This window comes from Oncorhynchus mykiss, chromosome 25 (genome assembly GCF_013265735.2).
Source record: "Oncorhynchus mykiss isolate Arlee chromosome 25, USDA_OmykA_1.1, whole genome shotgun sequence".
NCBI lineage: Eukaryota > Metazoa > Chordata > Actinopteri > Salmoniformes > Salmonidae > Oncorhynchus > Oncorhynchus mykiss.
The window spans coordinates 24,229,491-24,373,669 of NC_048589.1; the positions used below are offsets into that span (position 1 = coordinate 24,229,491).

Here is a 144,179-nt window from a genome sequence, read left to right on the forward strand (position 1 = left end):
CCAGACCTAAACCCAATTGAGCATCTGTGGGGCATCTTCAAACGGAAGGTGGAGGAGTGCAAGGTCTCTAACATCCACCAGCTCTGTGATGTCGTCATGGAGGAGTGGAAGAGGACTCCAGTGGCAACCTGTGAAGCTCTGGTGAACTCCATGCCCAAGAGGGTTAAGGCAGTGCTGGAAAATGATGGTGGCCACACAAAATATTGACACTTTGGGCCCAATTTGGACATTTTCACCTAGGGGTGTACTCACTTTTGTTGCCAGCGGTTTCGACATTAATGGCTGTGTGTTGAGTTATTTTGAGGGGACAGCAAATTTACACTGTTATACAAGCTGTACACTTACATTGTAGCGAAGTGTCATTTCTTCAGTGTTGTCACATGAAAAGAGATACTCAAATATTTACAAAAATGTGAGGGGTGTACTCACTTTTGTGATATACTGTATCAGAGTAGATTCTGATTCAGATTTACAGAATAATTAAAAGGAAGGGGAAATATTCAGTGGTTTTTCCAACGATAACTCATTGAGAAACTCACACAGTCTGCAATGGCCCAAAGGGGTTTAGTCATTGGAAACAGCAGTTATATATTTATCACTATGACAGAGAAAATCCCTGCATGTATTGGTCATTCAGTATATGTCTCTGCATATCACCATTAACTTATGTCTGTTTTGAAGTTTGGGAGTTATCTGACAAACATAGAAACAAGACAATTAATTTGTATGGTGTCTCTCTGCAGATTAGTTATTGAAAGGATAGAAGGCACTGACAGAAGCCATTATGAATTAGCCCTGTCAAAAATGTGCACATTGGCCTTCTCTGCAGCTGTTGTGATGACACTTACCACAGAGATGAAACCTAGCTGAGCAAATAATGCACATCATCAGCGCATCTCAGAGAAAATATAGCATCAATTACAGAGAGATAGCAAACAGTGCACTGCTTTATCCAATGATTCACTGAAGACCATCAATCTTGTACACATCCATTCTAGAAAAGGGGGTTAGTCTGGAGACACATGGTGTTTCCCATAAGAGCTGCAATGGAAAACCACAATGAAAAAACATTTGTCTTTTCAATCAGTTTTCATCATAATTTGACATGGTGAAAGGACACAAAGAGTCACAACCCAAGGACATAAAGATGTAACTTCGACTTGTAAGACCCTCTTAGCTCCATCTTTCTTTATTCCTGATATGAACAGCAAGTCTCATTATACACTTTTATTGGTCCATTTTCAGTGTGACATGAACAGTTACTGACATTCTTCTCGATTGTTATCTAGTCTTTGCTCAGAAATCAAGGGCAGGAGAGGGCAGATGCCCTGCTACTGTACTCTACAGTAGGTAGTGTACAGTAGTAGCAGAAGAAGAGGAGGAAAGTTAAACATGTCAGCATAATTGCATAATTAGGGTTGTATATACAGAATTGTTGTTTCTCCTGATTGCTGTTCTGTACTCTGTTTATTGACTACAATTCTAAGACATTAAGGTGACTCACAGATCCATGACTCAAACTGAAATCAAATCAACTGAGTCAGAGATTAGAAGAACAGAAAAAAAGGATCATAATACAACCATATTTTTTTTTATAAATGTTGTTTCTTGTTGAATATCACATTATCGTAGAGGTACATTGCAAGGCAACTGTTACACAAGTAACCCTGCATGGTGTAACGTTTACTTTTATCACAATCAGACATAATGAAGCAAATGGAACATGACTATTAGAAAATGTCTAGGAGCCCTTAGTTGACCTACAGTACTAACCAAATCTCAAGCTTAGAAAAGAACATGAATTGAAAGTGTATCAAATGATTTAATTAAAATGAGCTGTAGAGTCAGGAGCACTGAGTGTTAATGAAGGTGTGTGGCCCGTGCTAGGGCTCTGTGTTTTGATCGCGTCATATGACCTGGACTTTAACCTTCATTTTAAGCATTTTCCACAAATGAGAATTACACCAAAAATGAAAGCAATTGTCTGAGGATGGCGCTGGAGGATGGTGCTGCAGGATGGCGCTGCAGGATGGCGCTGGAGGATGGCGCTGCAGGATGGTGCTGAAGGATGGTGCTGGAGGATGGCGCTGCAGGATGGCGCTGCAGGATGGCGCTGGAGGATGGCGCTGCAGGATGGTGCTGCAGGATGGTGCTGGAGGATGGCGCTGCAGGATGGCGCTGCAGGATGGCGCTGGAGGATGGCGCTGCAGGATGGTGCTGCAGGATGGTGCTGGAGGATGGCGCTGCAGGATGGCGCTGCAGGATGGCGCTGGAGGATGGTGCTGCAGGATGGCGCTGCAGGATGGCGCTGGAGGATGGCGCTGGAGGATGGCGCTGGAGGATGGCGCTGCAGGATGGCGCTGCAGGATGGCGCTGGAGGATGGCGCTGCAGGATGGCGCTGCAGGATGGCGCTGCAGGATGGCGCTGGAGGATGGCGCTGGAGGATGGCGCTGCAGGATGGCGCTGCAGGATGGCGCTGCAGGATGGCGCTGCAGGATGGCGCGGGACCTTCTGAAATAAAAAGAAAGGGGAAAAGTTCAATGGAAAAGCTTTAAATAAAGGTTCAATCCATGTCATGTGACATGACCAACCAAAACACAGGGCCTTTCAGCCTCACAAAGGGCCATACATTTGAGTCATTTAGCAAACACTCTTATCCAGAGCAACTTACAGGAGCAATTAGGGTTAAGCGTCTTGCTCAAGGGCACATCATAGGTGGAATGGCCAAGAGGCTGCAGAACGGAGTGCTCGGGTTGGGGTGTAGGGTTTGAGCATAGCCTGAAGATAAGGAGGGGCAGTTCCTCTAGCTGCTCCGTAGGCTGGCAGCATGGGATGCGAACTTCGACTGGAAGCCAGTTGACTGTGCGGAGGAGCAGGGTGAAATGGGAGAACATGGGAACGTTGAACACCGGGCGGCTGCTACGTTCTGGATAAGTTGCAGGGGTTTGATGGCATAAGCAGGGAGCCAGCCAACAGAGAGATGCAGTAGTCTAGACGAGAGATGACAAGAGCCTGGATTAGAACCTGCGCCACATCATGTGTGAGGAAGGGTCATACACTACGGATGTTGTACACATACAGTACCAGTCAAAAGTTTGGACAAACCTACTCATTCCAGGGTTTTTCTTTATTTTTAGTAAGACATAAAAACTATGAAATAACACATATGGAATCATGTAGTAACCAAAACAGTTTTAAACTAATCCAAATATATTTTATATTTGAGATTCTTCAAAGTAGCCACTCTTTGCCTTGATGACAGCTTTGCAAACTCTTGGCATTCTCTCAAGCAGTTTCATAAGGTTACCTGGAATGCATTTCAATTAACAGGTGTGGCTTGTTAAAAATTCATTTGTGGAATTTCTTTCCTTCCTAATGCGTTTGAGCCAATCAGTTGTGTTGTGACAAGGCAGGGTGGTATACAGAAGATAGCCCTATTTGGTAAATGACCAAGTTCATCTTATGGCAAGAACAGCTCAAATAAGCAAAGAAAAACGACAGTCCATCATTTCTTTAAGACATGAAGGTCAGTCATTCCGTAAAATTTCAAGAACTTTGAAAGTATCTTCAGTCACAAAAACCATCAAGCGCTACGATGAAACTGCATCTCATGAGGACCACCACAGGAAAGGCAGACCCAGAGTTACCTCTGCTGCAGAGGATACATTCATTAAAGTTACCAGCCTCAGAAATTGCAGCCCAAACAAATGCGTCACAGAGTTCATGTAATATACACATCTCAACATCAACTGTTCAGAGGAGACTGCGTGAATCAGGCCTTCATGGTCGAATTGCTGAAAAGAAACCACTACTGAAGGACACCAATAAGAAGAACAGACTTGCTTGGGGCAAGAAACACGAGCAATGGACATTAGACCGGTGGAAATCTGTCCTTTTGTCTGATGAGTCCAAATTCGAGATTTTTGGTTCCAACCACCGTGTCTTTGTGAGACGCAGAGTAGGTGAACGGATGATCTCTGCATGTGTGGTTTTCACCGTGAAGCATGGATGAGAAGGTGTGGGGATGCTTTGCTGGTGACACTGTCAGTGATTTTTTTAGAATTCAAGACACACTTAACCAGCATGGCTACTACCACAGCATTCTGCAGCAATATGCAATTCATCTGGTTTGCACTTAGTGGGACTATCATTTGTTTTTCAACAGGACAATGACCCAAAACACACCTCCAGGCGGTTTAAGGGCTATTTGACCAAGAAGGAGGGTGATGGTGCTGCATCAGATGACCTGACCACAATAACCGACCTCAACCCAATTGAGATGGTTTGGGATGAGTTGGACCGCAGAGTGAAGGAAAAGCAGCCAATAAGTGCTCAGCATATATGGGAACTCCTTCAAGACTGTTGGAAAAGCATTCCACATGAAGCTGGTTGAGTGAATGCCAAGAGTGTGCAAAGCTGTCATCAAGGCAAATGGTGGCTACTTTGAAGAATATAAAATATATTTCGATTTGTTTTACACATTTTTTGGTTCCTACATGATTCCATATTTGTTATTTCTTAGTTTTGATGTCTTCACTATTTTTCTACAATGTAGAAAATAGTAAAAATAAATAAAAAACCCTTGAATGAGTAGGTGTGTCCGAACTTTTGACTGGTACTGTACAGTTTACAATAAACACACCAGGTCTGGCCAAGGTGCAGTCTACATCATGAAGAAAAACAAATAAGCTAACTGTGGACTACAGGAAACGGAGGGCCGAGCACACCCCCGTCCACACCACAGGGCTATAGTGGAGTGGGTCGAGAGCGTCAAGTTCCTCTGTGTCCACATCACTAAGGAATTATTGTGATCCACACACACCAACACAGTCATGAAGAAGGCACGACAACGCCTCTTCCCCCTCAGGAGGCTGAAAAGATTTGGCATGGGCCCTCAGATCCTCAAAAAATTCTACACAGCTGCACCATTGAGAGCATCTTGACTGGCTGCATCACCGCTTAGTATGGCAACTGCTTGGTATCCAACCACAAGGAACTAGAAAGGGTCATGCATACAGCCTAGTACATCACTGGGGCCTAGCTCCATGCTACCCACCAGGACCTCTATGCCAGGCAGTGTCAGTGGAAGATCATAAAGGTTGTCAAACACTCCAGCCACCCAAGTCATAGACTGTTCTCTCTGCTACCGCACAGCAAGCAGTACCGATGCACCAAGTCTGGAACCAACAGAACCCTGAACAGCTTCTACCCTCAAGCCATAAGACTAGTAAATAGTTTGTCTGGGTAACTATTGGTTAACTATTTAACTATCTGCATTGAACCTTTTTTCACTAACTATTTTGGCCCATTACACGCTGTTGCTACTGTTTATTATCTATCCTGTTTCCTAGTCACTTTATCCCTACCTATATGTACATATCTACCTCAATTACCTCAGTTCACACACCCACATACACACAGGGATACCCCCTTCACTAATCCAATATTTTGCCATGATAAATACGAGTTGTCATTTGATGGTGGCCAATTATCCACAAATCACCCATTTTCAATACACCACTAATTATGATTGAAATAATCATGTGGTCTAGCACATGGTGACCAGAAACAGCAATCGATTTGACAAATTAGTCAGAAGTCTGTCAATATCATCACTAGACATAGCAGAACGTGTATTATTATTAATTATGTGGTATATAGCACGTCATGCTGCTGCAAGGGACATTGCATAACCTATAGCGTATCTTATCTCCTTTCATTAATTATAGGTGCGGTTGCGATTTCTATGCGTTTTCTGGGTTTTTAACTAATTATTAACTTGTGCTGTAGCCCGTGACGCGTGGGGAATGCAATCTGCTGCGAGGGAGCTCAAGCGTCCAGGTACACCTCAGAAAATGCGCAGCTCCTCAGACGTGCTTGTGTTGCACGATGCCCCACATAGCGCTGACTAAAGGTGAACTGAGAGCCGTGTTCAATGCTTATTCTTTTAAGATCTTCAGTCGATCAACACGGGGAGACCTGCTTGATGCAAATCTGCTCCGGACACTGCTGTGTCTGCTGAAATGCTCGAATTAACCGGAGTGGATGGGATCTGCCTAGCATATTGATACCGTGCAGCTACTGCATGCATCCCGGCGCGGGCTTCTTGCGCCATCATCGACACCTCGGGTGAAACGCGAATAGCCTACCCATTTTATTTAAAAGCCACCGACATTTCTACGAAATAGCGTGGTTTTTGTGCAAATACAGTTTTGATGTTGGTAAAAAGACGCGCATGCGTTGGTCTTGGAATAATTGGACAGCCTGTGACTTAAGTAGGTAGCATTCCTTAAATCTTCGCTCAAAGTCATCTCTCTGATCAAAGTTAGTGATGTGCACGGCTTTGGACCGCGGACGTTGGGGGATTTTTTGTCTTTTCCTCATGGTCGCCATGGTCTGCGGCGCTCAAAGGTGAGATCCAACGGGTGTGATGTCTTGTTTCTGCCTGTCCCTTTGCAGTTTTTTATTAAGATTCTGAATCAATACCATATCTGTTTCCTTTAGCGCCAACGAGCAAAGCAACATGTCATTTGTGAAAGCGACCGTCGACAAACTGCTGAAGGGGTATGACATTCGTCTGAGGCCTGATTTTGGAGGTAAATACCTTTTTGGTGATGAAGTCTACCCAATGTTGGCTAATAACAAGTCGCATACAGATTCATTTATCGCGCCAGCGAGCTGTCTGATTAAAAAGCCACTGATACCTGTTTTACATGCGATTTAAAGGTGCCCCTGTGGACGTTGGCATGAGCATAGATATCGCCAGTATCGACATGGTTTCGGAAGTCAACATGGTAAGTAGCCTAGCCTACAAAATGTTTTTTTTAAAGGGAGATGTGCCTCGTGCAACACATGTTAGTGTGAGAACACAGAACACGTGATTACGGCTGTGGTAATTGTGTTCGTATTTGCGTGTTTCATACCACTGTCCTCTAGATGTAGTGATAAATCCTCGTATTATTGTCTTTGCCCTTGTTTGGCTACTAGTATAACGTTTTTCCTTTGACCAAAATGGTTCGCTGCATTTCAGCACCAAAGGAGAGCTACCGCAATGTGTGAAATCCAATCCATATGCAGAAACTTCCCTGTGGTGTCAGAACCACTAAAGTCAGAAAATTAATCGGGGGGGGGGGGGGGCGTTGGTGATGCACATGGATTTACAAGCGCGTACCTTACAGAATTGTGAGGTGTTAAAAATACACATTACGAGCTATGAAACGGTGAATTGACGAGGAGGAGACTAAAAAAATGGTGCTTGTTTGCTGCTTTGGCCTCAATGCAGTAATTACATAATGTTGTCAGTGACTCAACAAGGAGGCCCAGAAAAGCCAAATTGTGACGCTGAATGTGGGCACTTAGTGTGTGCATATGAGTATTGGCATGGTGCCAGTGATTGAGACAAATTCATTTATGCTTGGATCAACTTGCCTTAAAAAATAATAACAGCAGGCATGACTGTAAAGTGTGTGGCGAGGGAGAACATTTTTTTTCTACTCAGCTTCCAAGCAAACACTTGGTGTTTATGGAATGTCGGGTAGTTCAATCTTTTCATGATGCTACAGAAAACTGCAGTCTTTACAGTCATATTGCTCAGGGAGCTTTGGCATTCCCATTTTGATTGTAGAACCTTGGTCTGCAGAGATACAGTACCAGTCAAAAGTTTGGATACACCTTTTTCTTTATTTTTACTGTTTTCTACATTGTAGAATAATATCGAAGACATCAAAACTAAGAAATAACACATATGGAATCATGTAGTAACCAAAATAGTGTTAAACAAATCAAAATATATTTTAGATTTGAGATTTTTCAAAGTAGCCACCATTTGCCTTGATGACAGCTTTGCACACGCTTGGTGTTCTCTCAACCAGCTTCATGAGGAATGCTTTTCCAAACCATCTCAATTAGGTAGACATACTGGTTATGTACTGGCCATGTCCATTAAGTTTTTTTAAAATCACAAGTTAACACATACTGTAAATCTTGTCACGAGATAGCTTTATTGTTACTCTGAATAGGACGTACAGTGCATTTGGAAAGTATTCAGACTCCCTGATTTTTTCCCCCCACATTTAGTTACATTACATCCTTATATATATTAGAATATATTTTTTTATTTTATTACCTCATCAATCTATCCACGATACCCCATAAAGATAAAGCAAAACCGTTTTTTAATTTTTTTTAGCAAATGTATTAAAAAAAAGCTATAATAATACCTTATTACATAACTCTTTAGACCTGTTGCTATGATACTCAAAATTGAGCTCAGGTGCATCCTGTTTCCTTGATCATCCTTGAGATGTTTCTACAACTTGATTGGAGTCCACTTGTTGTAAATTCAATTGATCGGACATGATTTGAAAAGGCACACACCTGTCTATATAATGTCCCACAGTTGACAGTGCATGTGAGAGCAAAAACCAAGCCACGAGATCGAAGGAAATGTCGATTGTGTCGAGGCACAGATCTGGGAAGGGGTACCAAACAAATTATTCAGCATTGAAGATCCCCAAGAACACAGTAGTCTCCATCATTCTTAAATGGAAGAAATTTGGAACCACCAAGACTCTTCCTAGCGCTGGCCGCCCGGTCAAACTGAGCAATTAGGGGAAAAGGGCCTTGGTCAGAGAGGTGACCAAGAACCCGATGGTCACTCTGACAGAGCTCCAGAGTTCCTCTGTGGAGATGGGAGAACCTTCCAGAAGGACAACCATCTCTGCAGCACTCCATCAATCAGGCCTTTATGGTAGCGTGGCCAGACAGAAGCCACTCCTCAGTAAAAGGCACTTGACAGCCTGCTTGGAGTTTGCCAAAAGGCACCTAAAGGACACTCAGACCATGAGAACAAGATTCTCTTATCTGATGAAACCAAGATTGAACTCTTTGGCCTGAATGCCAAGCGCCACGTCTGGAGGAACCCAGGCATAGCTCATCACCTGGGCAATACCAGTGAAGCTTGGTGGCAGCATCATGCTGTGGGGATGGTTTTTCAGCGGCAGGGACTGGAAGACTAGTCAGGATTGAGGGAAAGATTAACAGAGCAAAGTACAGGGAGATCCTTGATGAAAACCTGCTTCAGAGCGCTCAGGACATCAGACATCAGACTGGTTCACCTTCCAACAGGACAAGAACAGCACACAGCCAAGGCAACACAGGAGTGGCTTCGGCACAAGTCTCTGAATGTCCTTGAGAGGCCCAGCCAGAGCCCGAACTTTAACCTGATCGAACATCTCTGGAGAGACCTGAAAATAGCTGTGCAGCAACGCTAACCGCCCACCTGACAGAGCTTCAGAGAAGAATGGGAGATACTCCACAAATACAGCTGTGCCAAGCTTGTAGTGTCATACTCATGAAGACTTGAGACTGTAATCACTGCCAAAGGTGCTTCAACAATGTACTGAGTAAAGTGTCTGAATACTTATCGAAATGTGATCTTTTCTTTTTTTTTTTTGCAAAGAAATCTAAAAAACAGTTTTTTCTTTGCCGCTATGGGTTTTTGTGTGTAGACTGAGGGAAAAAACGATGTAATACATTTTAGAGTAAGGCTGTAATGTAACAAAATGTGGGGAAAAATGAAGGGGTCTGAATACTTTTCGAATGCACTGTAAATTAGTGACGCTATACACACTGGAACTCATGTTTTGGTAACAGTATAATAACTCCTATAATAAAGTATTTATAATAGATTAGTAAATAGTTTATTCATCATTTGTTAATCATTACTCCCAAATGTGTGCATGTTAGTAACCTAGTTATTCACACATTATAAACAAACTTTAAAGTATTTAATATTGATTCATGAGATTTTTAATATAGGTCCTTATAAACCTTATAAACCATTAGTTGCATATTTTTGTATGGACTCATCTAAAGTGTGGGCTATTCATACTTTATAAATGTTTGAGTGACCGGTGTAATTTCTCGCAAAAAGATGGACATGCCATTGGTTGACATTCCAGCATTACCTGATGCTCCGTAAGGTCTCAAAATGGCCCCTAGAACATATCAATGGTAACAGTATAAGGACACAACACAGGACATTAAATGAATTATATAGAACATTTTATCCCAAAACAGTCACACTGTTGTAATAGTGTGATGTGTAACTTCAGACACACTATGCTGAGTAAAATAACATTTTTAACCCAGAAATGCTAACATAAGTGTTTCTTGGCAGTGACTTTTCTACCAAGAAATTGCAGTCACTCGTTAGAGCATTCTAATATCGGTTAACCCAGATCTAAAATATTGCATAATTTGGTCAGCTGCATGATTCAATTCTGGGTCCATATGTGATAGAAATTGGGAGTTCCGGTTTGCGATTGTCGAAATAATCAGTGATGTACGTCGAAATAATAGTGACGAAAAGCAAAACACCGGAACTACTGCTGCTCGTTATCCTGCGCATTCCATCCTGTCGCAACTGATGAATCGGTTTACACAACAGATTAATTAAGAGCAGTCCATAGACTGCTTACAAGGTAAGGAAAAAAAATATCTGAATACATTATTTCACTCGACGATCATATTAAGTTTATAGAGTTACTACCTTTTAAAGGTCCAGTGAAGGTGCGTGTGAAAATACATGTAACATTTCTACCTCATCAAGGGAGACATAACCACCAGTGCACACAAATAGTCTGCAAATCATAACTGCAGGAAAATCGGGTTAGCCAAAAACACTACAATAACTCATGTAAAAAGGCTAAACATTTGTCCAATGTTCATCATTGGTCGGGTCCCGAAGATTCTCATCTCTATAGTTCTTTCAAACACACACACATGGTATTCAAAACTGTCTCTCAAACACCCATAATGAATCAAGGTTTTTGATTGGTGAACATTTTTAGTTCAATAATGATAATTCCAAAGTAATAAATGTAATATATCTGTAATGGATTATTGTATCTGGTTTCAACACCATTGATCACATATGAACAACAGACTATTTGCACGTTGACATACAAAATAATTTTGACTTACTGTAGTATCTGTGTTTCCAGTCATTCAACTGGCTATTGAGTATCAATGACATTGCCTTCAAACATTCCACATTTCTATATTTTTGGTTGTCTGAAACCCATTCATCCAAAGAAATGGTTCCGTTACTGAGCAGTCTACTACTGAGTTATTTGTGACATCTGATAGTAGAGTGCCGGCAGTAGTTTTTCACATGTGAGCTGCCCTTCCGAAATTGCCTTTTATTCTTGGGTAGTAAAAGGCTTCATTAAATTGGAAGTCACAGGCTTGCACCTGAACAAATCCTTTTACGTTCATAGCGTTCATACATAAGTCATTTCCACATGATATACTGAATTTGTCAAGTAAATATAGACAGAGTTTGTGGAGTCAATGATGTGCTGTCATCGTGAGCCAAGGTTATGAATTGTTTATTAGGTTGAATTCCTACAGACAAAATCCCCTCTTGGAAAATGGAAGGTGCTTCTTTCTTTGAGCCGGGCCCAGAGGACTTCTGATTGGAAAGCCTAACAGCCTGGACGGGTCATTGATTGTGCCTCTGTGGCCTCTTCCCGGTTTAGCATTTTAATGTGTATGCGACTGGGAAGCTGGAAGGGTTTTTATGCTCTGTCTGATAGAGACATTTGGCACCGGCTCTCCTTGAGAAAGGCCACACCGAAACATTGGTCATACTGGTCACAATATAAATATCCATCAATAAATTGATTATATACTATACCTATTTCATTTTACCAGGTAAGGTGACTGAGAACATGTTCTCATTTGCAGCAACGACCTGGGGAATAGTTACAGGGGAGAGGAGGGGGATGAATGAGCCAATTGTAAACTGGGGATTATTAGGTGACCGTGATGGTTTTTGAGGGCCAGATTCGGAATTTAGCCAGGACACCGGGGTTAACACCCCTACTCTTCCGATAAGTGCCATGGGATCGTTAATGACCTCAGAGAGTCAGGACACCCGTTTAACGTCCCATCCGAAAGACGACACCCTACACAGGGCAGTGTCCCCAATCACCGCCGTGGGGCATTGGGATATTTTTTTAGACCAGAGGAAAGAGTGCCTCCTACTGGCCCTCCAACACCACTTCCCATCCAGGAACTGACCAGTACCAACCCTGCTTAGCTTCAGAAGCAAGCCAGCAGTGGTATGCAGGGTGGTATGCTGCTGGCATTACATGTACTTCGCACCCTGATTCAGCAACATCACTGTCACCCAATAGACTTTTTGGGGGCAAGCACTGCAGTTTTCATGACAAACTACGTGATACGGAGATTGACTGTATTGGATGTTGGCATCTAGAAAGGGTTCTGAATGTACAACCTTGTGTTTTTTGTGCATCACACATCGCAAAACCACACCATAGTTTTGGGTTTTGAGGGTGGTTACTACGGAATAACTGAGTGGCAATTACATTTGTATAAGAACCAGTTGCAAAGTGTACAAACAAATGCAGGGGCAGCACCCTGATTGTGGCTTAATTAAAAGGCCAAATTATAGCTCTTCTGGGTTAAGCTAAGAGCTGTGTGATCATCTGTGCTTTTTTTGGACCTGTTCTCATCTGATGGCAAGATTTCCCCCCTCTCTCAATTTCTCTCCAACTCGCTTTGGCTTGTATTGTTATCAACAGGAAGTTTATTTTGAGATCAGATTATGTGCTGTTGATAATGCATATGGCGTTTGTTGTATGGTCAGTCACGTCTGTAAAATTGATCAAATACATCTGTGATCTTTCCTGGTTAAATAAAGATTGTGAATAAATACCTGACTTCCACTCGACTACCATACTGTAGCATATTTGCACACACACTTACTCCACCAAACATGCCACCAGGTTTTTTTTTTACAGTCCCCAAATCCAGAGCAAATTGAAGAAAGTGTACAGTAGTATAGAGAGCCATTATTACACAACTCTATTATTTTTCAAATGAACAACAAACCTGGTTTTAAAAAACAGATAATGCCTCTCCCCTATTTGACCAGGTCCCAGTTTATTTATAATGCACTGTTTAGGTGTAAACTTTTAAGCGTTTGATGCTCTAAAGGATAGAAGATGTGTTTTTTTTTTTGTAGTTATGAAAATGGACGTTGCTCAGTCATAAAGGATGTCCCTCTTAATGAAACTCCTTTTCTTCCACTTTTGTCAAATTCTCTGCAGACTTCACACCCCATTAGCTTTTTGTTAAAGCTCCTCAGCTAAAGCCGCTTGCCTATCCCTGACGGATGCCAATGTGCTTCTTTGGTCTAACCTAAAGTGAAATACACTTGTGATAGATTAGCAAAATAAAAATTTAGAGGAGCAAGACACAGCTGACTAAGATTATGATTTTATTCAAATAGCTCTTTGGAAAGACTCCATTTTGAACAAAAAAGGACATGCCTTTTGTGATCCGCAAAGGCAAGTGAGCCAATTAACAGCCAAATAATGTTACAGGTAAAAGTATATATTATGTGAGCTAATCATGGTTTGGAAGAGCAGTTTACACATGCAATAAAATATGTTGTATACGGGTTATGGGGACATCATTAAGAGACAGTAAATGTGTTGATTTTATTATTAGAAGGTTGATCGGCTGCTTACTATCTAACCCTAGAAAGTTGAATGCTCAGCATGTATATAAGAAAATGGGCCAAAATGCATCACAAGTGCCGAATACGAACTAAAATAGATATTTACACATCCATCTTAAAAGCACCCAGCCTAGCCTACATAGACTAGCTAAGTGCACATGACTTGTATGTTAGCGTTGAGTTCAGATACTCTGATGCCAACAGTGGTACTGTAGTATTTTCTTATAATGCTAGTACTGTTAGTTTGCTACACTGAGATTCTTCCAAGAGATTTAATGCTAGCCTCAGCATGACAATTCCAGGCAAAAACGGGTTTTAATTGTATTCTTACCAAATATCACAGAGGGGTTTCTGATACCCTTACTTCTTCAACAAATCATACAACCTTGCGGTAACAATGAAATTAGTCCAAAAGGCGGGCTGTATGCTGAGTTAGCGCCCGAACGTGGCAATACCAGAATGATTATACAAGTATATTTCAGGTCAGTGTGTTACTGCTCTCACTCTTACTGACCTTAGTAATCATACATGCTATGCTGTGCTGTCAAAGGCAACCAGCTAGTGAACCAGACAACACTGATGTGACATGAGCTGTAGGAGGTTTGCTGTGAGATACCAAGGGTCAGACTCGTATTCTTCCCCTCCTTGAGTTGAGTGGTTGTCTGTGGCAACATTTCTGCCTGAGCGAGCTCGGACATTCATTGGAAAGGGGCTGCTGCATGTGTTCAGGTCTTCGATAGCCTACATTGTTGAATGCCGTCAGGATGTCACACATGATAGTGGTGCTTCCCCATGGGGCAGTATGCTACAGTAGTAGTAATAGTCAAGGCTGCATGATTTCTGTTCAGTCAAGAATGAATTTCAAGAGATTAAAGGAGTATTTGATTAAGTTAGTTTGTGTTGGAGACTTCAAATAACGGCCCGTGACGGATGTGATCAAGGGAGAGGTGAGCGGTCTTTTTTTCAGATGATTTGATAGTCTGATTCCTGCAGGATTGTAGCGGCAGAGAGATTTGAGAACTCTTTGCTCTACTTAAGACTTTAAGACTTAGTATTGGGCTGAAATAGCAGGTAGTTCTCACCTTGTGGCTGGTGTGAGATACTGTAATGAATTAGTCCTGGTCTGATTTATCTTTCTCTCTCCCTCCCTCTTCCCTGCACTCTCTCTCTCTACTCTCTCTCCTTGTCTCTCACTCCAACTCCCTTTCTTTTTTCTCTTGGGACTTTCTTCCTTTAACTGTGAGAGTTTTTTCATATTGCGGACAGTACCTATTGCGGACAGTACCTAGATTTTTTTGTGGTTTGTTTGCTGGACATGTGAAGGTCTCTCTTTTACAAGCTTGAGTGACGACAAGTAAAAGTGGTGTTTGTTAGCAACGTGTGAAAGCTATTTTGTTATCATGACAACAGTGGAATTGCTTTGACTTTTTCTCACAGTCCATATATTTGTGGAGATTTGAAAGCGGCAACTCAATTTCTCAAGGTGAGAGCGGTAGGAGTGCACGGTTAGTACAGCCATGACTCTCATAAAGTGACTGTCACGCCCTGACCATAGAGAACCTTTTATTTTCTATTTTGGCTAGGTCGGGGTGTGACTAGGGTAGGTAATCTAGGGTGTTTATTTCTATGTTGGCCTGGTATGGTTCTCAATCAGAGGCAGCTGTTTATTGTTGTCTCTGATTGTGGATCATATTTAGGCAGCCATTTCCCCACTGTGTTTTGTGGGATCTTGTTTATGTGTAGTTGCCTGTGAGCACTTCATTTTCTTCACGTTTTGTGCGTTCTTTATTGTTTTTGTGCATTTCATTCATTAAACATGTGGAACCCATATCACGCTGCGCTTTGGTCTGAATGTTCTTACAACAATCGTGACAGTGACGGCCACACTCAACATACTGTAGAACTCTCTCCCAGGCCCTATGAAAGCCCACTTGTGCCAAAATCAATCAACAGCACAGATAGGAAGGCAGTAATCACTTTATTGAGGTGTTAATGAAAATGCAGGTGTCGTATGTTGCATTGGTTAGCCAACAATGTGATTATACTGTGTGAGAACTCCTCATAGTAGGCCTAGTTGTTAGTATGAGGAAGCTTACGAACCCTCACTATTCCTCCTGTCATGGCACCTTATGGATCTCCACAGCAGCTCCTGTATTGAGCGCCTTATGAAGCCCTCATAGTGGCTTGTGGTCAGGAGTTATTGATCTGTTTGGGAGATTGATGTGTCCGCACCCTCCTTAGGATGAGGATTTATGTGATGCTCTGCCGATAGCACTTCATCTCGCCAGTGAGAAAGATCAAGGTGTCACGAGTGGGTTCTCAGTTCAAACAACTTAATTTGAACTCAAAATCTGTTGCCCATGCTGTGCCATGATCAGGGGTCCAAGCACTGAGGACGCAGGAGCCCACCTGGATTTGATTGACAGTTTTATTTCCCCCCGGAATAGAGAAACCAAGGCACTGCACAGTGTGGGTGCAGAGTCCAACTGCCCCCCAAATTTACTTGAATAGATCCTATGGTGATTTTCCTATAGTCTCTGGTAGAGGTCGACCGATTAATTAGGGCCGATTTTAAAGTTTTCATAACAATCGGAAATCTGTATTTTTGGGGGCGCCGATTTGCCGATTTTTAAATTATTTTTTAAATATTTTTTTTACATTTTGATTTTTTTATACCTTTTTATTTAACCTGTTAGAGCTCTAGGGGCGCTATTTCATTTTTGGATAAAAAACGTTCCCGTTTTAAGCGCGATATTTTGTCACGAAAAGATGCTCGACTATGCATATTCTTGACAGTTTTGGAAAGAAAACACTCTGAAGTTTCAGAATCTGCAAAGATTTTGTCTGTAAGTGCCCCAGAACTCATTCTACAGGCGAAACCAAGATGATGCATCACCCAGGAATTAGCAGAATTTCTGAAGCTCTGTTTTCCATTCTCTCCTTATATGGCTGTGATTGCGCAACGAATGAGCCTACACTTTCTGTCGTTCGCCCAAGGTCTTAGCAGCATTGTGACGTATTTGTAGGCATATCATTGGAAGATTGACCATAAGAGACTACATTTTCCAAGTGTCCGCCTGGTGTCCTGCGTCGAATTCGGTGCGCAATTGCCAGCTGCTTCCACTTTACCATTTGATTCAGGGGAGAAAGCATGTGTCCAAGAACGATGTATCAATGAAGAGATATGTGAAAAACACCTTGATGATTGATTCTAAACAACGTTTGCCATGTTTTCAGTCGATATTATGGAGTTAATTTGGAAAAAAGTTTGCGTTTTGAGGACTGAATTTATGGATTTTTTTTGGTAGCCAAATGTGATGTATAAAACGGAGCTATTTCTAATACACAAGGAATCTTTTTGGAAAAACTGAGCATCTGCTATCTAACTGAGAGTATCCTCATTGAAAACATCAGAAGTTCTTCAAAGGTAAATTATTTTATTTGAAGGCTTTTATGTTTTTGTTAATGTTGCGTGCTGGATGCTAACGCTAATGCTAACGCTAAATGCTAACGCGAAATGCTAACTCTAGCTAGCTACTTTTACACAAATGATTGTTTTCCTATGGTTGAGAAGCATATTTTGAAAATCTGAGATGACAGTGTTGTTTACAAAAGGCTAAGCTTGAGAGATGGCATATTTATTTCATTTCATTTGCGATTTTCAAAAATAGTTAACGTTGTGTTATGCTAATGAGCTTGCTGATAGATTTACACAATCCTGGATACAGGGGTTTTTTCATAGCTAAACGTGACGCAGAAAACGGAGCGATTTGTCCTAAACAAATAATCTTTCAGGAAAAACTGAACATTTGCTATCTGAGAGTCTCCTCATTGAAAACATCTGAAGTTCTTCAAAGGTAAATTATTTTTTTGAATGCTTTTCTGTTTTTTTGTGTAAATGTTGCCAGCTGAATGCTAATGCTAAATGCTACGTTAGCCATCAATACTGTTACACAAATGCTTGTTTTGCAATGGTTGAGAAGCATATTTTGAAAATCTGAGATGACAGTGTTGTTAACAAAAGGCTAAGCTTGAGAGCTAGCATATTTATTTCATTTCATTTGCGATTTTCATGAATAGTTAACGTTGCGTTATGGTAATGAGCTTGAGTCTGTATTCACGATCCCGGATCCGGGATGGGGAGATCAGAAAGGTTAACTAGGCAAGTCAGTTAAGAACACATTCTTATTCTCAATGACGGCCTAGGAACAGTGGGTTAACTGCCTTGTTCAGGGCAGAACGACAGATTTTCACTGTCAGCTCGGGGGATCCAATCTTGTAAGCTTACAGTTAACTAATCCAACGCAATAACCACCTGCCTCTCTCTCGTTGCACTCCACAAGGAGACTGCCTGTTACGCGAATGCAGTAAGCCAAGGTAAGTTGCTAGTTAGCATTAACCTCTTGAAGCTAGGGGGCACTATTTTTATGTTTGGAAAAATAACGTTCCCAAAGTAAACGGCCTATTTCTCAGGACCAGATGCTAGAATATGCATATAATTGACAGATTAGGATAGAAAACACTCTAAAGTTTCCAAAACGGTCAACATTTTGTCTTGAGTTAAACAGAACTGATATTGCAGGCTGAAACCTGAGGAAAATCCAATGAGGAAGTGCCCCTCTTTTTGAAACCTATATCAACCAGATTTCTTTTTCTATGGCTTCCCTAAGGTGTTAACAGCCTTTTAGACATAGTTTCAGGCTTTTATTTTGAAGAATGGAGCATAAGTGGAGAGGTGGGGGCTCTCAGAGTGAGTTGTGCGCAAATGAGAAAGGCGGCCATTGTTACTCCCGGTCCTAGTGAAAAGCCAACTGTCCCGGTTGATATATTATCGAATAGATACAGTGGGGCAAAAAAGTATTTAGTCAGCCACCAATTGTGCAAGTTCTCCCACTTAAAAAGATGAGAGGCCTGTAATTTTCATCATATGTACACTTAAACTATGACAGACAAAATGAGAAGAAAAAAAATCCAGAAAATCACATTGTTGGATTTTTAATGAGTTTATTTGCAAATTATGGTAGAAAATAAGTGTTTGGTCAATAACAAAAGTTTATCTCAATACTTTGTTATATACCCTTTGTTGGCAATGACAGAGGTCAAACGTTTTCTGTAAGTCTTCACAAGGTTTTCACACACTGTTTCTGGTATTTTGGCCCATTCCTCCATGCAGATCTCCTCTAGAGCAGTGATGTTTTGGGGAACACGGACTTTCAACTCCCAAAGATTTTCTATGGGGTTGAGATCTGGAGACTGGCTAGGCCACTCCAGGACCTTGAAATGCTTCTTACGAAGCCACTCCTTCGTTGCCCGGGTGGTGTGTTCGGGATCATTGTCATGCTGAAAGACCCAGCCACGTTTCATCTTCAATGCCCTTGCTGATGGAAGGAGGTTTTCACTCAAAATCTCACGAAACATGGCCCCATTCATTCTTTTCTTTACACGGATCAGTCGTCCTAGTCCCTTTGCAGAAAAACAGCCCCAAAGCATGATGTTTCCACCCCCATGCTTCACAGTAGGTATGGTGTTCTTTGGATGCAACTCAGCATTCTTTGTCCTCCAAACACGACAGGTTGAGTTTTTACCAAAAAGTTATATTTTGGTTTCATCTGACCATATGACTTTCTCCCAATCTTCTTCTGGATCATCCAAATGCTCTCTAGCAAACTTCAGACGGGCCTGGACATGTACTGGCTGAAGCAGGGGGACACGTCTGTCACTGCAGGATTTGAGGCCCTGGCGGCGTAGTGTGTTACTGATGGTAGGCTTTGTTACTTTGTTCCCAGCTCTCTGCAGGTCATTCACTAGGTCCCCCATGTGTGGTTCTGGGATTTTTGCTCACCGTTCTTGTGATCATTTTGACCCCACGGGGTGAGATCTTGCGTGGAGCCCCAGATCGAGGGAGATTATCAGTGGTCTTATATGTCTTCCATTTCCTAATAATTGCTCCCACAGTTGATTTCTTCAAACCAAGCTGCTTACCTATTGCAGATTCAGTCTTCCCAGCCTGGTGCAGGTCTACAATTTTGTTTCTGGTGTCCTTTGACAGCTCTTTGGTCTTGGCCATAGTGGAGTTTGGAGTGTGACTGTTTGAGGTTGTGGACAGGTGTCTTTTTATACTGATAACAAGTTCAAACAGGTGCCATTAATACAGGTAACGAGTGGAGGACAGAGGAGCCTCTTAAATCAAATCAAATTTTATTTGTCACATACACATGGTTAGCAGATGTTAATGCGAGTGTAGCGAAATGCTTGTGCTTCTAGTTCCGACAATGCAGTAATAACCAACAAGTAATCTAACTAACAATTCCAAAACTACTGTCTTGTACACAGTGTAAGGGGATAAAGAATATGTACATAAGGATATATGAATGAGTGATGGTACAGAGCAGCATAGGCAAGATACAGTAGATGGTATTGAGTACAGTATATACATATGAGATGAGTATGTAAACAAACTGGCATAGTTAAAGTGGCTAGTGATACATGTATTACATAAGGATACAGTCGATGGTATAGAGTACAGTATATACGTATGCATATGAGATGAATAATGTAGGGTAAGTAACATTATATAAGGTAGCATTGTTTAAAGTGGCTAGTGATATATTTACATAATTTCCCATCAATTCCCATTATTAAAGTGGCTGGAGTTGTGTCAGTGTGTTGGCAGCAGCCACTCAATGTTAGTGGTGGCTGTTTAACAGTCTGATGGCCTTGAGATAGAAGCTGTTTTTCAATCTCTCGGTCCCAGCTTTGATGCACCTGTACTGACCTCGCCTTCTGGATGATAGCGGGGTGAACAGGCAGTGGCTCGGGTGGTTGATGTCCTTGATGATCTTTATGGCCTTCCTGTGATATCGGGTGGTGTAGGTGTCCTGGAGGGCAGGTAGTTTGCCCCCGGTGATGCGTTGTGCAGACCTCACTACCCTCTGGAGAGCCTTACGGTTGAGGGCGGAGCAGTTGCCGTACCAGGCGGTGATACAGCCCGCCAGGAAGCTCTCGATTGTGCATCTGTAGAAGTTTGTGAGTGCTTTTGGTGACAAGCCAAATTTCTTCAGCCTCCTGAGGTTGAAGAGGCGCTGCTGCGCCTTCTTCACAATGCTGTCTGTGTGAGTGGACCAATTCAGTTTGTCTGTGATGTGTATGCCGAGGAACTTAACTTGCTACCCTCTCCACTACTGTTCCATCGATGTGGATAGGGGGGTGTTCCCTCTGCTGTTTCCTGAAGTCCACAATCATCTCCTTAGTTTTGTTGACTTTGAGTGTGAGGTTATTTTCCTGACACTACACTCCGAGGGCCCTCACCTCCTCCCTGTAGGCCGTCTAGTCGTTGTTGGTAATCAAGCCTACCACTGTTGTGTCGTCCGCAAACTTGATGATTGAGTTGGAGGCGTGCGTGGCCACGCAGTCGTGGGTGAACAGGGAGTACAGGAGAGGGCTCAGAACGCACCCTTGTGGGGCCCCAGTGTTGAGGATCAGCGGGGAGGAGATGTTGTTGCCTACCCTCACCACCTGGGGGCGGCCCGTCAGGAAGTCCAGTACCCAGTTGCACAGGGCGGGGTCGAGACCCGGGGTCTCGAGCTTGATGACGAGCTTGGAGGGTACTATGGTGTTGAATGCCGAGCTGTAGTCAATGAACAGCATTCTCACATAGGTATTCCTCCTGTCCAGATGGGTTAGGGCAGTGTGCAGTGTGGTTGAGATTGCATCGTCTGTGGACCTATTTGGGCGGTAAGCAAATTGGAGTGGGTCTAGGGTGTCAGGTAGGGTGCAGGTGATATGGTCCTTGACTAGTCTCTCAAAGCACTTCATGATGACGGAAGTGAGTGCTACGGGGCGGTAGTCGTTTAGCTCAGTTACCTTAGCTTTCTTGGGAACAGGAACAATGGTGGCCCTCTTGAAGCATGTGGGAACAGCAGACTGGTATAGGGATTGATTGAATATGTCCGTAAACACACCGGCCAGCTGGTCAGGGCATGCTCTGAGGGCGCGGCTGGGGATGCCGTCTGGGCCTGCAGCCTTGCGAGGGTTAACACGTTTAAATGTCTTACTCACCTCGGCTGCAGTGGAGGAGAGACCGCATGTTTTCGTTGCAGGCCGTGTCAGTGGCACTGTATTGTCCTCAAAGCGGGCAAAAAAGTTATTTAGTCTGCCTGGGAGCAGGACATCCTGGTCTGTGACTGGGCTGGATTTCTTCCTGTAGTCCGTGATTGACTGTAGACCCTGCCACATGCCTCTTTTGTCTGAGCCGTTGAATTGAGATTCTACTTTGTCTCTGTACTGACGCTTAGCTTGTTTGATAGCCTTGCGGAGGGAATAGCTGCACTGTTTGTATTCGGTCATGTTACCAGACACCTTGCCCTGATTAAAAGCAGTGGTTCGCGCTTTCAGTTTCACGCGAATGCTGCCATCAATCCACAGTTTCTGGTTAGGGAATGTTTTAATCGTTGCTATGGGAACGACATCTTCAACGCACGTTCTAATGAACTCGCACACCGAATCAGCGTATTCGTCAATGTTGTTGTCTGACGCAATACGAAACATGTCCCAGTCCACGTGATGGAAGCAGTCTTGGAGTGTGGAGTCAGCTTGGTCGGACCAGCGTTGGACAGACCTCAGCGTGGGAGCTTCTTGTTTTAGTTTCTGTCTGTAGGCAGGGATCAACAAAATGGAGTCGTGGTCAGCTTTTCCGAAAGGGGGGCGGGGCAGGGCCTTATATGCGTCGCGGAAGTTAGAGTAACAATGATCCAAGGTCTTTCCACCCCTGGTTGCGCAATCGATATGCTGATAAAATTTAGGGAGTCTTGTTTTCAGATTAGCCTTGTTAAAATCCCCAGCTACAATGAATACAGCCTCCGGAGAAATGGTTTCCAGTTTGCAAACAGTCAAATAAAGTTAATTCAGAGCCATCGATGTGTCTGCTTGGGGGGGATATATACGGCTGTGATTATAATTGAAGAGAATTCTCTTGGTAGATAACGCGGTCTACATTTGATTGTGAGGAATTCTAAATCAGGTGAACAGAAGGATTTGAGTTCCTGTATGTTTCTTTCATCACACCATGTCACGTTAGCCATAAGGCATACGCCCCCCGCCCCTCTTCTTACCAGAAAGATGTTTGTTTCTGTCTGCGCGATGCGTGGAGAAACCCGTTGGCTGCACCGCCTCGGATAGCGTCTCTCCAGTGAGCCACGTTTCCGTGACGCAAAGAACGTTACAGTCTCTGATGTCCCTCTGGAATGCTACCCTTGCTCGGATTTCATCAACCTTGTTGTCAAGAGACTGGACATTGGCAAGAAGAATGCTAGGGAGTGGTGCACGGTGTGCTCGTCTCCGGAGTCTGACCAGAAGACCGCCTCGTTTCCCTCTTTTTCGGAGTCGTTTTTTTGGGTCGCTGCATGGGATCCGCTCCGTTGTCCTGTTTGTAAGGCAGAACACAGGATCCGCGTCGCGAAAAACATATTCTTGGTCGTACTGATGGTGAGTTGACGCTGATCTTATATTCAGTAGTTCTTCTCGACTGTATGTAATGAAACCTAAGATGACCTGGGGTACTAATGTAAGAAATAACACGTAAAAAAACAAACTGCATAGTTTCCTAGGAACGCGAAGCGAGGCGGCCATCTCTGTCGGAGTTACAGGTCTGTGAGAGCCAGAAATCTTGCTTGTTTGTAGGTGACCAAAAACTTATTTTCCACCATAATTTGCAAATAAATTCATAAAAATCCTACAATGTGATTTTTTTCTAATTTCGTCTGTCATAGTTGAAGTGTACCTATGATGAAAATTACAGGCCTCATCTTTTTAAGTGGGAGAACTTGCACAATTGGTGGCTGACTAAGTACTTTTTTGCCCCACTGTATTTGAAAAACACCCTGAGGGTTGATTATAAAAAAACGTTTTACATTTTTCTGTTTGCATTATGGATATAATTTGGAAATTTTGTCTGCGTTGTTGTGACCGCTCTTTCCGGTGGATTCCTGGGCATAATGCACAAAAACTAACGGAGGTATTTGGATATGGAACAAAAGGAACATTTGTTGTCTAACTCGGAGTCTCCTGAGTGAAAACATCCGAAGATCATCAAAGGTAAACGATTAATTTGATTGCTTTTTTGATTTTCGTGACCAAGTTACATGATGCTAAGTGTACTTATTGTTTTGTGGAGCGATCGATAAACTTACACAAACGCTTGTATTGCTTTCGCTGTAAAGCATAATTTCAAAATCTGAGACGACAGATGGATTAACAAAAGGCTAAACTGTGTTTTGCAATATTGCACTTGTGATTTCAGGAATATGAATATTTTCTAGTAATATTATTTGACTGTGGCGCTATGCTATTCAGCGTTGCTGATGACAATTATACCGGATCCGGGATGGGTGGTTCAGAGGTTAAACTTATCTTATAAAAAACAATTAATTATAATCACTAGTTAACTACACATGGTTGATGATATTACTAGATATTATCTAGCATGTCCTGCGTTACATATAATCTGACTGAGCACACAAGTATCTAAGTATCTGACTGAGCGGTGGTAGGCAGAAGCAGGCACGTAAACATTCATTCAAACACTTTCAAGCCTATCAACTCCCGAGATAAGGCTGGTGTAACCGAAGTGAAATGGCTAGCTAGTTAGCGCGCACTAATAGCGTTTCAAACGTCACTCGCTCTGAGCCTTCTAGTAGTTGTTCCCCTTGCTTTGCATGGGTAACACTGCTTCGATGGTGGCTGTTGTCGTTGTGTTGCTGGTTCGAGCCCAGGGAGGAGCGAGGAGAGGGACGGAAGCTATACTGTTACACTGGCAATACTAAAGTGCCTATAAGAACATCCAATAGTCAAATGTTAATGAAATACAAATGGTATAGAGGGAAATAGTCCTATTATTCCTATAATAACTACAACCTAAAACCTCTTACCTGGGAATATTGAAGACTCATGTTAAAAGGAACCACCAGCTTTCATATTTCTCATGTTCTGAGCAAGGAACTGAAACGTAAGCTTTCATACTGTCACGAATCCCGTTTCCTGAGTCTGTTTTTTGCCTATGTTCTGTCCTGGAGAGTTTTTTTTCCGGCGTCCTGGAACTGCTTGCCGGGCAATGTAGCCAGTTGGGGTTCCTGATTACCCGCACCTGTATCCCATCAGCTATCTGCACACCTGGTCCTGATCATCATCTCTCCTCTTCATAAGCCCGGACCTGACATCCATTCCCTGCCGGATCGTTAGCCATGAACAGTATGTTGTGCCAGAGTATCAGCCTCAAGTTGGATAGAATTTGTTTTGTTGTTTGTTACGTATTGCTTGCCTTGAACTTACCTCCGTTTGTTCTGTCTTCAGTTACTCACCCGGATCATTTACCCCATTCCCGCCTGGTCGTCGGAGGATTCCGCTTCCCCATTGGATCCACCTATTTACTCCCATCAACTCACCACCGCTACGCCACCTGGATATATCTACCCATTCACATTCACTTGTAAATAAATACTCACCTTCTTCCTACTCTCCTTGTCCTGGTCTGCTTCTGGGTTCGATTTTGAAGAAACGTGACACATACATAGCACATTTTGCACTTTTACTTTTTTCTCCAACACTTTGTTATTGCCTTATTTAAACCAAATTGAACATGTTTCATTATTTATTTGAGGCTAAATTGATTTTTATTTATGTATTATATTAAGTTAAAATAAGTGTTCATTCAGTATGGTTGTAATTGTCATTATTACAAATAAAAAAATAAAAATTGGCCGATTTTAATCAGTATCGGCTTTTTTGGTCCTCCAATTATCGGTATCGGCGTTGAAAAATCATACTCGGTCGACCTCTAGTCTCTGGTACCCCATTTATGTATATTACTGCAGTAACCACAGTATGAGAGTGTCATGGGGTGTCTGATTAGGTTATTGTACTCCATAGATTTGATCTCTATGAAAACAGTGAGGGTGTAGGGCGTCACCAGCACTATAGACTGAGATGACGACAACACAAAGATGTTGTCAGAGAGTCTGTTTCTCCATCTTTTTGTCATTTGAAACATTAAAGTTGGGGGGCTCATTGATACGTATTCACAGTAATAGGTGACATTTCCCAGTGCGAGGCAGACTGCTGCAGTGGAACTGCACTCTTTCTTTGTGCTTTCTCACCATTCAGTCCTGGAAATAATGCAGGTGAAGAGATGAGTTGAGACATTCTTGCGCTAAGAGCTCTGTGAGATTAATATAAAGCAAGTAACTTAATTTTATTTAACCCCTTGGTGAGCCTGAAGCAGAGCAGATGGGTGAATGCTGCGTTTTATCTAATCTGTCCCTTCGGTTCTGTCTGTACTGTGAGGTCCTGTCTTGTACTGCACTGTACTGATACAGTACCATACAGTGCTGATGCTGTCTATCTGTAGTACAGAACACTGGGCCTTTTTGTAAAGCAGTACGAGTGCATTCTGTTCACCATCTTGTTCTGCAGAAGTGGCTTAAGAATTCACAGAATATTAGTGTGAAGGAACTTTGAGGGCGTCTTGCTGCTTATTTGTAAGCCTTTTTAGTCAACTAATGCATGTTAGAAAACACTTGTGTTTGGTAGCTAGTGAGAAAATGATAGATTTAGCATTCTATGGATCCATTTTCTGAATAAGCGTGAGAGCTAGGATTTCATCACACATAGAGTACACACTGAGCCTTTTAACAGCTAGACCTGACCACCGTTCTAGTGTAATTCCATACCAGAGTAAGACCCATTAGACTGGAAGTTAATGGTTCCCCATCTGATTAGATGTCAAGAGGCATTTCCTATAAGGAACATCATAGGCACTGCTCAGTCAGTAGGAGCGTGGGATAAAATAGGAGGCGGCGCGACAGAGGGCACTCAGGGTTAATGCTAAATGGAATCGTTCTTCCCTGACCCAAGCCTCTCAGGATATCTAGAAGATAGAAAGTCACGAGAGGAAGACAGTCTGAGAAACGCCTTTCTGCTCTATTCACCACCAAGAGAATCTCCATGATAGTTTTATTGAATTGTCACTTTCTTACATGTGTATGACTTCATGCAGAGGTGTTGGCATGGAAACAAGGGGGGAGACTGGACTAGAGGAGGGGATGGTTATTGGTCTAGGGGACAGGAAGAGGTGGGGTGAAGGGGGGGGGGGGGGGGGGGGGGTAATTAATTTGAGTTCCAGTAGACTTTATTTTGTCAATTAATTGAAATGTCAATTAATTTGACACCGTCTCTGGTATGCATACATATCAATTCCTTGCCATGCCTGTCTGTTTGTACATTCTAGTACAGACACAGTCTTATCCAAGGACTTATAACACAGGCTTCAGTCCACTCAAACAGCAATGTAGTCAGTCGCCTGCAGTAACACATGGTGACAAAATCTGACAAGTTCTTAGTTATGCTGTGTACCCAAGTTGCACTCATGTCTCAAAAGGACATAGACATTACTACTAAAATCTTGACCAATAACTCATTGACAGTAAATGTATGAAAATAAGGCCTAGATTCAATCAGATCAAGCACTAACCTGGCAATAGCCGACACCCGAATAGCTGATGTTTTGGCGGTGTAGGCTATATAGAAGTAATGATGCTCAAATTGAAAATCATTGAACAAAAAATGAGGATTTCTGTCAGCCTAATCAAGGTGTAGATTACATCTCACATTCCAGTGTTCGAACTTGTAAACAAGGCTGCTTGGAGTTTATCTTAATGTGACGCCGTGCAGCCAATGGCAAAGTGCACTTTAGGTAAACGGCAGAAGCTTGTAGATTTGAAAGCTCAAATGCAGTTCCACCTCTGACACCGCCAAAACAACAGCTATGCTGATGTCGGCTAAAGCGGATCAGATTGAATAGAGCCCTTGGTCTTGGACGTCCTTGAAACATAATAACACAGAACATTATACAGGTTTTTAACTGCAACCAGTGTTGACATTTTTCTGTTACACTAAGCAGATTGGAGATTCCTCTGACTTGTGAGAACCGCTTGGTGGGATCTTCGAATTTGATTGAAAGATGAGTCTTGAGTTGTGTCCTTGACTTTTCTTCATTGCACGTCCGACAGCAGAAGAAGCTGCAGAGACCTTTGTCAAAAACTTTCCTCAGTGGGACTGAATTGCATATCATGTTTGTTTTTGTCAGGGATCCAACCCCGTTTGGATAGTGTCAGCCAAGATGGAGGAATTCCTACCTCAGAATCCTCGTATGTCAGCTAAATACATCATATGCAAGAGCTCAACAATGGGACAGTTAGACAGCAAATCGTTACCAAACTACAACAGGAATAGTTCTATGCAACATTTCCACACAAGACACCGGGAACGATCAGAAGACAATACTATTGATAGAGAAGAATAGATGCAGATGTTTGTAGTCTTTTGAGGGCGCTGCACACCATAGTGGAATTTGGTACTTTTGTGTTTGTGTTGGTTCGCTTAGTTGTGTGTGCGTCCATGCATGCACGGATGAGTGAACACTGCAATGACGCCCAGCTAAATCTGAAGCAAGTCTGCTCTCATGCAATGAACACCATTCATCCAATGAATATCTGCAGATCCAGTTGCCAGCAACTTTTTTTCATCATGATTGCCAAAAGCCGCAGAAGTTTTGACAGTAACTAGGCTGGGAGGGAGGACTGCGCCACCATCTCTACCCCTCTCCTCCCACCCTCTCTTCCTATCCCTCTATCCTGTGATGTCTGCACCCGTAGATGGGCATGGATTGGGAGGAATTAGGTCACGAAGAAGCACACTGCAGAGGGGATAGCGTGGTGCAGACGTGCGTAGGAGAGAGCCCATGTTGTTGTCCGCGGTGCGGTGAAATATGGAGAGGAGTAGAGGAGCACTCACTTAAGGTCTGCCTATCATACATCAACAAAGGAAATGGGGGTGAGAGGAAACATGCCAAGGGCATCGCCTGCCCCTGTTTCCCTTCCTGTGTGAGAGTGTGTGTGTTTACAGTGCAGTAGCGGGCGCTCTGCTTTAGCGCTCTCAAATGCATAACGGTATTCCACTCACGTTTAAGACTTTCTGCTCTGGAAACGCTGAGGTGCCAGAGTGATGATGGGAAAGCGGGCGTCGAGGGAAACAGCTGTTTCTAATAATAGGCTCCAAGGAAAGTGTTCATCCCCAATGAGGGACAGAGCTGCAACGCCCCCTTCCTCTCCTCCTCTCTTCCTCTCCTCCTCTCTCCTCTGTTTCTCTGTTCCCAGCCTTGTGAGGCAGCAGTTCTCACTTAAAGTTATGTCATCCCAGGTTTATGTTGCTCACTAACAGTTCCTGTGGATTTCTAATTCTCCTATCTGTTATTTATTGGTTTGCATGTAAGGTACAGTAAGAGGCTTGTAGCTGTACTTTCCAGGTTTATGTAATCATACCTGTGTTATGATGGTGATACCTGTGTAAGTGTCCTATTGTACAACAGCTGATGAAACTGACACTATAAACATGTTAAAAATGTGATCAGTGTTATTTCCTCATAGAAAATACAATCTGCACAGGACCTTCTCATCAGCCGTCTTTGCAAGGATGGAGTTTCGGCTTGTCTAGTGACATTACCAAGGCGTTAAGTTAGTGAATAGACCAATAACAAAGCAAGTTCCAAAATGATTTCCAATAACAGCTAGTTTTCCCCTACCCACTCAAACCACTCCCAGACAGTCATAGCAAAATTCTTGCTTGCTAAGTAGTTTTTTGCTAAAAATCTATTTTTGTTACTTTTTGACAATGTTAATTGAAACCTGTTACAGTAAAGTACTTAATTGATACCCAGAAATGATTTGATACTGATATAAAAATGGCAGCATTGGGCCTTTTAATCATGCACATTTGAGTGAGAGAGCCTGTTTTTAATGTATTATATGGTTATATGAATCCAATGTGAGATTGCTGTGTATGATCAGGACCCCCACAATTGAAGGAGGGTTCCATATTCTGGGTAATAGTGAAAATAATTACTGTAACATCTGCATTCTAGAAGCAGTTATATCTGACACCTGGTGGAGGGTTGACAGGTACAGATCTCTTGGCCCTGATCATACACATCAATCTCATATTGCATTCATCATGTTGTCTCTTTCAACTGTCTGAAGAAACTACTTTTAATTACTAGTGCAGTCTAAGCCCAAGCAGCAGGCATGTTTTAAAGCAGACACATTATTTAGTGTGTTCGTATTGTAAAACATTTAGTTTGTCCATGAATAACCAACAAATTGTTCCTTCATAATTGAATAAGAGAATAAAATATGAAAATGTAACTCCAATAAGCTTTTTTCCCAGAAAGTTTATTTCCCTGAAGCATGTTCTGAAATGCCTGTATAAGCATCTTCGCAAACTGCAACGAATACTGGAAAGCTTGAACGCTGTGAGTGGAATCTTAACTGCAGCTTTGCAACCCAGATTAGATTGATAGAAACCCGAGTGATGCAACTCTGCCCTGCCAGCCCTCAAAGAATGTTACCAGCAGTTAAGTGAAGCATTTTGAAGTGCGTTTCATCAAAATGCCTGCAAGGCTTTTTGGATGGCTGATATAAATGATCTCCATTCATTGTTAATCCTTTGTTTTTGGTTGGCCCTGTTCCCGCTGTCCCGTCAACAGCAAATCTTCAGATTGGGAAAAGATGCCGCAGTGCTGTCACTAAGATCAAACCGCAGCAGCGGCTCATAAAGAGCCATATTTAATACGGGCCCAGAAAAGAGCCCTGGGGAACACCTCACTTGACCTTTGATAAAAAATGTAAAGAGAGCTAATTGAACATTAGATAACGTATTCAATCCTGCCAGATTAAACATTTACTATTATTATCTTCAAAGGCAATGGCATTTATTGTATACTGTATATAACAAACAACTTTGAAATGAGACATGGGTATTAAAATGTACTGTCTCATGTTAGTTCTCATTTCTTTCCCACAGTAGGTTTTACTTTTTGTCCTCTTTATTTGTTACTCCCTCTGGAATTTCACACTGGTGCAAACGCTGGGTAAACCTGGCACACCATTTTCAATATCGACGCAGTACCAAATTACAACAAACGCAGTTAAGGTCTTTCTCATTTAGCTGGTTTGCTGGCATGTCTCTTTCTCAACAACCTTGAGTGATCTTGAGGACCTTGTGCACCTTGGCAACCGTCTCTGTCGTCTAATGATCAGCTCTGTTATTGTTATTCCCCACCCTCCTCTCACTCTCTTGCACTGTGATACACACCACTCGATATGCAAGGGAAGATACCCTCTGATATCGGACAGTGTGTTTATGGCAGAGCCAAAATGTTAGCCCTTCATGTTGCACGTCCAGGTTTATTGACACATCATCCTTCTTCTCTCTCATCAGTAACTTCCCAATGACTTATCTAAACTAGCTTGAACGTTCAAACTTAGCCATTGATAGTCACAACAATAGCTCATAACGGCATTAATCTCATTATGCGCGTGCATGTAGCTGTTATAAGTATAAATGTAAACCCAAGAGAACAGAGTAAACAGGTAAAAGAGGCAAATGTTCAGATTGACGTTTGGGGTGCTGATGCAAGGGTAGAGAGAAAGGGGAGAGTTTGAGGGCAGGACTGGACGGAGGGCTTGACAGGAGTGACAGTGGGGCAGGTGATGGAAGTAGAGTACTGTAGCTGCTCAGCCTCTCCAAGGAGCAGAGGAGCCAAGTGGAGCGAGCGAGAGTCGACTGTTTGCTGCGCTTAATAAGAACTGACGTTACACAACAGAATCCACCTCAGCAGTATGTGGCCTTATTGCAGTCTGTGGTTACCATTTTTAAAAAGAAGGTGCGCACTGTGTGGGAGACTGCAGTGCAACCCCGGCTGACAGCAGAGACTCAGTCTGGAGCATTGGTAACACACTCACACATATACATTTAGTCATACACTCATCCAGGGAGTCATAGACAGAGACAACCCAACCAGACAACACACAAAGGACATACAGTACATTCAGAAAGTGTTCAGACCCCTTGACTTTTTCCACATTTTGTTATGTTACAGCCTTATTTTAAAATGGATTCAATAGTTAGTTTTTTTCTCATCAATCTACACACAATACCCATAATAACAAAGCAAAAACATGTTTTTAGAAATTGTTGCAAATGTACAAAAAATAAAGCATAAGTACATAACTACATAAGTAGTCAGACCTTTTGCTATGAGACTAGAAATTAAGCTCAGGTGCATCCTGTTTCCATTGCTCATCCTTGAGATGTTTTTACAACTTTATTGGAGTCCATCTGTGCTAAATTCAATTGATTGGACATGATTTGGAAAGGCACACATCTGTCTATATAAGGTCCCACAGATGACAGTGAATGTCAGAGCAAAAACCAAGCCATGAGGTCGAAGGAATTGTCCGTAGAGCTCCGAGACAGGATTGTGTCGAGCACAGATCTGGGGAAGGGTACCAAAAAATGTCTGCAACATTGAACACAGTGGCCTCATTTCTAAATGGAATAAGTTTGGAACCACTGCCCGCCAAATTGAGCAATCCGGGGAGAAAGGCATTGGTCAGGGAGGTGACCAAGAACCCGATAGTGACTCTGACAGAGCTCCAGAGTTCCTCTGTGAAGATGGTATAACTTTCCAGTTCTACTATTGCTGCAGCACTGTACCAAAAAGGCCTTTATGGTAGAGTGGCCATACGGAAGCCACTCCTCAGTAAAAGGCACATGACAGCCCGCTTGGAGTTTGCTAAATGGCACCTAGACTCTCAGACCATGAAAAACAAGATTCTCTGGTCTGATGAAACCAAGATTTGACCTCTTTGACCTGAATGCCAAGCGTCGTCTGGAGGAAACCTGGCACCATCCCTACGGTGAAGCATGGTGGTGGCAGCATCATGCTGTGGGGATGTTTTCAGAGGCAGGGACTGGGAGACTAGTCAGGATCATGGGAAAGATGAACGGAGCAAAGTACAGAGAGATCCTTGAGAGGATCTGAAGTGAAGAATGGGAGAAGCTCTCCAAATACAGGTGTGCCAAGCTTGTAGCGTCATACCCAAGAAGTCTCGATTTAATCGCTGCCAAAGTTGCTTCAACAAAGTACTGAGTAAAGGGTCTGAATACTTATGTAAATGTAATAATTCCGTTTTTTATTTTCAATACATTTGCTAAAATAAAAAAATAAAAAGTTTTTGCTTTGTCATTAAGGGGTGTTGTGTGTAGATTGAGGAAAAAAACAAACTAAAAACAAACAAACTAACTATTGAATCCATTTTAAAATAAGGCTGTAACGTAACAAAATGTGGAAAAAATGAAGGGGTCTGAATACTTCACAAATGAACTATACACACCCACACACAGTGCCACAGCCAACAGGCACACTGTGAACACTCCAACTACAGAGCGCTAATCCCTCCCATAAACACTATACACCATGTACTTTCCTATTGTGTGCCTAATCATCCCACCCTTTCCTCTTCTTCATCTTCCACCCCCCCTAGGATTACACCATCACTATGTACTTCCAGCAGTCCTGGAGGGACAAGCGCTTGTCCTACACAGGGATTCCCCTCAACCTGACACTGGACAACAGGGTGGCAGACTCACTCTGGGTCCCTGACACCTACTTCATCAACGATAAGAAGTCCTTTGTGCACGGGGTCACAGTGAAGAACAGAATGATCCGACTTCATCCTGACGGAACTGTGCTCTATGGCCTCAGGTGAGTGTGTGTGCATCAACGTTATGTGTTCTTGGTCTCCTATGTCAGTGTTATGTCAGTGTTTTTGTTTGAGGTTTGTGTGTGTGTCTTTGTCTTCGTGTCTGTGTGTGACTGGTGGCTGGTTGAAAAACATGCAACCATAGCTCCTACACAACATCTCTTAGTGTGTGGGTGCTGCAACTCTACTGCAGAAACATGGGCAAGGAAACCCTCCATTCCTCAAAGCCCTCTCAAACAGCCGTTGCACTTTCTCCTCTGCCTCTGGAGCGTGAGAGGAAGACCCAGGTGGTGAATTATTTATGGAGCCATGCTCCCCTGCAGTCCAGAGCACAGCAGCAGTGTAGCCTCGTACTCTACATGCTCCCCTCCTCGCCTCTGCAGGGCTGAGCCGTGCTGAAGCCAGCCGCGCCGAGCTAACGAAGGGAATTGAAGGGCAGCCACTGTCAATAATGCTGTGGAGATCAGAGGGATTCAGCGCTTTGGTGGGGGGGAATGGTGACTTGACAGTTTTTCTAGTTAGATATACTTTTTTGGAGCTACGAGGCAGAACTGTAGGGTTGGTAGGGAAGATCCAATACATGTTTATTACTTCAGTCTGGGGGCATTTCTTGTAATCATGCCTGCGCTGAATGTGGATTCCGTCAAACGTGCTCTTTTGAGGGGGTTTGTTCAAGCCAAAAGGTGTAGTTTGTTTGGGAAGTGTTGTTTTCGTTATCCAGCAGTACCCTGGACCATCAGGGTTGGATTAAAGTAGTCCTGCTCTACCCAATCACTGACATTAATTGATCAATTAAGTGTGAGGGAGAAAGGAAAACCAGTGGACACAGGCCTTTGAGGACAGAAGTTAGTCACCCTCTGCTATAGCAAGTTAACTGACTTAGTTAAAGGCTAACTGGTAGTTCTGGGAGATAACATCTGTCTCAAAAATTCAGGCAAGATTACATCACCACAATAATCTGACTCAGATTGACCTCATCTGCTGAAAAGACACTAGGGGGTGTGATCTGAGTCACGGAACCAATGTGACCGTCAACTGGAATCAAACCCGTGTTGACAGCGAGATGGGCACATCACAAAAAGGACAGTTTTAAGTCTGATCTAGCCATTAGCTCTGAAAGCTAACATCTGGCGCCAACATCTGTCTTCGGGTCTCTGGGGTAGGTTACATCACGGCAGAAGCTAATGACAACAAGGCAATCAAGCCCATGAGCTATGTTAGCATGAGTTTCTGTGACTGCACTCGACATCTAGATGAGGGCAGTTTGTGTGGTTCACATCTTTGTGAGGGAGCTGCAGTGTTTTCTTCAACTCCATGTGACTTGTTAGGTTAATTAGGGCTGAGGGGGAGTCGTGCGTGGAGTTAACCTAGTATGGTGGTGGAAAAAAAGGTCTTTGATGTGTCATTTGATTAAGCATTGGTTTAGGCGACATACATATTGGCTGTGCCCATAATACATCTGAGGGGTTATTTTTGGTGTATAGGTCTGTAGTATCATTTGGTGGCAAGGCAAATTTAAGATAATTTGTTCTTGTTTCAGTTGTCGCTAAAGGATTTGGTAATATGTATTAGATGGCTGAACAGCATGCTCCTGATTGTTTACTGGCATGAACATGTATGACAATAAAAACATGATTATCGAGGTAACATTTAGGACCGGATTCAAACCTGCCAAAGCAATGTTTATGCAACTGCTTTGTTTACACGTCGAATTCCAATTCACTCCATGAATGGACTGAATTCAAATTCAATACACACCATCCCCGTCTTTAGGCAAACACTCAACTCACCTTAAGCCTTCCTTAGTCCTTTGAAGGGCACATTTTAAAGGTAGACTGATCAACATGACATCATCCTACACAGCAGGACAGATTGCCACTATTGGCTCTTCCCAGTTTGGGCATGCCCACATACTGATAGTCTTGGCAGATTTGTATTCTGTTGTTATTGACGTCTGTAAGCAGGAAGTAGCCCCTCTGTGCATGATGACGTCTTATTGCCTTGTGTACTTTTAACAAATCCTATTGATTGACATTTCAAGCTAGCCTACTGTAGAAAACCACGTTAGCTTGGTTTGAGTTGAGTGGTCTGCCTGTTGCTTGAGCAGCAGTGGCCTGGGTACTGGCTGGCACAGGCCTGTGGAGACATTCATTAGCGATAGCCATGCCTCTCAGGATGATCAGGTGATTCACCCTGCTGGCGCCGGCAGCTCCAGTCTGCCTCAACCATACGCTGCTCTCCCCAGGAGCACTACCAGGAAAACCTGCTCCGCTCACCTCTCATCTCCAGTCCCCATCTCTTTTGTCTCTCTAAGAGGTAAATGTTGCCCAGTGCATGCAGTTATCCAGTGGTACTGTACTGAAGTCTAGATCCCGTGTTGGTACCAGTTTAGAGTTACAGTAACTAATAATGCTTCAGCATCAGTTCTCCCCATATCCCTGACCACTGCCATAATACTTTGTTTGTTAACAATAAACAATATATCTTTGTTATGGCGCTGTCATTTCCTAGGACACTTTATACGTACAGTGTATTTGGAAACTATTCAGACCCCTTGACTTTTCCCACACTCTCTTACATTACAGCCTTATTCTAAAATTGATTAAATCAATTAATTTCCAAATCAATCTACAGACAATACTGACAAATACTGTTTTTTTATACATTTTTGCACATTAAAAAACAACACGAGGTCGAAGGAATTGAGGTCGAAGGAATTGTCCGTAGAGCTCAGAGACAGGATTGTGTCAAGGCACAGATCTGGGGAAGAGTACCACAACATTTCTACAGCATTGAAGATCCCCAAGAACACAGTAGCCTCCATCATCCTTAAATGGAAGAAGTTTGGAAGCATCAATACTCTTCCTATAAATTAAAAGACAAATTGTTCAGTGTAGGCAGGGCCATAAGTAAATAGGTAAACTGGATTTTGACAAAATAACTAATCAGGGTGATTTTTCTACAAATAAGACAGGAATTTACCTTTCCATGGTAGTGAGACCTTAGCTGATTTTGCTAACTTTCGGTTCAAATTTGTTCCTTTATTTCTTCAGGGATATGAATACAGAGTATGTCCACTTCACCTCCAGACCATTTTATTGGTAAACTCAGTGGAGGAAAAGTACTCAATTGTCATACTTAGTAAAGATACCTTAATAAAAAAATGACTCAAGTAAAAGGTAATGTCACCCAGTAAAATACTACTTGAGTAAAAGTAAAAGATTTTAAATAGCATTTTTTTAAAGTATTTGATTTTAAATATACTTCAGTATCAAAATAAAATGGAATTGCTGTGTACTTAAGTATCAAAAGTAAAATTTATAAACCATTTCTAATTCCTTAAATTAAGCAAAGTACGGCACCGTTTTATTTTTTATTGACATATATAGCCAGGGGCACACTCCCACACTCTATGTTTAGTGAGTCCGCCAGATCAGAGGTAGTAGAGATAGTAGGTAGAGGTAGGTAGGTAGTAGGTAGAGATAGAGGTAGTAGAGATGACCAGGGAAGTTCTCTTGATAAGTGTGTGAATTGGACCATTTTCCTGTCAAAATGTAACCGAGTACTTTTGGGTGTCAGGGAAAATGTATGAAGTAAAGTACATTATTTTCTTTTGGAATGTAGTGAAGTAAATGTTCTCAAAAATATAAATAGTAAATTAAAGTACAGATACCCCAAAAAACGACTTAAGTGGTACTTTAAAGTATTTTTACTTAAGTACTTTACACCACTGGGTAAACTACACGGTAATGTAAAAGTTGTATTTTTTTTGCGATCCAAAACGTAATAAGGTACAATTATCATAGTTGGGTTGTAATCCAGAGAGGTTAGAAAAATGATCTAGATCCTTTGAGGCTGTGCAGGGATCCAGATTGTAGATTTAAGAGGAAATGTTAGTCATCAGCATACCTTTGTTTTTAAGACCTGGATGTCCAGCTCTTCTATATTATTATTATTATTATTATTATTATTATTATTATTATTATTGGATCTGATTTTAATAGCTAACATTTTGATGACCATAATAAATAGATATGCTGACAGTGAACAACCTTGTTTTACTCCTCTTGACAGTTTAATACTTTCTGAGAAGCCATGACTTATTATTTTAACCCTGAGGTTACTCTACATAACTCTAACCCATTTTATAAGAGATTCTCCAAAATTAAAATAGTCCAGGCATTTATATATAAATTCTAGCCGTACTTTATCAAAAGCTTTTTCAAAATCTGCTCTGAATACCAGACCTGGTTTCCTAGATTTTTCATAATATTCGATTGAAAAAACCCTGTCTGGTCAGGATGAATAATATCCGACAACACCTTTTTAATTCTATGCGATTAATTCTATGCATTTTGCAAGCATTTGTGCATCACAACACTGAAGTGTAGGGGGCCTAAAGTTTTTTTTAGAGAGACTGGATATTTATACTTACCACCTGGGTCCTGGTTTAGTAATAGTGAAATCAAACCTCGCTGAGCACCTGATAGTTTACCATTTTTATAGGAATGGTTCAAATGTGCTAATACTGGATCTTTGAATAGATCAAAAAAGGTTTCATATATCTTAACTGCTATGCCATCTAGCCCTGGAGTTTTCCCTGGCCTAAAGGCTTTAATTGCATCAATACGTTGCAATACAAGTCTATCTGTACAGGTGTTCATTTTACTCTATTATTAGGAACAAATTCCTTACAGTTAACTTTAGCTTGTGGAAATGGAGGAGACTGAAAAATAGAACATATGCTTAAAGTACTTTTGCTTTCTCTTTCATATAATTTGGTGAATCATGGATGACTCCGTCATCTGTAACAAGTTTCTGTAAATACTTTTTGGTAGCATTTCTATGTTGAAAATTCTAAAATAATTTGGTTAATTTTTCACCATTTTCCATCCAACTTGGTTTATTTTTGTAATACATTATACTTGATTGTTCCCGAATAAGTTCCTCAATTTTTTTTTTCTCCCTCTAACTTAATCTGTGCCTTTATGGTACAGTTTTTATTGCTATCCATCTGTATTGTTATTTCTTCTATTTCCTTTGTTAATATGAACTCTTTTGGCCCAAATATATATTTTTTAAAGATGAATATTGAATTGCATAATATCCTCTTAAGGCACATTTTAATAGTGTCCCATACAATAAGGGGATCTGTTGTCTATGTTATGCAGGCAAAAGTCAGTTATAAATGCGGATGCCAAATACAGTATTTGATGGCTCGACTGCCTTCTGTCCCCTATCAAAACTTTTCTTACTTTTGGTGCCAGTGCGAAGGATACAAGAAAGTAATCAAGACGACTAGCTTGATTAAGCCTCCTCCATGTATATCTCCCTGAGTCTGGATTTTTAAGCTTCCATATATCCACTAGTTCTAATGTGTCCATAATATTTGTAATTTCCTTAATTGCACGAGGGTGATAGTTTGTAGCGTGATTTCCTTTACTATCCATTGAGGTACTTAAACTGTATTATAATCTCCTGTCATAATAATAGAGTAATTGGTTGCTTTTGAGCTTGATAGATTAGTACAGTATATATCATTTTGAAGAAGTATAGATCATTATTATTTGGACCAATTAGCCAAATGTGTTTATTGTCCTATAGCATATTTAAAATGATCCACCTTCCTTTCGGATCTGTTTGGACAGTTTGCACATTCGGATAAAAATTGTTATTTATTAATATCATCACCCCTTTTGAGTTTCTTTGACCATGACATAAATATATTTCCCACTCCCAGTCCTTTTTCCACACAACCTCATCTGTAATTGTAGAGTGAGTTTCCTGTAAACAATATATATTATATTCCTTCTCTTTTAGCCAGTTAGACTGATTGTCCTTTTCTTATTACCTCCTAAGTCATTACAATTATAACTAGCTATACTTATTTCACCACTTACCATAATGGCATAATGTTTCAATACTTACCATACGATATGCCTGTAAACATACTACCACAAATGACCATGATGATCAAGCTGCCAGACACCTAGAATTTATCCATACTTACCAACACTACCAGAATCAATGCCTGACATCTACCCATGTACCTCTACCATAATATATGCACTGCTAAACATACTGCAGCTGCAACTGATTCTAAGTAAACCTCCAATTGTCTTCCAATATCCCTCCCGTGAAAGCCTTCCCCCATCCCAGAAGGGGGTGTTGTCACTGATACTATCATACCACCCCTGTACCTGTAACTCTCCTTTAGCATCCTAAAACACTTCTTCAACCTCCTATCCGTGTGGTCCAGGTAAAAACCTGGGACTCTCCCATAAACCTGTTTCAATACTGCCACCCCTCAAGTGCCCAGCCAAAACCCCTATAAGTCTATGGCATGACCACGAGAGGAGCATCCTCTTTAGGAATTAGCCACATAACAATTGGAAAATGTTAAAAAGAACAGTGAAAGTAAAAAAATAAATTGGGTAGTACTGAGGACAATAAGACCTACAAAATACCCAGAAAAAAACATTACTAAGTTATTAATGTCCTGAACCACGGCAATGTCTTAAGCACTGTCATACTAGATTGCACTAACAGACAGTTACTCTGCACCATGAGCATGTAATTCATGTGGCTATCTGTCAGTGTCAGTGTTTCCCCTGCTCTCATGTCTTTCTCTGTATAATGTGAATACCACTCTGCCTCTCGTTGTCTTCCTCCCTTCTTCTATCCCCGCCTCCCTCACAAGCGCACCCAGAAATAACTTGCATGTCATTATGACAACTTTTCTCCTTTGCTTCTCACACACAATTTTCACAGTTTCACATTGAGCAGTGAGACCTCTTCACATTCGAATTCTGCAGAATTATTATTCCCCGCAGACTAACAAACTTATTCAGCCAGTGTGCTGCTGCCTGCTGTCTACAGTGAGCCAGCTATATTTAGGCTGACTGGAATGACCTCACCAGTTTCTGTAGTGTACACATGTCTGCTGTTACCTTCACGTGTTTATAGTATCCACCCATATGCATATGGTCTGAATGGTCACTGCACACGCTATCAAACAGTAGGCCTATTAGTTATGCTCAATGAAGATTGATTGAATATTGCAACGTATTTTTAGTTCAACCTTTAATCAATCTAGCATCACGTTCATATCTGGTAATTACTCATTTTTAGGCAGCACTGACACTTCTTCTCCCGGTGCTTCAGCATGTGAAGGGAAAGAGAGTGTGTGTGATTTAACATTTCATGAAGTATAGCGGTCATGTAACAAAAAGCTTTATGCTCAGTCAAATTTGACAGGTTATTTAACAGATCAGCGCTCTAGCTAGCACACTTTTTCAGTAAAAAAAACAAACACAGTAAGACAATAGAGTTGAGCATGTCTTACCTTCATCTTCCCCTGGAAAACAGTAACAATTGTTACTGAGTGGACTATCCTGGTTAAATCGCTATACTAGTATAACTGCAGACATTTCAATAGCATCACTTCTCCAATATCAGTAATAATTCCTCTCACATTAACAATGCATTACTCTCGCCAGCTGCATTTGCCATCTCAGAAAACACAATCCAATACTAATGCTGCAGTCAGTCACGCTCGTAACATCTATCACGTATCAATCATGACACTCATTACCATCACGGATGCAAAGCCCACCTCTGTTCCTGATGTGTGTTTGATCTGTATTGATCTGACGTGGAGGGGATGTTAAACACCAGGGTAATTGGGAGTGGGTTTAGCTCTTATAGCGAGCTCTCTGCTGGACGGTAGGGTACACCCTTACTGACGCCCCTACGGTGCTCTATTTTTACCCCATCTCTGCAGCTGCTTTATAATTCATCCAGACTTCCCTAATGCATTTGGTGTGTCCGAGACATGGTCCACAGTCACAGAATTTTCAGCTGCAGTGTAAGATAAATTATGCCTAGAGCTTTTTAGTTCACAACATCGTTGCGGCTGAAATTGACAGATATTGGTCCCACTGGACACTCGCTATCACTTGGTGAGGAAAGTGGCTATGGGCCAGTGAGATTAGCTTTTACAGGGCAGGGCTCTTGGATTGGACGAAGACCAGAACTAATGCACTGCAGACAGCCACTGGACTTTGGGATGCCCTTTACCTGTGCATGGTTCTAATGCTACATTCCAAATCGATTCCTAGCCTCTAGCCCCTTGGCACTACATCTGGATCTGAAAAGATTGGATTGGTATACTGAACTGCATGGTTATAGCTCAGCCTTGCCCTCTAATAGGCAATAACTATCCAATACTTTCAGATCAGCGTAGGTAGTAGGGGCTAGGGGAGGATTCAAAATGTAGCATGTACTTTCCAGGTTTTGGCAATCGGTTCTTCACCCAAAATGAGCAAGTGGCAGCTTGAGTGAGTTTTAGGCGCTCAGCGATGTTTGACATTTTGCGGCAGGAGAAGCTAGAGAGTAATGGGGAAACAGCAGAAGATCAATGGAAATGTCAACAAATGGTTTCCATGTGTTTGATGCTATTCCGTTTGCTCCGTTCCGGCCATTATTATGAGCCAGAACAGTAAAGTGCATATGTTGTATAAACAAATGGACTTCTCTGAACGTCTATTGTTATCTGTGAACAGTGACACCAGCACACTGTCTAAAGTAATCCTTTACTCAACATAAGCAGTTTACATAAAAATCTATGAAATTGACCTATTCTCATCGTATTGGGTTTGTGAACATTGAGAACTCCACAAGGGATGTGACTCTGACCCTTTCCCCCCCCAAGGGCCGGCAAGCAGCTTGTAATAAAATGTGGTCACAACCTTGACCCTTTTCTGTCAGAGACCAAATAAACGTCATGAATACATAAGCACAGCCACTTACTTCACTGTTTGCAAACATTTTGGGTTTAATCAATACTACAAGAATAAAAGCACTCACAAATGCAATCCGCAATCGTGAAATTGAAGTGTGCTCTTTCAAATGACACCTAAAAGTGAAGAAGTCACAGATTTTAAAGTCCGCTGGTGTTCATTCTTAATTAATCGTAGTGGTAATTAAGATGTGACAGAGCATTTTAAATAGGGAGGGCGCAGTATGAAGGCAATTATGGGAGTGAAAAAGAGTTACATTTCCAGTGAAACCATGGAGAGATTTGTACGACAGACCGCTGAGTACAGTATGTACTTTGTGTGCTTCCTGAGTCAATGTGTGCGAAATGGATGCGTTTTTCATTTCTCTCTGTTATTAGGTCAACCTTTTTCACTGCACCTGGAAGGGTTTACATGACATTTCATGAAATGTAATACACCTCCGCCCCCCAAAAAACATTTTACATAGGTCTCATATTTAACTATTGTTTCTCAAGTGTTCCTGACCATAACATACTACTCCTGATTTATGATCTTCACACATATTGTATACTATATGCCCTGTGCTTATAAAGACACACAGATGTAGCATCTTCATTTGAACCAGTTTGCTACAGCAGGAAAATAATCCTGCAACAACAGGAATTGTGAGTTATGTGGATTATAATTAATGAACTTTTTTGTAGGGATTAATACATTTTTCGCAATGAAAATAAAGTGGAAATTGCAAAAGTTTTCAAGTTTCCTGCATCGCAAGTCTAATGGCAAACAGGGTGATCAAATTAAGATCCTACATCTGTACATTATGGTAAGGGTTAGTGAGATAGGACTACTATCGGATGTGGGGGTATATTTCACATTTCTGTGCTAGATACAGTATATGCAAATGATAGAGAGAGAGGGGTGGTGGAAGGTAGAGATTCTCTCTCTCGACATACCCACCCCCCCTCACTCTTTATCTATATCTCTCTCTCTCTCTCTCAGGATCACCACTACTGCAGCTTGCATGATGGACTTGCGTAGATACCCACTGGATGAGCAGAACTGCACCCTGGAGATCGAGAGCTGTGAGTGACATCACTGTAAAATCACTGTAGTGTAGAGACTTATCTCAGCTTCATGTGGGCTATTTATCACTACTGGCAGAGCCACCCCTAGCCTTTTGGGGGCCTTAAGCTTGATTTGTTTGGTGGGCCCCTCCCACCTTGCAGGCAAAACATTTTAGTGTCACCCCCCTTGGCAACGAATAATTTCCTGCAATTCTATATAAAAAAAAAAAATCATGTTCTCTCCATACCATCACAAAATGAGTATCTGAGAGAGATATCAATGGGAGCCCCCTGGAGGTCAGGGTCCCTGGGCGCATGCCCTGTGAGCACTGGTCAGTAATTTGGTGATGATTACTACAATGTTTCGATAGCTGGCTAGACTACCGTACCAAGCGATCTACAAAAAATTGCTGACATGGGCTAATTGAGTGGCTGTCAGTGATTGACATAACAAGTGAAAACTGCTGATGCACAACCAAATTTCGAATGTATTGGGAAGTTGCACCGTATGTATTCTACTTCTCAGTAAGTTGAGACTCAAAACATTTAAAAAATATATATTTTGTATATTTTTTGGGGTCGAGTCCCCCTAGCGGCCGCGGGGCTCTACACACAATGCGTAGTCTGCGTATAGACAGAGGCGGCACTGATTACTGGGCATTTTTTTGAAAGCTTGTGCCTATACATAAATAAAAGGTCTACATGACTATGGGTGCTTTTGAATAAATCCTAAGGACCAGTTTCCCTGACCAAGATTGAGCCTATTCATGGACTAAAAGGCACTTTGAATGGAGATTTTCTATTGAGCATGCTTTTTAATTCAGGAATAAACATAATCTGGGTCACTGAAACCGGCACTAGCTACATCCTTCAATTATAACATTCTTCTCGTTCTGTTTTAATTAATCTACACATCTCGTGACAACTTTCTCTCAAGTCGGTATATTTTCACACATTATTCTGTTAAACAGGTCTATGTACCTCATTTAAGGGATAACTTTTTTCCAAATCATGGCAAAATATCTTCCCAATTGAGGACATGACGTACATTAAGCAGGAAAACAAACAGCACTTTACGTCAACTACGCAAACTGGCAATTTTTGTTAAATCAAACTTGGCCGGAGTGTTTCAGTTGAATAATACATGCTACCTGCATGGATTGTTAAATCAGTGCAACAGACATGGATGCTTAGCTTTGGTCATTATGACAAGGTTATATGCAGTTAACAAAAATGATGGAAACGTCTGCTCTATCCAAAATTACAACCAACTGATTGCAGCATTAACACAAAAATGGAGGAAGCATGTGGAAAGGGAGAAGGTAAGGCACTTGTCTGTCGGCCATGCATTAAAGACCAAAATTGGCTAAAGAAAATTGTGATGAAAAAAAATAATAACTATACCAGTTTCATTTAAGGACCAACAAAAATTACAGTACATTTGCCAGCAGGATACCACCCTGCATATCACTGCTGGCTTGCTTCTGAAGCTAAGCAGGGTTGGTCCTGGTCAGTCCCTGGATGGGAGACCAGATGCTGCTTGAAGTGGTGTTGGAGGGCCAGTAGGAGGCACTCTGGTCTAAAGAATTTCCCAATGCCCCAGGTGCAGTGAGATTGGGGACACTGCCCTGTGTAGTGTGCTGTCTTTTGGATGGGATGTTAAATGGGTGTCCTGACTCTCTGAGGTCATTAAAGATCCCATGGCACTTATCGTAGGGGCGTTAACCCCGGTGTCCTGGCTAAATTCCCAATCTAGCCCTCAAACCATCACGGTCACTAAATAATCCACAATTTACGATTGGCTCATTCATCCCCCTCCTCTCCCCTGTAACTATTCCCCAGGTCGTTGCTGTAAATGAGAATGTGTTCTCAGTCAACTTAGCTGGTAAAATAACAGATAAATGAAAAATACAGGTTGGGAGAAGATTTTCAATGTACCGATTCCATGGAACATGGTTTATGAACTGATAGTCAAAATGAGGCCAGATTCAAATCTTAAGAGTATTTCAATTTAAATGATGATACAAAAGTCTTGCAACCAATAGAATGTTATATACAGTGCATTCGTAAAGTATTCAGACCCTATAACTTTTTGCAAATGTTGTTAAATTACAGCCTTATTCTAAAATTGTATTTCTTTTTTATACACCATACCCCATACCCATACTGACGAAGCAAAAACAGGTTTTTAGAAATTGTTGCTACTTTATTAAACATAACACTAAAATATTACATTTACATAAGTCTTCAGAAGCTTTACTCAGTACTTTGTTGAAGCACCTTTGGCAACAATTACAGCCTTGTGTCTTCTTGGGTATGATGCTACAAACTTGGCACACCTGTATTTGGGAAGTTTCTTCCATTCTTCTCTGCAGATCCTCTCAAGCTCTGTCAGGTTGGATGGGGAGCATCGCTGCACAGCTATTTTCATGTCTCTCTAGAGGTGTTCGATCGGGTTCAAGTCCAGGCTCTGTCTGGGCCACTCAAGGACATTCAGAGACTTGTCCCGAAGCCACTCCTGTGTTGTCTTGGCTGTGTGCTTCGGGTCTTTGTCCTGTTGGAAGGTGAAACTTCGCCCCAATCTGAGGTCCTGAGCACTCTGGAGCAGGTTTCCATCAAGGATCTCTCTATGCTTCATTCATCTTTCCCTCAATCCTGGCTAGTCTCCCAGTCCCTGCCGCTGAAAAACATCCCCACAGCATGATGCTGCCACCACCATGCCTCACAGTAGGTATGGTGCAAGGTTTCTTCCAGACATGACACTTGGTATATAGGCCAAACAGTTCAATCTTGGTTTCATCAGAAAGAAGAAACTTGTTTCTTTACCTGCCTTTTGGCAAACTCCAAGCGGGCTGTCATGTGCCTTTTACTGAGGAGTGGCTTCCGTCTGACCACTCTACCATAAAGGCCTGATTGGTGGAGTGCTGCAGAGACGGAACTCTGGAGCTCTGTCAGAGTGACCATCCGGTTCTTGGTCACCTCCCTGACCATGGCCCTTCTCCCCATATTGCTCAGTTTGGCCGGGCGTCCAGCTCTAGGAAGAGTCTTGGTGGTTCCAAACTTCTTCCATTTAAGAATGACGGAGGCCACTGTGTTGGGGACCTTCAATGCTGCAGAACTGTTTTAATATCCTTCCCCAGATCTATGCCTCAACAAAATCTTGTCTCTGAGGTTTACAGACAATTCCTTTGACATCATTGCTTGGTTTTTGCTCTGACATGCACTGTCAACTGTGGGACATTATATAGACAGGTGTGTGCCTTTCCAAATCATGTCCAATCAATTGAATTTACCACAGGTGGACTCCAATCAAGTTGTAGAAACATCTCAAGAATGATCAATGGAAACGAGATGCACCTGAGCTCAATTTCAAGTCTCATAGCAAAGGGTCTGAATACTTATGTAAATAAGGTATTTCTGTTTTGTATGTTGTATACATTTGCAAACATCTCAAAAAACCTGATTTCGCTTTGTCATTATGTGTAGATTTATGAGGGGAAGAAATAAATGGAATACTTTTTAGATTAAGGCTGTAACATAACAAAATGTGGATAAAGGGAAGTGGTCTGAATACTTTCTGAATGCCCTGTATATAGGGGATATAACCATCTCTGCAGATTATTTTGCAAAGCGACAGAATCATTAGATCACTTGTTTTGGTACTGCCCATATTTAGCTTGTTTTGGTCGCAGATTCAGGAATGTCTGAAAAATTGCAACATTTACTTGGTGCTAACTCTGCAAATAGCACTGCTGGGTGAATTGAAAAGTCATAGTCAATTGATCAATAGTATAATAATACTCTTAGCAAAAATGTGACTTTTTTAGATGCAATCTGTAGAAGCTATGAGAATAGGAAGATTCAGATATTTTGTGAAACATGACAGTGGAAAAATATATGGCAGCTAGAAATCAAACTCCAAGGTCTTCAGAGATATATTGGAGGGGTTGAGTGTAGCTAAAGGCTGGGACTAAAAACAAACAAAAGATAATTAATATATGTACTGTGTCGGGGCCTCCCGGGTGGCGCCGTGGTTAAGGGCGCTGTATGGGAAAATAATAAAGAATTAATATATATATATATATATATATATATATATATACACACACACACACACACACCAGTCAAAATTTTGGACACCTACTCATTTAAGGGCTTTTCTTAATTTTGACTATTTTCTACATTGTAGAATAATAGTGAAGACATAAACTATGAAGTAGCGCACATGGAATCATGTAGGAACCAAAAAAGTGTAACACACTTTGCACATTCTTGGCGGCAGGTAGCCTAGTGGTTAGAGCGTTGGACTAGTAACCGAAAGGTTTCAAGATCAAATCCCCGAGCTGACAAAGTAAAAATCTGTCATTCTGAACAAGGCAGTTAACCCACTGTTCCTAGGCCATCATTGTCAATAAGAATTTGTTTTTGACTTGCCTAGTTAAATAAAGGGGACATTTTTTTTCTTCTCGCAATCAACTTCAAATGGAATGCTTTTCCTACAGTCTTGAAGGAGTTCCCACATATGCTGAGTACTTGTTGGCTGCTTTTCCTTCAGTCTGCAGTCCAACTCATCCCAAACCATCTCAATTGGGTTGAGGTCTGGTGATTGTGGAGGCCAGGTCAACTGATGCAGCACTCCATCAAATAGCCCTTGCACAGCCTGAAGGGGTGTTGGGTCTAATGTCCATTGCTCGTGTTTCTTGGCCCAAGCAAGTCTCTTTTTATTATTGGTGTCCTTTAGTAGTGGTTTCTTTGCAGCAATTCGACCATGAAAGCCTGATTCACGCAGTCTCCTCTGAACAGTTGATTTTGAGATGTCGGTTAATTGAACTCTGTGAAGCATTTATTTGGGCTGCAATTTCTGAGGCTGGTAACTCTAATGAACTTATCCTTTGCGGCAGAGGTAACTCTGGGTCTTCCATTCCTGTGGCGGTCCTCATGAGAGCCAGTTTCATTTCAGCACTTGATGGTTTTTGCTACTGCACTTGAAGAAACTTTCAAAGTTCTTCAAATGTTCTGGATTGACTGACCTTCATATCTTAAATTAATGATGGACTGTCGTTTATTAAAGCTGTTCTTCTCAAAATATGGACTTGGTCTTTTACCAAATAGGGCTGTCTTCGGTATACCACCCCTACCTTGTCACAACACAACTGATTGGCTCAAACGCATTAAGGAAAATAATTCCACAAAGGAACTTTTAACAAGGCACACCTGTTAATTGAAATGCATTCCAGGTTACCTCATGAAGCTGGTTGAGAGAATGCCGAGTGTGCAAAGCTGTCATCAGGCAAAAGGGTGGCTACTTTGAAGAATTTCAAATATAAAATATATTTTGATTTGTTTAACACTGTTTTAGTTACTATATGATTCCATATGTGTTATTTCATAGTTTTGATGTCTTCACTATTGTTCTACAATGTAGAAAATAGTCAAAATAAAGAAACTCTGGAATGAGTAGGTGTCAACTTTTTACTTGTACTGTATGTGTGTGTATGTGTATATGTGTGTGTGTGTATGTGTATATATATATATATATGGAAATGATGCAGACAATTACATAGATAGAAGCCACAATATACTGTACAGTATCTACAATATTAATGCTGATCTACCCTCTAAAAAATACAAATAAAAGAACAATCAACACTAAGGTTACTGCTAGCGTGGATGTCATTATATATTTTTCATGTTATACCCTCACGGAAATAGCAGGTGCAAAGTTTCTAGCTGTGGGCATTCTGGTCCAGTTTCTGGCTGTGTACAGTCTGGTCCAGTTTCTGGCTGTGTACAGTCTGGTCCAGTTTCTGGCTGTGTACAGTCTGGTCCAGTTTCTGGCTGTGTACAGTCTGGTCCAGTTTCTGGCTGTGTACAGTCTGGTCCAGTTTCTAGCAATGGGCAGTCTGGTCCAGTTTCTAGCTGTGGGCAATCTGGTCCAGTTTCTGGCACTGGGCAATCTGATCCAGTTTGTAGCTGTGGGCAATCTGGTCCAGTTTCTGGCATTGGGCAATCTGGTCCAGTTTCTGGCTGTGGACACAGATACATGGGAACACATCTCCAGTGCTGCTGTGCTATTCTTTGTAGTCTCATTGAAATCAACTATCTCCATATTGGTCTACACATTTCTTTACATGTCATTCTCCCATACTCTTATGGCATCAGGGGTGATGTGATAACCCAAGACCCTCTCACACATAAATTAAATGAATGGGAAAGAAAGACAAAACCACTGATTGAGTACAGGCAGTAATGAGAAGCAACTAATTCCCTGAAATCCTACGGTTCCCTTTAGATAAGCGGAGGAGTCTGACGGGAGAAAAAGCCAACCCAGTCCAATTAAGTTTGCCTAATTACTGAAAGGCCAATAACTGACTGTTTCATTCATTTTCCAACTAAGACCAGGCAAAGAGAAGTGTTAGAAAAAGACTTGAGCCACCGCTTCAGACAAGTAAACTCTCAATGACACAGGTTTCTGCCTGTTCATGTTGAATGACGTTCCATTCTGTTAGATTCTCAGCTGGGTACACTGGCCGTCTGTCCATTTTAGATGATGTAACAGTCTCTCCCTCTCGCAGATGGGTACACCACTGATGACATCGAGTTCTACTGGAAAGGTGATAATTCAGTGACTGGGGTGGAGAACATCGAACTGCCCCAATTCTCTATAATAGACTACCACATCCAATCCACAAAAGCAGTGTTTGCTACAGGTAACAATCTGATTACTAACCCTTACAAGAGTGTATTATTAATTAAAGTTTCTGATGTTCCACTTAAGAGTGTCTAACGTTAGAGAGTGTGGCAGATTGTAACTGCCACATAAGCACCGGGTAGAAGTTCTCTCAGGCACAGAAAATAGGATAATCTTACCCCTAAATGCTAAACTGACCTTAGTTCAGCGTCTAGTGGGAAACTTCATCCTACTCCGACGTGAAAACTGTGTTTGGTCTCCCAGGCTCCTACCCGAGGCTCTCTCTGAGTTTTAAGCTGAAGAGGAACATTGGCTACTTCATCCTACAGACCTACATGCCCTCAACCCTGATCACCATCCTATCCTGGGTCTCCTTCTGGATCAACTATGACGCGTCTGCGGCCAGAGTCGCTTTAGGTCGGTGTCTTTGGGTTATTCTATGGGTTGTCCTTGTGGAGGGGTTCAATAAAGAGTCACGTCTGAATGTCTTTAGTAGCTTTGGGTTACCAGATGTAGGCATGTGTTGTACTGCCTTCCAGGCAGGCAGAATGTGCCCCTTCACACAGCCGAGCAAATACTTCTAGTTATAGTGAGTCCCTCGACGGACAGTCCCCACGGCAGTGTGTACTTGCACACAGCCTCTTAGGTAGAGTGTATATTTACACACTTCCCTTCTTGGCAGAGTGTACCCTTACACAAAGCCCCCTAGGTAGAGTATACTTACACACACACAGTTCCCCTTAGGCAGAGTGTACACCAAGGTTATTTTAGTAAACTGAAACTAAAAATAACTAAATCATTTTGGCTACCTAGCTAATACGTATTCACAATGATTCCTAAATCATTGCTAAGAATAGTGAAAATGACTGCAGTTTCTACTGGTCATTGTTTTCAGGATGGTTGTATTGGTGCTATCTAGGTACCAAGATAAAGCTAGCTAGCTACTCCAGAAGTTGCGGTCGAACAAATAATGCTTTATTACCAACGCGGTTTTGTAAACACAATGTTCGTGGCCAGTGTTTGCTTGTTTGCAGACTTTTTTGTACAGCTTTTACAGTGCTACTGATAGTAGTGGTGGTGCTTGGCTTGCACGCGCAAATTCAGAACACGTAACATTCTATAATAGAACTGTGTTATTTGACATGTCAAATTAAAAGCTTATTTAACACGTGAAGTAGTGTTATCGTCAAATAGTGTTATTTGACGTATCTTTTTTGACATGCAAAGACCCAAACGGCATTCCATAGTATGTTGTGAAGCTAATAGCAGTGATGCTATTACTGTAACTCCGGTAGGGCAACATCTGAACAATAGCGCACTTGGTAACGTTAGTTTGTACCGGTGCTCGACTAGTAAAGAAATCACCCACGACAGAGAACGGTTGATTGTTAAGGGCAATGAATTCCATTATCTTGACGTTAACCCCTTTGAGTTGTCTAGCTGAAATTTTCTTACTCTTTCAAATGACTGCTCGACTTGTTGACTACTCGATCCACACAGCAGACATTGTGGGCTAGGTTCGGAATGCTGTGTTGCACGTGTAGTGCAACATTTTAAGTGGCGTCATTATGTCATGTACCTACCTACGTTATATAAGTATTCACGTCAGTTTTGACATCAGTTTTTGACATTGCCGTTAAACTAGACATCGGGCCGATACCGATGTTGGCATTTTTAGCTAATATTGTCCGATTCCGATATGTTCAGCGATTTATATTGTGCGTCCTTAATTAATACCATTTTAAATGTAGATGTTTTTTGCATTGGATATGTTTACCATATCATATGGAGACAAACATTTTACCTTATCATAAGTAGACATAATTGCAAATGATTAAATCCTTCCAATGGAAATAAAACATTTTAAAAATGGTTACGAATTGAACTTTAATTAAATGAGTTGACTCTTCACATGGGATGATTTCACTGAACAACAAAAGAAAGTGAATATTGAATGATCCACAATGATCCATCGCATCTCCCAAAAACATTTTCAACATACATCTGTAAAATGATAGTCTAGACACTAAAGCTTTGGTCGTTCCTCTCTCAGGCTTCCATGTCTTCTTCCTGGACCTCCTCAATGTCCACTCTGAGGCCTCATCTTCACTGTCACTTTCCAACCTTGTTGAGGATGGCTCGTTGTCGGGCTCAAAAGACCTCGAATTTGCCCGGATGGCCACCAATTTTTCAACCCTTGTATTGGTCAGCCTGTTGCGTGCTTTGGTGTGTGTGTGTGTGTTCCCAAACAAGGACCAGTTGCGCTCTGAGGCAGCTGATGTTGGTGGGATTTGGAGGATGATGTAGGCAACAGGGGAAAGAGCCTCAGATCCATAAAGTCCCTTCCACCAGGTGGCTGATGAGATATGTTGGCACGGCTGCCATATTGCATCTACATCCCAAAGCCCTTGCTTGGAAGTGTACATCGCCAGACTGCCAAGAACCTTGCCCACATTCAGGCCAAGGTGGCGAGACACGGTAGTGATGACACCATAGGCCTTGTTGATCTCTGCACCAGACAGGATGCTCTTGCCAGCACACTTGGGGTCCAACATGTACGCTGCGGCGTGTATGGGCTTCAGGCAGAAGTCTTCACGCTTTTTGATGCATTTCAGGACTACAGTTTCCTCTGCTTGGAGCAACAATGAAGTGGGCAGGGAAGTAAGAGAAAAAATCCGTACATCTGCAAGCAGAGACTGAACATCAGACAGGATGGCATTGTCTCCCTCAATCAGTGCAATAGCTACTGCTACAGGTTTCAGGCGTTTCAGGCTGCTTACTACTCTCTCTCAAAATGCATCATCCAGGAGGATCCTCTTGATGGGTTTGTCCATATCGGCAGACTGTGATATGGCCATTTCTTGGCGATACTCCTTCCCCTCCAGGAGACTGTCAAACAAGATGACAATACCACCCCAACGGGTGTTGCTGGGCAGCTTCAATGTGGTGCTCTTATTCTTCTCACTTTGCTTGGTGAGGTAGATTGCTGCTATAACTTGATGACCCTTCACATACCTAACCATTTCCTTGGCTCTCTTGTAGAGTGTATCCATTGTTTTCAGTGCCATGATGTCCTTGGAGAGCAGATTCAATACATGAGCAGCACAGCCAATGGGTGTGATGTGAGGGTAGGACTCCTCCACTTTAGACCAAGCAGCCTTCATGTTCGCAGCATTGTCTGTGACCAGTGTAAATGCCTTCTGTGGTCCAAGGTCATTGATGACTGCCTTCAGCTCATCTGCAATGTAGAGACCGGTGTGTCTGTTGGCCCTTGTGTATGTGCTCTTGTAGAATACTGGTTGAGGGGTGGAGATGATGTAGTTAATTATTCCTTGCCAACCAACATTCGACCACTCATCAGAGATGATTGCAATACAGTCTGCTTTCTCTATGATATGCTTGACCTTCACTTGAACTCTGTTGAATTCTGCATCCAGCAAATGAGTAGATAAAGCATGTCTGGTTGGAGGGGTGTATGCTGGGTGAAGAACATTCAGAAATCTCTTCCAATACACATTGCCTGTGAGCATCAGCGATGAACCAGTTGCATACACAGCTCGAGCAAGACATTCATCAGCATTTCTCTGACTACGTTCCTCCATTAAGTCAAAAAACCGTCTGATTCCAGGAGGACCATGAGCTGTTGTTATCGATAAGGTGTCTGATTCATCAAGTTGAGGGACTTTTGTCAGAGGTTGCTTGTTGTGAGCGCTGAGGGAACTTTATGCACTTGGCCAGATGATTCTGTATCTCTGTGGGATTCTTCACATATGATTTGGCACAGTATTTGCAAATGTACACAGCTTTTCCTTCTACATTAGCTGCAGTGAAATGTCTCCACACAACAGATAGTGCTTGTGGCATTTTCCTGTAAAGATTTGAAAAATTTTTGAAAAAATAAAATATACAATTCAATGTACAGATAGTTAGTTAGATTAAACAACTCCTTTGTAAGATACATGTTTTAAAATGGAACATGTATGGAATTAACACCTCAATTAGCAGGCTCAATGTTTTAAAATGGAACATGTATGGAATTAACACCTCAATTAGCAGGCAAGCTAAAAACCCAGATGGTAGCAAAAACTAACTAGCGGAAATTGTAGCGGCAGGGTAGCCTAGTGGTTAGAGCGTTGGACAAGTAACCTGAAGGTTGCGAGTTCAAACCCCCGAGCTGACAAGGTACAAATCTGTCGTTCTGCCCCTGAACAGGCAGTTAACCCACTGTCATTGAAAATAAGAATTAGTTCTTAACTGACTTGCCTAGTTAAATAAAGATTAAATAAATAAATAAAATGTGATTTAAACACACTTTGCTGTAGGCTACTATTTACTAGTTAATAAAAAAAACGAATCTAAAAACACAAAACTATAATAACCTTGGTGTACACTTACACACAGCACCCTAGGCGGTATGCATCCATGCACACGGACACACACAGCCCCAAAGGCACAGTTAAGGGCTACCTCCAAAGCACAGTGATTCTTTAGGTGCTTACTACCTCATCCAATATGGGGTTCCTTGCAGCCACGACATGGAGGTCAGAGATGAATCCTGAAATGCTCATTGTCATCAAGGTCGAGTGTACACACAAACACACAGCCCTCAGCAGAGTGTGTCCTTGTGTCCTCACATGCATGGTTGCCCTACCCCTGAGGCAGTTTGTACCCTTACAAAACACACAGTGGACTAGCTACTGACTCATTGGTGAGCATCAGTGATATAACCTGAGTTTAAGGTGAGAGCTGAAATGTACCAAAGCAAAGAAGCAGAGAACGTTATCTGTGGAACAACTAAATAATCAGTAAATAAAATTGAGGCATTACAAGGAGGCGTTAACATAGCTAGCGAAGAAACGGTTGCTAACTAACTGTAAACGTGTAAATATTTCACGCCACAGTTATTTAAGCTAGCTAGAGCTACTGTTGCTGCTATATTTTTGAGCAAAATACCATAACGCTGCTTCCGATCTTTGTTCCTGCCTACAAAAAGGGTGGCTCCAGTTTTGTTAACATTTTGCTGTTTAAAGTATCAACTTTCACAAGTTATTGGGTTTAAATAAAACACATACAGCATACACAGACACTGCATTAGCTTTGAATGGTAAGTGGTTGCATTCTCCAAGTATTTCACACTCTTCTGTCAGCTTGTCTACTGTTTATAGTGTGCATACTGGCAGGCTTACAGTTATCAATATGATGACACGCTTGGGGGTGTGCTTTACCCAATGATGCATAGTAAACCCCAGATGCATATATACAATGCATGGATATACTTTTGTGTGTGTGATATATATATATATATGTGTACAGTTGAAGTCGGAAGTTTACATACACATAGGTTGGAGTCATTAAAACTAGTTTTTCAACCACTCCACAAACTATAGTTTGGCAAGTCGGTTAGGACATCTACTTTGTGCATGACACAAGTAATGTTTCCAACAATTGTTTACAGACAGATTATTTCACTTATAATTCACTATCACAATTCCAGTGAGTCAGATGTTTACACTAAGTTGACTATGCCTTTAAACAGCTTGGAAAATTCCAGAAAATTATTTCATGGCTTTAGAAGCTTTTGATAGGCTAATTTGCACAATTTGAGTCAATTGGAGGTGTACATGTGGATGTATTTCAATGCCTACCTTCAAACTAAGTGCCTCTTTGCTTGCCATCATGGGAAGACCTCAGAAAAAAATTGTGGACCTCCACAAGTCTGGTTCATCCTTGGGAGCAATTTCCAAACACCTGAAGGTACCACGTTCACCTGTACAAACAATAGTACGCAAATATAAACACCATGGGACCACCCAGCCGTCATACCGCTCAGGAGGGAGACACGTTCTGTCCCCTAGAGATGAATGTACTCTGGTACCAAAAGTGCAAATCAATCCCAGAACAACAGCAAAGGACTTTGTGAAGATGCTGGAGGAAACGGGTACAAAGTATCTATATCCACAGTAAAACAAGTCCTATATCGACACAACCTGAAAGGCCGCTCAGCAAGGAAGAAGCCACTGCTCCAAAACTGCCAATAAAAAGCCAGACTATGGTGTGCATCTGCACATGGGGACAAAGATTGTACTTTTTTGAGAAATGTCCTCTGGTCTGATGAAACAAAAATAGAACTGTTTGGCCATAATGACAATCGTTATGATTGGAGGAAAAAGAGGGAGGCTTGCAAGCTGAAGAACACCATCTCAACTGTGAAGCAAGGGGGTGGCAGCATCATGTTGTGGGGGTGCTTTGCTGCAGGAGAGACTGGTGCACTTCACAAAATAGATGGCATCATGAGGTAGAAAAATGATGTGGATATATTGAAGCAACATCTCAAAACATCAGTCAGGAAGCTTGGTCGCAAATGGGTCTTCCAAATGGACAATGACACCAAGCATACTTCCAAAGTTGTGGCAAAATGGCTTAAGGACAACAAAGTCAAGGTATTGGAGTGGCCATCACAAAGCCCTGACCTCAATCCCATTGAAAATTTGTGGGCATAACTGAAAAAGCATGTGTGAGCAAGGAGGCCTACAAACCTGACTCAGTTACACCAGCTCTGTCAGAAGGAATGGGCCAAAATTCACCCAACTTATTGTGGGAAGCTTGTGGAAGGCTACCCAAATCATTTGACCCAAGTTATATAATTGAAAGGAAATGCTACCAAATACTAATTGAGTGTATGTAAACTTCTGACCCACTGGGAATGTGATGAAAGAAATAAAAGCTGAAATAAATCATTCTCTACTATTATTCTGACATTTTACCTTCTTAAAATAAAGTGGTGATCCTAACTGACCTACGACAGGGAATTTGTACTAGGATTAAATGTCAGGAATTGTGAAAAACTGAGTTTAAATGTATTTGACTAAGGTATATGTACCTTCCGACTTCAACTGTGTGTGTGTGTGTGTGTGTGTGTGTGTGTGTGAGATATATATATATATATATATATATATATATATATATATATATATATATATATATATATATATATATATATAATATATGTGTGCACCCTTTCAAATTAGTGGATATGGCTATTTCAGCTACACCCGTTGCTGACAGGTGTATAAAATCGGTTAACACAGTAATCTCCATATACAAACATTGGCAGTAGAATGGCTTTAAGGAAGAGCTCAGTGACTTTTCAATGTGGCACTGTCTTAGGAAGCCACCTTTCCAACAAGACAGTTTGTCAACTTTCTGCCCTGCTAGAGCTGCCCCGTTCAAATGTAAGTGCAGTTATTTTGAAGTGGAAACGTCTAGGTGCAACAACGGCTCAGCCGCGAAGTGGTAGGCCACACAAGCTCACAGAACGGGACCACCGAGTCCTGAAGCACGCAACGCTTGAAAATTGTCTGTCCTCGGTTACAACACTCACTACCGAGTTCCTGGAACCAATGTTAGCACAAGAACTGTTCGTCAGGAGCTTCATGAAATGGGTTTCCATGGCCAAGCACACAAGCCTAAGATCACAATGCCAAGAGTCGGCTGGAGTGGTGTAAAGCTCCCCGCCATTGGACTCTGGAGCAGTGGAAACACATTCTCTGGAGTAATGAATCACACTTCACCATCTGGCATTCTGACAGACTAATCTGGGTTTGACGGATGCCAGAAGAACGCTACCAAATTAGACTGTAAAGTTTGGTGGTGGAGGAATAATGGTCTGGGGCTGTTTTTCATGATTTGGGCTAGGCCCCTTAGTTCCGGTGAAGGGAAATCTTAACGGATAACGCTACCTGCCCAAATGCATAGGGGCAACTGTAAAGTTTGGTGGATGAGGAATAATGGTCTGGGGTTGTTTTTCATGTGAAGGGAAATCTTAACGCTACAGCATACAAGGACATTCTAGACGATTCTGTACTTCCAACTTTGTGGTAACAGTTTGGGGAAGGCCCTTTCCTGTTTCAGTATGACAATGCCCCAGTGCACAAAGCGAGGTCCATACAGAAATGGTTTGTCGAGATCGATGTGGAAGAACTTGACTGGCCTGCACAGAGCCCGGAACACAACTCCATCGAACACTTTTGTGGTGAATTGGAATGCCGACTGCAAGCCAGGCCTAATCACCCAACATCAGTGCCCGACCTCACTAATGCTCTTGTGGCTGAATGGAAGCAAGTCCCCGCAGCGATGTTTCAACATCTAGTGGAATGCCTTCCCATAAGAGTGGAGGCTGTTATAGCAGCAAAGGGGGACCAACTCCATATTAATGCCAATGATTTTTGAATGAGATGTTGGACGAGCAGATGTCCACATACTTTTGGTCATGTAGTGTACCTGCAAAAATGTGGCATTTTGTCCTTTAAGTATAATGTGGAAATGATTGTGCATGGCTGATTATAATATGAGTTTGTTTCTTACTTTACATGTTACTCTTACATGAGTCTCACGCCTAAGTGAGTAATATACTTAATTGTATACAGTTCATACATGTAGCCTACATGGGTGTAGATAGTTTTGTAAACCAAAGTCTAACAAATCTATTAGTCTTATATACTGATGTCGTTATTTTGATCTAACAGTTTTGTGTAGACCAAACATTGTATGTATAGACTAAAACAATGCCTAAACGAACAGTGATCTTCCATCTTGTGATCCCAGTTCACATATCTAATGCAGTAACGCAGGGCACATTTTTACATCCATCTGTTTGTATGAAGTGAGCAGTTGTGAGATGAGGTGAAGTGTATGAGCAGTGAGTGATTGGAATGCCTGTGTGCTGAGCCATGTTGAGTTGGGTCAGCTTGTTCTTGTTAACTCCCAAGAGTCAGTGTCACAGTGAATGTAGCATTGTGGCTGAGTGACAACTTCACACCAAGGCACTATCTAGTTGTACATTGCTCTTCTGAGAACTGTCACTTGAATACAATATAACACTGTTCTGGATCTATGCTTGTCCAGTGTTTTCGCCTGGAGCTCAGAGGTGTCATGCATGTGACGGGCACTGATGGCAACTGTCATTTGGCATTTTCACAGGTAAATGTAAATAAGGTATGTATCAGGTCAACGTAGGTAACATATTGGTATGCACTACCTTCAGACCGAAGAAATTGTTTTTTCCCCCCTTGTTCCCACACCTTGGTTTAATACAGAGACAATAATATGAGTGGTATACATTCTGACCTTGTTCCCCATGCAGAAGTCCATGCATTTAGAATGCAGCTTGGGACTGGATTGAATTATCGAGATCATCAAGTCATGTAGAGGTCTTTTCCACATCCTTGTTTCTATGATACCCAGAAGTCTCCCATTTCTTAGGGTACGTGTCTTGAAAGACAAAAGCCTGTGCACCGTGTATAGGAGCTTAAGATCCCTCATCTAAACCTTAAACTAACCATGACTCTGAGCCATTCCTTCCTTTCCCTTCCTCCCCCAGGCATAACCACTGTGCTGACCATGACCACCATCAACACCCACTTGAGAGAGACTTTGCCCAAAATCCCCTACGTCAAGGCTATAGACATCTACCTGATGGGCTGCTTCGTGTTCGTCTTCCTCGCTCTGCTGGAGTATGCCTTTGTCAACTACATCTTCTTCGGACGGGGGCCTCACTTGCAGAAAAAGGTGGCTGAGAAAGCAGCTCAAACCAATAACGAAAATAAGAGCAGATTGGAGAGTAACAAAGTGCAGGTAGGAGTGGGGGGTCTCGCAATTCGATATTCAAAGTCTCTGGCATATGAAAATCAACAAAAAAGACGAGTTGGCATAAATGTTTTCCAAACTTCAAATGATCAAAGCTCAAAGTCTGTTGTGTTCTGTAATATATTGTGACCTCACTTCCTTGTCCCCATCTCCCTCACCAGGTGGACGCCCACGGCAATATCCTCCTGACCAATCTGGAGATCCGTAACGAGATGGGCGGGATGGGGGGCATGGCCGGGATGACCGGGGCTGAAATGATAGGGGCTCTCAACGACCCGCGGGCCACCATGTTCTCCTACGACAGCGCCAGCATACAGTACCGTAAGCCCATGGCCAGCCGAGATCTGTACGGTCGACCGGCCCTCGACCGGCCAGTCGGCCACAAGAAGAGTCGTTTGAGGAGGAGGGCGTCGCAGCTCAAAGTCAAGATCCCAGACCTGACGGACGTCAACACCATAGACAAGTGGTCCCGTGTCATCTTCCCTATCGCCTTCACCTTCTTCAACCTGGTCTACTGGCTGTACTACGTCCACTAGGGTGCGTGGCTATTCCCGCTAGAGGTTTGTTTAGCTAGCTAGGTTCTTGTACAGCAAGGGTAAAAGAGAGGGGAGTTAAATTCTGCCCAGTTTGTATGACTTCTGTTTGAGGAATGCGAGGCGAAGCGGATGTCTTTTCAATGTAAATACAATTTATTATATGATATAAATAAATAAATAAATATATATATATATATATTAAAATATATATATATATTAAAATATATATTAAAATATATATATATATATATATATATAAAAAAGAGAAGTATAATTTAATAAATTCTCTCACCTTTTTGCTGTATTTATCCGTACAAAATAGAAATAGTGAAAATTAGTACAGAATTAAGAGGCGGTGAAGGTGTTCACCTGCATTTGTAAGTCTGAACTTTGTGCCAAAAATGGACTTTGGTGACTTCATTGTTACTCTTAGGCTGCAACTGCATTTTATTTATTAAGAAATCCTGTTCTCACCTTATTTCCTCTCAGCCTCTGCATGTGGTCCGTAAACACAACTTTTATTTGCTTCTAGAGAGAAAAAAACATTGCAAAAACTGTGGGTAATAACAAATACAATTTTCTCTTAGTTAAACCCTATCTTGTTATTGAAGCAAATCCTTGCTGAGTAAAACTTCATCTTGTGGTTTAGGAAGTCCTTGTTTGGTTGAACTCATCTCTGTGAATAAGGTAGTTCTCATTTGTTTTAACTATGAGTTAAAATATTCAAAGTTCATCCTCAATTAAGTATTTACTCTTCCTCCCATGATTAAGGCAGTTCTCATTGTGTTGAGTCCACACCTTGTGACTAAGGCGGTATTCAGTGAGTTGAAGAACATGCTACTTTGCATGTTCTTAATGTGTGACTTGATTTTGTTGGTTAATGCTAGATGCATGTGTGCTTACCGGCTTTTTGCACTGTAAAACAAAGCCCGTTTTCTTTCCTTTGTATGAAACCTTAGCAAAGGCTCCATAGTTGAGCCTACATGTATTACTGTATGCTTTTGAACAATCATTGCATTTAGGGTAACTACAGGACAGAAGTGAATTGGAAATCAACTAATCTTAAAAATCAAAATTTGTTCAAATTTGTATCTATTCTCACAGCGTCTGTGAGCATGTAAAATGTAATTTTCTTTAAAAGAAATCAGGTAAAGAATGACTTATGATGTCACCATGCTTTCGAAACCACATCAAAATGCGCAAGCCCTGATAATACATGCTGTAGATGGTTGAGCCAAGTGCAGCCAACACAAAATCTCTGTTCAAATACACAGTACTGTACAGCATATTTGCACATAGTATAGTAACCTATAGTGCAGCTCGGCTATTCAAAAAGTTATATGTTAAATGGCAAACACAAGTAGATATATTAACATTAACATTATACTAAATGATCTCCACTCATAAACGCCTTGGCCTCTGTGAAAACTGTTCCAGCATCAGAAGAACTGGCATAGCATAAAACGGGATATTCGACAGCTATAAGATTTGCCATGGAAATCCTTTGGCCTCATTGCTTTGGTGCATAAAAAGAACAGGAGTGGTGCGCTGAGGTTATTTACAGTGCCTTGCGAAAGTATTCGGCCCCCTTGAACTTTGCGACCTTTTGCCACATTTCAGGCTTCAAACATAAAGATATAAAACTGTATTTTTTTGTGAAGAATCAACAACAAGTGGGACACAATCATGAAGTGGAACGACATTTATTGGATATTTCAAACTTTTTTAACAAATCAAAAACTGAAAAATTGGGCGTGCAAAATTATTCAGCCCCTTTACTTTCAGTGCAACAAACTCCCTCCAGAAGTTCAGTGAGGATCTCTGAATGATCCAATGTTGACCTAAATGACTAATGATGATAAATACAATCCACCTGTGTGTAATCAAGTCTCCGTATAAATGCACCTGCACTGTGATAGTCTCAGAGGTCCGTTAAAAGCGCAGAGAGCATCATGAAGAACAAGGAACACACCAGGCAGGTCCGAGATACTGTTGTGAAGAAGTTTAAAGCCGGATTTGAATACAAAAAGATTTCCCAAGCTTTAAACATCCCAAGGAGCACTGTGCAAGCGATAATATTGAAATGGAAGGAGTATCAGACCACTGCAAATCTACCAAGACCTGGCCGTCCCTCTAAACTTTCAGCTCATACAAGGAGAAGACTGATCAGAGATGCAGCCAAGAGGCCCATGATCACTCTGGATGAACTGCAGAGATCTACAGCTGAGGTGGGAGACTCTGTCAATAGGACAACAATCAGTCGTATATTGCACAAATCTGGCCTTTATGGAAGAGTGGCAAGAAGAAAGCCATTTCTTAAAGATATCCATAAAAAGTGTTGTTTAAAGTTTGCCACAAGCCACCTGGGAGACACACCAAACATGTGGAAGAAGGTGCTCTGGTCAGATGAAACCAAAATTGAACTTTTTGGCAACAATGCAAAACGTTATGTTTGGTGTAAAAGCAACACAGCTGAACACACCACCCCCACTGTCAAACATGGTGGTGGCAGCATCATGGTTTGGGCCTGCTTTTCTTCAGCAGGGACAGGGAAGATGGTTAAAATTGATGGGAAGATGGATGGAGCCAAATACAGGACCATTCTGGAAGAAAACCTGATGGAGTCTGCAAAAGACCTGAGACTGGGACGGAGATTTGTCTTCCAACAAGACAATGATCCAAAACATAAAGCAAAATCTACAATGGAATGGTTCAAAAATAAACCTATCCAGGTGTTAGAATGGCCAAGTCAAAGTCCAGACCTGAATCCAATCGAGAATCTGTGGAAAAAACTGAAAACTGCTGTTCACAAATGCTCTCCATCCAACCTCACTGAGCTCGAGCTGTTTTGCAAGGAGGAATGGGAAAAAATTTCAGTCTCTCGATGTGCAAAACTGATAGAGACATACCCCAAGCGACTTACAGCTGTAATCGCAGCAAAAGGTGGCGTTACAAAGTATTAACTTAAGGGGGCTGAATAATTTTGCACGCCCAATTTTTCAGTTTTGGATTTATTAAAAAAGTTTGAAATATCCAATAAATGTCGTTCCACTTCATGATTGTGTCCCACTTGTTGTTGATTCTTCACAAAAAAATACAGTTTTATATCTTTATGTTTGAAGCCTGAAATGTGGCAAAAGGTCGCAAAGTTCAAGGGGGCCGAATACTTTCTCAAGGCACTGTATTTATTTGGATTTCAATGAATTTGTTCACTTCCCTGTAATTATACTCAAACCTGATGATCAATTGTATGAACCTGAACAATTCCCTGTAATTCCCACTTGATTCATTGCTGGTTTCATTGCTATTGTAGAAAAGGCTGTACCAGAATGGGTACTATATCAGTTCAACAAAACAAATAAGATAAGTAGTTATAGCCTTGTAACGGTGTAATTTGGTAGCATTAAAGGGCAGCAATTAGTGTCACAATAGATGCATTTAGTAAGCTTATAAAGTATGCTATGTGGCTGTAAATTAGATTATGTTGGACTCTATTACATCCTTTGGAACCTTACAATTTGGATGATGGGGAAAAAAGCTAAACTGGCCTCGGCAGTATTCTAAGCAATCCTACCTTTTATTAACACAATGATAATATCATGCAGTTCTTTCTGTTTGGCAGGCCATGTTACATTCAGATCTGGCCAGTGAATGTCTACGGCTCTCAGATGATGACAATTTCTCACATTTGAAACTAAAATATCTTCATTTTTCTAAATACACAATGATAGTGTTTCTTTCCCTTTATAATATAACAGGGTACTTTACCATGGCTAAAATGCTTTTGCTCATGACTATTGCTTTGCTTTGCTATCACAATGGCCAGTGACTATTTTGATGTAACTACTTTATTATTATAATAATGGGTGGATTCCAAGTAGACATGTGAACTGCTTGTGTTATCAGGGCTTAAGAAAAAAGCTAAACCAGATAGGCTTCTCTACAGGACACAATAAGTAGCAGTGTGCTCTCTTCTCATGGCTAAATATTGTGCCTTTAACAAGAATCTCAATATTTTCACAGGGTTTAACTTATCTTATAACTAGTGTGTAGAATTTAAAAGAAAGAACTTGTACTTTTTTTAGAGAAGAAGAAGAAATGAAACTGTGGTCAACTAGACTGAGACTGACTTTTATGATGCTCTAAATACATATTCAAATTAGATAGTGGTCAGACATTCCAGCATTTATGATGACAATCTGTAAATTCAATGCAGAAAATGTCCTGCAAGTTTGGTTCTGTTGCTGTTACTGTCATTGTTTTCAGGTGGAATGGAATTATATGGACTGGTGAAAGAAAACATTGGCTTTCCACTCAGCAAAGACTCGCTTAACAGATGGAACGTGTTTTCTTGGGACGGCCATAGCAAAATGGAAGCCTTAACAACTGGCTTCCCTCAAGCTTCCAAGGGATAAGGAAATGTACTGAACTCTATTGTGTAAAATTACTGTAAAAATTATTCTGATGCTCTATATGTGCTCTCGTGTGTAAAGGAGAGTGTGTGTTTCTGTGAGAGTGTGTGTTTGAGTGTGCTAGGGTGTTTGTACTGCGAGCATGTGTTTTTCTGCTTGGTAACGTGTACAAGCGAGCATTTGCGACTGGGAATGTGTGTGCAAGTATGTTTGTGTCTGCGTGTGAGAGAACATCTTCGTACAAATCCTTTGTTTGACATTGTAAGGACTTTGATCAAAATAGAATTCAAATAAAATAACTGACATCTCACCAACCCAATAAAAGACTGAGCTTCACTCTCATTTAACAATATTAACTGCAAAAGTGGCTTAGTTTGTCTGCGATATAGTGCCGTTTTCTAAACTGTATCTTCAATTCAGTGCTAAAACTTGAAGCCTGGGAGACTTAACTTGAACTTCCACTGGTATTCACCCATTCTGTACTGGCATATTTAGAAGTACATTTTTATTCTCCTCAAGTGATCTAAGATAAAACTCAAGCTACTGAGCAAAGAGGAATCCGTCTCTCCACGATTCTGCGATTACTTATTTTTTTTTGCAAAATCAACAATTCCCTGCATATTATGCGAGGGCTTGCAAATTTGACGAATCACCAAACTATTTCTGCATAAAACAGTAAAATCATCGCAGTATTATTGCATGAACCTGACTCAACACCTCAGTACAAAGAAAGAAGGCTTGCACTTTCAACCAATCACCGCATAATATGGTTAATTGAAGCGACACGTCAACAAACCTTTTCCCTTGTCAGCACATTTTGGCGACAAATTGGACAAAATCACTGCATATTGCCATGCTGAATTGCTGCAGCAAAATAACGCATATTTGTACGCAAATATCACAAAAACGTCCTGTGGAATCATACAAAGATAGAGTAATGACAGACCAGTTAGTAGGGCCTTGCATTGTAGTGCCAATCATAAAAAATCAGACTGGCTGCCATCTAATCTACTGTAGGGGCACGGCTATGACACAAACGTCACCATGTGATAACGATCCACAGTTACTCAGAGTTTACGAGTTTTGGATTTAATTGCCTTTATTCCACAAAGTGGGCAGTGTGTGTGTGTCCGAAACCATGTGACAATTTTGGGATTGGTCTTCAAAATAAAGACTTCGGACATTTTTACCTTTATTGCATTGAGAGGGGAAAAAAGGTATTTGTTTTTATGGCCTATGTAACATATCAGCGCAGTTCAGTTTGCATGGTTACCATGACCTATTAGGACAGCCTCATGAGGACAATGACATAAGCTGCGAGATGATCAAATCATAAGCAACATTTGGCAGGCCGTTTGGACACTTCTATTAAACAAGCTTTAGGTCGGCACGTTCTGGTTTTTGCGCTAACACTACACTGCTGATTCAAATGATCAAAGCTTGATGATTAGTTGATTATTTGAATCAGCTAAAACCAGGCATTTTGCTTCTGGTTGTGTGTGTGCGTGCGCTTTCAGGCATTTTGCTTCTGGTTGTGTGCGTGCGCTTTCAGGCATTTTGCTTCTGGTTGTGTGTGTGCTCGTTCAGGCGTTTTGCTTCTGGTTGTCTGTGTGCTCGTTCAGGCGTTTTGCTTCTGGTTGTTTGTGTGCTCGTTCAGGCGTTTTGCTTCTGGTTGTTTGTGTGCGCGTTTAGGCATTATGCTTCTGGTTGTGTGTGTGTGCGCGTTTAGGCATTATGCTTCTGGTTGTGTGTGTGCGTGCGCTTTCAGGCATTTTGCTTCTGGTTGTTTGTGTGCTCGTTCAGGCGTTTTGCTTCTGGTTGTGTGTGTGCGCGCGTTCAGGCATTATGCTTCTGGTTGTGTGTGTGTGCTCGCTCGCACATTTAGACATTATGCTTCTAGATGTGTGTGTGTTTTCCAGGCATTATGCTTCTGGTTGTGTGTCTGTGTGCACGTTCAGGCATTATGCTTCTGGTTGTGTGTGTGCGCGTTAAAGCATTATGCACCTGGTTGTGTGTGTTCGAGCGTTCAGGCATTATGCATCTGGTTGTGTTTGTGCGCTCGTTCAGGCAATATGCTTCTGGTTGTGTGTGCGCGTTCAGGCGTTTTGCTTCTGGTTGTGTGTGTGCGCGCGTTCAGGCATTATGCTTCTGGTTGTGTGTGTGTGCTCGCTCGCACATTTAGACATTATGCTTCTAGATGTGTGTGTGTTTTCCAGGCATTATGCTTCTGGTTGTGTGTCTGTGTGCACGTTCAGGCATTATGCTTCTGGTTGTGTGTGTGCGCGTTAAAGCATTATGCACCTGGTTGTGTGTGTTCGAGCGTTCAGGCATTATGCATCTGGTTGTGTTTGTGCGCTCGTTCAGGCAATATGCTTCTGGTTGTGTGTGCGCGTTCAGGCATTTTGCTTCTGGTTGTGTGTGTGCGCGCGTTCAGGCATTATGCTTCTGGTTGTGTATGCGTGAGCGCGTTCAGGCATTTTGCTTCTGGTTGTGTGTGTGCATGCACGTTCAGGCATTTTGCTTCTGGTTATGTGTGCACGTTCAGGCATTATGCTTCTGGTTGTGTGTGTGTGCGCGTTTAGGCATTATGCTTCTGGTTGTGTGTGTGTGCGCGTTTAGGCATTATGCTTCTGGTTGTGTGTGTGTGCGCGTTTAGGCATTATGCTTCTGGTTGTGTGTGTGTGCGCGTTTAGGCATTATGCTTCTGGTTGTGTGTGTGTGTGCGCGTTTAGGCATTATGCTTCTGGTTGTGTGTGTGTGCGCGTTTAGGCATTATGCTTCTGGTTGTGTGTGTGTGCGCGTTTAGGCATTATGCTTCTGGTTGTGTGTGTGTGTGCGTGTTCAGGCATTATGCTTCTGGTTGTGTGTGCGCGTTCAGGCATTATGCTTCTGGTTGTGTATGCGTGAGCGCGTTCAGGCATTATGCTTCTGGTTGTGTGTGTGTGCGCGTTTAGGCATTATGCTTCTGGTTGTGTGTGTGTGCGCGTTTAGGCATTATGCTTCTGGTTGTGTGTGTGTGCGCATTTAGGCATTATGCTTCTGGTTGTGTGTGTGTGTGCGCGTTTAGGCATTATGCTTCTGGTTGTGTGTGCGCGTTGAGGAATTATGCTTCTGGTTGTTTGTGTGGGCACGTTCAGGCATTATGCTTCTAGTTGTGTTTGTGCGCTCATTCAGGCAATATGCTTCTGGTTGTGTGTGTGTGCGCGTTTAGGCATTATGCTTCTGGTTGTGTGTGTGTGCGCGTTTAGGCATTATGCTTCTGGTTGTGTGTGTGTGCGCGTTTAGGCATTATGCTTCTGGTTGTGTGTGTGTGTGCGCGTTTAGGCATTATGCTTCTGGTTGTGTGTGCGCGTTGAGGAATTATGCTTCTGGTTGTTTGTGTGGGCACGTTCAGGCATTATGCTTCTAGTTGTGTTTGTGCGCTCATTCAGGCAATATGCTTCTGGTTGTGTGTGTGTGCGCGTTTAGGCATTATGCTTCTGGTTGTGTGTGTGTGCGCGTTCAGGCATTATGCTTCTGGTTGTGTGTGCGCGTTGAGGAATTATGCTTCTGGTTGTTTGTGTGGGCACGTTCAGGCATTATGCTTCTAGTTGTGTGTGTGCACGCATTCATGCATTATGCTTCTGGTTGTGTGTGTCTGTGTGTGTGTGTGTGTGTGTGCGCGTGCACATTTAGGCATTATGCTTCTAGTTGTGTGTGTGTTTTCCAGGCATTATGCTTCTGGTTGTGTGTATGCGCTCGTTCAGGCATTATGCTTCTGTTTGTATGTGCGCATTCAGGCATCATGCTTCTGGTTGTGTGTGTGCGTTCTGGCATTTTATTTCTGGTTGTGTGTGCGCGTTCAGGCATTTTGCTTTTGGTTGTCTGTGCGCGTTTAGGCATTTTGCATCTGGTTGTCTGTGTGCGCGTTTAGGCATTTTGCTTCTGGTTGTCTGTGTGCGCGTTTAGGCATTTTGCATCTGGTTGTCTGTGTGCGCGTTTAGGCATTTTGCTTCTGGTTGTCTGTGCGCGCGTTTAGGCATTTTGCTTCTGGTTTTCTGTGTGCGCGTTTAGGCATTTTGCTTCTGGTTGTCTGTGTGCGCGTTTAGGCATTTTGCTTCTGGTTGTCTGTGTGCGCGTTTAGGCATTTTGCTTCTGGTTGTCTGTGTGCGCGTTTAGGCATTTTGCTTCTGGTTGTCTGTGTGCGCGTTTAGGCATTTTGCATCTGGTTGTGCTCAGGCATTATCCTTCTGTTTGTGTGTGTGCGCGCGTTCAGGCATAATGCTTCTGGTTGTGTGTGTGCGCGCGTTCAGGCATAATGCTTCTGGTTGTGTGTGTGTGTTCAGGCATTATGCTTCTGGTTGTGTGTGTGTGTGCGCGCACTCGTTTAGGCATTATGCTTCTGGTTATGTGTGTGCGTGCACGTTCATGTATTTTGCTTCTGGTTGTGTGTGTGTTTAGGCATTTTGCTTCTGGTTGTGTGTGTGTTCAGGCATTATGCTTCTGGTTGTGTGTGTGTGTTCAGGCATTATGCGCTCGCGCATTTAGGCATAATGCTTCTGGTTGTGTGTGTGTGTGTGTGTGCCTGCTCGTTCAGGCATTATGCTTCTGGTTGTGTGTACGCGCATTCAGGCATTATGCTTCGAGTTGTGAGCGCGCATTCAGGCATTATGCTTCTGGTTGTGTGTGTGCGTGCGTTCAGGAATTATGCTCCTAGTTGCGTGCTCGATCAGGCATTTTACTTCTGGTTGTGTGTGCGCACGCGTTTAGGCATAATGCTTCTGGTTGTGTGTGCGCGCACGTTCAGGCATTATGTTTCTGGTAGTGTACGTGCGTTCAGGCATTATACCTCTGGTTGTGTGTGCTCGCTCGTTCAGGCATTATGCTTCTGGTTGTGTGTGCGTTCCCGCGTTTGTGTTCAGGCATTATGCGCTCGCGCATTTAGGCATAATGCCTCTGGTTGTGTGTGCGTGCGTTCAGGCATTTTGCTTCTGGTTGTGTGTGTGCGTGCGCGTTCAGGCATTTTGCTTCTGGTTGTGTGTGTGCGTGTTCAGGCATTATGCTTCTGGTTGTGCGTGCGTGCGTTCAGGCATTATGCTTATGGTTGTGCGTGCGTGCGTTCAGGCATTATGCTTATGGTTGTGCATGCACGCGTTCAGGCATTATGCTTCTGGTTGTGTGTGCTCGCACGTTCAGGCATTATGCTTCTGGTTGTGTGTGCTCGCACGTTCAGGCATTATGCTTCTGGTTGTGTGTGCTCGCACGTTCAGGCATTATGCTTCTGGTTGTGTGTGTAGGCACGTTCAGGTATTATGCTTCTGGTTGTGTGTGTGTGTGTGCGCGTTCAAGCATTATACCTCTGGTTGTGTGTGTGCGCATTCAGGCATTATGCTTCTGGTTGTGTGTGCGCGTGCGTTCAGGAATTATGCTCCTAGTTGCGCGTGTTCAGGCATTATACCTCTGGTTGTGTGTGCTCGCTCGTTCAGGCATTATGCTTCTGGTTGTGTGTGCGTTCCCGCGTTCAAGCAATATGCTTCTGGTTTTGCACGCGCGTTCAGGCATTATGCTTCTGGTCGTGTGTGTGCGCGCGTTTAGCTATTATTCTTCTGGTTGTGTGTGCGCACGCGTTTAGCTATTATTCTTCTGGTTGTGTGTGTGCGCGGGTTTAGCTATTATTATTATTCTGGTTGTGTGTGTGCTCGCACGTTCAGGCATTATGCTCCTGGCTGTGTGTGCTCCATCAGGCATTATGCTCCTGGTTGTGTGCGCTCCATCAGGCATTATGCTCCTGGTTGTGTGCGCTCCATCAGGCATTGTGCTCCTGGCTGTGTGCGCTCCATCAGGCATTATGCTCCTGGCTGTGTGCGCTCCATCAGGCATTATGCTCCTGGCTGTGTGCGCTCCATCAGGCATTATGCTCCTGGCTGTGTGCGCTCCATCAGGCATTATGCTCCTGGCTGTGTGCGCTCCATCAGGCATTATGCTCCTGGCTGTGTGCGCTCCATCAGGCATTATGCTCCTGGCTGTGTGCGCTCCATCAGGCATTATGCTCCTGGCTGTGTGCGCTCCATCAGGCATTATGCTCCTGGCTGTGTGTGCTCCATCAGGCATTATGCTCCTGGCTGTGTGCGCTCCATCAGGCATTATGCTCCTGGTTGTGTGCGCTCCATCAGGCATTGTGCTCCTGGCTGTGTGCGCTCCATCAGGCATTATGCTCCTGGCTGTGTGCGCTCCATCAGGCATTGTGCTCCTGGCTGTGTGTGCTCCATCAGGCATTATGCTCCTGGCTGTGTGCGCTCCATCAGGCATTATGCTCCTGGTTGTGTGCGCTCCATCAGGCATTATGCTCCTGGCTGTGTGCGCTCCATCAGGCATTATGCTCCTGGCTGTGTGCGCTCCATCAGGCATTATGCTCCTTGTTGTGTGTGCTCCATCAGGCATTATGCTCCTGGCTGTGTGCGCTCCATCAGCTATTATGCTCCTGGCTGTGTGCGCTCCATCAGGCATTATGCTCCTGGTTGTGTGCGCTCCATCAGGCATTATGCTCCAGTTTCAACTGACCTGAGCCCTAGGACCATGCCCCAGGAATACCTGACATGATGACTCCTTGCTGTCCCCAGTCCACCTGACTGTGCTGCTGCTCCAGTTTCAACTATTCTGCCTTATTATTATTCGACCATGCTGGTCATTTATGAACATTTGAACATCTTGACCATGTTTTGTTATAATCTCCACCCGGCACAGCCAGAAGAGGACTGGCCACCCCACATAGCCTGGTTCCTCTCTAGGTTTCTTCCTAGGTTTTGGCCTTTCTAGGGAGTTTTTCCTAGCCACCGTGCTTCTTCACCTGCATTGCTTGCTGTTTGGGGTTTTAGGCTGGGTTTCTGTACAGCACTTTGAGATATCAGCTGATGTACGAAGGGCTATATAAAATAAATTTGATTGATTGATTGATTATGCTCCTGGCTGTGTGCGCTCCATCAGGCATTATGCTCCTGGTTGTGTGCGCTCCATCAGGCATTATGCTCCTGGCTGTGTGCGCTCCATCAGGCATTATGCTCCTGGCTGTGTGCGCTCCATCAGGCATTATGCTCCTGGCTGTGTGCGCTCCATCAGGCATTATGCTCCTGGTTGTGTGCGCTCCATCAGGCATTATGCTCCTGGCTGTGTGCGCTCCATCAGGCATTATGCTCCTGGCTGTGTGCGCGCCATCAGGCATTATGCTCCTGGCTGTGTGCGCTCCATCAGGCATTATGCTCCTGGCTGTGTGCGCTCCATCAGGCATTATGCTCCTGGCTGTGTGCGCTCCATCAGGCATTATGCTCCTGGCTGTGTGCGCTCCATCAGGCATTATGCTCCTGGCTGTGTGCGCTCCATCAGGCATTATGCTCCTTGTTGTGTGTGCTCCATCAGGCATTATGCTCCTGGTTGTGTGCGCACCGCACCATCAGGCATTATGCTTCTGGTTGTGTGTGCGCTCGCGTGTTCAGGCATTATGCTTCTGGTTGTGTGCGCGCATTCAGGCATTATGCTTCTGGTTGTGTGCGTGTTCAGGGATTTTGCTTCTGGTTGTGTGTGTTTAGGCATTTTGCTTCTGGTTGTGTGTGTTTAGGCATTATGCTTCTGGTTGTGTGTGTGTTTAGGCATTATGCTTCTGGTTGTGTGTGTGTTTAGGCATTATGCTTCTGGTTGTTTGCGCTCGTGCTTTCAGGCATTACGCTTCTGGTTGTGCACGCTCGCACATTCAGGCATTATACTTCTGGTTGTGTACTCTCGCACATTCAGACATTATGCTCCTTGTTGTGTGTGCTCCATCAGGCATTATGCTCCTGGTTGTGTGCGCTCCATCAGGCATTATGCTCCTGGTTGTGTGCGCTCCATCAGGCATCATGCTTCTGGTTGTGTGCGCACCATCATGCTTCTGGTTGCACATGTTCAGGCATTTTGCTTCTGGTTGTGTGTGCGCGCGTTCAGGCATTTTGCACATCTAACCAAGCTTGCAGAGTCAGGTTACCTCCATTAAAAAAAAGACTGCTCTAATAGCAAGTCCTGTATATTCCCAACTAGAACACGCACCAGGTTCTCATCCAACACTAGAGACTTGGACTTTTTTTATATAACTCATTAAAATATTAATGCATTATAACGCTGCCATATTGTGGTCCAGATGTGATGAATTTAAGAAGAGAAAGGGAAAATTAGGCCCGCCATGACTCTACCCCCCACTGCTGTTTTGGTGCATAACATCATAGGCATGCTGACTAGTACCAGGCGTACGCAAAGGAAGATTTTGCACAGTGTGATCTGTATTAAATATTCAACAGACAGAAAAAAAATGGAAGGGGTATTATTTGGTCTGATATATAACATTGCCTCTGGGGATGACCTTGACAATCTTTTCACCTAGCCAATCATCCAAGATCAGGAAGGACAAGAGAAAGAGATGAAGCCATTTCAGAGTATGGAAACAGTCTACATCTCTAATATATATTCCATTGAAGAAAAGGTCAAACGTTAATATTTATTACACAGTAATAGAATGGATTACAAAAAAAACTGCACAAAAGACTACTTCTTGCTGCAGTATGATTCTATATCCTTTTCCCTAAAATGTGCACTCATTCACACCCCCTCATGGATTGAAAATAAATGGAATATGGCGCAACACCCACAATCCCATGATTTTGAATTCATTAGGGGAAGCGTAGGAATCAGTGCCTAAGGGGGTTTGAAGGCTAAAAGCTGTATCTGGATCAGATCACTGTTTCCAGAAAGACACTGCATCATAGTTCAGTGTCCATCTATGATGAAATTGCACGTCCCCTTAAGAGCCATAGATGAAAGGGCACAGTGAAATAAATGTCTATCGCCACCATCACTTCAGCTGTAGTACCACCTGTAAGGACACAAATACACACTATCAGGATACATACACACAGTTGGATAGAGGGCTCTTGTGCCACAGAGCCTGCTTTAGCATAGACAGTGGCATTGAGGGCTTCCACCATTTTAAAGTAGTCAACTGGATGAGACTTACTATGGGTTAAGAAAGGAGTGGTCAACTAAAGAATTATACTCCTGAACAAACAGGTGGCAGTAAATCACCAACATTTGATTGATACCTATTCAGACAAAACACACTCCAGCATGGTAGACAGTGGTATGCACATTTTCTGTTTATTTATGAACTACCAATACACTCAGAAGTAGACTACTTTATAATGGAGATAGCATGGGCAACGCCATTGAGGGCTGTAGATATTGACGTGTTGAAAGTACCGAAATGTCTGTTCAGCCAGTTAACACAGCTCAAAAACCCATACAAGACACTCAATCAGGGGTCTCTTCACATTTCCCAAGTCAACAACAGAGGCTGGGAGACACAGTGCTGTATAAAGCAATGACTACATCAAATTCTCTTCCAGCTCAGGTAACTCAGGCAAGCAATAAAATCCTGGGATCCGAAAAAAATAAGTGTGTATCAAATGTACACTGTCAGCACTGCAAAAACCACACACAGAAAAAATAACATACAGTCAGACTAAACTGCTGTTGGGATACAAATATATTTTTGGGGATAAAAGCCCTTCTGTAATACACAAATGTCTTCTAGGACAGAGGGAATATGGAACGATTGGGAAAGAACTGTCCCTTTAAGTGAATGAGAGCGCAAAAACTGGCAGAAATCACCAGCTATTATGCTCCTGACATCAGTAGGTGAAAATATAATGATATTAAACTATTGGTGGAACTGCCAAGAAAACTGTTCTCAAGCCATCCAAATCACACCCTCCACTGATGCTGACCAAACGCTCACACACCCATACATACACGCGCAAGCACTCATACACACATGCTGTGCATAACTGCACCACTAAAACATTAGACAAACAACATGCTGACACAAACACATTTGATTGGCAATGATAATACCCTAATTGTCATAATATGTGCGCATGTACGTGTCCCTGAAGGATTACCTTATTGGCAGCCTCCATTGAGCTGATGAGTGTTTGTAATTCCTCTCGGTTCATCTCGACAGACACAGGCTTCAGGGCCCCGTTCTCCTTCACGTCCAAACTGAGGTTGAGTAGAGGGGTCTGGAGAGACGAGATCTTATCGCTGGCCAATGCCAGCTGAAAAGAGACAGAGGCTTACGATTCTAGTGTATAGAAAGCATTGTGGTAGCAGTAGACATGGTGAACCATACACACCAGCATTTCACCCCAGATTAATTCATGACTGATATCACATAATGTGTAAAACCCAGTTGAAACAACAGGACTATAAAAAAAGCATAACGACTTTTTTCATTTGACCTGTATGTCCCATTAAGATAAAAATAAAATATATTTTTCAAGGGAGTCCTGATCAATCAGTTTACCAATCAAACAAATATTGTGGTCTCCTCACTATAGTCCAGGGAATTCACCTTTATATGCCAGTCAAAGTCCTGGAGGGTGGAGCTAGACACGTTATTGGTCCTCTCCACCAGCGCCTGGCAGATCTCCTCCCGTCTGGCCCTCAGGACGGTCAGCACAGCCTCCCCGTACCCCCGGCCCACGTCTGCCAACGATGCCAGCACCTGCCCAAAGCAGAACAGGCTGGCAGTTGCACTAATAAATAATCACTCATACTGTACAGATAAAATTCAAAATAACTTAGGAAATAGGATTTTATTGTGTGGGATAATACATTGGCTGACATTACACAAAAACTGTCAACACAGAAGACACAGGACAATATTAATTTAAACATGTTTTTTGTAAATATGTTCCTTTGCTCATCTGGTGCAACAGCTCCTGGTGATTATGCAATGAATATCAAATGGCTGGTCTTGTTTCAATCTGCCTGTAATTCTATTTACACATAAAATATTCAGTTAATTAGTTTCTCAACTGAAACAGATGAGTCTGTGTCCCTGTAATTGTTCATAAATATTGTCAATATGGCTGGAGGAGATGGGTGCCGTTTTACAGTCCCCTAACCAATGTTTTTTTGCGTTATTTGTAACTTATTTTGTACAGAATGTTTCTACCACCGTCTCTTATGACCGAAAAGAGCTCAGGACAGCGATTACTCACCTCGTACTGGAAGAAGATTTTTTTCGTTAACGAGTTGGACGCAAAGGATTTACTTCAGACACCCGACAAGGCCCTCGTCCCAATCATTCGCAGGAGAAAGAGACAGAGATATCAGGGACGTAGGTCGGAGTGCCTTGTAAGGATCCGACGAGAGTTGGTAATCTGCCTTTACCATCAGTCCTTTAGCCAACGTACAATCATTGGATAACAAAATAGACGAACTACGATCACGTATATCCTACCAATGGGACATTAAAAACTGTGATATCTTATATTTCATTGAGTCGTGGCTGAATGACAACATGAATAACATACAGCTGGTGGGTTTTACACTGCATTGGCAAGATAGAACAGCCGCCTCCAGTAAGAGAAGGGGTGGCGGGCGGTCTGTGTATATTTGTAAACAGCTGGTGAATAAAATTTAATATTAAGGAAGTCTCGAGGTTTTGCACGACTGAGGTAGAGTATCTCACAATAAGCTGTAGACCACACTATCTACCAATAGAGTTTTCATAAAAATTATTCATAAATGTCTATTTACCACCACAAACTAATGCGTACCACCACAAACTAGTGGTACTAAGACCACACTCAATGAGCTGTATACGGCCATACGCAATCAGGAAAACTCTCATCCAGAGGTGGCGTACAGAGTGGCCGAGGACTTTAATGTAGGGAAACTTAAATCCGTTTTACCTATTTTCTACCAGCATGTTAAATGTGCAACCAGAGGGGAAAAAAAAAAAAAAAAAAAAAAAAACTCTAGACCACCTTCACTCCACACACAGAGACGCGTACAAAGCTCGCCCTCCATTTGGCAAATCTGACCATAATTCTATCCTCCTGATTCCTGCTTACAAGCAAAAACTAAACAGGAAAAACCAGTGACTCGGTCAATAAAGAAGTGGTCAGATAAAGCAGATGCTAAGCTACATGACTGTTTTGCTAGCACAGACTGGAATATGTTCTGGGATTCTTCTGATGGCATTGAGGAGTACACCACATCAGTCAATGGCTTCATCAATAAGTGCATCGATGATGTTTTCCCCACAGTGACCGTACGTACATACCCCAACCAGAAGCCATGGATTACAGACAACATCTGCACTGAGCTAAAAGGGTAGAGCTACCGCTTTCAAGGAGTGGAACACTAACCCGGAAGCTTATAAGATATCCTGCAATGCCCTCCGGTGAACCATCAAACAGGCAAAGCGTCAATACAGGACTAAGATTGAATCGTACTACAAGCTATTACAGACTACAAAGGGAAGCACAGCTTCGAGCTGCCCACTGACACGAGCATACCAGACGAGGTAAATTACTTCTATGCTCTGATCGAGGCAAGCAACACTGAAGCATGCATGAGAGCATCAGCTGTTCTGGAGCGACTGTGTGATCACTCTCTCCACAGCCAATGTGAATAAGACCTTTAAACAGGTCAACATTCACAAGGCCAGACAGATTACCAGGACGTGTACTCCGAGGATGTACTGACCAACTGGCAAGTGTCTTCACTGACATGTTCAATCTGTCCCTGACTGAGTCTGTAATACCAACATGTTTCAAGCAGACCGCCATAGTCCCTGTGCCAAAGAACACTAAGGTAACCTGCCTAAATGACTATCAACTCGTAGCACTCACGTCTGTAACCATGAAGTGCTTTGAAAGGCTGGTCATAGCTCACAACACCATTATTCCAGAAACCCTAGACCCACTCCAATTTGCATACAACAGATCCACAGATGATGCAATCTCTATTGCACTCCACACTGCCCTTTCCCTCCTGGATAAAATGAACACCTATGTGAGAATGCTATTCATTGACTACAGCTCAGCTTTCAACACCATAGTGCCCTCAAAGTTCATCACTAAGCTAAGGACTCTGGGACTAAACACCTCCCTCTGCAACTGGATCCTGGACTTAATGACAGGCCGCCCCCCCAAGTGGTAAGGGTAGATAACAACAAAATCCACGCTGTTCCTCAACACAGGAGCCCTTCAGGGGTGCGTGCTCAGTCCCCTCCTGTACTCCCTGTTCATTCATGACTGCATGGCCAGGCATGACTCCAACACCATCATTAAGTTTGCCGATCACACAACAGTGGTAGGCCTGATCACCGACTACGGTGAGACAGCCTATAGGGAGAATGTCAGAGACCTGGCTGTGTGGTGCCAGGATAACAACCTCTCCCTCAATGTGATCAAGGGAAAGGAGATGATTGTGGACAACAGAAAAAGGAGGACCGAGCATGCCCCCATTCTCATTGATGGGGCTGTAGTGGAGCAGGTTGAGAGCTTCAAGTTCCTTGGTGTCCACATCACCAACAAACTATCATGGTCCAAAAACACCAAGACAGTAGTGAAAAGGGCACGACAAAGCCTATTCCCCCTCAGAAGACTGAAAAGATTTGGTATGGGTCCTCAGATCCTCAAATAGTTTGAAGGCTGCACCATTGAGAGCATCCTGACTGGTTGCATCACTGCCTGGTATGGCAACTGCTCGGCCTCCGACCGCAAGGCACTACAGATGGTAGTGCGTATGACCCAGTACATCACTGGGGCCAAGCTTCCTGCCATCCAGGACCTCTATACCAGGCGTGTCAGAGGAAGGTCCTAAACATTGTCAAAGACTCCAGCCACCCTAGTCATAGACTGTTCTCTCTGCTCCTGCACGGCAAGCGGTAGCGGAGCGCCAAGTCTAGGTCCAAAAGGCTTCTTAACAGCTTCTACCCCCAAGCCATAAGACTCCTGAACAGCTAATCAAATGACTACTCAGACTATTTACATGATCCCCCCCCCCCTTTTTTTACACTGCTGCTACTCTGTTTATTATGTATGCATAGTCACTTTAACTCTACCTACATGTACATATTACGTCAATTACCTCAACTAACCTGTGCCCCCGCACATTGACTCTGTTCCGGTAGCCCCTGTATATAGCCTTATTTTACTGCTGCTCTTTAATTATTTCATATTTTTTACTTAACTCGTATTTTTCTTAAAACTGCATTGTTGGTTAAGGGCTGATCTTAATACCTGTTGTATTCAGCGCATTTACATAAAATCTTATTTGTCACCTCTTTACTGAAATAACGATAACTTTTAGCGCTTGAAAATGTAGACCTAGATGTTAGTAGACCTAGATGTTAGCATTTAATGTTACTATGCTGTGTCAAAGATCAATTCTATGGGAACAGTATGATTGATGCCTGGTTGAACTTTCCTCCTGAGTGCCAAACAACACAGCAACTTGAAACAAACACACTGTATACACCTGACACACTCAACCCATGGTCTACTCTGCAGCCATAACAAACACAGCCTACCACACACTGCAGCACTCCCATTTTTGTTCTTGCTCAACACAGCACCCCCGGAGCATCCCCCAGGAATGGATTAAGAAACACTGACCTAACACTACACATATTCACCCAACAAACCCAACACATTATACTTCAGCCATCAAGAGGCCCTACACAAACCCAATACACACTGAAGAGTCAAACACCCTGTGACTGACATAGAACCTTCAAAAACCAGTGAGTCACTGCATTGTACACCTTAGAAACCCAACTCCCATCACATCTGACTCTGTCAAACATGCATGATACAACTCCAAACTCACTGACTCCTGGCTCACCTCTTCGTCTGGGGTGTTCTTACCGACGGCGAGCCGGAACAGAGAAGAGAGGGAGTCGAGGACCTCCATCCATTCTACAAGGGTCCACATGTCACCATAGTCTGCCATCCGAGGGGACTCCCGCCCACATACACTATCCACCACCCTGTGTAATAGCTGGGGGAAAGAAAATGTGTATCATCATCATGATGATGATGGTAGCCTATGGTAGGATTGAATCTACCCACCAAAACAAGTCAGTAAACAATGCCATGCCCATGTTTGTGTGGAGGTCATAGTGTTTTGGAGTAACTGACTTATCTGCATGCTTTGGATTTACAATCAAGCATAATGCTCCCTCTGCTGGTCAATTATTGGTTCAGCGTGTGCTTATGACAATGACATGGGCACACTGCCAAATCGAGCCCCGACAGCTACACCCAGGCAATCATAGATCAGAAAGGATTAGACGGGTTTAAATAATATGATGACAGCTCCACAAAGCCTATCATAAGTAAAGTTGAAGTAATTACCATATCCTTTCAGACCTACTGGAGTTTTATAGGGCGGGTTACGATTGAGTATTGATATGCTTTCCTAATGGTTAGATGCAGAAAACACAATGGATCATCAATACACAATGTATCTGAATTGGGGAGCTTGCAGCAACATTGTAAGCTACATTGTTACAACAGTAATACAAATCACATTTTAGCCCTTGATTGAGAGCATAATATCTTGTTTTCATATTATATAAAACAGACACGAGGGTACTCAAAAGCCTGTTGTATCGTCTCATCTGAATGCACACGCAGAGTATTTAATTCATTTGATTGTAAAACCTAATGGAAATCCTTTCTCCTTCTGTAATACTATGTAGTTCAGTTGGTAGAGCATGGCGTTGGCACCAGGATAGTGGTTTCAATTCCCGGGCCTACCCATACGTAAAATGTATGCACTCAGGACTGTATGTCAATTTGTTTAAAAACGTCTGCAAGATGGCATATATTACAATGGCATGTTGCTATGTAACAAATAATAATAAACGCATGCAAGGGTTCTCCTGATATTGCATTGTCTAGCTCCAGGACAGTGGTGAAAACATGACATGTATGAACCAAGGAAATTCATGTATTATACTTACTTTTGGACATTCTTCAGGGAGTAATTTGGCAAGCAAATGTACCATGTTTTGTTGTCGAGTTTCGCCTTCCTTGTAAAACGTCACGAATCAGCTGATAAGTGATCACATGGTAAACCGGGGAAATCTGCTGTTTCCTGAGAGTACTTTTTCAGCGTGGCTCAACATTGGGATTTTTAATTATCATAACTCAAATTTGACATAAACAAAGGGCGCCTTCATGTGGATAACTTTGTCAAGACTAGAGGGAATACAGTTTATGTCAAATTGACGCCTACATTTTTCCCCCTTCATATTAGCCAACCCAAACCCTTTTCCAAAAGTATCCAAATTCTCCCAACCTGCTACGTAAGTTAAATCAAAATGTATGAAGAAAAATACCCTTTTCTTATTTAAAAAAAAAAAAAAAGATTTGTAAAACTATTTAGAATCTTTAAAACGTATACAAAATAAAATGTTTTCGCTACAGTTCTGTATTTGGTTTGATATAACGTTAATGTATTATTTTTTCTTCTCGTCCTTATTTCTTTGTGTAATCCCTCTGGCTGTTCTGTTTGTGTTTTGCATGTTGCTATTTAATTTAAAAAAAATACTTACTACGAAAAGTGAATTCTGACATAATGTATCCCGTGTTGTCAAACCCCCGCCTTTCAAAGTGTTGCAGTATGGGGATAAAAAAAATCAGATTTGCCGACTACATCAGACCGGAAGAGGCAAAGTGAGAGGTTTTACTCAGCTCAAAGTATGTCCACGAAAATAATAATAATTTTTGTATGGAGGTCAATAATAAGAGTGGAATTTGGTCAACAAAACATGCAATTGCATATTTGCTAAGTGAGGTTTATTTGATCGAATAAAAGTTACGTAATGGTTAGATTGTTATGAATGTACTGATATAAGTGGACGCACGTGGCATTTCGGCAACTAGGGGGGGGGGAAACGACTTTAAATTGGAGTTGTCTGTTGTCATAGAGATAGAGGACTGTTTTTGCATGTACATTACCATGGAGGGCTTTCGCCATTTTAAAGTAGTGAACTGGGTGGGGATTCCGACGAGTTGGGAGCAATCAGCCAATGAAAAATAAGAAAATTGGCTACTTTAAAATACCGCTGTCAGGGACGCTATGATGGTACAGATACAAATGTGAGTCCTCTATCTAGCTCTATGCCCTCTCATTGGCTAGAATGGTCACACATGATCTCGCCTCCTGTCTGCTTCCATCTATATAAGGACATTAAAATACTTCCAAATTTGTAATGTCACATGCATAAGTACAGTGAAATGCCTTTCTTGAAAACACAACAATCAATAATGTAATACTATAAAACACACATGAGAATAGGAAAAAATACATAGAACACTGTAAGCATACTTGTCTCCCAGTTGTAAAAGAAAATATGTGCTTGTAAGAAATGCTCCTCAGGCAATCTAGCTGAAAGGCACAGCACCAACAGCTGACATGAAGAGGGGACTGGAATTGGAGATGACAGTGACTACTGCAAGATGCAGAATGTCAACTTCTCACCCTGTGGCCTCATCATACATCCTGACGTCCTTTGGCTTGCCTCTTCTCCTGATGGCCTGGTCTACAAGCCTCTCGAGCATCCACCTTTTGGCCTAGTTGAGAATAAGAACCCAAACGTAAAGGGTTTTGTGGATTGCAAGTATGTTCACATGCATAACGGTGAACCTTCCCTGAAGAGGTAGCATGCCTACTATTGGCAAGTTCAAGGTCAGCTCTACATCATTGGGTTGGAGTGGTGTGACTTTGTTGTCTGTGAGCATGAGGACATTTTGGTCGAGAGAATAGAGACCCAGTGGTGTTCTCACTAATTAGAGAGAAGGGTGTACATGAAAAAGAACTTAGGCAGGAAAGACTAAATAACAATGGACAGGCTCCTTTATCTTTCAATTAATGAAAGAGAAACAAACTAACAAATCTGTCTGTGCAATTAATAATTAAAAATAATTCAATAAAATTGTTTCTGTTCTTTTGTCACTGTAAATAAAAACTCTTTACAACATTGTGTTTGGAGTAAGCAGTGGTGTTAATTATCATTAAATGGACTACAGGGTGTCACAGCAAAAAAAAGGAAAGATGCATTGCAGTAGTAGCTAATTGCGCCTTGGACCATGCCTTAATTAACAAGAGGTCCACACTGTTAGTTTTGTGAGAAGGCAAGCCACAGCCCAGATGCCGAGGATGCTTCCCATCAGTGACATGAGGATCTCTTGGACATGGTAGTTATTCCACTGGAATTGCAAAGGCACGGCTCCCTTCTTCAGACGTCGAAGCCCACTAGAAGGTTCAATGAAATCTTCTTAATTTCTTAACTTTCAATAACGATGCCGCACCAACTAATAACGTTAACACTAACGTTAGCTAGGTAACGTTACTGGTAGCTAAAGTTTGCTAGCTAAAGAGACAAACAAAATACACTAACTAAACGGATAAACAGCATTTTGAAGAAGAATGATTAAGAAAACACTATAGAAATATGATCATATTAATATACTGAGGTAATGATAAAACAAGCGACTCCGAGGCTACAATCAGGCTGACAGGAAGCTTTGTATCCGGTAGGAAGTGGGCGTTGCTACTTTGTGCAAAAGGCATGTAGAGAAAAACACTAGAGCTTTGGTGGGCGGGCTTTTCCTTCCAAACAGTACTTTCAAATAGGGTGCCAGGGCTCGTCTTGGAAACATGCTTTCCACTATGCTAAATATGAATCAAATTTGTTGAAATTACATTCACAGAATTTGAAAGTTACAGCAAGGCGTTGGTGAGGACGCTATGTAGAAACTTGTCGTTTGGTCGAAACTAATTAGATTAGAAAAACATTGTTTGCTCTGTAGTTAGTTGGTTGGCTTTTCTAGTTAGCAAGCTTATTTCTCTGCTCAAATTGGCTAACGTTGTTTTGAGGAGAACAGGCTAGCTCCCTGTCGACTCAACAGGCAATGGGGGAGAAGATTAGATGTACAGTTGCTTCAATCGGGGTGTTGGAGTACCCAGACGAAATGGCGGCAAACTGCCTCAGAGATAAAAAAAATTAAAAGGTGCGATCTCTCAGATTCTATCTTAATTACAGAGTTAGACGTCTATGTTGAACCAATGCAATGGTATACATTTTATTGGCTTACTATTAGCTGCTTTTCCTGAAAATGTCTCTGATATACAGTACCAGTCAAAAGTTTGGACACCTACTCATTCCAGCGGTTTACTTTATTTTTACTATTTTCTACATTGTATAATAGTGAATACATCAAAACTATGAATTAACACATGGAATCATGTAGTAACCAAAAAAGTGCTAAACAAATAAAAATGTTATATTTGAGGTTCTTTAAAGTGGCCATCCTTTGTCTTGAGGACAGCTTTGCATGCTCTTGGCATTCTCTCAACCAGCTTCATGAGATAGTCACCTGGAATGCATTTCAATTAACAGGTGTGCCTTGTTAATTTGTGTAATTTCTTTCCTTAATGTGTTTGAGCCAGTCAGTTGTTGTGGTATACAGAAGATCGCCCTATTTAGTAAAAGACCACGTCCATATTATGGCAAGAACTGCTCAAATAGGCAAAGACAAACATCATTACTTTAAGACATGAAGGCCAGTCAATCCAGAACCTTTCAATAACTTTTAAAGTTTCTTCAGTTGCAAGTTGCAAAAACCATCAAGCTCTATGATGAAACTGGCTCTCATGAGGACTGCCACATGAAAGGAAGACCCAGAGTTACCTTTGCTGCAGAAGTACAGTTGTAACTGCATCTCAGATTGCAACGCAAATAAATGCTTGAGTTCAAGTAACATACATCTCAACATCAACTGTTCAGATGAGAAGAAACTCTACTAAAGGACACCAATAAGAAGAGACTTGCTTGGGTCAAGAAACACAAGCAAGGGACATTAGACCGGTGGACATCTGTCTTTTTGATCTGAGGAGTCCAACCACTGTGTCTTTGTGAGATGCAGAGTAGGTGAGTTGATGATCTCTGCACTGATTTATTTAGAATGCAAAAGACACTTAACCAGCATGGCTACCACAGCATTCTGCAGAAATTCACCATCCCATCTGGTTGGCACTTAGTCCCACTATCATTTATTTTTCAACAGGACAATGACCCAAAACACACCCCCAGGCTGTGTAAGGGCTATTTAACCAAGAAGGAGAGTGGTGGAGTGCTGCATCAGATGACTTGGCCTCCACAATCACTTTTGGTTTGGGATGAGTTGGACCACAGAGTGAAGGAAAAGGATCAGCTTGTCTTGTATGGACTCAGTGCAGATCTAGGATCATTGTTGCTTTTTAGATCATAATGTATCAAATTACATGGACTGTTGGGACCTGACCCTAGATCAGCACTCCTACTCTTGGATGCTTCCACCAAAAGGCAGAAGACCACCTGCAGGGACGGGGCTGGGATTAAAATAAATAAATAACAGGACAAAACACGTTTCACGACAAGAGAGACAACACTACATAAAGGGAGATGTAAGACAACAACATAGCAAGGCAGCAACACAATAACATGGTAGCAACACAACATGGTAGCAGCACAAAACATGGTACAAACATTGGGCACAGACAACAGCACAAAGGGCAAGAAGGTAGAGACAACAATACATCACGCAAAGCAGCCACAACTGTCAGTAAGTGTCCATGATTGAGTGTTTGAATGAAGAGATTGAGATAAAACTGTCCAGTTTGAGTGTTTGTTGCAGCTCATTCCAGTCTCTAGCTGCAGCGAACTGAAAAGAATAGCTACCCAGGGATATGTGTGCTTTGGGGACCTTTAACAGAATGTGACTGGCAGAACGCGAGTTGTATGTGGAAAATGAGGGCTGCAGTAGATATCTCAGATAGGGGGGAGTGAGGCCTAAGCAGGTTTTATAAATAAGCATCAACCAGTGGGTTTTGCGACGGGTATACAGAGATGACCAGTTTACAGAGGAGTATAGAGTGCAGTGATGTGTCCTATAAGGAGCATTGGTGGTAAATCTGATGGCCGAATGGTAAAGAACATCTAGCCGCACGAGAGCACCCTTACCTGCTGATCTATAAATTATGTCTCCGTAATCTAGCATGGGTAGGATGGTCATCTGCATCAAGGTTAGTTTGGCAGCTGGGGTGAAAGAGGGGCGATTACGATACAGGAAACCAAGTCTAGATTTAACTTTAGCCTGCAGCATTGATATGTGCTGAGAGAAGGACAGTGTACTGTCTAGCCATTCTCCCAATAACTTGTATGAGGTGACTACCTCAATCTCTAAACCCTCAGAGGTAGTAATCACACCTGTGGAGAGAGGGGCATTCTTCTTACCAAACCACATGACCTTTGTTTTGGAGGTGTTCAGAGTATTCAGGCCCTTTACTCAGTACTTTGTTGAATCACCTTTGGCAACGATTTCAGCCTTGAGTCTTCTTTGAAGAGCGGCTCTACACCATTAGAGCGAGACCAGCTGCGCTTGGCCCGCGACTGGAAAATGCTAGCTGACATTGGCCGGCAACTTGTTTCCTCCGGAGATCGCAACCACCACCCTAAGATCTGACATGGTGCTCTGGTCCCGTTCGCTCAAGAAGGTCTTCATCATTGAGCTCACAGTACCCTGGGAGGACTCAGATGAGGCTTATGAGCGAAAACATCTGCGCTATGCCGATCTAGCTGCCGAAGCACGGCATCATGGCTGGAACACAGAAGTCCGACCAGTGGAGGTGGGCTGCAGAGGTTTTGTGGCAACATCTACAACCAGACTGCTTAGAGACCTGGGAATTAAGGTCCAGAGCCAGTGTTCGGCAATCAAAGCTGTATCGGAGGCGGCAGAAGGCAGCAGTCAGTGGCTCTGGATGAAGAGAAAAGACCCCAGCTGGGCCCCGAAGTGAGAGGGCCAGGAGGTATGCGGTCAACAATGCTTGACTCAGGGAGGAGGACGCCCCTGCCATGCATAGTCCCATGGGATGTTGGCTATCAACAACAAGGCAACTCCTATAACTAATTGGGAATGGGACGCAAGCGTAGGATTGATCACCCTGTCGCTGGCCGCCTTTGGGGAGGGTGTATAGTGTGAAAGGCCGAAACACCCTAGGAACCAAAGGTACACTACTGACGATGCGCTCCCCAAATTTCACCAGGCTCACTGTTCATGAACGCTTGGAAGTGCTTGCACAAAGGATAGTAACATCTCATCCTGTGTTCTTGGAATCTGGTATGACGCTACACGTTTGGCACACCTGTATTTGGGGAGTTTCTCCCATTCTCCTCTGTAGATGGCTCTGGTTGGGCCACCCAACTCACGCCCTGACCATACTAAAACAAAAGACAAAACAAAGGAACTAAGGTCAGAACTTGACAGCATCATGGCAAAAAATGACAGATTGGCCAATAGCTTCTACCACCAGGCTGCTGAATAGCCACCATTAGGCTCCCCCTCTTGCCCCCCAGTCATTCTACCCCCCCAATGGACATTTACCCTTCCCCCACTCCGCAATGGACATGTATCATTGTTACAGTTGTAAATATGTAGACATTATTATAATTTGTATTATAGTTTCATTCACTTCTCTTTGACCTGCACTGTTGGAGCTCGGCGCTTAAGAATTTCACTGCACCCTGCAAATACATCTGAGACCCTGTGCATGTGGCTAATGACATCATCTATCTATACTGAACAAAAATATAAATGCAACATGCAACAATTTCAAAGATTTTACTGGGTTACAGTTCATATAAGGAAAATGATTGCGGCTGGGTACAGCCATCGGTGGGCCTGGGAGGGCATAGGCCCACCCACTCGGCAGCTAGGCCCAGCCAATCAGAATGAGTTTTTCCTCAAAAAAAGGCTTTATTACAGACCAAAATACTCCTTGTGTTGTGTGACAAAATTGCACATTTTAAAGTGGTCTTTTATTGCCCCCAGCACAAGGTGAACCTGTGTAATGATCATGCTGTTTTATCAGCTTCTTGATATGCCACACCTGTCAGGTGGATTGATAATATTGGCAAAGGAGAAATGCTCACTAATAGGGATGTAAACAAATTTGTGCACAAAATTTGAGAGGAATAAGATTTTGCTACTCGCATTAACATCTGCTAACCATGTGTGTGTGACCAATAAAATTAGATTTGATTTGAAGTAGAGGAAGATGGGTCAAGGGGGAGGGATCCTGAGAGGAGTGGTGAGTAGTAGATATTTACCAGTACAGAGGATTGGATTTTTAGCATTTATACCAATGGTTATCAACTGTACTGCAGGGATGGAACATAAGTCGCAGAAAATTAAGGTTGTGGTGACAGCTGCAGAGAGGTATTTGGGTGTACAAGACTTTAAGTCAGAAAAGTTACAGGGTGTGTTGACTGGTGGTGTCCCCTCCTTTCAGGCTGTTGGCCTGAGGTAGGACTAGATATATTTAAATAGTGGAGTAGGGTGGTGTGTTTTTAGTGAGTGTAGGGTTAGATGGTATACATTTGTATTATTATTTTATTGTGTTTATTGTTTCAAGAAAAGTATAAGCGAGTTATACTCCAGTCTAGTAGGTGGCGGTAATGCAATATTTATTGGATGCCAACCCCCGTTAAACCTAATCGAAGAAGTGATTAACACAGTCTATTTCATTACAGTAACATCGTTAGGCAGGCCTGAAATAAATAATAAAAAAATGTTACTGAATGAACCTCTTGTGGGTAGTGGCGTTCAGCTCGTCTTTTTATACCCTGGAACAGCACTCTTATCTCGTGATTCATGATGCTGCGCAAGTGATGTTGAAATATATTCGCGCAAGTATGAGTAGGCCTGCTTTATCTAATGTAAATTCTCAAAACAGGTAATGTGATGTGACCACTACAGATTGTATTTGTGTTTTGTTTTACGACTCACAGCTCTCTGCCCTCAGCACAGCGAACAATGAATACTACAGGGTAAGTTCTTGACACATTTATGCATGTTTTTTATTTTATTTTATAGGCAGCCATGGTAACAAAATATAAAGTTACTAGATTCGTTAGGCTACGTTTCGTTCAAATCAATTTGGCTGCAATAAAGAAAAAAATGGTAAAAAAATAGCAACCCCAAACTGAATTAGCTAAAAATCTGTGATCTATCGTTGTAAACTACTGTATTTCCGGTAAAAAGCATTATGCCCTTGTAGCTAAGCCTAGTTAGCTACATTTGTCATTTTTGTTTTTTGGCCCCATTGGCTTTATCGCAACAACACACCTGGCCCATGTCATCATGCATGAATGACAAAGTATCTCCTAAATGGGGACATTGTCATTGTGCACACTGTGGTGAAGGATATGACAATTCTACACAGCAGAATACATTGTGTGGGTTTTTTGAAATTATTTGTTTTCTCCTTCACTGTACACACCAGTTTCAGAAAATCCTGTTCCTGGAAAGCTGTAGGCCAGGGTATGCAGGCTGTTGTAAAACATCTGGTTCTTGATTTGCCAGTTGAATAAGGGGGGTACAATTTTATTTTTAATAAAGTAAAGAAAATGACAGACACATTAGCCTGTCTTTGAAAATATGTCATATCAATAGAAAAGAAATGTGCTTGTATCTTCTAGTCCAGGCTATGTTGTTTTACAGATGTATAAACTATATGTAAACGTGTAGTAGTTTATGAACTACTTTATAAGTCTACCTTTTAGCCCAATAATATATAAATGATAGGCCTCTCCCAGCACGAGGCCTAGGCTACACAGTTCACACTATAGAATGAACTAAAGTAGCCTACCAAAAAAAACATTAACTGGGAAATCAAGGAACGCATGAAGGATACTCTATTGTTGAGCTTTCATACAGCACACACTCAGCCGAGGGCATATACTGGCCTGTCTTGCTAGCTGTTTTGGCATCTCACAAGGGCGTGTGGGCGTGTGAGTGAGTAACTTCAGAGTAGTTGTGATATCTGAGTTGAGTGGCGCATAAAGGAAATGCCACGGTAAAAATTATTTTTCACTTTAAAATGTATGTCAAACAAAAACCAATGATTGCAAAGTTAAACAAACCATAAAACTATGCACAAGGACTACGTTTAACAATTTGTATGGTTTGTTTAACTTTGCAATCATTGGTTTTTGTTTTACAGGCATTTTAAAGTGAAAAATCTGAGTCGGTGTCACTGCGTTACCGTGGACTTGCCCGTAAACATAGTTCTTCTTTTCTCTGCAACTACATTCAGTTCCTCTTAGTGACAATTATTTTCTCAAGGATCATGAAGGTTTTGTGTACACATAGCGGAACAACATTTAAATAGAACATTTATATTATTCTGTGTTGATAAGATCTAGCATACAATGCTGTAGTATCTTAATGGTTTCACTTGTGCTTTTTCTGACCTGTGGGTTAGCAGCCTGTCAACCAATGTCTTGTTGGTAGTATAGTATTAATTTAGTCAACAAAGTAAAAGGACTAGAGTCCTTTTGAACTAGAAGTTATTGCCCTTTAAATACAGGCCTGAGAAAGGGTTTGGGAGTATTGCCTAAAACAATTAGTCATAGCTCTGTCACTTAATCACTGCTTATCTCATGGACTATTGCCTACTATCTGTCCTACTTTCTCCACAAGGTCACTACTTTTGAAACCTTTCTGATTACTGTTTTGTATTTGTTTCAGAAAAACAGCACTGTAAGCAGCCCTAAGGCAACAGAAGACCAGGTCTGGCCACCCAGGCCCAGGGAGGGTGCAGGGTTCTGGGTGTAGGGTGCCCTGGCCACTGGGCCTATGGAGCAGATCCACTGGGTGAGACGCCGCTGGCAGCAGCTGGTTGCCGCAGATTCAGGTCGAGGCCAGTACTCGGCCCCTACAGCCCTACCCACCAAGAGTTCCCCAGTGCTCCACAACACACAGCTGCTCACTGGCAAACGGAGGACGGTCATCGCCCGGCACGGACGCCACCAGCAAGAATACCACAGCATCTCCAAGGGATGCCAGGGCAACAGCATCCGCACCACCAAGTACAGCCTTCTGAGCTTCATTCCCATGAACCTGTTCCAGCAATTCCACAGGTGAGCGGAATACCTAAACTCATGCTGATTTACACAGGGGATGGGCTAGACCATACCTGATTACAATCAGGCAATCATGTTTGTTGATGTTGGGAAATGACTTCAACTCGAGCAGGAGTGCATAGGAGTCACTTAATTGTAATCATGGAATTAGGTTTGTTGTGAATTAACTCAAAACAAGCAGATGCCAAATGGAGACTGCAGAGCGCCCATAAGTGTACAGGTAGCCTTAGGGGCTGGGGGTCGATGTGGGATTTATCAAGCCCCTCCTCCTCAGGGTGGCCAACCTGTACTTCCTGTTCCTGGTGATGCTGAACTGGATCCCAGTGGTGGAGGCCTTTCAGAAGGAGATCACCATGATTCCCCTGGTAGTAGTGCTCATCGTCATCGCCATCAAGGATGCCCTGGAGGACTACCGCCGCTACCGCTTTGACCAGAAGGTCAACAACAACATCGTTACAGTGTACAGTGGGTGAGTGGGCCGGCTGGACAACAATGCTCAGGGTTTATCCTTCATACGGGGAATAGATCAACAACAGTCACCGTGTTGTTACATACTACTTCATACATAGTTATGGAGTTGAGTGTTTTTTGTTATTACACAATACACAAGCGGAGTAAGTTATGGTAATTATTACTATTGTGTAACATTGTTCTAATAAAATATCCTTAGTTACCAGATGCATTACGACATAGGTATATTGATTTTATGATGGCTAGTATTCAAACTGAAGGTCTTAAAACATCTTGAACACAAACTTCATATCCCACAGTCCTCTGTGTTAATCAGCACCAAAGCACCATGGCCTTTTCGCAATTGAATTTGCTCAACTCCTGCGTCCTCTCTCTGTCTCGCCTCCATTTGAAAAAGGTCGAGGGTTATTGAGGAGCGGCAGCGAGAAGAGGAAACGTGAACGAAAATGTGCTTGTATGAAATTAGACTCTCCTTCTCATCTTGTGCGTCATCAGGCAAATAACGTTTACAGGGGTGGATCCCAAAATAAATGTGTAACGTGATCAAAACAAATGAAGTTAGTTGTGCAAGACATTTTATAGATAAAACATGTGGGCATGCTTTTCTCCACTGACAAAACAAAATATGATTCAGGGGGGGTGTGACAGATTTTGTAGGACTCCGGTAGGCTACACATGACTATCCTCAATGAAAGGTGGTTATCAAGGAGGGGAGGACACTCTTTCGTTTGCCTACTAACAAATTGACATCTCCTCAACCACTTATCGGTTTCTGAGTAACAAAGGAGAAGAGAAGGTGGAGGATGGACTTTTGCCCAAATGAGAAAAGACCCATGAATTGCATAATTGCTTTTTCTAACTTCATTTGTTTTGATCACGTTACACATTTATTTTGGGATCCACCCCTGTAAACGTTATTTGCCTGATGACGCACAAGATGAGAAGGAGAGTCTAATTTCTTCCTGTAACAGTAGGATCAAAGGTGAAGTAGAAATTTACATGATACAGTCTACAGTACTGTATTACCATTAGCATACCAAATATGAACATATTTTCTAGAGAGAGCCTGATGCTGAGAACCGGTGATCCTTACACTGGATTAAATGTTGGTTATTGTAGATTCAGTTGTCTGTGTGACTGTATGTGGTATAAAGAGCACCATATATACAGCACAGATAATCTATGGGCTTGCTCATTTACCCATTCCTTTGTGATGTCAAGGGTTTCTCAATCCTATTTCATAGAAAGTCATAAAAGTTCAACTTTGAGTTGTTTGTTTATGACATGGAGGAGTGGCTCTATTGGTCTCTAAGGCAGCGAGGTGTAGTGTTAGTGAAGTGCCGGAGAGATACTCTCCACCATGACAGAAACGAAGCTCTCCCCGGCAAAGTAGCTGTCTTTCTATCTAAACTTCACCCTGGCGACTCAACATCCTGGATCATGATAGACGATGACAGTAAAACAGAGTGGGCATTTGAATCTAGATGCAGAGCTCGGTCGGTCACGAGTGGCTGGAAATGCCGGAGAGAGATATAAAGGTTGACCAATAAGTAAACCCTCTGGATTTTAACTGGTGGAGTCTTTCACTGGGCTTAGGAGTCATGTACAGCTTGGAGCGGCCGGTCCAAGGACGAAGTTCCTGTTCGAAGGACCGACTGGGGAGGAAGAGGAGGACGGTGGTATCCTCCCTCACAGAGGATGAAGAGCTGACGGAAATCCTCAAGTCATACAGCAGCAACAAGGTGACCACCACCAAGTACTCCTTCCTCTCATTTATCCCCAAGAACCTGTTCGAACAACTCCACCGCTTTGCCAATATCTATTTCATATTCCTGGCAGCTCTGAACTTTGTTCCAGTGGTCAATGCCTTCCAGCCCGAAATCAGCATTATTCCCATTCTCCTGGTGCTGGCAGTGACGGCAGTAAAGGATCTTTGGGAAGACTACAGGAAACACAAGTCGGACAAGTTCATCAACGGACTGGTCTGTGAGATTTACAGCAGGTTAATACACTCAGCGTAAATTTTAGTAGAACATAGGGTTGTTTGTTATCTCTGAATGGGAGCAAATGGAATTAGTACTGCTTATATGGGGTAAACTGACTGAAAAATGGGGTGAAATGTTCTGGCTTGTGCACGAGATCCGTTTACAGGTTAACATTCTGATAGCTATATAGCAAATTGACCGGTAATAATGTGACAGCTACTTTTACAGGTAAACAAAACGTACAGACCTGTAGTTCTGCAGCTTCTTCTTTATACTTACAAGGGTTGTATATGGTGCCATCAAACTGACAAACATGCTAACTAGATCAGGTACAGTGCCTTCTGAAAGTATTCAGAACCATTCACTTTATCCACATTTTGTTATGTTGCAGCCTTATTCTAAAATGGATTAAATACATTTTTTTACTCATCAATTTCAACACAATATCCCATAATGACAAAGCGAAAACAGGTTTTTCTATATTTTTTTGCTAATGTATTCAAAACAGAAATACCTTATTTACATAACAATTAAGACCCTTTGATATGAGACTCGAAGTTAAGCTCAGGTGCATCCTGTTTCCTTTGATCATCCTTGATGTTTATACAACGATTAGAGTACACCTGGGGTAAATTCATTGATTGATTGGACATGATTTAGAAAGGCACACACCTGTCTATATAAGGTCCGACAGTGCACGTCAGAGCAAAATCCAAGCCATGAGGTCGAAGGAATTGTCCGTAGACCTCCAAGACAAGATTAAGTCGAGGCGAGGATCTGGGGAAGGGTACCAAAAAATGTCTGCAGCATTGAACGTTCCTTGCCTCTATCATTCTTAAATAAACAAAGTTTGGAACCACCAAGACTCTTCCTAGAGCTGGCCGCCCGGCCAAACTGAGCAATAGGGGGAGAAGGGCCTTGGTCAGGTAGGTGACCAAGAACCCGATGGTCACTCTGAAAGAGCTCCAGAGTTCCTCTGTGGAGCTGGTTTTCCATCTGGGAAGGTTCTCCCATCTCTGCAGCACTCCACCAATCTGGCATTTATGGTAGAGTGGTAAGACAGAAGCCACTCCTCTGTAAAAGGCACATGACAGCCCGCTTGGAGTTTGCCAAAAGGCACCTAAAGACTCTCAGACCATGAGAAACAAGATTCTCTGGTCTGAAGAAACCAAGATTGAACTATTTGGCCTGAATACCAAGCGTCACGTCTGGAGGAAACCTGGCACCATCCCTACGGTGAAGCATGGTGGTGGCAACATCATTGATGGGGATGAACAGCGCAAAGTATAGAGAGATCCTTGATCCAAACCTGCTCAGGACCTCAGACTGGGGCGAAGGTTCACCTTCCGATAGGACAACGACCCTAAGCACACAGCCAAGACAACGCAGGAGTGGCTTCGGGACAGGTCTCTGAATGTCCTTGAGTGGCCCAGCCAGAGCCCTGATTAAAAATCTTTGGAGTGACCTGAAAGAACTTGAGAGGATCTATAGAGAAGAATGGGAGAAACTCCCCAAATACAGGTGTGCCAAGCTTGTAGCGTCATACCCAAGAAGACTCTGGGCTGTAATCACTGCCAAAGGTGCTTCAGCAAAGTACTGAGTAAAGGGTCTGAATAGTTATGTTAATGTGATATTTCATTATTTTTTTTTATATTTATAAAAATAAAAAAAAATGTGCAAACATTTCGAAAAACCTATTTTTAGATGGGGTATTGTGTGTAGATTGATGAATACAATTTCATCCATTTTAGAATAAGGCTGTAACGTAACAAAATTTGAAAAGTCAAGGGTTCTCAATACTTCTTAAATGCACTGTATATGCTGAACTGAAAGTAGGACAAGTTGACAATCTCTAAAAAACATAATTGTTGTGCCATGTGAGAGATGGACACACACACACACACACACATTTCACTCAATTCCTCTCATGTCTCTCTGCACATAAGGCCTTGACAAGAGAAATTCATTGTTCAATGGCTGCGTCCTCACTTGTTGAGGTATCTTTATCATAATCTATTTTGCTCAGGATGGGGTTGCTAACCCCATATCAAATCTATCCCCTTTTCCGGAGACTAGGAGTGAGTGGTCGAGGTAGCCTATTGGTTCTTCCTCCCAGGTCTACATGTCCCACCATGCAATCGTTCATAGCCTCAGGCTTACTGAGGCCAGACAATCCTTAGGGCAGGAGTAGATTCTCCCGCGTGACCATTTGTGTTGTATAATCATTTGTACACTGCAAATTGACCACAACTAAGCCCAAAAAGAGGCTGTATTTTGAAAATAATAATTTTGTACCTTGATTACATTGAGACACAATCATGTCTCTTTTTTTATTTGTGGGAATAGATTTTCTAAATTAAACTCATCATTTTTAGCTGAATTCCTGGTGATTTGAGTCTTTTTTTTGACCAAAAAACAAAAACTTTAGGGGGCCAACAAAAATCACTCGCGGGCTGATTTTGGACCACTGGCCTGTTGCCGACCCCTTTCCTAGGGCCTATCCATACCAACTATCTTTAACATATCTTTTATATTGGGTGAATAACAAACCACGGTATTACAGTAATTTGTTTCTCAGTAATTTGTTTCTCAGTCTCTTTCCTGCCAGGAAAGGGTGGTAGTGGTGGACAGTAAAATAAATGATTAACCTTGAGGTGTGTTCACACACTGTGGCTCATAGCTGCCTTGGTTGAACATTGTGTGTTCACTCACTCCCTCTGGATTGACTTGAAGACTTGTTTCTTAACACTCACCCTACCTTACAGTTGGCATGGTTCCATCTTGAGCATATTGCTGTGTACCCAAACACAGGTCACTGACCAAAATGCAGACAACAAAAGTGCAGGGTGAATGGTCTTTCCTGGAGTTTTTACAATGTAAAATACGTAACAATGTCTGTGTTTAGGAACGATTCATGGTTGTTTAGAGGGACATGTTCCTTTGCTTGTGTGAATACTGCTCATATGTGTGAAACTGTTATTTTGTTGTCTTTTTGTGGTATTGTTAGTAGAGGTCGACCGATTAATTAGGGCCGATTTCAAGTTTTCCTAACAATCTGTAATCTGCATTTTTGGACACCGATTGTGGACAATTATTATTATTATTATTATTATTATTATTTATTTATTTTTACCTTTTATTTAACTAGGCAAGTCCGTTAAGAACACATTCTTATTTTCAATGACTACCTAGGAACGGTGGGTTAACTGCCTTATTCAGGGGCAGAACAACAGATTTTTACCTTATTAGCTCGGGGATTCGATCTTGCAACCTTCCGGTTACTAGTCCAATGCTCTAACCACCTGCCTTACATTGCACTCCATGAGGAGTCTGCGTGACAGGCTGACTACCTGTTACGCGAGTGCAGCAAGAAGCCAAGGTAAGTTGCTAGCTAGCATTAAACTTATCTTATAAAAAACGATCAACCTTAACATAATCACTAGTTAACTACACATGGTTGATATTACTAGTTTAGCTAGTGTGTCCTGCGTTGCATATAATCGATGTGGTGCCTTTTCATTTCTCATTGAATCACAGCCTACTTCTCCAAACGGGTGATGATTTAACAAGCGCATTCGCGAAAAAAGCACTGTCGTTGCACCAGTGTGTACCTAACCATAAACATCAGTGCCTTTCTTTAAAAGCAATACAAAGTATATATTTTTAAACCTGCATATTTAGTTAATATTGCCTGCTAACATGAGTTTCTTATAACTAGGGAATTGTGTCACTTCTCTTGCGTTCCGTGCAAGCAGTCAGGGTTATATGCAGCAGTTTGGACCGCCTGGCTCGTTTTTATTTTACCTTTATTTTACTAGGCAAATTCTTATTATCAATGATGGCCTAGGAACAGTGGGTTAACTTCCTGCCAGGGGCAGAACGATTTTGTACCTTGTCAGCTCGGGGATTTGAACTTGCAACCTTTCGGTTACTAGTCCAATGCTCTAACCACTAGGCTACCCTGCCGCCCCGTTGCGAACTGTGTGAAGACCATTTATTCCTAACAAAGACCGTAACATAACATTGAAGGTTGTACAATGTAATAGCAATATTTAGACTTAGGGATGCCACCCGTTAGATAAAATCCTGAGCGGTTCCGTATTTCACTGAAAGACTTTTACTTTTTTATTTGAGGCTAAATTGATTTTATTGATTTATTAAAATAAGTGTTAATTCAGTATTGTTGTAATTGTCATTATTGCAAATAAATAAATAAAAATTGGCCGATTTTAATCGGTATTGGCTTTTTTTGGTCCTCCAATAATCGGTATCGGCGTTGAAAAATCATAATCGGTCGACCTCTAATTGTTAGCAACAGTGGGGGACTTCAGGCCTTCATCATATTTGATAGTACGCACATTGCCCCACTCTCATTGCCCTCAAGCAGTTAACAGGTTATCTGGTGGTCTTTGTTACCATAGGAAACAGCAGATGTATGTGGACCAGCGTTGGCAGGACGTCCATGTGGGGGACTTTGTCCGTCTGTCCTGTAATGAGATCATCCCTGCAGACATGCTGCTGCTATACTCCTCTGACCCCCACGGCGTCTGCTACATCGAGACGGCCAACCTGGACGGGGAGACCAACCTCAAACAGAGACAAGTGGTCAGAGATCTGCCACGACAGGTATGTGGCTCTCATTGGTTATTGCTGTTATCATTAAATCATCATGATGGCACTTCAGTATTTGAAGTACTTGAGGCTTAAGTCTCTTAAAGCAAGCGTGCAAGAGACAGGGCGGCTCGCCCTGCCTAAACAAAACACTGCCGTTTATTGTACAGCTAAAGGTGGAGTGGTACAATAATCAATAAAAAGCTTGATAAAACATGACACAATAAGCTGTAATTTACCTGCATTACGCAACTGCACTGTTTATCTGTGTAAAAAGCTGTACGTATCCCGTAAAAGTATGGTGTAAGGAAGAAGAACATCAATAGGGATTAGGTCAAATATTGTCCTTGGGTCTAGTGGGAAAATGACTCCAGAAATATTTAGTGTGTATGTCATGTGTTTCAGGGTTCTGAGTTGACTCCAGAGAACTTCCACAGCCGCATTGAATGTGAGAACCCCAACAACGACCTCAGCCGGTTCCGAGGTTTCATGTGAGTCTGGTTTTATTGACTACAGACACTGGTTTTATTGACTACAGACACTGTATGAAGACAGACGTCATTTTATAAACTTTTGAAAGGAAAGGTAACTTCATTATTTCTTCTTATTTGTTTCCTACAGGGAGTACCCCAGTAAGGCTCGTGTGGGCTTACACAACAACAACCTCCTTCTGCGAAGCTGCACCATCCGCAACACGGAGACCGTCATAGGCATTGTGGTCTATGCAGGTAAGAGGGTGAAACAATCCTCTTTCTGCAGGTCTAGCTCTTGCTAGGGTTTGGAGTATCCCATTATTCAATCCGGGTGTCCACAGCTGGTTTTCATCATATTTCAAGTTATACCTGGACAACCAGCAGGACTGTGGCAGTTTAGCACCTTTGAAAAGCGTTAAAAGACGGGCAAAGTGCTGTTTTTTAGACCGATTTGCCTCATGATTTGTCAACTCTTGTACAATTTTTGTCCTTCACATCATAGTGCTGCTTCAGGCTCTTTGTGTGTCTTCACCAATCGGATTCACGGAAATCACTGGTCACACGGGCCGTGTACAACGCACAAAGTGCGCTCACAACTATCCTCCGGTACTTATTTAGCAAGCGTGATACTCCAGACAGACACAAGCAAAAACTCTTAACTTTTTTTTATTTTTTTAATTAGCAGCCTATACACCTAAACATTAGCAATCTGACATGCAGTATTGCATGGAAACTAGACAATCTGATCAACTGTAGGCTGCATAATCTGACCTACTATGCACCCTGTCCCTCTGGCCAGGGTAAACAGAGCGGTAATATTGTGTATTTATATCCCATGTCTTTGTCAGAAAATGTGAATGAGATCAAATGTGGTTTATATTCAAACCTTTGCTGACAAGGCAACCTAGCTAATCCAAAATGATTAACTGGAATTAATCAATAAACACAATAGCTGACGTAGACTGAGTTAATTTTAAATTAGGCCTACAGTTGCATAGGGCAGGACTACGTGATGCAAACCTGTATAAAGCATGCTCAGCCCTGTGAGTTTTATTGCTAAATCATGTTGCTTTCTGTGTGTCTGTAGAGGAAAATTCCTAGTCCTTCTTTTAAAATATAATTCATATGATCCAGTACAAGGTTTCTGCAGTTTTACAGGGTTTTCATCCTCCCCAAGGCCATTTGTTTTTCCAGGAGTTTTTTTTAAACCATGTGACGTGATTAGAAAAACTCTGATCCCATCATAGCCCATGTTAAATATTTTTACAACCGATTAATCTAGTCATACCATATAAGGTCTGGAGTTTTATCTGGTTAGGTTACCAGATCAGGAAAGGGCCCAATAATTGTTTTTACACCACACCACTCTGGGACCTCTGGTGCCACCTCTGGTAACAGACTATGCTGGTGAGAGATTAATCTGCCTCTCGTGTACTCAATAACACTGAACCTGAATCTTCTGTCATAAAGCCTATATAATACTGGCCTTATGGAAAAATGGCTGTTGAGAGAACTACCACATTGTCCTGCCCCCATAATCAGTTGGCTGCTAGGAATGTAGCCTGCCCCCATTAAACATAGTCAGGCAGGGCTGACTACAACACTGCAGGCTAAACCAGTCTGTCTGCTCAGGCACATAAGGTTTCTGCTCCCATTATTTTACTACAAAATCCATACAGGTATACAGTTACAGTACATCAGCTCTGGTACAATCAATGGCTTTCTGTCTCTCTCTATATGTATATATATATATTTTTTAAACTTTATTTAACTAGGCAAGTCAGTTAAGAACAAATTCTTATTTTCAATGACGGCCTAGGAACAGTGGGTTTAACTGCCTGTTCAGGGGCAGAACGACAGATTTGTACCTTGTCAGCTCGGGGATTTAAACTTGCAACCTTCCGGTTACTAGTCCAATGCTCTAACCACTAGGCTACCCTGCCGCCACCGATATGACATTCATCTAGTTTTCTTTCATTTTACAGCAGCAAAAATTAAGGCTTTTGACGTCTTGTGCACTGCATTTCAATACTTATGCAATTTTATTGTAAAGAATGTCTCTGTTGTAGAATTGTATGTAGAGTTATGCCGTAAGGGTACTATCCCCTCTGCATGTTTATTCGTCACCCACAAACAAATACGCTATTTTGACCCAGGTCTGCTGAAGTGGTGGAAAAAGTACCCAACTGTCATACTTGAGTAAAAGTATAAATGTCTCAATAGAAAGTTACTCAAGTAAACGTGAAATTCAGCCAGTAAAATACTACTTCAGTAAAAGTCAAAAAATATTTGGTTTTAAGTATCAAAGGTTAACATAATTGCTAAAATATACTTAACTATGAAAAGTAAAAGTATAAATCACTTAAAATTCCTAATATTAAGCAAAGCAGACGGCACCATTTTCTTGTTTTTAAATGAACGGATAGCCAGAGTCACAGGCAGTAGGGATGACCATGTGTTCTCTTGATAAGTGTGTGAATTTGACTATTTTCCTTTCCTGCTAAGTATTCAAAATGTAATGAGTACTTTTGGTTGTCAGGGAAAATGTATGGAGTAAAAAGTACAATATTTTCTTTAGGAATGTTGTGAAGTAAAACTTGTCAAATATAAATAGTAGAGTACAGATAACCCAATATACTACTTAAGTAGTATTTTAAAGTATTTTTACTTCAGTACTTTGCACTACTGGTCTGCTGTAAAAGCACACATACATGTACATTTACATGTATATAGCCATGGTTGTGTTGTGTGATCTTGAACGCAGGTCACGAGACCAAAGCCATGAAGAACAACAATGGACCGAGGTATAAACGCAGTAAATTGGAGCGCAGGCTGAACGTGGACGTGCTGTGGAGCGTTGTCCTGCTGGTCATCATGTGTCTGACTGCAGCTATAGGTCCGTACTGATCAATATAACTGACCACATCTATATGAAAACATGTGTCCGACCACAGCTATACAGTAGGTCTGTATAGCTCTCAATTTAACTGACCACAGCTGTATGTGTTTGCTGGCCAAATGTATATGAACACACTACATATCTTGTCCTACCACACAGTTCTTGGTCTTTGCTGTTTTACCACAGCTACAGTTGAAGTCGGAAGTTTACACACACTAAGGTTGGAGTCAATAAAACTTGTTTTTCCACCACTCCACAAATTTCTTGTTAACAAACTATAGTTTTGGCAAGTCGGTTAGGACATCTACTTTGTGCATGCCACAAGTAATTTTTCCAACAATTGTTTACAGACAGATTATTTCACTTATAATTCACTGTATTACAATTCCAGTGGGTCAGAAGTTCACATACACTAAGTTGACTGTGCATTTAAACAGCTAGGAAAATTCCAGAAAATGACGTCATGGCTTTAGAAGCTTCTGATAGGCAAATTGACATAATATGAGTCAATTGTAGGTGTGCCTGTGGATATATTTCAAGGCCTACCTTCAAACTCAGGGCCTCTTTGCTTGACATCATGGGAAAATCAAAAGAAATCAGCCAAGACCTCAGAAATAAATTGTAGACCTCCACAAGTCTGGTTCATCCTTGGGAGCAATTTCTAAATGCCTGAAGGTACCACATTCATCTGTACAAACAATAGTATGCAAGTATAAAAACCATGGGGCCAAGCAGCCGTCATACCGCACAGGAAGGAGGCGCGTTCTGTCTCCTAGAAATTAACGTACTTTGGTGCGAAAAGTGCAAATCAATCCCAGTATAACAGCAAATTACCTTGTGAAGATGCTGGAGGAAACAGGTACAAAGGTATCTATATCCACAGTAAACGAGTCCTATATCGACATAACCTGAAAGGCCGTTCAACAAGGAAGAAGCCACTGCTCCAAAACCGCCATAAAAAAGCCAGACTACGGTTTGCAACTGCACATGGGGACAGAGATCATACTTTTTGCAGAAATGTCCTCTGATCTGATGAAACAAAAATAGAACTATTTGGCCATAATGACCATCGTTATGTTTGGAGGAAAAAGGGGGAGGCTTACAAGGCGAAGAACACCATCCCAACCGTGAAGCACGGGGGTAGCAGCATCATGTTGTGGGGGTGCTTTGCTGTAGGAGGTACTGGTGCACTTCACAAAATAGATGGCATCATGAGGTAAAAAAATTATGTGGATATATTGAAGAAACATCTCAAGACATCAGTCAGGAAGTTAAAGCTTTGTCGCAAATGGGTCTTTCAAATGGACAATGACCCCAGGCATACTTCCAAAGTTGTGGCAAAATGCCTTAAGGACAACAAAGTCAAGGTATTGGAGTGGTCATCACACAGCCCTGACCTCAATCCCATAGAACATTTGTGGGCAGAACTGAAAAGGCGTGTGCGTGCAAGGAGGCCTACAAACCTGACCCAGTTACACCAGCACTGTCAGGAGGAATGGACCAAAATGAATTCAACTGCTTGTGGAAGGCTACCCAAAATGTGTGACCCAATTGAAACAATTTAAAGGCAATGCTACCAAATACTAATTGAGAACTTCTGACCCACTGGGAATGTGATGAAAGAAATATAAGCTGAAATAAATCATTCTCTACTATTATTCTGACATTTCACATTCTTAAAAAAATGTGGTGATCCTGAATTACCTAAAACAGGGAATTTTTATTAGGATTAAATGACAGGAATTGTGAAACTGAGTTTTTACCTAAGGTGTATGTAAACTTCCGACTTCAACTGTATAGCGCTGCTGTAAACAAGTCTTTTGACCACATCCGTATCATTCTTTGTGTCCCCCAGGCCATGGTCTCTGGCTCAGGAACCTGAAGGACACTTCCTTTCTGATCCCTGATACCACGTCTCCTGCCCTGTCTGGCTTCTACCTGTTCTGGACCATGATCATAGTTTTACAGGTAGGTAGCACACTACATTTCTTAAAACTTTGTGTTAATATGCTAAATTCATGATGCTAAATTATTTTCCATTCTCTCCTCGGCAGGTGCTCATCCCCATCTCCCTGTATGTGTCCATCGAGATCGTCAAACTGTGTCAAATCTTCTTCATCCAGAACGACGTGGACTTCTATAATGAGTATATGGACTCCAGGATCCAGTGTCGGGCCCTGAACATCACAGAGGACCTGGGTCAGATTCAGTATGTGTTTTCAGACAAGACTGGCACGCTGACAGAGAACAAGATGGTGTTCAGGCGCTGCACCATTGCTGGGGTGGAGTACCCCCACGAGGAAAATGGTGAGAAGTCAAAGTACATTTTTTTTCTACACAACACAACATTTTCCATCAGGGGTACTCATGATTAGGGTTGCAAAGGGAGGGTATATTACTGGAAACGTTCAAAGTTTACCAGTAAAATATCTCAATTTTAGTATCTTTAGGGATTTTAGACATCTAGTGACCCTTTTGGGTACTTCAGATTATCACAGGTGTATGTAATCATCTCTGGCCCTCTAAAATATTGGATTATTTTTATATACAGTACCAGTCAAGTTTGGACACGCCTACTCATTCAAGGGTATGTCTTTTATTTGGACTATTTTCTACATTGTAGAATAATATCGAAGACATCACAACTATGAAATAACACATATGGATTCACTTAGTAACCAAAAAAGTGTTAACTTGGTGACAGGGGGGCAGTATTGAGTAGCTTGGATGAATAAGGTGCCCAGAGTAAACTGCCTGCTACTCTGTCCCAGATGCTAATATATGCATATTATTAGTAGTATTGGATAGAAAACACTCTGAAGTTTCTAAAACTGTTTGAATGATGTCTGTGAGTATAACAGAACTCATATGGCAGGTGAAAACCTGAGACAAATCCAACCAGGAAGTGGAAAATCTCTGAGGTTTGTAGTTTCATTTAAGTGATTGCCTATCAAATATGCTGTGTCTATGGGGCCAGATTGCACTTCCCAAGGCTTCCAGCAGATGTCAACAGTCTTTAGAAAGTTGTTTGAGGCTTCTATTGTGGAAGGGTGTCGAATAAGAGCTGTTTCAACAAGTGGACTAGACTGAGGTCAATCAGTTGTTTACTATTTACTTTCCTCTGTAATGAATACGCTATTGTCCGGTTGGAATATTATTGAAGATTTATTATAAAAAGACCCTAAGGATTGATTGTAAACATCGTTTGACATGTTTCTACAAACTGTAATGGAACTCTTTTGACTTGTGTGCTTAGTAGTGGTTTCTTTGCAGCAATTCGACCATGAAGGCCTGATTCACGCAGTCTCCTCTGAACAGTTGATGTTGAGATGTGTATATTACATGAACTCTGTGACGCATTTGTTTGGGCTGCAATTTCTGAGGCTGGTAACTCCAACGAACGTATTCTCTGCAGCAGAAGTAACTCTGGTTCTTCCTTTCCTGTGGTGGTCCTTTATGAGATCCAGTTTCATTATAGTGCTTGATGGTTTTTGCGACTGTACTTGAAGAAACTTTAAAAGTTCTTGACATTTTCCGTATTGACTGACCTTCATGTCTTCAAGTAATGATGGACTGTCATTTCTCTTTGCTTATTGGAGCTGTTCTTGCCATAATATGGACTCGGTCTTTAACCAAATAGGGCTGTTTTCTGTATACCACCCCTACCTTGTCACAACACAACTGATTGGCTCAAACGCATTAAGAAGGAAAGAAATTCCACAAATTACCTGTTAACAAGGCGCACCTGTTAATTGAAATGCATTCCAGGTGACTACCTCATGAAGCTGGTTGAGAGAATGCAAAGCTGTTATCTAGGCAAAGGGTGGCTACTTTGAAGAATTTCAAATATAAAATATATTTTGATTTGTTTAACACTTTTTTTTGGTTACTACATATTTCCATATGTGTTATTTCATAGTTTTGATGTCTTTGCGATTGTTGTACAATGTAGAAAATAGTAAAAATAAAGAAAATCCCTGGAATGAGTAGGTGTGTCCAAACTTATGACTGGTACTGTATATTTTGAAATAAAATATGAGAAATCTGTAAAAAATTATGCTAAATGTAAACCATCAACTTAGTGAATACCCTTGGTGTTTAATATGAGGGTTTCAGCATGAAACATCATTTATATTTATTTTACAAACTTCATTGATTAGATCATTATTTCATTAATTAGGCTATTTTCTCTTGAACCATATGGTCTATCTAGTAAACTCTATGGACACAGATATAATAAATGAATGCTCCATATTTTTATAATAAATGAAAGTGTTATTAAAGTATAAATGACCAAAGTTACAATAAATTGCCATAGATTTTCTGTTAATTACCAAAATTACTGAAGATTCCGGTAACTTCGGTAAATTAACGGTAGCTTTGCAACCCTACTCATCAGTGATATTGAGTGTTTGAAAATAATATTTTTTTGTGGGTGCTTATACACTGCTCAAAAAAATAAAGGGAACACTTAAACAACACAATGTAACTCAGTTTGAAATCAAACTGTCCACTTAGGAAGCAACACTGATTGACAATAAATTGAACATGCTGTTGTGCAAATGGAATAGACAACAGGTGGAAATTATAGGCAATTAGCAAGACACCCCCAATAAAGGAGTGGTTCTGCAGGTGGTGACTACAGAACACTTCTCAGTTCCTATGCTTCCTGGCTGATGTTTTGGTCACTTTTGAATGCTGGCGGTGCTTTCACTCTAGTGGTAGCATGAAACGGAGTCTACAACCCACACAAGTGGCTCAGGTAGTGCAGCTCATCCAGGATGGCACATCAATGCGAGCTGTGGCAAGAAGGTTTGCTGTGTCTGTCAGCGTAGTGTCCAGAGCATGGAGGCGCTACCAGGAGACAGGCCAGTAGCAGGACCGCTACCTCCGCCTTTGTGCAAGGAGGAGCAGGAGGAGCACTGCCAGAGCCCTGCAAAATGACCTCCAGCAGGCCACAAATGTGCATGTGTCTGCTCAAACGGTCAGAAACAGACTCCATGAGGGTGGTATGAGGGCCCGACGTCCACAGTTGGGGGTTGTGCTTACAGCCCAACACCGTGCAGGATGTTTGGCATTTGCCAGAGAACACCAAGATTGGCAAATTCGCCACTGGCGCCCTGTGCTCTTCACAGATGAAAGCAGGTTCACACTGAGCACATGTGACAGACGTGACAGTCTGGAGACGCCGTGGAGAACATTCTGCTGCCTGCAACATCCTCCAGCATGACCGGTTTGGCGGTGGGTCAGTCATGGTGTCGGGTGGCATTTCTTTGGGGGGCCGCGCAGCCCTCCATGTGCTCGCCAGAGGTAGCCTGACTGCCATTAGGTACCGAGATGAGATCCTCAGACCCCTTGTGGGACCATATGCTGGTGCGGTTGGCCCTGGGTTCCTCCTAATGCAAGACAATGCTAGACCTCATGTGGCTGGAGTGTGTCAGCAGTTCCTGCAAGAGGAAGGCATTGATGCTATGGACTGGCCCGCCCGTTCCCCAGACCTGAATCCAATTGAGCACATCTGGGACATCATGTCTCGCTCCATCCACCAATGCCACGTTGCACCACAGACTGTCCAGGAGTTGCCGGATGCTTTAGTCCAGGTCTGGGAGGAGATCCCTCAGGACACCATCCGCCACCTCATCAGGAGCATGCCCAGGCGTTGTAGGGAGGTCATACAGGCACGTGGAGGCCACACACACTACTGAGCCTCATTTTGACTTGTTTTAAGGACATTACATCAAAGTTGGATCAGCCTGTAGTGTGGTTTTCCACTTTAATTTTGAGTGTGACTTCAAATCCAGACCTCCATGGGTTGATACATTTGATTTCCATTGATAATTTTTGTGTGATTTTGTTGTCAGCATATTCAACTATGTAAAGAAAAAAGTATTTAATAAGAATATTTCATTCATTCAGATCTATGATGTGTTATTTTAGTGTTCCCTTTATTTTTTTGAGCAGTGTATTTGTCCTGAAACACCCTCGGGAGTGGCTCTAACCGCTAGGCTACCTGCCTCCCATGATACCATGACACTAAGGATTTTGTACAATGTATTTAACCATTTCTTTCGTCCCTCCCTATCTGTCTTTCTGGCAGCGAGGAGGCTTGAAGTGTACGAGGAGGATGAGGCGATGGGTTGCTCCCATACGCTCAAGTCACGTGCCAGCGCCAAGTCCCTGAGCTGCAAGTCACTCAGCTGCAACCGCAGCTCTGTGTCCCTGCACACACTGACAGGCCACTCTGAGGGGGAGGAGTCACCCAGCCCCACCCTGCCCCGACACAGCGCCTTCAGTAGCCCCATGGTGAAACTCATACACCCAGTGTTTCTTAATCCATTCGCAATAAGACCCCTCAGGAGATGCACGTTTTTGTTCTAGCCAAGTACTAAGACACCTGATTCTTCTAATCAAGACTTGTTGATTCATTGAATCACACACAACTGACGGCATGATATGAAATGTCTAATTCCTATTTTCCTGTCTTCCCTCAAGGAGAAGGATATAGTCCCAGACCCTTTCCTGGTTCAGAAGCTGAACTGTCTGTCCTCTCCACTCTTCCTTCTGAGGGACGCCAGTATGGAGCTCACCTACATCGTTGACTTCTTCATGGCTCTGGCCATCTGCAACACGGTAGTGGTGTCTTCTCCCAACCAGCCCCGCCATGTGGTACGTAGCACAGCCTCAACTTAATAAAAGAAGGAGGTAGATGTTTGCAGGGTTCGCACATGGTGCTTGAGGTGCTTAATTAAAGTACTTGAATTTGGCTCTCTGAAATTCAAGCAATTCAAGTACTGCAATACTGCAAAGCAGACATGTTCTCAGTTGGTACTTGAATTCAAATGAAAGAAGAGAAAATTATAAAATATGTTAATATGAAAAATAGTTGAAAAATGTATTGGTCTTACGAATTAATTTCCAGGCAGACTGCCGAGTTTTATTTCCTCACGTGTTTCGCACTCTGGTTTCCAGGTGAGATCGCTCATTCCACCCACACTGCCACTCAGCCAGGCAGGTACAGAACTGACTGATTAGGCGCTGCCAAACATCACATAGATAGTTAAAATGCCGGGCAAATGTAGATTCAATGTGTGTATGGAAAATACGTTTTTATATGTTTGTTCAGTATAGTTTACCCTTTTTTTTTACCACTACATCAATGGACCCAACCAATCCACAACGTGTAATGTGCAAAAAATGTGTCAGACTTTGACATTGCGAGCATGGGTGAATCGGCCCTGAAGGGGGAAAAACACAATGCTGCATCCTGCTCTGGCGCCAGTTCTACATTGACTTTTTCTCTCCAGAGCTTTTTAGCCTCGTTCAAGGAGCACTCGCGATATTACGCTTCATCAAGTGGCAGCTGTACTTTTGTCGTTCTGGTGGCTGTTCACATGGCGCTTTCCTCTCGCGACCGGCGACATTAAAGCTACCTGTCAGAAGCAAGACGCTTTTTTGTAATTATGTCATGCCTGCTCTCCCTCTCTGCCACCCATCATTACGCACACCTGTCACCATCGTTACGCGCACCAGCACTTCATGGGATTCACCTGGACTCTACCTAATTTATTGCCTCCCCTATATCTGTCACTTCCTCAGTTTCTTCCCCGGGTCAGCATTCATGTCTTCTTGTTTCCCTTGTCCAGACATTGTCCTTGTTTTGTTTCATGTCTGTTATTAATTAAATCTTCACTCCCTGTACTTGCTTCTCGTCTTCCAGTGTCTGTCCTCACAGAATGCAGGCACGAACATTGGAAGCATCAGGTCGTTTTTGGGGGGGGGGGTGGGGGGGGGTCTGGTCCGGGTGCCGCTGCCGAAGGAACCTGGGGTCCCTCAGCTGGCTCGTCGGGCTTCCATGCCTTAGCTGGCTTGAGAGGTATTCTTGCCTCGGTTGGCTCGGCAGGCTCCCATCCCACGCCTCAGCCGGATCTCGGGCTCCCACGCCTCAGCCGGGTCATCAGGCTCACATCTCACGTCATGCCTCAGCCAGCTCGTCGGGCTCCCACGCCTCTGCCGGCCCGTCAGGCTTGCCTAGGTGGGACGCCGGGTGGTGCCCCTAGAGGGGGGGGGTATTGTCACGCCTGCTCCCGCTGGCGCTCGAGGGTGCCAGGTGGCCCATCATTACGCACACCTGTCACCATTGTTACGGGCATCAGGACTTCATGGGACTCACCTGGACACTATTACCTTATTGATTGCCTCCCCTATATCTGTCACTTCCTCAGTTTCTTCTCCGTGTCTGCATTAATGTTTTGTACAGACTCTCCAGACTGTCCTTGTTTTGTTTCATGTCCATTATTAAATATTCACTCCCTGTACTTACTTCTCGTCTGCCAGTGTCTGTCAAACTATTAAGTAGTAGATTCTCGAATGCCCAATAAAAATACAATAGTCATTAAGCTGCAATAGGAAATGTGTGTTCACCAGTAGGCATGTACCAAAGCTCTGCTCATCACTACTCGAATTACAAGTAAGTAGTAAAACACTTATTATTGAGTAGAATTTGTAAGGTAGTGATGAATATACTAAGTTAGTTTTTTGTTGTTGAGGTTGTGGCGATATACTTCCATCTAGTGGTGACTAGAAACAATTGCATAATAGGAATAGGATATGACATGGGTCCTCAGATCCTCAAAGTTCCACAGCTGCACCATCGAGAGCATCCTGACTAGTTGCATCACTGCCTGGTATGGCAACTGCTCAACCTCCGACCGCAAGGCACTACAGAGGGTAGTGCGAACGGCCCAGTACGTCACTGGGGCCAAGCTTCCTGCCATCCAGGACCTCTATACCAGGCGGTGTCAGAGGAAGGCCCTAAAAATTGTCAGACTCCAGCCACCCTAGTCATAGACTGTTCTCTCTGCTACCGCACGGCAAGCAGTACCGGAGCGCCAAGTCTAGGTCCAGGAGGCTTCTAAACAGCTTCTGCCCCCAAGCCATAAGACTCCTGAACATCTAATCAAATGGCTACCCAGACTATTTGCATTGCCCCCCCCCCTCCTCCTCTTTTACACCACTGCTACTCTCTGTTATCGTCTATGCATAGTCACTTTAATAACTCTACCTACATGTACATACTACCTCAACTAACCGGTGCCCCCGCACATTGACTCTGTATCGGTACCCCCTGTATGTAGTCTATTGTTATTTTACTGCAGCTCTTTAATTACTTGTTACTTTTATTTCTTATTCTTATCTGTATTTGTTTTAACTGCATTGTTGGTTAGAGGGTCGTAAAGTAAGCATTTCACTGTAAGGTCTATCTATCTATACCTGTTGTATTCATCATTTCACTGTAAGGTCTATCTATACCTGTTGTATTCATCATTTCACTGTAAGGTCTATCTATACCTGTTGTATTCATAATTTCACTGAAAGGTCTATCTATCTATACCTGTTGTATTCGGCGCATGTGACTAATAACATTTTATTTGAACTATATATATATATATATATATATATATATATATATATATATATATATATATATATATATATATATATATATATATATATATATATATATATATATATATAAAGCACGCAGCATAACAGCTGCAACAACGAATAGGTAATCACATCACCAACGTTCATCGGAACAATAACCGACAAAGACAGAGGGAACAGAGAGCACATACTAATCAGGGGAAATGGGAACCAGGTGTGTGTAATCAGAAAAGACAGTCCGGGGTTGATGATAATGAATCCCGTTCAGTGAAGCCTAGAAAGCCGGTGACGTAGACCTCCGGAACTGGTGAACAGAATGAGCATCAGTACCGGGGGATCCATGACAAAAGTCCTTGAATTTGACTTGCCACTTTCTGTACAAACCCTGTGCTTGTGATGTTTTAATACCAAACAATGTCCGTGTGTAGTCCTCAAAGGGGGAAAGCACATGCTGAATGTAACAAAAATGTATATGTTTGACCAGGGTTAGTGCCATTTCCATTTCAACTGATGTTGTCAATTACATTCCCAGGTCGAGGTGCCTGAGGTCTCCCGTACCCCCCTTAAATCCCTGGAGGACATCAAGATGCTGTTCCAGCGTTTTGGCCTCCCCCGCTTCTCCACACTCTCTTCTCCCCACACTACAGAGAGTCCTCGCAGCTTCACACGCAGGCTCTTTTCCAGGGGCAAAGCAGCCTCCTTCACCCCCAGCCCCTCCCCTACCCCCACCAAGCTGGGTACAGAGCCAGATGGGGAGCCTAACCTTGAGGCCTCCATCCTAAGTATCAGACCAGGGCTGGATGGGGTCCCTGGAGAGGATGGGGACCAAGGGTATGAGGAGGAGGGAGAGCGTGGCTCTTGGAAAGGTGAAGAGGACAAGATGTTACACCTCAACCCGGGGGCCTGGAGCGGGCTGGAAAACTCAAACGGAGGCGAAGGCCCTCCCAGTGAACCTAGGGCAGATGAACTGATCTACGAGGCGGAGAGCCCTGACGAGGCGGCTCTGGTCCACGCGGCCAGGGCCTACCGCTGCACCCTGCAGGGACGCTCACTCGAGCGCCTTCTGGTGGAGCTGCCAGGGATGGGCAGCCTGGCTGTGCGCCTGCTCCATATCCTGCCCTTCGACTCCAGTCGCAAGAGGATGTCTGTGGTGGTCCGCCACCCGCTCACCAACCAGGTGGTGGTCTACACCAAGGGAGCCGACTCGGTCATCATGGACCTGGCAGAGTCACCTAAAGGTGCTGAGCAGTCAGACGGGAGACAGGGTCACATCAGAGAACAAACCCAGAAACACCTAGACAACTACGCCAGGGAAGGCCTTCGCACCCTCTGCATCGCTAAGAAGGTACAGACATCTACAGTGGTTAAGCTTTTTAGCTTTGACCTTAAATACCACATTAAATCACATTTGTGTCTATGGAAAAAAGACTTGATAACTTGGAATAGTTGATTGTAATAAATTATTTTTCACAGACTGGTGACTTACTGGTGCATTGTGCTAACAGGTGTTGGAGGAGGAGGAGTATGAAATTTGGTTGAAGCGTCATGCATTTGCAGAGACCAGTATAGAGAACAGAGAGGAGCTTCTACTGGAGTCTGCACAGAGACTGGAAACCAACCTCACGCTACTGGGTAAAACTCCACTGACATGTTTTCTTACACCATTAGGAGAATAAGGATGATTTATTTAATTTCTTGCTAAAGTATTAGTCATAGGGTACAAATCAATTACAGGCACAGCCTGTAACTTTCATAGTCAAAAGTATTGCTCCTACACTTGTTTATAAACTGTGGTGGTGAATTCAAGGAGCAACTTGGTTAGGGCTGTCCCCAACAACAAAAAATAATCTTGGCCAACCAAGAAGAGTCTGTTCTTTTGAATTTCAAATATTTTTCCATATATTGACACATCCTATGTCAGAGTTATTTTATGGCTCCCATAATTAAAAAAATATATTATAAAAAAATCTCGGACCCGACATGCAAAAAGTCCCAAGAAGGAAGTTACTCTTATTTAAATTATGCAAAAGTTACATTTTAACTTCATTCATTAGGAGAGAGAATGCTGAAGGCAGTCAACTAATAAAGCAGGCAGTGAACCATTTTGTGGTGCTGAAATGTGAAGTTGCAATCGCCGCGCAATCAGTAGGTGAACAGCACCTGGCGCTGAAAATATAGCTAACTTGTTATGCAAGTGGCGCACAGCAACATATGCAGAAAAACTACACCAGTTGAGTAATTCATTTCAACAATAACCTTCATTTTAATTTTACTTTACAAATAACAAGAGGGCTTAATTGGAGTCTATTTCTTCCGAGCCTATGCCTATATAAAACAACTTAGTCTACCTCGGCCAGTTATGTGGCTTAACAGCATCTTTCACAAGAAAAAAATATGGCCTAATAGAAGTCATTTTTGTACATTTATTAGGCCTACTTAAAATTGCAACTGGCCGAAACGGTTGCATCCTACATAAAACAATAATTTTAAGAAAAAAAGTGATGTCTGTATCGGGAGTCTCGGGATAACCTGCTCCTGTAACGACCAAAAATACTGTCAGCTTGAGACCTACATAGCCCTGGATAAGCACTCACAAAAATGTTAGTATTTACTAAATACAGTCATATAGGCCACTGAGTTACTTACACAATGGGAAAAGTTGCATTTCCACTCAGACATGATGTCGGATGAGATGAATGTGATTTTGATGTGCAGGCAGTCCTCCATTGACTTATATGAAAGCCGGTTCCTGTCGTGAGTCTATATTGCGTTCATAGAGGAAAGGGAGAACCCGCATGTGTAAGTCGATCCAAACATCGCTAGCACATAAAATGCAAGTTTCTTTATTGTGTTGTATTATTCTGTGCATGCCACCCAAAAGCCACCCCTGAGCGCATCCCTGATTTGGCTCGATATCTGCAATTCAATCAGCTCAGTTTGAATTGTGGCCTCATCCAGAGAGGGTATTGTTTTCCTAGCAAGGGAGGAGAATTCTCCACCTGGGCGGACTGTGAGAGGATCACGTACGAACACAATGATATCCTTGGGCAGACATGCTGTAGTCTTCAAAACTGGTGGAGAAGTTGTCCCTCAGCTGCTTGATAATCTTCCATCACCTCTGTAACAAATCTGCTGTCTGGTCCCTCTGCCCTCCTTCAAGTGTTTTATTTTTTATTTCACCTTTATTTAACCAGGTAGGCTAGTTGAGAACAAGTTCTCATTTGCAACTGCGACCTGGCCAAGATAAAGCAAAGCAGTGTGACACAAACAACAACACAGTTACACATGGAGTAATCAATAAACAAGCCAATAACACAATAAACAAGTCAATGACACAGTAGAAATAATAAAGTCTAAATACAGTGTGTGCAAAAGGCATGAGGAGGTAGGCAATAAATAGGCCATAGGAGCGAATAATTACAATTTAGCAGATTAACACTGGAGTGATAAATGAGCAGATGATGATGTGCAAGTAGAGATACTGGTGTGCAAAAGAGCAGAGAAGTAAATAAAATAAAACCGTATGGGGATGAGGTAGGTAGATAGGGTGGGCTATTTACAGATGGACTATGTACAGCTGCAGCGATCAGTTAGCTGCTCAGATAGCTGGTGAGGGAAATAAAAGTCTCCAACTTCAGCGATTTTTGCAATTCGTTCCAGTCACTGGCAGCAAAGAACTGGAATGAGATGTTGGCTTTGGGGATGATAAGTGAGATATACCTGCTGGAACGTGTGGGTGTTGTTCTCGTGACCAGTGAACTGAGATAAGGCGGAGCTTTACCTAGCATAGACTTATAGATGACCTGGAGCCAGTGGGTCTGGCGACGAACATGTAGCGAGGGCCAGCCGACTAGAGCATACAGGTCGCAGTGGTGGGTGGTATAAGGTGATTTGGTAACAAAACGAATGGCACTGTGATAGACTGCATCCAGTTTGCTGAGTAGAGTGTTGGAAGCTATTTTGTAGATGACATCGCCAAAGTCGAGGATCGGTAGGATAGTCAGTTTTACGAGGGTAAGTTTGGCGGCTTGAGGCTTTGTTGCGAAATAGAAAGACGATTCTAGATTTGATTTTGGATTGGAGATGTTTAAGGAGTTTAATATGAGTCTGGAAGGAGAGTTTACAGTCTAGCCAGACACCTAGGTATTTATAGTTGTCCACATATTCTAGGTTGGAACCGTCCAGGGTGGTGATGCTAGTCGGGCTGGCGGGTGCGGGCATCGAGCGGTTGAAAAGCATGCATTTGGTTTTACTAGCGTTTAAGAGCAGTTGGAGGCCACGGAAGGAGTGTTGTATGGCATTGAAGCTCGTTTGGAGGTTAGTTAGCACAGTGTCCAAGGAAGGGCCAGAAGTATACAGAATGGTGTCGTCTGCGTAGAGGTGGATCAGGGAATCGCCCGCAGCAAAAGCGACATCATTGATATATACAGAGAAAAGAGTCGGCCCGAGAATTTAACCCTGTGGTACCCCCATAGAGACTGCCAGAGGTCCGGACAACATGCCCTCCGATTTGACACACTGAACTCTGTCTGCAAAGTAGTTGGCGAACCAGGCGAGGCAGTCATTAGAAAAACTGAGGCTGCCGATAAGAATACGGTGATTGACAGAGTCGAAAGCCTTGGCCAGGTCGATGAAGACGGCTGCACAGTACTGTCTTTTATCGATGGCGGTTATGATATCGTTTAGTACCTTGAGCATGGCTGAGGTGCACCCGTGACCGGCTCAGAAGCCGGATTGCACAGCGGAGAAGGTACGTGGGATTCGAAATGGTCAGTGATCTGTTTATTAACTTGGCTTTCGAAGACTTTAGATTGACAGGGCAGGATGGATATAGGTCTGTAACAGTTTGGGTCTAGGGTGTCACCCCTTTGAAGAGGGGGATGACCGCGGCAGCTTTTCAATCTTTAGGGATCTCTGACGATACGAAAGAGAGGTTGAACAGGCTGGTAATAGGGGTTGCAACAATGGCAGTGGATAGTTTTAGAAATCGAGGGTCCAGATTGTCTAGCCCAGCTGATTTGTACGGGTCCAGGTTTTGCAGCTCTTTCAGAACATCTGCTGTTTGGATTTGGATTTGTGTGAAGGAGAAGCTGGGGAGGCTTGGGTGAGTAGCTGCGGGGGAGGCGGAGGTTTTGGCCGGTGTTGGAGTAGCCAGGAGGAAGGCATGGCCAGCCGTTGAGAAATGCTTATTGAAATGTTCAAATATCATGGATTTATCAGTGGTGACCGTGTTACCTAGCCTCAGTGCAGTTGGCAGCTGGGAGGAGGTGCTCTTGTTCTCCATGGACTTTACAGTGTCCCAAAACTTTTTGGAGTTAGAGCTACAAGATGCGAATTCCTGCTTGAAAAAAAGAGCCTTTGCTTTCCTGACTGACTGCGTGTATTGGTTCCTGACTTCCCTGAACAGTTGCATATCGTGGGGACTATTCGATGCTATTGCAGTCCTCCACAGGATGTTTTTGTGCTGGTCAAGGGCAGTCAGGTCTGGAGTGAACCAAGGGCTATATCTGTTCTTAGTTCTGCATTTTTTGAACGGGGTATGCTTATCTAAAATGGTGAGGAAATTACTTTTAAAGAATGACCAGGCATCCTCGACTGACGGGATGAGGTCAATATCCTTCCAGGATACCCGGGCCAGGTCGATTAGAAAGGCCTGCTCGCAGGGTGGTCGTTTGACCGCGAACCCATAGCGGATACAGGCAATGAGGCAGTGATCGCTGAGATCCTGATTGAAAACAGTGGAGATGTATTTTTGGAGGGCGAGTTGGTCAGGATAATGTCTGAGGTTGCCCATGTTTATGGATTTAGGGTTGTACCTGGTGGGTTCCTTGATGATTTGTGTGCGATTGAGGGCATCTAGCTTAGATTGTAGGACTGCCGGGGTGTTAAGTATCTCCCAGTTTATGTCACCTAACAGAACGAACTCTGAAACTAGATGGGGGGCGATCAATTCACAAATGGTGTCCAGGGCACAGCTGGGAGCGGAGGGGGGTCGATAGCAGGCAGCAACAGTGAGAGACTTATTTCTGGAGAGGTTAATTCTTAAAATTAGAAGTTCAAACTGTTTGGGTATAGACCTGGAAAGTTTGACAGAACTTTGCAGGCGATCTCTGCAGTAGATTGCAACTTCTCCCCCTTTGGCAGTTCTATCTTGATTGAAAATGTTGTAGCTGGGTATGGAAATCTCAAAATTGTTGGTGGCCTTCTTAAACCAGGATTCAGACATGGCAAGGACATCAGGGTTGGCGGAGTGTGCTAAAGCAGTGAGTAAAACAATCTTAGGGAGGATGCTTCTGATGTTGACATGCATGAAACCAAGGTTTTTTTGATCACAGAAGTCAACAAATGAGGGTGCCTGGGGACACGCAGGGCTTGGGTTTACCTCCACATCACCCGAGGAACAGAGTAGGATGAGGGTACAGCTAAAGGCTAGCAAAAATGGTCGCCTAGAGCGTTGGGGACAAAGAATAAAAGGAGCAGATTTCTGGGCGTGGTAGAATAGATTGCAGATAGGGGTATGGTGGGGTGCGGGTACAGCGGAGGTAAGCCTAGGCACTGAGTGATGATAAGAGAGGTTGTATCTCTGGATAAGCTAGTTATAATGGGTGAGGTCACCGCACGTGTGGGAGGTGGGACAAAGGAGGTATCAGAGGTATAATGAGTGGAACTAAGGGCTCCGCAGTATTCTAAAACAATGATAACTAACCTAAACAACAGTATACAAGGTATATTGACATATGAGAGAGACATAAAGTGAGGCATAAAGTAATCACAGGTGTTGATTTGGAGAGCTAACTAAGACAACAACGGGTGAAACAACAACTGCTAATCAGCTAAAACAACAACAGGTAAAATGGCGATGACTAGGCAGAGAGGGTAGGTTAACTAACTACTATCAGAGCCGGAGTTCTCGGCTGGGGCCGACAGATAAACAAACAAAAATGATAATAAATGTAAAAAAAATAAGCAAAACAAAAATAAACAGAATTGAGTACCGTGATTAATGGACAGTCCAGCAGGCATCAGCTATGTAGCCAAGTGATCATAGGGTCCAGGGGGCAGCAATAGATGGAACAGAGGAGCCGCGGAGTAGTCGCTAGCACGCGGGCGGCACGGCGTTTAAAGTTAGTAGCCGTGGCTAGTAGACGCGTCTGCTTCGATGTCCGACGGAGGCCAGTTGAAGGCACAGCGGATGGAGTATTCGTTGGTAGACCTGTTGTGGTGGTGCGGCGGGGCGCCGTGTCGACTAAGAATCCAAGCCAGATGGCGAAGTGTGCTGAAGTGAAGTAGCCTTCCAGATGACAAGTCCAAATCGAACAACTCAAGCTTTCTAGTAAAGGCCTCAAGTTTTTCCACCATGTCCACCACTGTTTTCCCTCTTCCTTGTAACTGCATATTTAACCCGTTTAAGTGACAAGAATATGTCAGCCAAAAAAGCTGTGTGTAGCTTGCAGTTAATGCTTCAATTTTTCTGTGTCAGGCCTCTGTCTAGGGCGGGAATGCCACTTTGAAAGTTCCATGCTTAAATTCATAATGAAGTCTGAGATTGAGTTATTTGCAAACAGCAACATTTTCATTGCAAATAAGACACACTAGCTTTGCATTGGGAAAAATATTGGAAGATGAACACATCTACATTCTGTCCATTCTTTCACCTTTCTTTTGATAGTTTTTGAGAGCGACATATTCTCTTGCTTTCAAGCTAATTGTTCTGAACTAATGTTGACGTTAAAAAAGTAGTGCAGCTCACAGTAGGCTATGTAGATCTGTTTTTCCCAACCAATCAATGCACAGAGAAATAGACAAAAATAATAATTGAATAGAGACATTGGTGATTTTATGAGCGTAATCAGATCTAAATGATTTTATTGTCACTGAATTTATTATGTACCAATCAGATGTGTTAAAAAAGGCCTACTAATTGTGGATTGACCATTTGACTATTATCTCAAAGAATTTGGCCCAAGGCCAAACCTAGTTGACGAGTCCTGTCCTATGTGTTTTCATCAAATATGGGACTGAGCTTGTCTTATGCTTTAAGCACAGTTTGATTAAATTATAAAGAAAAGACAGCGAGTGACTGTGTGACTAGCACCCGTTTGTCTTTCTCTCTTCCCTGCTGCAGCGACCACCACAGAACATCAACGTGTTTATCACGCTGTCCGTGTTGCTAAAGCTGCAACATAATTACAGCCATTTCTGACTGAAAAGTTCTCTTACCGAAATTCCTCATTTGTTTAGAAAAAAACATTCCCTAAACCCTTGCTCTCTTTTCTGACAGAGTACAGTGCATTCAAAGTATTCAGACCCCTTGACTTTTTCCACATTTTGTTACGTTACAGCCTTATTATAAAATGTATTAAATATATTTTTCCCTAAAAACAGTCACATTAATGCAATTTCCTAAATGGAACAGTTTATTTATTGTTTAAGCTAATTGTTCAAGGCTCCTTTTAATTTATTTTAAAACTAAAATGCTTGATTCCCTTGATTGACTGGTATCCCTTGATTGACTGGTATGCTGTATGATGACATAAACTAACGCATTAATGATTGATTGATGCAGTAGCCTATATAAGTATTGAAATATAGGCCTAAGTAAATGATGGTGTTAATGCTAAATGGGATGCGCTCTTAGGCCTACAGCTCAATATTGGTTATACAAGGCTGCTATACTAAGCCTTCTAATGATAATGACATTACTTATGATCATAATAGTAATAATTACAATAAGAAGGAGATCAAGAAAAAGGAGTGTTATTGTTGTTTTACAAATATTTTTTTTGACAATTTGGAACAGCGTAAAACAGCACTAAATCAATTAAGAATAATACCAGAGAGGCTGTTCTAACGAAAAACAGTTGAATGCCTTTATTACAGCAAAGCGAAGATTAAAAACAGCCGAATGTGAAATTGTTACTTGACATGTTGTTGCATGAGGCTTGGCGCACATGGAATCAGTAGACTATTAAACAAACACTCAAACAGGCAACAGAAGCAGGACCTGCCTTATTTCTGTAGATACAGTACCAGTCAAAAGTTTGGACACACCTATTCATTCAAGGATTTGTCTTTATTTTGACTATTTTCTAAATTGTAGAATAATAGTGAAGACATAAACTATGGAATCATGTAGTAACCGAAAAAGTGTTAAACAAATCAAAATATATTTTATATTTGAGATTCTTCAAAGTAGCCACCCTTTGCCTTGATGACAGATTTGCAAACTCTTGGCATTCTCTCAAGCAGTTTCATAAGGTAGTCACCTGGAATGCATTTCAATTAACAGGTGTGCCTTGTTAAAAGTTCATGTGTGGAATTTCTTTCCTTAATGTGTTTGAGCCAGTTGTGTTGTGACAAGGTAGGGGTGGTATACAGAAGACAGCCCTATTTGGTTAAAGACCAAGTTCATATTATGGCAAGAACAACTCAAATAAGCAAAGAGAAACAACAGTCCATCATTACCTTAAGACATGAAGGTCAGTCAATCCGGAAAATGTCAAGAACTTTTAAAGTTTCTTCAAGTCTAGTCGCAAAAACCATCAAGCGCTATGATGAAACTGGCTCTCATGAGGACCGCCATCGGAAAGGAAGACCCAGAGTTACAAAGGATAAGTTCATCAGAGTTACCAGCCTCAGAAATTGCAGCCCAAATAAATGCTTCATAGAGTTCAAGTAACAGAGACATCTCAACATCAACTGTTAAGAAGAGACTGCGTGAATCAGACCTTCATGGTCGAATTGCTGCAAAGAAACCACTACTAAGGACACAATAAGAAAAAGAGACTTGCTTGGGGCAAGAAACATGAGCAATGGACATTAGACTGGTGGAATTCTGTCCTTTGGTCTGATGAATACAAATTTGAGATTTTTGGTTCCAACCGCCATGTCTGTGAGATGCAGAGTAGGTGAGCGGATGATCTCTGCATGTGTGGTTCCCACCGTGAAGCATGGAGGAGGAGGTGTGATGGTGTGGGGGTGCCTTGCTGGTGACACTGTCAGTGATTTATTTAGAATTCAAGGCACACTTAACCAGCATGACTGCCACAGCATTCTGGTGTGATATGCCATCCCATCTGGTTTGCACTTAGTGGGACTATCATTTGTTTTTCAACAGGACAATAACCCAAAACACACCACCAGGCTGTGTAAGGGCTATATGACCAAGAAGGGGAGTGATGGAATGTTTCGATGTCTTCACTATTATTCTACAATGTAGAAAATAGTACAAATTAAGAAAAACCCTGGAATGAGTAGGTGTGTCCAGACTTTTGACTGGTACTGGATATATAATTTTTTGCTACTGCTCGACTAAAGACATTTCGGCCAACCAAAAGCCTATCGACCAAACAATCGACCAATCGACTAAATGGGGTCACCCCTAAACTTGGTTAGGGGCTAGCAACAACCAATTGCAATGGCTGACTGTAGTGTTACTGTTTCTGTCGCCAGGGGCAACAGGGATTGTGGATAGACTGCAGGAAGAGGTGCCAGAGACCATTGAGGCACTACAGAGAGCAGGGGTCAAAGTATGGGTCCTCACAGGGGACAAACAAGAGACTGCCATAAATATCGCCTGTGCCTGCAAACTGCTTAGGACCACAGACCAACTGCTGACTGCTAACTGTGATAGCAAGGTGAATGTTATCCTGTTATTCTAAATTATTTGTCCTTCAAAATGCGTCCCTGTCATCCTGCTATCAATCTTCCTCATCCTGTCTTGCGTCTCTTCAGGAGGCCTGCAAGGCCTTGTTGCTGGAGCTGCGGGCGGAGGTAGAGCGTGGCGAGGCAGCTGAGGGCACGTCAGGCTTCACCCTGGTGGTGGACGGGCGCACACTGGACTTCGCCCTGCAGGAGGACCTGAAAGGGGACTTCCTGGAGCTGAGCCGGCGCTGCAGGGCCGTGGTCTGCTGCCGCTCCACTCCACTTCAGAAGAGCCATGTGGTACAACTGGTACGGGACCAGCTCCGAGTCATGACCCTCGCCATAGGTCAGTGGAAGTCGGTAACACTTAAATAAATGATAAGTCCAGGATATAAACATTTATGCACATTTATAAGGCAGTAGGAATAGGCCTGTCTTAGTGCTTCCAATCTAGAATTCTTAAGTCTGGGGCGTCCTTTTTGTCCAGGTGATGGCGCCAATGATGTCAGTATGATCCAGGTGGCAGATGTTGGCATTGGGATATCTGGCCAGGAGGGCATGCAGGCTGTGATGTCCAGTGACTTTGCCATCTCCAGGTTTAAACACCTCCGCAAGCTACTGTTGGTCCATGGCCACTGGTGCTACACACGCCTGGCCAACATGATTCTCTACTTCTTCTACAAGAATGTGGTAAGAACATATCTCACTCACCCCAGGCACACTACTCACAATCTCTGTCTTTATTTTCTCTTCCTCCCTCCCTTTGTCTCTTTTTCTTCCTGTGTGTGTAGATGTATGTGAATCTTCTGTTCTGGTACCAGTTCTTCTGTGGTTTCTCGGGGAGCGTCATGACCAACTCCTGGGTGCTCATCTTCTTCAACCTCCTCTTCACCTCCGCCCCTCCCCTTCTCTACGGGATCCTGGACAAAGACGTGTCTGCAGATACCCTCATTAAGTTACCGGAGCTCTACAAATCCGGACAGAATTCCAAGGTGTGTTAAGGCAGAATCTGGTTGTATTAGGACAATGATTTCCAAATCTGGTCCTTGGGTATAACACAAACACTCATTGATATGTTTTATTTATGTATCTGTCCAGGCGTACCTCCCTTCTACCTTCTGGCTGACGATGCTGGACGCTCTTTACCAAAGCCTTGTCTGTTTCTTCATTCCTTACTTTGTGAGTAGATTTCCACAAATAGTGTTATTGCCATTGATCTATTGTGTTTTGATACATATACCCTGAGAAGGGGTCAGTGATGTGGTGTTGTTCTCTCTAGTCTGGGAGTAGTTTAAGTTGAATAGGGCATCATGTCATACCCTGCCTTTGAACGAATGACAGGACTTCCTTATTTTTGGTCAGGCATATGCAGGGTCAGATGCAGACATGCTCTCCTTTGGGTCTCCCATCAACGCCTCGGCCCTCCTCATCATCCTACTACACCAGGTCATCGAGAGCCGCACACTGGTGAGAATCACACCTTACCTGACACACCCATAGGTTGATAATGACAATGCATTTACAGTGCATTCAGAAAGTATTCAGACCCCTTGATTTTTTTTTACACATTTTATTACGTTACAGCCTTATTCTAATATGGATACAATTATTTTGGGGGATGGGAATGCCACTTTGAAAGTTCCATGCTTAAATTCATAATGAAGTCTGAGATTGAATTATTTGTAAACAGTGACATTTTCATTGCAAATAAGACACACTGGCTTGGCATTGGGAAAATATTGTAAGATGAAAACATCTCTCTGTCCATTCTTCCCTGAAACTTCGATTTTCACCTTTCTTTTGATACTTTTTGAGAGCAACATTCTTTTGCTTTCAAGTTAATTGTTCTGAACATATGTTCCCCTTTAAAAAAGTAGTGGAGCCTACAGTAGGCTACGTACAGTGCATTCAGAAAGTATACAGACCTCTTGACTTTTACCACATTTTATTGTTACAGCCTTATTCTAAAAATATATATTTTTAATTTCGCTCAATCTACACACAACACCCCATAATGACAAAGGGAAAGCAGGTTTTTAGAATTTTTTGCAAAAAAAATTAAAATGACCTTATTTACATAAGTATTCAGACCCTTTGCTATAACACTCGAACTTGAGCTCAGGTGCATCTTGTTCCCCATTGATCATCCTTGAGATGTTTCTACAACATGATTGGAGTCCACCTGTGGTGAATTCAATTGATTGGACACGATTTGGAAAGGCACACACCTGTCTATATAAGGTCCCATAGTCGACAGTGCATGTCAGAGCAAAAACCAAGCCATGAGGTCGAAGGAATTGCTCTGAGACAGGATTGTGTCGTGGCACAGATCTGAGGAAGGGTACCAAAACAGTTCTGCAACATTGAAGGTCCCCAAGAACACCGTGGACTCTTCCTAGAGCTGGCTGCCATGCCAAACTGAGCAATATTTCGCAACAAAGTATCCTTCACTCTTGCTGTCAAACTTACCCTCGTAAAACTGACCATCCTACCGATCCTCGACTTCGGCGATGTCATTTACAAAATATCCTCCAACACTCTACTCAACAAATTGGATGCAGTCTATCACAGTGCCATCTGTTTTGTCACCAAAGCCCCATATACTACCCACCACTGTGACCTGTATGATCTCGTTGGCTGGCCCTCGCTTCATACTCATCGCCAAACCCACTGGCTACAGGTCATCTACAAGTCTCTGCTAGGTAAAGCCCCGCCATATTTCAGCTTACTGGTCACCATAGCAGCACCCACCCGTAGCACGCGCCCCAGCAGGTATATCTCACTGGTCACCCCCAAAGCCAATTCTTCCTTTGGCCGCCTCTCCTTCCAGTTCTCTGCTGCCAATGACTGGTACGAACTGCAAAAATCTCTGAAGCTGGACTCTTACGTCCCTCACTAGCTTTAAGCACCAGCTGTCAGAGCAGCTCACAGATCACTGCACCTGTACATAGCGCATCTGTAAATAGCCCATCCAATTTTCCTCATCCCCATACTGTTATTTATTTATCTTGCTACTTTGCACCCCAGTATCTTAACTTGCACATTCATCTTCTGCACATCCTACCATTCCAGTGTTTAATTGCTATATTGTAATTACTTCACCACCATGGCCTATTTATTGCCTTACCTCTCTTATCCTACCTCATTTGCACATGCTGTATACAGATTTTTCAACTGTATTATTGATTGTATGTTTGTTTATTCCATGTGTAACTCTGTGTTGTATGTGTCGAACTGCTTTGCTTTATCTTGGCCAGGTCGCAGTTACAAATGTGAACTTGTTCTCAACTAGTCTACCTGGTTAAATAAAAGTGAAATACATAAAACAAAACTGTAAAAATTGGGGGAAAAGGGCCATGGTCAGGGAGGTGACCAAGAACCTGAAGGTCACTCTGACAGAGCTTTATAATTCCTCTGTGGAGATGGTAGAACCTTCCAGATGGACTACAATCTCTGCAGCACTCCACCAATCAGGCCTTTATGGTAGAGTGGCCAGACGGAAGCCACTCCTCAGAAAAAGGCACATGACAGCCTGCTTGGAGTCTCAGACCATGAGAAACAAGATTCTCTGGTCTGATGAAACCAAGGTTGAACTCTTTGGCCTGAATGCCAAGAGACACATCTGGAGGAAACCTGGTACCATCCCTACCGGAAGCATGGTGGTGGAAGCATAATGTGGGGATGTTTTTCAGCGACAGGGACTTGGCGCCTAGTCAGGATCGGGTGAAAGATGAACGAAGGAAAGTACAGAGAGATCCTTGATGAAAATCTATTCCAGAACGCTCAGGACCTCATCTTCTAACAGGACAATGACCATAAACACACAGCCAAGACAATGCAGGAGTGGCTTCGGGACAAGTCTTTGAATGTCCTTGAGTGGCCCAGCCAGAGCCCGGACTTGAACCCAATCGAACATCTCTGGAGAGACCTGAAAATAGCTGTGCAGCGACGCTCCCCATCCAACCGGACAGAGCTTGAGAGGATCTGCAGAGAAGAATAGGAGAAACTCCCCGAATACAGGTGTGCCAAGCTTGTAGCGTCATACACAACAAGACTCGAGGCTGTAATTGTTTGTTTTTATACATTCGCAAACATTTCCTAAAACCTGTTTTCACTTTGTCATTATGGGGTAATGTGTGTAGATTGATGAGGGGGAAAAAACAATTGAATCCTTTTTAGAATAAGGCTGTAACGTAACATGGAAAAATTCAAGGGTTCTGAATACATTTTCCAAATGCACTGTATTTAGCACTTTTGACTAGGTCTCAATGCATTCACATTTTGAAGGGGGCAACTCATGGGTTCAAGTTGTGAATAAGTGCACCTGGGATCGTGTCTGAATACTCCTGTTCCATGTTATGTACTCTATTTATATTCCTATGTTGATCTGTGCTATGTTTCTGTGTTACAGACATGGCTACATGTGTTAGTGCTGGTGGGTAGTGCTCTCTTCTACTTCTCTTTCACCCTGGTCTTCAGTGTGGTGTGTGTGACGTGTAGTCCCCCCACCAATCCCCTTGGTGTGGACAAGCTACAGATGTCCCAACCACTCTTCTATGGAGTATGTGCCCTCACCACCGTGCTGGCACTGCTACCAAGGTATACACACCAACAGTAGTGCCAATCCTTTTCAGACAGAATCACTGCTCGATTTGAGACCCATGTCATAAAAAACATATTTTTTGTAAATCATTTTTTAAACCTTTTCTACCTTCCCTCACTGTTACTCTTTCAGATTCCTGTTCCATGCATTGCGCAACAGCATCTCCCCCTCTGACACACTGAAAGCTGCTCTGATGGACCAGCTCAACCCAGACAACTACTGTAGGAGGATGCAGCACTGGAACCAGACCCAGGCCCAGAGTAAAGCCAGGGGTCTCATCATCAATGTGGAAGACTTGGACATCAAGATCCCTGACTTTATACTCCCTAAAGAGCTGAAGGAATGCAGAGCTGCCACTGGCTCTGTGCTCTCCTGACCTCAGAGGCTACAGGAGGTGGCTACAATAGAAAGAAAAGAATAGTCCCCATTCAAGTCATTGATGGCATAATTGGTAGCCATTGTGAGTGTACTCTTAGGAGCAAAGAAGGAAGTAAAAGCTGGAAGTGTACCCTTCAATTTGTGCTGTGATTTGTTGAATTAACTCAACTGACATTACAAAAAATACATTCCATTGCATGAGCCACATCAGTTAGCATCATTTACCAGTCAAATTGCAAGGGTTAGAGGTTCCAAGCCTGTGCTATTCATTATTTACATGGTGGCTACAGGGTTCAACCCTAACACCCTTCAAAGCTAGCTGGCTTGCTGCCTTGCATGCATTGCTCACTGGTGTTGGTTAAGATCACCATGCTGTCTATCCAGGGCAAAGAGATGGATGTTTCTCACATGTGCCTAGAGTTGCATTAACATGGAGTCATGGTCCCTTGAGAAAAGATTGGTGATGTGGACACATTCATAAATGTGTGTGTGCTGTGTGGTAGGACTTTGACACAATCCAGTGTCCATGGTGAAGAGGCCCCTTCATAGTGCACCTTACCCGAACACTGCTAGGTGTGGTCCACTCTGGCCCTCTTCAATGTGCACTGAGCATGTAGAGAACAGAAGGCTATTCGTTATCATTATTAGTTATCAAAGCGCTGCTTCGTTGAGACGGGTGGAATTATATGCAGGAGTGTGTAATGTTTGGAATGTTTTTACAATCCTTGAGCTGCGTACACTTATTTTTAAAGTTAGCATCAAGCTATGACTCCTTTTGTGTTTAGGCACAACTCTTCGACATTGGTGTGTCTTAAACAAACACTCCAAAATAACATTGTAAATTATGCATATGAACCTTGGACACAGAGGTCCCATTGAAGGGCTAGACCAAATCAAAATGCTGTAAAGTGGCCTTTTCCTCCTGAATCACACTTGAATTCATTTTGACTGGAGTTGAAATGGATTTGGCATGGACCTGACCTTTCTCACCACTGTTTTCCTCTGACCTTTAGTTGAGTAAAGCAGTCCACTAAAACATGGGATATATTTATTTAACATGTATTTCCTTGTTGAGATACAATCTCTTTTTGAGAAAGTCCTGACCAAAGTGGCAGCACATGTTTAGTTACAAGACAAGAACCAAAATGCTATGTACAGTTACACACTGACAAAATGAAAATGAAATGTGGGAATTGACTGAGGGCCTAGGGCTTCTAAAGCAAGACAACCAAAAGTGCAACTTAGTAGGCTTAAGTGCAGGAGGAGGATTCAGGTATGGCCCTCTATGTGAAGTAGGCAGTGGTGTAAAGTACTTCAGTAAAAAATACTTTAAAGTACTACTTCAGTTGTTTTTTGGGGATATCTTTACTATTTATATTTTTGACAACTTTTACTTTACTACATTCCTAAAGAAAACAATGTACTTTTTACTCCATACCTTTTCCCTGACACCCAAAATAATCATTACATTTTGAATGCTTAGCAGAACATGAAAATTGTCCAATTCACACACTTATCAAGAGAACATCCCTGGTCATCTCTACTGCCTCTGATCTGGCAGACTCACTAAACACAAATGCTTTGTTTGTGAATTATGTGTTTGAGTGTGCCCCTGGCTATCTGTAAATTAGAAAACACATTGTGGTTTGCTTAATATAAGGAATTTGAAATTATTTATAATATAAGTATATTTTAGCAATTACATTTACCTTTAATACTTAAGTATATTTAAAACCAAATACTTTTAGACTTTTACTCAAGTAGCATTTTACTGGGTGAATTTCACTTTTACTTGAGTCATTTTCTATCAAGGTATCATTAAGTGTGACAATTGGGTACTTTTTCCACCGCTGAAAATAGGCTTTACAAATGTTCTCTTGAGTTTACCTGGATAAGGCATTGGCATTCATATCTACTTCTGAGAAGTTACGTTTTTCTCTACCACATGCAATTCTGACCTGGTTTGGTCTTTTTCAGACAGATCATCCTCAGTATTTTATGTGGTAACATTAGACTGATGTAATTTTTTTTTTTAAATAGATTTTTACAGTACAATCCTACATATCAAATCCTGTACAACATGGCAAAGGCGGCTGATTTGAATATAGTCCAATTGGAAAAGTTTCAGAGCAATGATTAGAAGTCATTATTTTATATCAACTTAATTCCAAATGTGTTTCAGAGCAATGTATAAGATATTGGTATAAATACATTAGCAACTCATGTGTTCTGTATCATGTTAATTATTTGAGTTTAGTGTTATTAAACGTCTGATGTTAATTTGTGTACGATAATTAGTGTTATTATTATACAAACTACTTCATTAGCCTAATATTCTAAACAAGGGTAAATGGGGCCTGAGTCAACCCTGCTAGCTCCCTCCCCTCCTCTACGTCCCTCCATCTTTCTTTTAAAATGTGGATAAAGAACAGTTTAATCCTACAAACTGTGGACCCGTTGAGATCACAGTAGGCATATGACTATGTAGGACTACTGTAGTAATGTCTGCCAGTTTTACATTTTTGTTATGGCGTGTCTGCTTGGAACTTCCTCATCATTTCCGTTTGGTCAGCGTGCGTGTAGGATTTCAGTTGGTGCTTTTAGAATGTTGAGTCGATGCTGTAGCCTTACAGGTGGAGAATCGCACAGGTGATTAATTGCCATCGTTTTCACGATGACCTACTACAGTGACACGCCAAGTGTCGACAATGAGGTGGAGACATTAGGGTAAGAATGTCATTCTTGTCCCTATTCGTACATTTTATCTTATAGCCTACCTGATCAAACGAAATTCAAGTTCTCTTCCTGTGCAGTGAGTTTTAGGAATGTTATCTGAAAGGCTTCAAGACAAGGGAATCCCTTCACTAGGCATCATAGTATTGTTATTAGCCTATTTATATTTAATTGTTAAAATATATTAATTGTTTAAATATTGCATTTAAAAAAGGGACAATCTGGGATTGGTACATCCATTTTCTGACTTTTTAAATGAATTATATATAGCAGTGGAAACCATGTATTTGATACCATTCCACTACCATGAGCCCATCCTCCCCAATTAAGGTGCCACCAACCTCCTGTGATATATAGCCATTGAATCTTGAAGAATAGAACAGAAATGCCTCATGAGCATAGTTCAACTGTCTACCCTACCCATAGCTCTCAAACACTTGGCGGAATTATGCCTTATCCCTACAGTTTTCAGTGGTTAGCTTCGCCCATGACTGGCTCATGTGAACTATAATCCTGCTGTTTAATGTCTAAAAACGTCAATAATCATCGTTTGCGATATGGCTTTCGAAACATACGGCCCAAATCTTTAATCAGCTAGAAAGGAGGGTACTTGAGAGAGGTCATGAGCAGATGAGCTCCCACATTTTTCAGCATGTTTTTAAAAATAGATAAGAGTTATACAAACTTAGATTTTTTTGGAAGGGACATATACAGGATGCTACCCTAAACAACATAACCTTCATTCCAAATTGAAACAGCAAACCAACAACCTGATTTTGGATGGAATTACTTGGAATGCTTCATACGCTCAAGGATTATTATTCCCAAACTATACATCAAATGCTCTGGCAAACAAGCAGAGGCCTGAAAACCACATCCAACCTGGAGCTGAGTAATGCTTAGTCTGAAGCTATTTTTTTACTTTCAAAAGCAAAGAAGAAAAATAAATGACAATTATATATTTGACTTAATAAGGACTGAATACTCAGGCTACCAAGCTTTGCTAGGACAAAGAGATACAACTTCAATTAGCCCTCATGTGTGAAGCGAGAGGTGTTGAAGCCTTTGAGCTCAACAAATGGCAGGCTACCCCACCCAGATCCAGAGGCCTTGATGCCCCCTCCTGCTGTTCAAAGACCACCCACTGGCATTTTCTACAAGAAATCTGACTCCAGAAATAAAAGCTTCTCCCAAGTGGGTGACACCTACTCCCGTTACCTGCTGCACTGCTGTTTCTAAACACCTCTCACTGGCTTTGAATTCATGTTACCGGAGGCTAGAGGCTAGACCCCGGCGCCGACAGAGATGGCTGCCTTCGCGTTCTCAGGAAACTATGCAGTATTTTGTTTTTTTTATGTGTTATCTCTTACATTGTTACCCCAGGAAATCTTAAGTTTGATTACATACAGCCGGGCAAAACTATTGGATATAAGAGCAATGTCAACTTACCAACACTACGACCAGGAATACGACTTTCCCGAAGCAGATCCTCTGTTTGGTCCACCACCCAGGACAATGGATCGCATCCCAGCCGGTGACCCAAAACAACGGCGCCGCAGGAGGGGCAGAAGAAGCGGTCTTCTGGTCAGGCTCCATAGACGGGCACATCGCCCACCACTCCCGAGTTAACTACTCACCAACGTCCAGTCTCTTGACAAGGTAGACGAAATCAGAGCAAGGGTTGCCTTCCAGAGAGACATCAGAGATTGTTCTTTGTTTCACTGAAACGTGGCTCACTCAAGACACGCTATCGGAGTCGGTACAACCACCTGGTTTCTTCACACATCGCGCCGACAGAAACAAACATCTCTCTGGTAAGAAGAAGGGCGGGGGGGTATGCGTTATGATTAACGAGACGTGGTGTGATCATAACATACAGGAACTCAAGTCCTTTTGCTCACCTGACCAAGAATTCCTTCCAATCAAATGTCGACCGCATTATCTACCAAGAGAATTCTCTTCGATTATAATCACAGTTGTTTATATCCCCCCCAAGCAGACACATCGATGGCCCTGAATGAACTTCATTGGACTCTATGTAAACTGGAAACCACATATCCTGAGGCTGCATTCATTGTAGCTGGGGATTTTAACAATGCTAAACTGAAAACAAGACTCCCAAAATTTTATCAGCATATCGAATGCGCTACCCGGGCGGAAAAATCCTGGACCATTGTTACTCTAACTTCTGCGACTCATACAAAGCCCTGCCCCGCCCTCCTTTCGGAAAATCTGACCACGACTCCATTTTGTTGCTCCGAGCCTATAGACAGAAACTAAAACAGGAAATGCCCGTGCTCATGTCTGTTCAGCGCTGGTCCGACCAATCTGATTCCACGCTTCAAGATTGCTTCAATCACGTGGACTGGGATATGTTCCGCATAGCGTCGGACAATAACATTGATGAATACGCTGATTCGGTGAGCGAGTTTATTAGCAAGTGCATCGGTGATGTTGTACCCACAGCAACTATTAAAACCTTCCCCAACCAGAAACCGTGGATTGATGGCAGCATTCGTGCAAAACTGAAAGCGCAAACCACTGCTTTTAATCAGGGCAAGGCAACCGGAAACATGACCGAATACAAACAGTGTAGCTATTCCCTCCGCAAGGCAATCAAACAAGCTAAGCGTCAGTATAGAGACAAAGTAGAGTCGCAAATCAATGGCTCAGACACGAGAGGTATGTGGCAGGGTCTACAGTCAAACACGGACTACAAAAAGAAAACCAGCCCCGTCATGGACCACGATGTCCTGCTCCCAGACAAACTAAACAACTTCTTTGGTCGCTTTGAGGGCAAAACAGTGCCAACGACATGGCCCGCTACCAAACCCTGCGGGCTCTCCTTCACCGCAGCCAACGTAAGTAAAGCATTTAAATGTGTTAACCCTCGCAAGGCTGCCGGCCCAGACGGCATCCCTAGCCGCGTCCTCAAAGCATGCGCAGACCAGCTGGCTGGTGTGTTTACGGACATATTCAATCTATCCTTATCCCAGTCTGCTGTTCCCACATGCTTCAAGAGGGCCACCATTGTTCCAGTTCCCAAGAAAGCTAAGGTAACTGAGCTAAATGACTATCGCCCCGTAGCACTCACCTCCGTCATCATGAAGTGCTTTGAGAGACTAGTCAAACATCATATCACCTTCACCCTACCTGACACCCTAGTCCCACTCCAATTTGCTTACCGCCCCAATAGGTCCACAGACGATGCAATCACACTGCACACTGCCCTAACCCATCTGGACAAGAGGAATACCTATGTTAGAATGCTGTTCATCGACTACAGCTCAGCATTTAACACCATAGTACCCTCCAAACTCGTCATTAAGGTCGACACCCTGGGTCTCGACCCCGCCCTGTGCAACTGGGTCCTGGACTTCCTGACGGGCCGCCCCCAGGTGGTGAGGGTAGGAAACAACATCTCCACCCCGCTGATCCTCAACACTGGGGCCCCACAAGGGTGCGTTCTCAGCCCTCTCCTGTACTCCTGTTCACCCATGACTGCGTGGCCATGCACGCCTCCAACTCAATCAAGTTTGTAGACAACACTACAGTGGTAGGCTTGATTACCAACAACGACGAGACGGCCTACAGGAAGGAGGTGAGGGCCCTCGGAGTGTGGTGTCAGGAAAATAACCTCACACTCAACAAAACAAAGGAGATGATCGTGGACTTCAGGAATCAGCAGAGGGAGCACCCCCCCCCCCCCATCCACATCGACGGGACAGTAGTGGAGAAGGTGGAAAGTTTTATGTTCCTCGGCATACACATCACGGACAAACTGAAATGGTCCACCCGAGCCACTGCCTGTTCACCCCGCTATCATCCAGAAGACGAGATCAATACAGGTGCATCAAAGCTGGGACCGCGAGACTGAAAAACAGCTTTTATCTCAAGGCCATCAGACTGTTAAACAGCCATCAGTAACATTGAGTGGCTGCTGCCAACATACTGAATCAATCTCTAGCCACTTTAATAATAAAAAATTGGATATAATTAATGTATCACTAGTCACTTTAAACTATGCCACTTTATACAGTATAATGCTTACATACCCTACACTACTCATCTCATATGTAAATACTGTACTCTATACCATCTACTGCATCTTGCCTATGCCGTTCGCCCATCGCTCATTCATATATTTGTATGTACATATTCTTATTCATTCCTTTACACTTGTGTGTACAATTGCATTAACATCTGCTAACCATGTATGTGACAAATAAAATTTGATTTGATGAAATTGCTGTACAATATGATCTTGTTGTCATCTGATGCACATTCAGATGTCATAAATCAGCACTGCAAAGCTCTCCCTGTACTATGCCGTGCCTTGATTGTATTACTGTTGATGATATCTGGAAATGTGCATGTACACCCTGTCCCATCTACTGCTGCTAGCCCCAATTCTGACTTGTGCTCTGATATCTGCTCCCGTAAAAGCCTGGGTTTTCTTCACGTTAACACTAGAAACTTCTTACCTAAAATGGATCAATTGAAAGTGTGTGTTCAGAGCTCCAATCCAGATGTGTGGTCACTACTGAGACGTGGTTAAGGAAGAGCGTTTTGAACACTGATGTTAACCTTTCTGGTTATAACCTTTTTCAGCAAGAATGATCTTCCAAATGTGGTAGAGTGGCAATCTTCACCAAGGATCACCTTCTGTGCTTGGTTGTCTGCACCAAGTCTATCCCCAAACAATTGATTTGCTGGTTTTAAGTATCAAACATTCAAATAGCTCTTTGTTGACTGTTGCTGGGTGCTATCGTCCTCCATCAGCACCGGCCTGTATCCTACCTGCCCTAAGCTCTCTCCTGGCCCCTTACACCAAGTCTGAATTTGTCCTGCCTGGTGACCTATGCAGATAGCCCGGTTAGCCAATGTGCGGGAGCACTGGTTGGTCGGCCCAATAATCTTCCGCAGATTATTACCAATCCCACAAGGTATGACTCCAAAATCCAAACACCCAGAAAAGGCTACTCTTCTTGATGTTATTCTCACAAATAATCCTGATAGGTATCAGTCTGGTGTTTTCTGTAATTACCTTAGTGATCACTGGTTTACAGCCTGTGTTCATCATGGCTGCTCAGTGAAACAACCTGTCCTGATTTGTTATAGACGCTTGCTAAAAAACTTTAATGAGCAAGCCTTCCTTCATGAACTGGCCTCTGTAAAATGGTATAGAATCAGCTTGAGCCCCTCTGTCGAAGACGCTTGGACCTTCTTTTTTTAATATTTTCAGTGGTACTTTTAACAAACACGCCCCCATAAAGAAAATGCAAATTATAAACGGTTCAGCCCCTGGTTCGACCGTGATCTTGCAGAGTTACTCCACCTTAAGAATTGCATTTGGCGAAAGGCTCGGCACACACATACTCAGGCTGACTGGCTCTCGTTCAGGCAAATGAGAAATAAGTGCACTCAGGCTATCCAGACGGCCAAAGTTTGTTACTTTAAAGGGCAGTTCTCTATCTGTGGGTCTAACCCCATGAAGTTCTGAAAAACGGTTAAATGATTGGTTGATGATGGTTGATGATGTGGCTGTTACTGACAAGAAGCACATGGCTGAGTTCTTTAATCACCACTTCATTAAGTCAGGATTCCTATTTGACTCAGCCATGCCTCCTTGCACTTCCAACATTTCCTCATCTCCCACCCCCTCTAATGTGACTATCCCCAATGCTTCTCCCTCTTTTTTCCCCTGCCCCGCTACAAAGTTTCTCCATGTAAGCAGTCACCAAGTCTGAGGTGCTAGAGGAGCTCCTGAAACTTGACCCCAAAAAAACATCTGCGTCAGATGATGGTTTAAACCCTTTCTTCTTTAAGGTTGCTGCCCCTATCATCGCCAAGCCTGTCTCGCCTTTCTGGGGAGGTTCCTATTGCTTGGAAGGCAGCCACGGTTCCTCCTTTATTTAAAGGGGGAGATCAAGCTGATCCTAATTGTTATAGGCCTATTTCTATTTTGTTCTGTTTATCAAAAGCGTTGGAAGAATTTGTCAATAATCAACTGACTAGCTTTCTTGATGTCTATAGTATTCTCTCTGCTATGAAATCTAGTTTCCATTTAGGTTATGGATGTGTCACTGCAACCTTAAAGGTCCTCAATGATGTCACCATTGCCCTTGATTCTAAGCAATGTTGTGGTGCTATTTTTATTGACTTGGCCAAAGCTTTTGTCACCAAGGGAGTACCCCAAGGCTCAATCCTAGGCCCCACGCTTTTCTCAATTTACATCAACAACATAGCTCAGGCAGTAGGAAGCCCTCTCATCCATTTATATGCAGATGATACAGTCTTATACTCAGCTGCCCCCTCCCCAGATTTTGTGTTAAATGCTCTACAGCAAAGCTTTCTTAGTGTCCAACAATCTTTCTCTACCCTTAACCTTGTTCTGAACACCTCCAAAATAAAGGTAATGTGGTTTGGTAAGAAGAATACTACCTCTGAGGGTTTAGAGCTTGAGGTAGTCACCTCATACAAGTTCTTGGGAGTATGGCTAGACAGTACACTGTCCTTCTCTCAGCACATATGAAATCTGCAGGCTAAAGTTAAATCTAGACTTGGTTTCCTCCATCCTAATCGCTCCTCTTTTACCCCAGCTGCCAAACTAACCCTGATTCAGATGACCATCCTACCATCCTACCTAGATTACAGAGTAGGTAGGATGCTTTCGAGCTGCTAGATGTTCTTTACCATTCGGCCATCAGATTTGCCACCAATGCTCCTTATAGGACACATCACTGCACTCTATACTCCTCTGTAAACTGGTCATCTCTGTATACATGTCGCAAGACCCACTGGTAATGCTTATTTATAAATCCCTCTTAGGCCTCACTCCCCCCTATCTGAGATATCTACTGCAGCCCTCATCCTCCACATATAACACCCGTTCTGCCAGTCACATTCTGTTAAAGGTCCCCAAAGCACACACATCCCTGGGTCGCTTCTCTTTTCAGTTCGCTGCAGCTAGTGACTGGAACGAGCTGCAACAAGCACTCAAACTGGACAGTTTTATCTCAATCTCTTCATTCAAAGACTCAATCATGGACACTCTTACTGACAGTTGTGGCTGTTTTGTGTGGTGTATTATTGTCTCTACCTTCTTGCCCTTTGTGCTGTTCTCTGTGCCCAATAATGTTTGTACCATGTTTTGTGCTGCTACCATGTTGTGTTGCTACCATGCTGTGTTGTCATGTGTTGCTGCCTTGCTAAATTGTTGTCTTCGGTCTCTCTTTTATGTAGTGTTGTCTCTTGTCATGATGTGTGTTTTGTCCTATATTTATGTTTTTAATTTATTAATCCCAGCCTCTGTCCCCGCAGGAGGTCTTTTGCCTTTTGGTAGGCCGTCATTGTAAATAAGAATTTGTTCTTAACTGACTTGCCTAGTTAAATAAAGGTTAAATAAAAAATAAAGAATCCTTCAAATATAAATAATACACTTACTGTAGCAGGTTAGCACAGATCCACACAGCTTTTGGTAACACCATCTGTGAAACAACTTTCTCTACACTTCCAGGTTACGCTTACACACTAGATAGCAAATTAGCTAGTAACATGGAGATATGGCTGTGTGGGAACACTAACCCTATAAAGGTGTGTATTAATTTAACCTTTTGTTTTTTGAAAATTATCTCTATTTGTGCTTTTTGTGACTCCTCTCTTTAGCTGGGAAAATGGCTGTTTTTATTGTAGTTTGGTGGTGACCTAACAATCGTTTATGGTGCTTTCGCCATAAAGCCTATTTGAAATTGGACACTGTGGTGGGATTAACAACAAGACTACCGTTAAACTGTATAGGATACATGTATGTTTGAGGAATTTTAATTATGAGATTTATGTTGTTTTGAATTAGGTGCCCTACACTTTCACTGGCTGTTGTCATATCATCCCGTTAACAGGATTGCAGCCCAAAGAGGTTTTAACAAAACTCCCCCATCCAGAAGAAACCTTCATTCATAGACGCTAAAGGTAGTTAAGCTAGCCCCATCCCTCCGGTGTTTACCCCCCAAAAAAGTTGTGGAGTGGCTTATTTATTGTTGTTTGAATCCCAGATTGCCCCTTTGAATAAAGGTAAAAAATAAATATTCAATTTCTCACTAAATTCAATTTTGTTGTACCTATTATGGTAGAGGCTTTGTTTATTAAAGTGTGAAATTGGGCACACACTGGTTGAATCAATGTTGTTGCAATTTGTCAGCAACGTGGAATCAATGTGGAAAATACATGAGATTTGAAAAAAGTAATCAACCAGCGTTGTGAACATTGAAATTAGGATAAAACTTCAAATTAAATTGATTGACTTAAACTGACTGAGCAGGTTGTTACATCAAGCTAATTTCAACAGTCATCAGAACTATGTATACATCGAAATCAGATATACTATCTGCTTGGATAATATATACTGTATATACTGAATAAAAATATAAATGCAACAATTTCAATGATTTTACTGAGTTAATGATCATAAGGAAATCCATGGATTTCACGACTAGGCAGATAATCATCATTTTCCAACACTTTGAAACACCACCCACTTGGGAGCCATGCCCTGCCATTCAGAATACGGTTTTCCCCACAAAACGGTTTTAATTTCAGAAATAAATACTCCGCAATTTCATCAGTCTGGTCTGACGATCCCGCATGTGAAGAAGCTGGACGTCGTCTGCAGTTATGAGGGCGGTTGAACATACTGCAAAATTCTCTAAAACAAAGTTAGAGGTGGTGTATGATAGAGAAATGAACATTCAATTCTCTGGCGAGAGCTCTGGTGGACATTCCTGCAATCAGCATGCCAATTGCACGCTCCCTCAACTTGAGATATCTATGGCATTGTGTTGTGTGACAAAACTGCACATTTTAGAGTGGCCTTTTCTTGTCCACAGCACAAGGTGCACCTGATCATGCTGTTTTATCATGCTGCTTCTTGATATGACACACGTGGGAGGTGGATGGATTATCTTGGCAAAGGAGAAATGCTCACTAACACGGATGTAAACAAATTTGTGCCAAAAATGTAGAGAAATAAGCTTTTTGTGCGTATGGAACATTTCTAGGATCCTTTATTTCAGCTCAAGAAACATGGGACCAACACTTTACATGTTGTGTTTGTATAAACACAACATGCATTCAAAGACTTACAGTTCATATAAGAAAATCAGTCAATTGAAATTAATTAATTAGGCCCTAATCTATGGATTTCACATGACTGGGAACACATCTTTAAATGTTGGTCACATATCTTTAAAAAAAAGATAGGGGTGTGGATCAGAAAACCAGTCAGTATCTAGCGCGATACATCTCCTTCGCATAGAGTTGATCAGGCTGTTAATTGTGGCCTGTGGAATGTTGTTCCACTCCTCTTCAATGGTTGTGAGAAGTTGCGGGAACTGGAACACAATGTCATACGTCAATCCAGAGCATCCCAAACATGCTCAATGGAAGAATGGAAGAAATTTAACATTTTCAGCTTCCAAGAATTGTGTACAGATCCTTGCGAGATGGGGCTGTGCATTATCATGATGAAACATGTGATGGCAGCGGATGAATGGCACGACAATGGGCCTCAGGATCTCGCCACAGTATCTCTGTGCATTCAAATTGCCATCGATAAAATGCAATTGTGTTCATTGTCCGTAGCTTATGCCTGCCCATACCCCCACTGCCTCCATGGGACACTGTTCACAATGTTGACATCAGCAAACCGCTCACCCACGACGCCATTCACGCTGTCTGCCATCTGCCCGCTACAGTTGAAACCAGGATTAATCCATGAAGATCACACTTCTCCAGCTTTCCAGTTGCCATCAAAGGTGAGCATTTTCCCACTGAAGTCGGTAATAACGCCGAATTGCAGTCAGGTCAAGACCCTGGTGAGGACGACGAGCATGGAGATGAGCTTCCATGAGACAGTTTGACAGTTTTTGTTGAAATACTTCAGTTGTGCAAACCCACAGTTTAATCAGCTGTCCGGGTGGCTGGTCTCAGACAATCCCGCAGGTGAAGAAGCCAGATGTGGAGGTTCTGGGCTGGTGTGGTTACATAAGTTCTGCGGTTGAGGCCAGTTGGACGTACAGGCAAATTATCGAAAATGGTAGAGAAATGAATGTTCAATTCTCTGGCAACAGCTCTGGTGGACATTCCTGCAGTCAGTATGCCAACTGCACACTCCCTTAAAACTTGAGACATCTGTGGCATTGTCACATTTTTGTTGTCCCCAGCACAAGGTACACCTGTGTAATGATCATACTGTTTAATCAGCTTCTTGATATGCCACCCGTCAGGTGGATGGATTATCTAGGCAAAGGAGAAATCCTCACTAAATGGGATGTAAACAAATTTGCACACAAATTAAGCTTCTTTTTGTATGGAAAGATGGCAGCTACTTTCTCTTCTTGCTGGGTCTCTTTTTGTAGCTGTTGTATTATTTAAGTTTAATGTTTTTAAAATGTGCAATAATCATCATTCTGTCTGTGTGGTGTTTCCCAAGAGGACATTTGATATATTTTATTTTGTGTACCAAGAGTGGTGTGGAGGTGGACGAATGGATCACGATAACAAGATGGAAATTGGTGAGCCCATATTCCACCATTAGAATGTATTCAACAGAAACAAAGCTTGAACTGGCTACCTCTTAGTCCAAATGCTTAACTAATGGGGGTAGAATCAGAGCAAAATAGCCTAACAAATGAATGTTTATCGTTTTCAGTCATAGATAAAAGGAAGATGACAACATGAAGCGGATGAGAGAAGAGAAGTAGTTGTGACATATGTGAACAACCAAAATAGGCATATTTCCACAATGAACTAAAAGTTCTTAACCTCAAGACTGGTAGCTTGTCACTCCTGTTAGCCACAGAGATCCTCTCTGCTCCACATAGATTAGATGACTGGCTGGTAACCTAAGACAAAATACAAGTGGGCTCTGAACATCTAAACAATATCCATTTTTACCATGCAATTTCCAGAACATGCACAATGACAATGTTGTAAATCAGGCCTGGGCAATTATTTTCCATGGAGGGACACATTAGAATATATTTTTTCCAACGCAGGCCCGAATCATGTTACAGATATCTACTATAAATCACATGCAGATATGCTACATATTTTACTTTTTTAATATGCACAGAAATAAACCACATACATGTTCTCCTTTTGGTAGGTATTTTCATGATTAAAAATACTATGAACTACACGGAGGGAAAGTACACTGTGCATTCAGCACCACGGACAGAACTCTTGCACAAAAGGTATGCAGGTATGCACAAAAATGAGAGCTCAACATTACATTTAAACTACTCAATCAGTGTGAGGGCTCTGATGTGCATTCACTAGAGCAGTGGTCAGGTATAGTTTGACGTCGCTATGCGCAGGATTGCTGAGAGGTGAGAGTCAGTAAGAGATGATCTGTGCCTTGACTTGTTATATTTCACAACAGAAAATGTTCACACACACAGGTTGACCCAAACAGTACAAACATCTGAGCATGTCTCCCAATCTTTGGAAAGTTTTGTTCATCGAGAGATTCATAGAACCTCGTCAGTGACATTCTTTTGAATAGTTCTCCAATCACTGCATCAGACTGAAGATCGATAAGCTCAAGTTGTAGGTCAGTGAGAGCGTTATCCACATTGAAGGTGAAAGGAGAGGAAACCAACAGCATGTCATTTTCCAACACTTTGAAATCCTCAAAATGACGAGAAAACTCACCGTTCAAAGCACGCAGCAGCGATGTATACTTCTCCCATTGGTCATCTGATAGGGAACAGACTAGTGTCGGAAGATGGGTGAGATTGTTGGCTTCTACTTGGTGGTCAGGAGGTGTAATTTTCCCTTGGTGGCTTTGACAAGGCTGTACATCTGATGTGAAAAAAAGGCTTTCCTTGCAGTTTGGAATTCAGTTCATTCAAGAGGGCAATGATGTCCACAGTGAAGGCAAAAATCAGACAACCATTTTTTATCATCTTGCAGTTGAGGGAAATCCACATATTTTCCATTTGCAAAATCTCAGCAATCTCCGACTTCAGGTCCCACACTCTTAAGCAGCTTCCCCGAGCTCAGCCATGTGGTAGGGGAGATCTGCATGACCCGACTGTCTCTTCCAACAGTGAGACAAACTGCCTGTAGTTTAAACATTTTGCTCTTATGAAGTTTACCCATTCAGTGACCATCCACAACATGACTCATTTTCGGTACACATTTAGAGCACCTCCTGATGAATAATGCAATTCAGGAAAATAATGTTCTGATCTGGGTTCGGCTCAGCTACATGATCTTGTATCCTTTTCAAAAGACCAACGTTTTTTTCTGTCAAGTTTGGGCACACAATGGCCACACTGGATACCTTTTCAAAACTCCGTCCCAGCTTTGCCACACTTATTAACCTCCTCCAATAAATATTTCCCTGTGGTTGTGCTCTTCATTGACTGCACTGAAGCAAGTGTTATATAAGTATTCATACACATAGCTCATATAAACAAAGACATTCCGTCGTAAGAACACATACACCCAGCCACAAGACTGACCCCCTCTATTGGTCGGATGCTCAGGATAAGGCTCTGCTGTGCACCAATGGGGCTTCTGCTCTGGCTAGAGCAAGGCCCGCCTCCAACCCTCCGACCAGTCAAGAAGACCGAAATGACAAGACTCCACCTACTTTATTCTATGTATAAAAATGAATGTAACCGTTGTATAAGGCCTCTTTTTCACCTGACTCCTTGCCGAGTTATGTGAACTAGGTCCGTGCACGTAAAACTGCGGGACAAGATATCTCTGACTCATTAACACTGTTTTGTTACAACTGAAATCCACTCTGTCCAGCGTCCGTGATTTGGTCTCAACTCTCCAGTATTTAAACACTAACACAAGCTCCTCCGTACTGTCAAAGTCTGGGTTTATGCCTCGTAAGAATATCAACATCTGCGCCGCGTCATGTGCATCACTGCTCTCATCCAGGGACAAGGAGAAATAATTTACCTCGTCTGTCAGTTGTTCCATATTCTCTGCGATGTCCTCAACACGCTGTGTCACTGTTCGTCTTGACGGGTAAACATTTTCAAACAGCTCTTTCTTGTCGAGGCAAAGTATTGCTGCAGAGTCAATTAAACATTATTTAAAGAATTCGCCCTCAGCTAAACAAAGCAAGCCAGTCGCTATTTTGTTGGACAATTCCGTCGTTTGCTGACTGCAATTTTGTGAAAAGTCCTTACTGCTTTTGCAACTGAGAAAGCAACTCCTTCGATGCACTTGCACTCCGCTCAGAAAACATTCCTATATTTCTCTGCATGCTTTGTCTGGAAGTGTCCGGTAAATTGTAGTCCTTCGAGACAGCGACGCACACTTTGCACACAGCTTTCCCGGATACCTCAAATCAATATTTCGATGTCCACACTTGCTGGAAACCCCTTCATTGTCTACTTTACCTTTCATTGAAAATGTCTTTTTGCGCAATTTCTAGCTTGCTACCACTTGAACTGACGCGTCAGCCACTGCCTGTTGTTATAATTGCCTTCAAAATAAATATCCCACAAGCAGTGGGAGTTAAATCCTTACAATGGAGAGTATTCATTGGGCTTTTAATTTTTCAAAACTTTACTATTGCAAATTCTTTGACCTGCGCATGATTCCGTATTGAATCAAGTCGCGGTCCGCATAGGGCCCGGCCTTTGCCCTGGCCTGTTGTAGATATATTTATTTTGTGATACTTCAGTTCCTCCAGGAATTCCTTTTTCTAAATTGACCGATAGCTTTCACCGGTTGACATTCACTTGATCTTAATTTTACGCAAGATAACACAGTATGAGGGTGACTTCTGTTAATATTTATTTTAAGAAAATGTCTACATGAGTCAGATTAATTACAAAAAACACAAGCAAGGAAGGGGTAACATTAAAGTATTAGAACATGAAGGACAAAGAATACAGAATCAAGACACTATCAAACATGTATCAGTCTCTCTGCAACAGAGCCAACCTTGTGTGAGGGTGCATGTACATGAGTGATCATGAAAAAGGAAACTTCTGATTCTGTCATAGAACAGTCCTTTTGTCGTCAAGGTAACACTCCTAAGCAACCTCCACTACCTGCCGTAGCTCTTCAATTAGCGGTACGAGCTCCTTCTCCAGATTGATGATCAAACCTATAAACAACATCAGTTAAGCTTGAATAACCCTTCAGAATTCTATACTTTTAAACCTCATTCATGCAGAGGAGATAAGGGGAGATCTTTATCTTACCTGTGTTAGCAGTGCTGCTTGCGATGAAACTGATCACCAACGGCAGCCGGTTAAACTGCACAATCTGGCAAAAGGAGAGGCAATCAAACAAGGCACAACATCACATTTGGAAAATATTCCAACTTTCCACATTTTGTTACACTACAGCCTTATTCTAAAATTGATTAAATATACCCCATAATGACAGTGAAAACCGGTTTAGAAATGTATTAAATATTTTAAAAAACAGAAATACCTTATTTACATAAGTATTCAGACCCTTTGAGATTCAAAATTGAGCTCAGGTGTATCCTGTTTCCATTGATCATCCTTAAGCTGTTTCTACAACTTGATTGGAGCCCACCTGTGGTAAATTCAATTGATTGGACATGATTTGGGAAAGGCACACCTGGCTATAGAAGGTCCCACAGTTGACAGTACATGTCAGAGCAAAAACCAAGCATCGAAGGTCCCCAAGAACAGTAGCCCCCATAATTTAAGTGGAAGTAGTTGAGCCATCCAGACTCTTCCTAGACCTCCCCCAATCGCTCAGTTTGGCCAGAAGGGCCTTGACAGAGGGGTGGCAAAGAACCTGATGGTCACTGCCAGAGCTCCTCTGTGGAGATGGGAGAACCTTCCAGAAGGACAACGATCTCTGCAGCACTCTACCAATCAGGCCTTTATAGTAGAGTGGCCAGACAGAAGCCCCTCAGTAAAAAGCATACGACAGTCCGCTTGGAGTTTGCCAAAAGGCACCTAAAGGACTCAGACCATGAGAAACAAGATTCTCTGGTCTGATGAAACCAAGATTGAACTCTTTGGACTAAATGCAGAGCGTCACATCTGGAGGAAATCTGGCACCATCCCTACGGTGAAGCATGGTGGTGGCAGCATCAAGCTGTGGGGATGTTTTTCAGTGGCAGGGACTGGGAGACGAGTCAGGATCGAGGGAAAGATGAATGGAGCGAAGTACAGAGATCCTTGATGGGATGCTCGCCATCCAACCTGACAGAGCTTGAGAATCTGCAGAGAAGAATGGGGGGAAAAAAACACCAAATACAGGTGTGCCAAGCTTGCAGCATCATACCCAAGAAGACGTGAGGATGTAAACGCTGCCAAAGGTGCTTCAACAAAGTACTGAGTAAAGGGTCTGAATGCTTATGTAAATGTGATATCTGCTATTATTTTTAATACATTTACAAAAATGTCAACCTGTTTTTGCTTTGTCATTAGATGTGTGTAGATTGAGGGGAAAACACAATTTAATCCATTAGAGTAAGGCTGTAACATAAAATGTGGAATAAGTCAAGGGGTCTGAATACTTTCCGAATGCACTGTAGGTCAGTGTTTCTCAAGCCATTCCCGGGAAGCCCCAGGGAATGCACACTCATTCTAGCCCAGCACTAACACCTGACTCAACTAATCACCAAGTCGCCCCAGGCAACAATGTCAATTGTTAGTTCTAGAATTAACTTACCTGGTATGTGTTATAGTAGCAGATGATGCTCTTGTTTTTGGAGAGCCCTAGCTTACTGCCCTGGTCAGTGGCCAA

At 42.5% G+C, this 144,179-nt stretch overlaps 4 protein-coding genes across 16 annotated transcripts in view; 2 read left to right on the forward strand and 2 right to left on the reverse strand.

The window, feature by feature from the left end:
* The first annotated feature begins 5,787 nt into the window (after positions 1-5,787).
* LOC110505676 (gamma-aminobutyric acid receptor subunit beta-1) lies at positions 5,788-60,172 on the forward strand. Its single transcript, XM_021585057.2, has 9 exons — positions 5,788-6,412; positions 6,506-6,597; positions 6,728-6,795; positions 32,987-33,207; positions 42,988-43,070; positions 49,628-49,762; positions 50,008-50,160; positions 59,123-59,376; positions 59,550-60,172. The coding sequence occupies exons 1-9, from the start codon at positions 6,333-6,335 to the stop codon at positions 59,922-59,924; spliced, it is 1,461 nt and encodes a 486-aa protein (XP_021440732.2). The 5' UTR covers positions 5,788-6,332; the 3' UTR covers positions 59,925-60,172.
* Positions 60,173-72,601: 12,429 nt separating this feature from the next.
* Positions 72,602-80,869, reverse strand: LOC110505677 (COMM domain-containing protein 8). 5 transcript variants are annotated; one of them, XM_036962830.1, is made up of 6 exons: positions 80,757-80,775; positions 80,163-80,253; positions 79,025-79,195; positions 74,748-74,900; positions 74,296-74,451; positions 72,602-73,211 (listed from the first exon to the last, which is right to left on the reverse strand). In XM_036962830.1, exons 2-6 carry the CDS (start codon positions 80,205-80,207, stop codon positions 73,191-73,193), a joined length of 546 nt encoding a protein of 181 aa, XP_036818725.1. In that variant the 5' UTR covers positions 80,208-80,253; positions 80,757-80,775; the 3' UTR covers positions 72,602-73,190. The 5 variants fall into 5 exon arrangements, with proteins under 5 accessions (XP_036818725.1, XP_021440734.1, XP_036818726.1 ...); XM_021585059.2 differs by lacking the exon at positions 80,757-80,775 and adding an exon at positions 75,400-75,405 and having other exon boundaries at positions 79,040-79,195; positions 80,163-80,516; XM_036962831.1 differs by lacking the exon at positions 80,163-80,253 and having other exon boundaries at positions 80,757-80,869.
* Positions 80,870-83,983: 3,114 nt separating this feature from the next.
* LOC110505678 (probable phospholipid-transporting ATPase VD) lies at positions 83,984-125,813 on the forward strand. 6 transcript variants are annotated; one of them, XM_036962432.1, is made up of 22 exons: positions 83,984-84,137; positions 88,035-88,073; positions 89,776-90,167; positions 90,445-90,639; positions 97,048-97,252; positions 97,643-97,728; positions 97,859-97,965; positions 100,475-100,606; positions 102,465-102,577; positions 102,664-102,916; positions 106,707-106,912; positions 107,102-107,275; positions 110,586-111,398; positions 111,559-111,685; positions 120,506-120,690; positions 120,788-121,043; positions 121,185-121,387; positions 121,489-121,689; positions 121,796-121,876; positions 122,060-122,164; positions 125,109-125,296; positions 125,433-125,813. In XM_036962432.1, exons 3-22 carry the CDS (start codon positions 89,884-89,886, stop codon positions 125,674-125,676), a joined length of 4,158 nt encoding a protein of 1,385 aa, XP_036818327.1. In that variant the 5' UTR covers positions 83,984-84,137; positions 88,035-88,073; positions 89,776-89,883; the 3' UTR covers positions 125,677-125,813. The 6 variants fall into 6 exon arrangements, with proteins under 6 accessions (XP_036818327.1, XP_021440739.1, XP_021440737.1 ...); XM_021585062.2 differs by lacking the exon at positions 83,984-84,137 and adding an exon at positions 87,323-87,936; XM_021585064.2 differs by lacking the exon at positions 83,984-84,137 and having other exon boundaries at positions 87,322-88,073; positions 121,519-121,689.
* A 16,399-nt stretch (positions 125,814-142,212) lies between these two features.
* Positions 142,213-144,179, reverse strand: part of lamtor3 (late endosomal/lysosomal adaptor, MAPK and MTOR activator 3) — a 3,514-nt gene continuing 1,547 nt past the window's right edge. For 2 of the 4 annotated variants that reach the window (XM_021582988.2, XM_036962207.1), the window contains exons 5-7: positions 144,105-144,179; positions 142,649-142,712; positions 142,213-142,551 (exon numbers count right to left, since the gene is read on the reverse strand). The exon at positions 144,105-144,179 is cut by the window's right edge and continues 59 nt beyond it. In XM_021582988.2, the coding sequence (XP_021438663.1) occupies positions 142,478-142,551; positions 142,649-142,712; positions 144,105-144,179 (213 nt within the window). In that variant the 3' untranslated portion in view covers positions 142,213-142,477. 4 annotated transcript variants of the gene reach the window in all.

Coding starts and splice junctions, on each gene's coding strand:
- LOC110505678 (XM_036962432.1), top strand. CDS start 89,884: ATGGAGCAGATCCACTGGGTGAGACGCCGCTGGCAGCAGCTGGTTGCC. Junction 120,691..120,787: donor CTGCTAACTGTGATAGCAAG/GTGAATGTTATC, acceptor GCGTCTCTTCAG/GAGGCCTGCAAGGCCTTGTT. Junction 121,044..121,184: donor AGTCATGACCCTCGCCATAG/GTCAGTGGAAGT, acceptor CTTTTTGTCCAG/GTGATGGCGCCAATGATGTC.
- LOC110505676 (XM_021585057.2), top strand. CDS start 6,333: ATGTGCACGGCTTTGGACCGCGGACGTTGGGGGATTTTTTGTCTTTTC. Junction 6,413..6,505: donor ATGGTCTGCGGCGCTCAAAG/GTGAGATCCAAC, acceptor TGTTTCCTTTAG/CGCCAACGAGCAAAGCAACA. Junction 33,208..42,987: donor ACTGTGCTCTATGGCCTCAG/GTGAGTGTGTGT, acceptor TCTCTCTCTCAG/GATCACCACTACTGCAGCTT.
- LOC110505677 (XM_036962830.1), bottom strand. CDS start 80,207: ATGGTACATTTGCTTGCCAAATTACTCCCTGAAGAATGTCCAAAA. Junction 79,196..80,162: donor TCCCTGAAGAATGTCCAAAA/GTAAGTATAATA, acceptor TCTTTCCCCCAG/CTATTACACAGGGTGGTGGA. Junction 74,901..79,024: donor AAGAGGTGAGCCAGGAGTCA/GTGAGTTTGGAG, acceptor TGCTTTGGGCAG/GTGCTGGCATCGTTGGCAGA.